Source organism: Daktulosphaira vitifoliae, unplaced genomic scaffold, assembly GCF_025091365.1.
Source record: "Daktulosphaira vitifoliae isolate Bord-2020 unplaced genomic scaffold, ASM2509136v1 Scaffold_1, whole genome shotgun sequence".
Lineage (NCBI taxonomy): Eukaryota > Metazoa > Arthropoda > Insecta > Hemiptera > Phylloxeridae > Daktulosphaira > Daktulosphaira vitifoliae.
The window spans coordinates 10,270,022-10,414,200 of NW_026099572.1; the positions used below are offsets into that span (position 1 = coordinate 10,270,022).

Here is a 144,179-nt window from a genome sequence, read left to right on the forward strand (position 1 = left end):
CTTCTCAACGATACGTCAAAATATCACAAATCGTATCTAGTTCAAGACATTGCTCTTGAAAATTACAAAATTTTCCCTTGTTCCCTGTAAATGGTGGAAATACATTTTTTTTTCTTAAAACTGCTATAATTTTATGAAAAATGAAAAATAAACATAACTTTTTTTTATATTGAAATCCTTAGTAATTCCCTTTAATTTGATATAATAGTTTTGAAAATTTGACATTTACCTGCTCACAAGATGGAATTCAAACTAGCAACTTTTTAACAAAACTCAACAAATTTAACTTAACTTTTGAAAATGTTCCGTAAATACTGCGTTCTTTAAACATTTGTCAAATTAAAGCTTATGTTACGTACTATAAATTAAAAACAAAAATTTGTCCCACGACTTATCTTCTACTTGCAAATGACTGCCGTAGTTAAAAACATGCAATTTTTGTGTTCAAATTTTCGATTTTATATTTTCAACTTTAAATTGCTATAACTTTTTGAAAAATGTATAGATCAATACAAATTTTTGTTTCTTAATACATTATATATATATCCTTTTCATCCGACATACTTTTTTTAAGTGGGACAATTTCCTCTTATACGGGGGGTGTTCAAATTTTGAAACATACGTATAAAAAGTAGAATTTTTTCAACTTAACTTGGAAAATGTCCCGGAAATACTGCGTTCTTTAAACATATGTTAAATTAAAGATTACATTATGTAATATAAGATAAAAAAAACTTGTCCCCACGTCCTATCTTCTATGTGCAAATGACTGTTAAAGTTGGAGAAAAAATGTAATTTTCGTGTAAAAAATCAATGTTATTTTGGTTCTTAAAACGAATCAAATTATTATTTTTTATATAAACACCTTACGTATTTCTTTTTTATTTGATATAAATTTTATGATAATCTGACCTGTCCATAGAGGCTGATTCAAAATAGCAACTTTTTTACAAAATTCAATTTTTTCAAATTATCTTTTGAAGTTAATTACTTCAAGTCTAGAAGTTGAGAAGTCGAAGTAAAACCAAAAATATGAGTTAAATTTGCTTTTGGAATAATACACCAATTTCTTAAAATTAAACTCTATCTGTCTATACTGTACCAAAACTCCACTGTGCTACCGTTTTTTTATTATTATACAAATTTACTTTAATACATATTAGTCTATTTTTAAAGCAGAGTATTTAAAAAATGCACTTTCTTCCCTAGATCCGACCCTATTCAATTTTGTGATTTATACGATAATATTAATTATCATTATTAATGATAGCTACTCATTTTTTAATTCTTTAAATAATAATCATGTTAGTAAAATAATTTTTGGTATTTTTTTGGTTTATATACATTTGATTTATCAGTTAATTAATTTTTTGATTCATTCCTTATACTTAAATTTATTTTTTTTAACGAATATATACATATTTAACTAATTTATTAAATAAAAAAATGATCTGATTAAGAAATTGACTGGTTGATATACTTATATTTTTGGAAGTTATAAATGTTTTAAAATATTGACTGGGCGTATGTTACAGGTATAACAATATTTATCAATAGAAATTCTTGGCCGCGTTTTTCTCCTCGTTAAGGTATAAATATGTTAATAACTTCCAAAATGATAGATCGAAAGTTGTTATTGATCAATTATTTTCTTAATTAGATCTTAAGAGAGATCGAGTAGCTAGGCTTAAAAGAATTATTTTTTATAAAAGATATATATATATATAAATTATATTAAGTTATATGCAAAGATAATTGATATAATAACTATAGTTGTAAGGTCTATTATCCTCATTTATGTTCCTAAATAATTATTAAAGTTTTTAAAATTTCTTTTAGCTTACTGACGCATAATTATTCTATTATTTATAGAATAATTATGATAATAATTATCATTATATTATACTGAATTGGTTATAAAATTAATATCCTGAGTTATTTTTGTACATTGTTGAGTATTCAACGTTTTGTTAGATGAACAATATTTAACGGGCTGGGGTGTCAGAAGTAAAAAAAATTGCTAATTTAGATTTTTTGAAATATTCATACAAAATTTTTATATTAAAAGATTTTTTTTTAAATTTCTCAAAATGTTTATTTTAATAAAGCAGATTTTTTCTAAAAATGGTTGAAATTTGTAATCGAGTTAATCATAACAATATAAACTTTATAAACTATAGTTGATAAAAGTCATTTCTTAATTTTTTTAATTAATTACTTTAGTTTTTAGGTTTGAAAGTAAACCAATTAATTTTTTTTATTAACAAAATGTGTTGTTAATTATAACTAGGGATAAGAAATATGCATTTCTTATAATTTAATTTCAATGAGTATTTGAATTAATTAATAACACACCATCACTCAATAATTTTTTTTATTAATTGACTTGTTGAAAATTTCTATTTCCTTCTATAAAGAAAAATTTTTGTATGCTATTATAGTCTTATGACAAAACTGCACAAACTTAGGAACTCTCAAAGGGGCTTAAATAATATTTATTAATCCATATAACTTCTAAACTTACTCATTACTTTTATTACTATAGAAATATTTTTCTTCTGTTTTAACCAAACATATATGTGTTCAGTTCAAACTGATATTATCAAAATATTATGTTATTATATAATATATAACTTTTACAGGATTTATTCTTTTTTTTGCTGTTAAAATTTCACTATTAGTACTAAAAGCAACTTATTAGTTTCATCATATACTTAATAGATATTGTATCTGGTCGTGAAAGTGCATTTTTTTGTCACTGGATGTCTCAATTTTTATTTTATTTATGAATAGTTAGTCTTATGGGTTAACCACCCTTTCGGACCTAACAATATTGTGTTGTTAGCAACGATCGACGACTGGGGTCATCGCCGTTATGTCTTGCTATTGTAGTCAAGATTTGATATTATTATACGTCAATAATGTCATAACTGTCACACCTATCTATCTCGCATAGTAAATTGTATTTATAAAAACAAAGACAATTATATTGTGTCATTTTTATAATCAACTAATTCACATACACTTGCCATGAGGTATAAATGCAACGTGCTCACATTCAGGATAGTAAAAATGTGCCGAAAGGCAATAAATTTGGCTTTGGGCCTAATATGTGTTACGTTAATTGTAACTTACCTAGAGGTAGTATAAACAAATATGTAACATTGTACGGTTGAAAAGTAATTCAAACAAGTAAAAATTTATTTTCAGCATTACCAATGAACCACCAAGAAATAAAAAAATTAATCAAAGATGGCAATATTGAGAAGCTAGAAGAAAAACTACTGAATGGAGAAGGATATAAACTCATCGGGCTCTATTCAACAAACCCAAAAGTTAAAATATTTCTACAGTCTGTCCCAATATACATGGTATTATAAAAATATTATATTTATCTAATTATTGAATATGTAATCTGGGTATATACCCAGACAGGGGTTGGCCTGGTCTAGTTGGTAGAATAGTATGTTTCGGTACAAGAGGTCCAGGTTTGATCCTCAGAGTGTCAACAAGATTTTTCTTGTGATTTTACCACAATACCCGTCCCGTTCATCAATGGTTTAGCTAAGAACCATTTTTGACTCCTTGTCACGTGAAAGAGGGGGCCACCACTCTCTGTAGCATGTTAAAAATAAAAGAATGAAAAACTGATCATTTTAGCTTCGATGCGAAGCTGACAAGGTATTGGTTTTACTATGATGTATTTTTTTTTTTGTGTCTGTTACCACTTTTTCTCAGTTCTCACCGAACAGATTTCTTTCAACGATACGTCAAAAGATCACAAATCGTATCTAGTCGAAGACATTACCCTTCAAAATTGAAAAAATTTCCCTCGTTCCCCGTAAATGGGGGAAACCTCCAAAAAAATTACAAATTTAAAAATCGCTAATTTTCGAAATTTTTTCAATTTTTTTTACTAAAAACTGCCGTAACTTTTTCAAAAATGAACATATCAATATAATTTTTTTTTATATAGATGCTTGATGTCTTTACCTATCATTTGATATATTTTTTTTGTAAATTTGACCCTTTATCTGCCCACAGGGGGGGATTTAAAATGACAACTTTTTCACAAAAAATTAACTTTTTCAACTTAACTTTTGAAAATGTTCCGGAAGGTCTGACACTTTTATATATATCTTAAATTAAAGCTAATGTAATATACTTTAATTTGAAAAAAAAAAATTTGACCTCTGGACTTGTCTTCGTGGTGAAAGTTGACATCAAAGTTAATAAAAAATTACGATTTTTGTAAAATAATTTTTTTTTATATTTTTAACTTAATAATGCTCTAACTTTTTCAAAAATGAACATATCAATATAATTTTTTTTTATATAGATGCTTGATGTCTTTACTTATCATTTGGTATATTTTTTTTGTAAATCTGACACTTAACCTGCCCACAGGGGGGGATTTAAAATGACAACTTTTTCACAAAAAATTTACTTTTTCAACATAACTTTTGAAAATGTTCCGGAAGGTCTGACACTTTTATATATATCTTAAATTAAAGCTAATGTAATATACTTTAATTTGAAAAAAAAAAATTTGACCTCTGGACTTGTCTTCACGGCGAAAATGGCTACCGAATGCTATTTTCGTGTGAAAATTCTCGATTTTATTATTTATATTATATTTAACTTTATAATGCTATAACTTATTGAAAAGTTTATGGATCCACACAATTTTTTTATGAGAAATAATATTTTTTAATAAACTATTTTTCATTCGACATACTTTATCTTAATCGAGATATTAATAAGGAACCAGCAGATCAAGTAGCGTTTGGAATAAAACACCAATTTTTTTAAAATTAAACACTATCTAAAGATTTGCATCGAAGCGTTTATTTTTGATAGTGATTTTAATCACTGTCAGATATCATTATACTTGATCCAACTATATCACGTCACAACTGTGCCGCGACCCCCCTGTGCTGAGTTTTTAAAAAAAATATATATTAATGATGTAACACTAATTTTCTTGAAATACATTAAAATTTTTTAATTTTTGGAAAAAAAAAGTTGTTTGATTTAAAAAACTACAATAATATGAAGATAAATAATTTATTTTCATTCCTTAAAGGATGAAAACCTAAATTTTAATTTTTTTAAAAGGGAACATCTATGTTTAATTATAGTATAATGTTTTATACTATAATTTTTTTTCGAAAACCCACCACCAGCATCCACTAAGTCGCCACTATTCTATAACATTCCAAATTTTTATAAATATTATAAAATATTTAACCGTATTTATAGAGAATCTCAGCCGTACGTACCGCAATATATCATATTAGAAAGATATATTTTCCAAAAATTATCCCGCATTTTACCCCTTTGAAAATTGCAAGACTTAGTACTACTTTTTTGTACGTTTCTTATAACTTTTTGTTATAAGAGAACCCTTTTTTTTAATATCAATTTGTTGAGTGGACATATCTTTCTCATTTGACGCGCATATAATTAGTTTTATTGTTATGTACTTATATTTATTCCCAGTGAAATACGGAGAATTGAACTCCAATGAAAAAGAATTGTATAAAAAAGACATATTTTGGAAAGGGTAGTAAAAAACGACTCAAGTTTAACCCCTTATGTGTAATAATACCCTTAAAATAATAAAATAATAGCTGTATAAAAAAATAATTTAATCTAGTATGTTTATTTAATACGTAACAATTACAAATATTAGCAGTGTGTTATTTTTACACCTTCTATACTTTGTTTTATAAGTAATTTTATGAACCATCCATCCCGGAGTATGTAACATTAAAATCCTCCTTTTTTGAGTAGGTTGCAATTACTCTTCAAATACTGTAAAGACGTAAAAAAAATATTAATTGAATTCTTTTTTTATAATTTGTGTTATTTATATTCGACAAATTAAATAGTTTAAAAAAAATTAATTAAATTAAATTAAAAATAAAATTGTATAAATGAATTATCTCCCTCTCTCCGGTGACGGACTAACCACCTGTCCCGGAGTGTAAATGGTTAAGAAAACCTCCTCCTTTGGGAGAGGCCGCTATGGCCCTTAAATGAGCCGATAAAAGCACTAAAAAAAAAATAAATAAATAAATGATGCAAAATACTTATAATATCAAATTTTATTTATTATTTTAGATTAATTTAAAAATGTGTGCTATTATCCTATTGGACTAGGGGTTTAAAATCATCCACACAAAAATAATAACATTATAATGCGTTCTATGTATTAACAAAAAGTAATTTTTATTTTAAATTATGATATTCTAGGCACGTATTGATATGTTACAAGAAAGTGGTTGTAAAGGAAATCTAAGAGATATGCAAGTATTGTTAAATAATGAAAACTCGTTCAAGAATTCTTATAAAATATCTTCTACGAAATTAGCATGTAGCAAAGATTTAAATGGAGTTAGTGTATTACATAAAGCCGTTTATTATGATTTTCCTGACATTGTCGAATGGCTTGTGAAAGATTATCCACAAACTGTTCACGTGAAAGATAAAGTACTATTTACCATTTTAACTTAAAATTTAGTAGATATAATAGAACAGTTAATTATTAATATCATCAGCGGTGACAGAGAAGAAAGCGATATTATATTATGATACTGGGATGATAAAATTCTATTTAACCCCATTTGATAACAAGTGATTAAAACAATGTGGCTTAAAAATTGTATACTTTCAAATTATTAAAATTTAAACCTCATTAATTTTTTTGTAAAATTAAAAAAAAAATATTTTGAATTGTGAATTTCATAAAAAAAACTTTGGGTTGCGTTGTTTCATAGAAATGAAACTAAAGAGTTAGAATAATAATTATTAAAAAAACAGGATTAATTATTAATTTTTTTAATTTTAATTTCAATAGTTTATGTTTGTTTATGTTTATATTACAGAATAAGTTGCAAAAATTTTATAATTTCTTTTTTTATATCTTAATTTTTGTAAATATAATTTTATCTTCAATACAAAACTGAGAAGGTATTGTTTTCACCACATGTGATTTTTATATCTATAAAAATTCTGAGCTCTCACAAAACCGATTTTACTGATTTATATAACAATGGAACTCTAGTTCTATCTAGTCAGACATATAAAATGGCAAATTCAGAATATTTTCTGTTTTTTTAAATTGCTATCGTATTTTTTAACATACGAATCTATATCACATTTTCATTGATAATTTTGATGACAAAATCTTTTTTTACGTTTTTATTTTGAAAATCTAATTAAAAACTTTAGTACACAAAGTGTTTAAACGGACTATCTTTGTATACTATTTTTTTTTTCATTTCAAAATTTAAAAATATTCTGGAATGTTTGCATTCTTTTAATCTATATTAAATTGGAGATTATTTATTTAAAGTATGTGTGAAAAAAGCATTCCAAAATTTGTAAGAATTATGAACATTTTTTTAAATATTTTCAATTTTTTTCGTAAAAATAATTGTATTGATACGTTTTATGAATGTGGTGTTAACCAAAAGCAAATTTTAATCTATACTAAAGAGAATTATACTAGATACTCCACTATATTGTATCCCAATGACATTGGATTATCCTGTTATCGTAAACTATATTAATAAAAATGAAGTTTAGAATTTTTTTTTTATTTCTTTTATTTATACATTTTTGCTAATTTATTAATTGTGATGTATATTTTATGTTCATTCCTAATGTCTTACAAGTGTAGTAATTGTATATTATTAAATGAGAAAATGCATAGATTATGATCTTACAAAGAATATGACAGATTGATAACAACTTTTGAACTTTTATTTCGGAAAATCAACAATTTGAATTAATAATTAGAGGTATTCTTTATTAATAACTAGATATTACTCCTCTCACCAATGTATATAAATGTTAATAACTTTTGAAATATTGGTTCAAAAGTTGTTACTAACCAGTCATTATCTTAATTATATCATTATGTAATCAAGAAGTTAATTATTTATGTATGTTCCAATTTACAAAAACACAGTTAATATCATTATAAGACATCAGAAATGATCATGAAAAATACTTTATGACTGATAAAACGAAATACATGTACAATTCACAATTTTTCTTTTTTGGTTTTTTTTATTAAATAAAAAACAACTCAAAAAATTCTTAATTTTACTTTTATTTTTGACTAATTATGTGATTCTCAATAATATAATAATGGTGTACTTTTTATTTTTCAATTCAACAAAGTTGTAATATTAAAATAAATCGATTTTCTTTGTATTTTATGTTACATTAGAAGATAACGTTAATATTAATTTATTATTAAATGTGTAAAATAAACAGATAAGAGTAAGGATTACATTTTTATTTTTGGTAAATACAATAAATAATTTAATGTTATGGTATCGCTATAAAAGAAACTTTGGGTACTCCCATCCTTAATTTTACTTTTATCTATGCTATTATTCAGTAGAACATTTTTTTGAATCGTTATATTTTTATACACCCTGTGAATAATGTTCTAATGCGCCTTAATGTTATTATTTAAATAACTAAGTAAAAAAAATTGTACTTTTTGTAGACTAATAGAATTCCTTTGCATTACATATGCTCATGTTCTGAAGTACATCGCATCTGGGATTTAATGTTAGAAGCAGGCGCAGATCCTAATTCTTTGGATATAAATAATAAAACTCCTCTTTACTATTTAGAATGTAAAGAAAGCATCAATTGGTCTAACACTTCGAAAACCGGATGTTCAGATAATGGTAAAGACAATTATTAATAAATAATGATTTTTTAAAAATAATATTGTGTATAATTTTAACATTTGTTGTTTTACAATCTACTTATGAATCAAAAATGTTCTATTGTTATGCAATCTTGTTTTAAAAATGTTTATCATTAAAATAAATTCATATTTATTACATAAAACGTAATAAAGGCTTTGCGAGTTTTTGGCTATCCGTGCCCAAGTCAAAATTGAGTTAAGTTGGGTTATATCAACATTTTTCTATTAGGTTGATTAATGAATAATAATAAAAAAAAACGAAATCGAGTAAAATCAATTTTGGATTACTTTAAATTTTTTTCTGGATTGTCATAGGTTAAAGTTTTGATTTGGGCATTTTCAAGCATAAAATTTATACAAAAAAAAAAAAAAAAATTACAACATTTAAACATTTAAACATTTTATATTAATGCGAAGTGTTGTATCAATGTTAATTGAAGATGCAATTTTATTGTATCCGTAACAATAAACAAAACTTTTGAATCCTAACTGATTCAAGAAAGCCCTTTTACTCCTTTAAAACTACCAAGGGGTATGTTCACAACTGTCGTCCGTAACCCAAAAGAGTAATAAGACTAAGGGTACTCAACTATTTCCAGCACAAGTTACTCGTCAAGTTTAATTTATAAATAAGTAAATATAAAAGTAAAATCTAAACAAATGAAACACTTATTAAAATAAGGGCCCAATTTTGCTTTTTTTTTTTTTAATGCGATCGTTATAATTTAAGCTTCGATACGAAGTTGAGAAGATATTAATTTTACATGATTTGTTTATTAATTTTTTTTTTTTTGTGTCTGTGACTACTTTTTCTTAGCTTTCACTGAACTGATTTTTCTCAACGATATGTCAAAAGATCACAAATCGTATCTAGTTGAAGACATTGACATAAAAATTAAAAAGATTTCCATTGTTCCCCGTAAATGGAGGAAATCTCCAAATGAATAAATTTTAACATTTTTTTTTTCTTAAAACTGCCATATATATTTCAAAAATGAACAAATCAAAATAATTTTTTGTAAATATAAACCTTAGGAATTTCTTAGATATAATTTTAATTATTTCATGGAATATTTTCCCAAAATAAATAAAAATGTCATTTTAGCTTCGATGCGAAGCTGAGAAGGTATTGGTCTTTTAAATTTATGATAGAAAGAGAAAAAATAACTCATGTTTGAAATAAAATATTTTTAACTGAGTTGATTCAGTTGATTTATTGGTAGTAGATAAAAAATAATGATTAAAATATAGAAAAATCCCAATTAGAGATTTTAGTTTATTTTATACTTGCATCGATCTTTTTTAGTAGACATGATTAGTAATTTTACTAAATGTATTTTTTTTTTAAATTATTATATTTGTGTTTTACAGAAACTCCTATAAAACCGTCAAACATTAGAATTTGGATTCATGAACGTAACATACAACAACTTTCAAGAGTAATATGGAGTGGTTTCGGTGATAAATTATTAACAGAAACAAGCCAACAATCTGCGGTTAATAAATTCTTAAAAGCTGTTCCTTATATTTTGGTATAAATATCAGTATATATGTGTTATTTATTGTTTTTTAATTCAAATTATCCTTAATTGTTTTTTATAGGGCATCATCAAAGAAACTCATAAGGCTGTGATCGACAATGATATAGTTTTATTGAAAAAATTGAGCCGTGATCCGGTTCCAAAAGAATTATTAGCAAGTAAAGATAAAAATGGTTTAACACCATTACATAAGGTTGAAAAATTCCATATATTTTCTTTTTAAGATTATAATAACTTCAAAATATTTTGCAGGCTATTGCATTGGGTCGAATTGACATAGTTGAATATATTTTATACAAACACTCAAAAGCTGTTAATATAAAAGATAATGAAGGTCGTACTCCCTTACATTATGTCTACTGTGCTCCACCTAAAGACTTTATAGTGTTATACAATAGACTTTTAAAGGCAGGAGCTAATGAAAATTTAATTGATAAGGTTTGTATTTTATAGTTTTTGATAACCAGAGGAATAAAAACTTAAAGTAAACTGCTATAATCTATGTATTTTATATTCCATTATTAAAAATGCATCTTATAAATGCCATAAATTCTAAATTATTTACGTTTTAATTGTCATTAGTTTTAACAGTTCGCAGTTTAAGCTTCCAGAGGGGAGAGTGTAACATAGGGGCAATTGCTTTCTTGATTTTTTGCATGGTAAATTTTTATAAACGTATCATAAAATTTTACAAAATCAACTATTTTTAAATTAAAAAATAAAAAAGATTATTTTTATTTAATTGTATTATGAATGATGAAATTTTTTTAATACAAACAAAAAATACATAAAAATCAGTAAAAAAATTATTGATTTGTTTAAAATGAAAATAACGGTTATTTTCTGAACTCTAGTTTAAAACATTTATACCCATATACTTGAGTATGGATGGATGCAAGTATCGATTACTTTTTGTCATTTAAAAAGTATAAATTCAACAGGTGTGTTAATTGTTTGTTGATGGTACATTTAAGGTCGTAGCTTAAACAACTTATTTATTCTAAACAAAATAATAAACTAATAAATTTGAAACACATAATGTGTGTTATATAATTAAGAATGATAATTTTTTTAAAGATTACATGATAATTGAAGCAAATTTTTTATAACTCGTTAATTCATAACTAATTAAACGACCATGAAATAGAGTTCAAAAAATTTATGAAAATATATTTATTACTTATTATTAGAACTTTATAGAAAATTTAGTTTTTTTTCAAAATTATCAAATTAGTTTCCTAAGCAATTTTTTTTGTTAGTCATTTTGAGGGTTTTTAAGTTTTACACAAAAACTTTTTTTCATTAAAAATGGTTTGTTGAAGATAATTTAATACATAATTTATGTAAGAAATTATTTGCAAAGACAGTAACTGATTATAGTATTTGCGGTCCATTTATGTTTTTTATTATATAACTTGTATAAGTTTTCTTTTTGTTCGTGTTATAATAAATTAATTTTAAATTTCAGGTAAAAGTTTTATATTTTATATTGTATAAAAACTTTGTAATGTTTTTAATATTTGCAAATAACGTAAAATTTAATTTATTGATATCAACATTCTAGCAAGGAAACATTCCAAAGAATTACAGTTCAAAGACAAACCATATTCCAGACAATATATTTTCTATACTACCTAAAGCTCCTAGAATATCTTCTGAATTTCCGGCATCTTGGGACTGGAGTGTTTTATACAATATTAATCAAAGAGAAAAACGAAAAGTATTTATTTAAATATTGATTAAAATGTCATTTAATCGCATTAGAAGTTATGAAGTTGATTTTAAAACTTTTTTTAGCAGACGAAATTTGAAATTCGATCTACTAGCGATATAAGCAAATCAAATTTAAATGAATTTAGCAATTTCAAAAGCAGAAAAACTAACATTTTAGATATTCACGATGATAGTAATAACATTTTATCAACGCTAATACAAATGAAGTCGGAAATTAATAACGAAGTTAACGATTCAGTTGTAAAGCCAAAAAATTTTAAATTAAAAGCTTCTGAACAGTATGAAATTTGTAGTTCATTGGACGATAATTTGTCAAATGATGGTCTAATTAATAAATCTGATGATCAGAAAGACACAAACAATAATGTTAATGCTAATGCTAATGTAGTTCACAATGATATGTTTGACGCTTCTGAAAATAAAATTTCGGTCAGAAAAGTTATATTTAGTTTGTTTTTAAAAAAATAAAACTGTTTGTTTTTAAGTTGTTATAAGCACTATTTTTGGAGTAGTCAGAATTTATATTTTATTTATGGTGTAAGTATTGAAAATCGCGAGGTTAAGTGTAAATATTTTTATAAGGCCTGGAGTAATTTTTTAAATTAAAAATGAAAATCTTTTTAATTTCTCTCGTCAATCCAGTTTGAATTTTTACAGAAAATAATGTTAAAAATAAGTAGATACTTATGATTTTTTAGAAATTCTTAAAAAAAAATTATCATAGTTATAATCAATTGCGCAATCAATAAGAAGTCGGTCAAGTGATTCTAGGCGACGTCTGAAGGTATCCCTGGGCTTAATGCATATATGTTATGCTTTTTTAAATACTGATTCTCCACTTATAGTTAATAAAAATGATTTGATAATTTATTAAATAATATTCAGATATTAGCGTAAAACTGATATTGAATAAAAGAAAGGCTTTTTAATTAATAATTAATGTAACAAATTTGGAAAAGCAATTTTAAGATTTTTCAAATTAAAATTTCATTGTTAAATCAGGAAAGGAACTCTTCAGCTAAGGTTTTAGTAAAAAATGGTAGTTTAAACAAAATTGCAGACTACATACTTGATGGAAAATATGTAAAGTTATTGGGCATACAATCAGATGATTCAACGATTCAAGAATTTTTAAATAAAGTACCATTTTATGCTGTAAGTAAATTTTAATATTTATAGGAGCGTAATAATGGGGATCAAAAGGAAAATTTCATTGAAATTTTTTTTGGAAGTGATAGTGTTACGCATTATGTAGGTTTGATTTTTGTTGCATTTTCAATTTTTTTTGCTTTCAACTTTTATTGCTGAGTAAACTTTAAATCCTATGAATATTTAATAATATTCTCCACAATTATTTCAAAAAAATTCTATGTTTATTTTCAATTAAATTTATAATTTTTAATTATAAATTTATAATTTATAATAATTCAATATAATTTATATGTATGAATTATTTTGGAGTAATTAAATATAAAATATATAGACATTTTTACATGGAATAATTGTTGTTTAACTTAATTATTTTATTAGAGAGGACTGTAGACCTTTCCAGATTAGTGGTATGGCATACAACCTTTATGCTCATGTAACGAAGCACAGCGCGTTCCCAACCAATCTATATGAACTATACTTTTTTTAAATATTTTTATTTTTAATAAAAATTCTTGCAACTTTATTACATAAAAATTATTTTTAAGGTAATTTTTGCATCGATATGAAGCCAAGAACATATTTGTTTTACAGTGTTGCATTTTTTTAAAATTATCTTTAAAAAAATTATTTTTTATTCAATTTTTGAGTTATTTGCATCTTAAATATTTAGATATTATATTTGTCTATTTCAAAAGATATTTAACATATTCATACGAAAGAGTTTTTTTATGGTAGTGCTGTTAATCATCCTAAGATATCTATAATTGTCCCAACTTCACCGTAAACCTCTATGATTGGTTTTATTTTTTTTTTTTAATTAAATACTTAAATACTTTTTTTTTAACTCACCTAAAGTACATACTCAACCAATTAAAAAAAATTATTTTCATCATCAAATAGATTTGAAGTTTTAAAAATAACTGATGGTCATGACGATACTCAAAACACTAACACATTCTCAAACAACATGAAAAAAAAAACAACACAGAATCTACTACCAAACCTCCTCCTCCAATTTTTATAAAAGGTGTGCAAGACTTTCCTGCACTATGCACAAATCTAATTGAGTTACTTGGTGTTGAAAACTTTATTTGTAAGTCATCCAAGGATCGATTAAAAATCAAAACTAGCACTCCTGATACATATAGGACATTAATTCACTACCTTAAGGAGCAAAAAGCTGAATATCATACGTATCAACTGCAACAAGATAAACCTACTCGTGTAGTAATTCGCAATTTACACCCAATAACTCAAATCAGCTTAATTAAATCAGAACTGGAACTCCATGAATTTGAAGTACGTAATGTTACTATTGTTGTTCATAAAGTTCATAAACATCCATTACCACTATTTTTGTCGATCTGGAACCTATCCCTCAATCAAATAATATATATAAATTAACCTCTATGGTCCATACTAAAATAAAAGTCGAAGAACCGTACTAACCTAAGATAATAAGTCAATGTCTAAACTGCCAGGAATATGACCATACTAAATCTTATTGTAACTACCCATCACGCTGTGTTCGTTGTGGTGATTTCTACCAATCATCCGACTGTTCAAACTCTCGTGATGCTCCACCCAAATGTGCACTTTGTTAAGGAAACCACCCAACTAACTACAAAGGCTGTTTAGTCTACAAAGAACTTCAACGTCGTAAGAAACCTTCTTTTCTGTATTTCTGTCAGATAACTCTAGACTTAAGTCAAACGTTGTACAAACTAGCCACCCAGAAAATGACGCTTCCCTAAATACTTCTCGTTCAGACGCTCAGGCTACCTCTGGCTAACGCTCAATTTATCTTTTTCCCACCTCACCTGACATTAATGAAGTAATGACTAATTTTCTTGAGGATTTTAAATCTCTTATAAATCCTCTAATATCTCTCCTTACTAAAGTAATATCCTCTCTAAAGTTAGATAAAAGAAATGACTAATCTCTCTACAAACAAATTCCTTCGTATCCTACTATTTAATGCAAATAAAAAATCATACTAATGAACTCCAAACTCAATATTCACACATACACATTCCTGGTTAAAACTACATAAAGTTAACTATCCAGACAACACAGCTCATGGAGGTGTGGCCATCTTAATAAAATCCACAATAATATATCAAACTCTTCCAAATTTCTGTCAAGACTTTATTCAATATTGTGCTATATAAATCAGTTTAAATAATATTCCAATTACTGTAGCAGTAATTTACTCACCTCCTAAGCAGAATGTATCATATGCAAACTATTTAAATTATTTCAATACAATTAACAATAACTTTATAATTGACGGAGATTATAACGCAAAGTACCAAAGTTGGGAGTGTCGAGTAAACAACCCACGTGGAAACGTTCTCTACAATTTTATAAATTCTAAAAATTTCAAAGTACTTGCTCCTCCAGGACCTACCTATTAGTCATCATCTCCCCATAAAAATCCAGATATACTAGATGTATTTGTAACCAAAATCCCTTCAAATTTGTACTATTCTGTTGACAATATTCTGGATTTAAATTCCGATCATTCATCGGTTATTCTCACAATTAAGGACTATCTGCAAATTATCATTGAACCACTAAGACTTTTTCACGAATCAACTGATCGTTTCCAATTTCATGACCTTGTAGATCAGAACCTCCAAATAAATATTAAATTAAAAACCAATGATGACATAGACACTGCTGTAAATAGCCTAACTAATGTTATTCAAACAGCATATTGGGCTGCTAACAAAGCTAAAAATGTACGTACGACTAATACCGATTCACTACCGACAAATATTCGTATTCTCATAGCAGAAAAAAGAAGAGCTAAAGCTCTCTACCAACGTACTCGCTTACCCTCACACAAAAAAATATGTAACAAGTTAGCCAACTCTCTTAAAAAAATGTTATATAATTACAAAAATCTCTCTTTTGAAAAATACCTGACTAACTTATCATCAAAAAATGGTAGCCTTTGGAAAGCGACAAAACAAGCATTACAATATAAAGTAACTACCCCACATATCAAAAAGACGGATGGAAGTCTAGCCTCGCCTTGAGAAAGCTGAAATATTTAATAATCACTTCTTTAACGTTTTCCAACCCCACCAAGATATTTCACCTGACAACATACATACGGTTCTTAGGTATCTTGACGTACCATTACCACTTACTCTACCAGTCAAGCATTTTATGCCAAATGATATTAAATTTACCATACAAAAATTCTCTCTAAAGAAGTCTCCAGGTTTTGATCTAATTACTGCTGATGTAGCTAGATGTCTACCTAAACGAGCATTTATTCTACTTACCCATATGTTTAATGTCATACTGAGGCTTTTCCACTTCTCTGGAAGTTCTCTAAAATCATCCTATTCCCAAAACCAAATAAGTCCCTTGACTCGTCAACTTTTTATAGACCAATTAGTCTATTACCATTTTTTGCGAAAGTTTTTGAAACTCATACTTGACTCATACTCAAGCGCATACTTCCCTTTATAAATGAAAATAAAATTCTATCAGACTACCAATTTGTTTTTCGTGCAAAGCATTCAACTATCCACCAAGTACATAGACTAGTTGACTCAGTTTCTTATGCACTTGAAAAAAAATTATATTGTACCTGCGCTTTTCATGATATTTCACAGGCTTTTGACCGAGTATGGCATAAAAGACTCTTATACAAATTAAAGAAATTTTTAAAAATTCAAAAAAGCTTTTCTTAACTTTGAAGAGATAAAAAAATCAAAATAAGTATAAATATATGTTTAATGTAAGTTAAATTCATGTAAATTTTATATTTATCGGTGGACTCATTACTATTGAAAACTCTTATAAGTTATTTTAAAATAAACAAACAAAAATAAAATTTAAAAACTAAAGTAGCATGTTTTTAACTACTGCAGCCGTTTGCATGAAGAAGATAAGGCGTGGAGACAAATTTCTTTTTTTATTTATAGTACGTAACGTAAGCTTTAAGGGTCAGATTTATATCAAATGAAAAAGAAATACATACATTTTGTTTATATAAAACAAATTATTTTGGTTCATTCATTTTTCAAAAAGTTATGGTAGTTTTACGAAAATAGTGAAAAAAATGTCAAAATTTACCGATTTTATAAATCATAATTTTTTGGGGGATTTCCAACATTTATGGAGAATATTTTTCAATTTATGTGGGTAATGTCTTCAACTAGATATGATTTGTAACCTTTTGACGTATGGTTGAGAATAATCGGTTCAGTGAGAGCTGAGAAAAAGTAGTGACAGACACAAAAAAATAAAAAAATTAACACATCATGGTAGAATTAAAACCTTATAAGCTTCGTTTAGAAGCTAAAAATTGCATTTGTAAGCATTTAAACATGTAAAATTTGAATATGACAAATCATTCATTATAATGGTGTCTTTAGTCCCATTATACAATTAATTGCTTCCATCCCAGCTTCGTGTAGCTTCCCCACTCTGCTTTCGAATTTTATGTTTGCACACTGCTCAACGATATGTTGGAGCGTTTGATCAGTTCTGTATGTGCAAAAAAGAAATTATTGAATGCGCCATTTGTATAATAGACTTTTGCATCTGCCTTGTTCAGTTCTTATCTGATTTAGATTTATCTACAGTAGCCGAAGAAGGCCCATAAAATTTAAGTATAAATTTAATGAGTTAAAATATAAAAGATAATTTGGAAAATAAAATATATTTTAAATATAATAATATGAAATACAAATTATACCTAACAATTTTTAATAATAAACTTTAATGATCAACTTGTGGTTATTATTGTTTAAAAAATGTATAATATATATAAATAAATATGTTATTTAAAATAATTGTTAATATTTAACTAACAATTTAGCTTCGATGCGAAGCTGAGAAGGTATTAATTTTACTATAATGTGTTTTTTTTTTTTTTTATGTCTGTTGCCACTCAGCTCTCACAGGACCGATTTCTTTCAAAAATATGTCAAAAGATCACAAATCGTATCTAGTTGAAGACATTACCCTTAAAAATTGAAAAATTTTCCCTCGTTTCCCGCAAATGGGAGAAATATCCAAAAAAAATTACAAATTTAAAAATCGGTAAATTTTGTCATTTTTTTCACTTTTTTTTCTTAAAACTTCCATAACTTTTTCAAAAATAAACAAATGAACATAATTTTTTTTTATACTAAAATCCTTTCAATTTCCCTTTCATTTGATATCATTTTTTTGAAAACCTAACACTTAACCTGCTCATTGGGAGGGATTTAAAATAGCAACTTTTTTACAAAAGCTAACTTTTTCAACTTAATTTTTGAAAATGTTCCGGAAATACTGCGTCCTTTAAACACATATCAAATTAAAGCTTATTTTATGTACTACAAAATGAAAAAAAAAAATTTGTCCCGACACTTTATCTTCTGCATGTAAACGGCTGCCGTAGTTAAAAAAACGCTATTTTTGTGTTAAAATTTTCGATTTTAAATTTTTAACTTAAAAATGCTATAACTTTTCGAAAAATGTAATTATCAGCACAAATTTTTTTTTCTAAATACATTATAAGTACATCTTTCTTTTGACATACTTTTTATTAAAATTAGACAATTTCCCCATATATAGGGAGCGTTCAAAACTTGAAACATTGTATAAAAAGTAGAACTTTTTCAACTTAACTTTTGAAAGTGTTCCGGAAATACTGCGTCCTTTAAACATATATAAAATTAAAGCTTATTTTATGTACTATAAAATAAAATAAAAAAAATTTGTCCTGACCACCTATCTTCTATGCGCAAATGGCTACCGTATTCAAAAATATGCTATTTTTCTATTGAAATTCTAGGATTTGTATTTTATTTTAAAATATCTTATTAGGAGAATACATGGTGAAAATAGCTACCGTATTTAAAAATATGCTATTATTGTGTTAAAATTCTTGGTTTTGTATTTTATTTTATTATAAGGGGATTACACTGATTTTCATAAATATTATATCAATCTAATTGACATAGTATAAAAAATCAAACATATATAATTATTTTGTTTCTTTCGGGAAAAATAACTTTAAAACTTGAACTAGCTAAATTTCCATTTTTATTAAGTGACGAATGAGACGTGCGGTTTTTGAGAAGGTAACACTTGGGTCTTTCAAGACTGTGGCACTGAATTTTTTTAAAATTATTTTTGAGTTAAAAAAAAATGTTTAACTCATTTGATTTTTATCTCATTTAGATTCAATAACTTCAATAAATATCAAGGATTCCATTACTGTAGTCTCCTCTCGTGAGAAGAAATTCATATTAATATTATTTTACTATGTGGTTTTTTTTTTTTGTAGCTATAATTTATTTTTTCAGCTCTCATTTGACCTACTTTTTTGACAATTTTTTTTTTTTAAATTAAACACTATCTACAGATTTGCATCGAAGTGTTTTTTATGATAGTGATTTTAATCACTGTGAGATATCATCTATACTGGACCCAACTATGCCACGACCCCACTGTGCCGCCACCCCACTATGCTGGGTTTTTTAATTTGTATTTTTTGTAGTATAGAGTTCTCTGAGCAGCTAAGTTTTCTTAATTCACGTATCTAATAATAATCATTTTTTACTTTTCTAATAGTATAATATATAACATATATAATATATGTTATATAGAGATACATAAAATTATTTAATTCTTATTAATTTCTCAAATAATTATTATATTAATTATATTATAATTAATTATACTTATTATAATTTTACTGCTGTTTTATTTAACAAGAAATGTAATTTTTTTCAGAACAAAATAGAACAAATTCATCGATGTTGTGCTATTGGTGATATGAAAACGTTGTCAGAAATATTAGATAGGAGAAAGTTTTGTTTGGCACGGGAATCGAAAACTGGATTAGGTCTAACGCCTCTACATGTTGCGGCTATTTATGAACAATTGAATATATTTGGTTATCTAGCAGCTAGATTTCCTGAAACTTTGAAGTCGACTGATTTCAAAGGACGTACACCAATGGACTATATAAATTTATTGCCAGATAAAACACTATTTAATGCTCTTATACATTCTGATAATAATTTAAAGGTATGTACCTATGATTTATACTAGGTTACTGAAATTGTAACAGTTTGAATTTCACTAAATATACAATTTTTAATATATTTTCCTAATTAATTTATTGAAGTAAAAATTATCAATAATTGTTTAGTACATGCAAATACTTGGAATTTGCCGAAATTCATTGAGAGTATTGTAATATTCTTAGACATCCTACAATACTATAAAATAAATATAATTTTCACAGTAAACCATTATTTACTATTATTATATCAAATACTATAAAATGCCGACAGAAATTTTCTAGAATGGTAAATACCTACATTTGATCAAGAAATTGACAACATTCAGTCAAAATACCTAATAAATACTAACACATTTTTATGCTTGTCAGTGTTTATATCTCTGAATAAACATTTTGACAATAGTCACTAAAATATTACTGAAGTATTCACCAATAATATGTAATATTCATCTCAATAAATATCTGCTACATATTCAAATATGATTTATTACTAAAACAATGGTTACAAAGGTTACAAAATAACGCCTGTCAAATACTTTGTAATATACTTTGTACGCCAAACGTCAGGTTGAGTGATGTTGAAAATATGAACTTCTTTTTTTTATTAGAAAATATACAATCTGTACATTACATTCGTACAATTAGCATATGGTACGACTTAAAAATTAATTTACAATTCACAGTTAAACGTGAACTTCTAATCACATTTTCTATGGGATATCAAATAGTTATTAATTTGATATTAATTTGAAACATAGTGTTTTCTAGTAAGATTCATTTCATTGTTTAAAAAAAAATATTTAATACTTAATTTGAGAATTAACTTGAACAATAGTAATGGAAGATTTGTTTTCAATTGAATGCTTCAACTGCTTGACAATGTATATCATTTATTCGTTTATTTTATGTCCCCCAAAAACAATGGCGTATTTACAAAAGGATCTATTCGGTTCGGATCCACATGGATATAAAATTAAAGTATTAGGGGTAATGGATGAGTGAATTTCCCACTACTCTTCGTTCTAAAAGCTATTTGGACCTTCATACAACATTTCTAAATATGTTAATTATGAGATAATTTAGTTATCTCGTTATTATTACTCCAGGAGCAATCATATAAATTTTATGATCTTATAAAGATGACCCAGAGAAGTTTGTCAGCCAATATCTATAATTGATAATATTGATAGAAGTTTTTACATATATGTTCATACAAATTTTCATTATAAAATTTTAAATTAACTCCTTTTCAATAACAATTATTTAGTTTAAATTAGATTTTATATTTGTGTGCTTAAATAGACATATATTATATTTATGAAAATGAAACGTCTACAAAAAGTGGAACGTATATCTACGTAACGATTTTTAAAATATGACATTGCATAATAGTAAAAAGTTTAAATTTAAATAATGAAAAGTGTTTACAATTCACATCGAATTTTAAGAGTATCTTTACAAATTTATTTTAAAATCGCAGAAAAGTAATGTTAATCAATATGGACATATTTTATAAATTTACATTGTGTTATTGCAAAAAAAATTTTTATATTTTAATGCACATTTAAAATATATTTAGTTTATTTTATTGGTATTATTTTACTGTGCGTGCCAGAAATTTACAAGAAACATGCTAAATTATTTTAATGGTTTAGACTGTCTGTACTGATTAACCCTTATATTTAATTCGATTGTTTTCCATTATTCATTATTATGAATTCTGACGTAATCTTTTATTTAATCAATTTACAAAATTCATTAATACTTACTTCAAAATTGAAGTAAAAAAACTTAAAATATATATGGCTAACGATATAAAAACGTTAACCTCATGTTGTTATAATGTATCCATAGCAATCATAATCAAATATTTACAGTCCTATCTAACTGGACATCATGCATTACAAAGTCTTGGAGACGGCGTCGATGTATTTGAACCAGAGAAAATTCGTAAGGATTTGGGATTTGTTGCTGTTAATATCAAAGACGATAATTGTAATTTTGATATGGATAGTTAGTAGTTATAATAGAGTATAAGTTCATTGTTCTCAGACATTAATTTTTATAATAAAATATATTTTATAGGATTGCCAAATAATTCAGGTAAAATACTCTCGTCAGTTATGAGTGCCAATCGGTATTCAAATGAAGACAGAAAGTATTTAACAAATGGTGAGAGAAATACAACATTATAGTTATTTTTTGAATGTGTGTATTGTGTCGTTACATTTTATATTAACTAAAAAACTAAGAACTAAGAATGTTATTGCTAAATATTTAGCTATCGGTAAACCACTGTCTTCTGGTTTAAAGGAACTGGTTAAACGTCGGCCGTCTAACCCAACTCTTCATTTAGCGGATTATTTGTCAAATTATTCTGATGATCAACAGTTAGACAAAGATAGTGGAGTAAGTGTGACTCAAGTTAAACACAATTACAAAGCAGACACTGAATGAAGTAGAGTGATTAAAATAAAAATAAGTTATCTATTGTAAATATTATCATAGTTGCTGCGTTGTATTGATAAAATAATCGTCGATGTATGTATTTTTTTCTTAGGTATTAGTATTCCAACTTATATAAAATATTTAAAAGTGTTTGCATATAGTTTTTAATAAATTGAAGTAATAGCGAATTCATAGATGAATTAGTTTTAATAATTATTATTAGAATGTAATTATCCAATGTACCAATTATTTCCTTTTTCTTTAATACTTCCTATTTTAGATAAAGTATATATATATGATTATAATCGAACAGTGGCGCCACTAAAGGGTTGTACTCCTTTTCTCCCAAAATGATATGTAATCTTTGAACTTTTAACCAAATAATCCTTTTTTTTGTTCATTTTATTTTTTTTAAATAGCAATTCAGAGTAAAAAATGTTTGGTGAGCAAAATATAATAAGGTAATAAGACTTTTCTCACAATTATTTTCCTTTCGCGCCACTGCAAACGGATAATATTCATAAATAAATTATTTATTTAAAACAGTTATTCAATTTTTACTAAGAAAATTGTTTTGCAACTTAAAATTTAATTATATTTTATTACAATAAATAGTAATAAAGTATTATAAGAAGGTTGGTATAATATTGAAATAATGGAAGAAATACAGAAAAGTCTGATGTTGTTTTCGATAGTGAAAAAAGGTTTTCGCAACTATTTGTGCATTATAATATCAATCATAACTACCACATTTTATGTAGGTTGTTAGAAAAGAAACACAACTATTATCAAAAAATCTTGTGGATAGTAAAAACGAAAGTAAACAAGACACCAAGCCATGGGAGTATTTCAACAAATATTACATTTCATTCAAATCTATTAGTCGAGTAAGTTGTATTAAAATTGATTATTGGACTAAAAATTTAGCTTCTAAAATAAATACGTTTATACTGTATTTTGATTAGGATGAATTTGGGATGAACATGTTACATTATGCAGCTTCAAGAGTACATAATCGAAATGCATTTTTTCAGTTGTTGCAGGATCTTGATACAAATATTGGCGTACGAGATGAGTTATATAGGACTCCTAGGGATATTGCAATCAACTCCAATCTCAGAGAAAACGTTCAAATAATTGATAAATACGTGGTTCATATAATAGCAAGAGGTGAACATTAAGTAATTTAGCTCATTATTGTTGACTTTAATATTATGGAAATTTCTAAAATAAAATTTTCTTCTAATTCAATTCGATACACCCAGATAAATACTAATAACACTGCTTTGTATGAAAAAAGCATTGACCCATTTTTAAATGATTGTTATGAAAAATGACCACTTAAATCTGACTATTACTTTCATTTCACCCAATTACCAATATTTTTTGAAGACAACTTCCTTTTCACCTAGTGATTTAAAATCGGATTTACAAAAGATTCAGGAGGCCTGTACTCTGCCTAAAAACATTTATGTATCATATAAATGGTTGTTAAGAATTTGCTAAACATTAATTATGATTAATTATAGATTACAAACAAAAAAAAATTTTATGACTTATAACAAATGATTTTTTTATGTAAATTCTTCCATCAACTCGTATTTTAATTTTCGTATTGAAAGAATATTTATTACTATGTTCTCACCATTTATATTTATATACGTTGTATTTTCATATATAAAATCCGTAATACATTTTAATTAGCATAAAAGAAGATGCTAATGTGACAATTTATTTGATTTTTATTTTTTTCATATAAAATTAAACAAAATTAAATTACCTATAATTTTTGTTATGAATTTTCTCATTTGTTGTCTTCGAATTTACCAATGAAATTTATTACTTTTTATCATTTTATTTTCAAAATATTAGAAAAATTCAGAAACTTACGTATAATACACTACTAATAAAAAATAAATTGATCAATAATATATTCAATAGATGTATATTATATATTATATATTCAATATTCTAATGCATAATAAAAAAAACTATAAAATATTTTGTAATAATTATTGATAAAAAACTAAAAAATTGATGTCCTGTTTAAAAAATAAAATGATTTATAATCCCAATATCGAAGTTTTTGTAATTTGGCGCTTTAATTTTGCAAAATATAGAAAAAATTATTGCAAAATAACTCAATATTACTTTTTGAACAAAAGTTTGCATTAGAAAATATGACTTTTGACCTTGGCTTCATTGCTCATTATTAATTGGTAGTACTGAAACTTTTGTTGTTTAAAATATAATAGATAAATTTATTATGGTTATAGTAGTGTTCTATATTGAATTAACATATGGATTTTTGTATGGTATTCAAAAAATCTATATAAAATGTGTCGAATTAACGTCAATATAAGCACAGATAACATAAAACTTTTTGTTGCATTTTTTTATTTATTGACCTATCTTTTATCTACCTACATTAGTCTTTTTAACTCTATTGCAGATTAAATAATTTAATTTTATATAATCTGATACCGAATGCTTAATATGTTTATAATAATTACACTTCAATATAAAGTATTATTATCTCCACGACAAATTTTTAAAAATATTTTCCAGTGATTTTTCAAATTTGTAATTATTAATTTTTTTTAGTTAAAAAAAAAAAGATATATTTGAGTAAACATCATTAATACTTGATGGTTAATCGTTCAAGTATAATTTCCTTGCTATATCTATAACCCCCATCTTTTATTTTCTTTTGCATTAAATTTGATTCAATAATTAAAATAAAGTTTGGAGATAAACATTTTAAATTGTTCATAATTTAAAAACAAACCACACAAAAATTAACAGTCTTCATCTTCTTCGCCTTAATCACAACTACTTGGGGTCGGCCAGCCTTATCCTAAACTACCACTTGACACGATCTCCCACATCCTCTTTTATGCGTATTTTAAAGACCCCTATCAGATAAATGTTGTAATCCTCCAAATAGAAATATTATTTTTTTTATATATCCCTTTCAATTTTAATGAGAGTAAAAAACTAGAAATCAGTTATCACTCATAATTCGTTGTGTATTTTTTCTTCTCTAATAATATTTTAGTAAATTTATAAAATATCAAGTTCAAGAATTTGGAATAATGTTTATTTATTGATCAATGAATGTAGTTAGATTACTGGTAGTAAATTGCTATCTATTAATCAGGATTTGTTAGTTTTTTACAATTTATGTGTAGTCAAATATAACATTCGTGAAATTGCTCGTCTTCCAGAGCGAGAAATTATAATATTTTAAAATAAAGCAATTTTGTATTTAATAACTAAAAATAATAATAATAATAGATATGATTACAAAAAATTTTTGAGTTGACATTAATATTTTTTGAAGGATGTTCATTTGGTAAAATCCCTATTAAAACTCCAAGTGCAATCTATCACGCTACGTGAATAGCTAAAGCGTTTTATTCATTAATGTATTTATTTCGTAATCATTTTCATTTAAAATAAAAATGAGAAAAAAATTGAGGAATATATGTAGCTTCGATGCGAAGCTAAGAAGGTATTAATTTTACTATGATGTGTTTTTTTTTCGTGTCTGTTGCCACTTTTTCTCAGCTCTCACCGAACCGATTTCTTTCAACGATACATCGTATCTAGTCGAAGACATTACCCTCAAAAATTGAAAAATTTAGTATATTATTTTTATAAATTTAATCCTTTACCAGCCCACAGGGGGGATTCAAAATGACAACTTTTTCAACTTAAATTTTGAAAGTGTTTTGGAAATACTGACACTTTTATATATATCTTAAATTAAAGCTAATGTAATATACTTTATTATGGAAAAAAAAATTTCGGACTTTATTTTGTCTTCATGGTGAAAATAGCTACCGTATTTAAAAATATGCTATTATTGTGTTAAAATTCTTGGTTTTGTATTTTATTTTATTATAAGGGGATTACACTGATTTTCATAAATATTATATCAATCTAATTGACATAGTATAAAAAGTTAAACATATATAATTATTTTGTTTCTTTCGGGAAAAATAACTTTAAAACTTGAACTAGCTAAATTTCCATTTTTATTAAGTGACGAATGAGACGTGCGGTTTTTGAGAAGGTAACACTTGGGTCTTTCAAGACTGTGGCACTGAATTTTTTTAAAATTATTTTTGAGTTAAAAAAAAATGTTTAACTCATTTGATTTTTATCTCATTTAGATTCAATAACTTCAATAAATATCAAGGATTCCATTACTGTAGTCTCCTCTCGTGAGAAGAAATTCATATTAATATTATTTTACTATGTGGTTTTTTTTTTGTAGCTATAATTTATTTTTTCAGCTCTTATTTGACCTACTTTTTTGACAATTTTTTTTTTTTAATTAAACACTATCTACAGATTTGCATCGAAGTGTTTTTTATGATAGTGATTTTAATCATTGTGAGATATCATCTATACTGGACCCAACTATGCCACGACCCCACTGTGCTGGGTTTTTTAAAATTATTTTTACGTAAAATATGTTTCGAAACTCATGTTGCTTTTTTAGTACCACACCTAGTTTTCAATTTTATTAAAGATGTGTATTTTTATGGTTATGATGACGTTTCAAAAGTAGTTTAAAAAAATTTTTGCAACCACATATGGTATTTATTTGAAAAAGCAATAGATTTTGCATTTTTTTAAGATAATGTGACACTTTAAGTAAAAAAGATCATGGTTAATGCTTTAGTTTCAAAAGATAGTTCAGAAGTATCTAAATTATAGATAATTTTAAGACTAAAAAAAAAAATTCATTATAAATATTATTTAGTTTTTATATGCCAGTAAAATTTTTATTCAGCTGTGTATTTTTGTTTATTTATAATGGAGAAGGGTTACTAAGTTCCTCACAATATCTTCTGTGTTTATTGTTTTTTCAAATTTAATAATTAACGATTTTTGTATGATTGATATATTCATATTTATAAGCACTCGTTGGATATAATGTAATATCCATAAATATGTCAATTTTGTCATTTCGATAAAAACAGTGTATTTTGGAGTTTTGCTAGAAAAATAATAGATTTAAACAAAATTTGTAAATTAAAAATTTTTTGTAAAAATCATGGTCAATAACTTATGTTTTATGATTTTTTTTTATGATAGTTCATTAATGAGTTAAATGCAAAAAAACTACCCTTATTGCCCAATTTTTAACCCAATTAAGCATTGGTTAAACTTGTCTGATTGACGTAAAATTTTTTTGGTTTCTTTTTACAACTACTTATACAAATTTGGGAGTTGGGACCGAGGAATTTCAAAAATCGAAAAATAATAACCACCCTGATATATGTTTTCTTTTCAAATTCAAAATATATTTTTACTTTAAACCCAATTATCTGTTCAAAATTTGCGACTGTTTGGTCACTGCTATGGACGTTTAAAGTTGAATTTTAGTCTTTTTCAAAAAAGTAAAATTTAACTTATTGCTATATTTTTTGTCCAATTTAAGTTTGAGTAATATTTGTTATTTTTGTATAAAGAAATTGCTATGGAGATTTCAAAAATACTTATATATAGTTCGCTAAATCATTTGTAGTAAATGTAATTGGCATTAAAAGGAAAAATATATGAATCTTGGAAAAATCCTAATATTGCTTTATTTTTTTTTATTATAATTTATATAATATTATATTAAATAATACAATGTATTCAATAATATATTAAAACTGTTATAATTTATTAAAAAAAGATAAATAAAAAATTCTAATATTTCTACGTCAAATACGAAATAATAAAAAGTAACCTAAAGAAAATATAATGAAAATTTATAAATATTGAATATTTATTTTTAAAAATGAATGATTAAACTTCTTCTCTTGTGAATATAGTTAACAAAATTACTGCAAATATTATACAAACAATGATATTATTAAATTTTATATTTAGATAAACCAGTTTAGCAGTAAAATGTCAGTAATATTATACACCGAATGAAACAAAAAAAATTCATTTCCATAAGAGAAGAAATCTAAATTGGTAGTTTTGTTGTAGATGAAATGTTATCAATTTTACTGTAGTAAAAACAAATAAAGTTATTTTATTTTATAAAAACGTTAATCTATTCCAAATATTATTTCCATTTATTGTATAATATGCTTAGTACTTCAATATACCTATTACATATTAAATAAGTTTTAAAATTGTGAAAAAAGTATTTTATAATGACTATTTAATTTGGGAAAAGGTTAACACAGTTTAAATTTAGCGATTTGGATAGATTTACCTAGATAAAAACAGCTGAAAGATTTAATCATCTCCCTATTATTGGCTATCTAAATTTTCATCAGTGTCCATTCTGTATATTCTGTGGTGATATATTATTTACTGATTATGTTTATTAATAATTAAAATTCCAAAATATTCGTAGGGGAACATAATAAAATTATTGGCTTATTACTTGAAGGTTACGGCCACATATTAGATTTAGAAACTGATAAGGATATTATGTCTCTTGCGACAGATCGAGGACACTCAAGTATGCTAATTATTCTACAGTACATACCAACATTTGAAGTAAAAAAAAATGTCTTAAGTACTTCTTTTTTTATATTTATTAATACTTAAAATATTTGTCGGTTAGGATCGAAGGGAAAGACTCCATAGAGCAATTCGTTTAGGATCTCAAAGTCAAGTAGATGAAATGTTAAAAACTCAGGATGAACAATGTGTCATGTTGTCAGTTGCGAAAAATCAATATGGACGTTGTAGTATGCATTTAGCAGTTCTAAGTCAGAATGAAGAAATTGTAAGACTATTAGGAGAAAATTTTCCAACTGTATTAAATGTTCCTGATAATGTGAGTGATTATTTAAAATTATATAGGTGTTCAGTATGTAAGAAAACGGGTTTCTACTGTTTTCATTATTTGCAACAAATGACCTGTTTCCTTACCTACTGAACAATTTATATAACTTCGATTTCTCTATGTTCAAGATAATAATTAATCATGGTTATTAGAAACCTAGTTTTTTTAAGTTAGTAAGTGGTGGGCGATAAGGTTTTTTTTCAAAAAAACTAGTTTTACTTAAGTAAAAATATTTCTTTTTTTTCGAAAAATCTATAAAATAATTTTACAAGATTTTAAGAAATTTTATGAAACTCAAAAATATTTTTATTTTGATGAAGTTTTCAGGATAAGTGTTATAGATGTACAATGTAATTGATTTATTATGTCTCACTCAATATTATTAAAACTATGAAATAAATTATAATTTCTTCTTTTCTGAAATTAATAATTATACAATTATTACGATCGTATTTTCTTTTGTTTTTAAATAAAAAAAAAATTGGTCCTTTCATTTTTCTCTTCCCATTAATATAGTATTAATTTTTTTTTTTAATAGAAACATATATATTTAACTAGCTTAAAAAGAAATTTATCTAACTATGAAAGTGACAATTTTTGAAAATAATCTTTAATAACTTTGATCAGAAATTTCTTAGTTAAATGCGTTTCCATTAAAAAAAAAATCAAGTTTATACTATTTTAAAGGTGAGATATAGAGCATAAGACCATAATTATTTGAAAATTATAGAAGATAGGATATTATTAATTGCAAAAAATTTTTTTTTTATATCTTATACTTTTTTTTAAAGATATTGCGTGAGGAATCAGTTATCTTGTAATTCCAAAATGTTAACATCTACTAATTTGTTCAATATTTGGACCAATAAGTAGAAAAAAATGGAGAAGATGAAAGGTTAACTAAATATTTTCCCTTTAAATATAATGGATTAATAATGCCAGACACAAGGCCGTACTAAATCTAAAATATAGTGAAGAGTTAACAATTTATCTTTACCGATTAAAATGTTTGTTTTAATTGTAAAAAAAGATTGAAAAGATTAAATTTTGTGATGTAGGGAGGGTGATTTCACCACGCAAAAGTTAAATACTAAGTCATTTTTAAAATAAAAATCTTTCGATAATTGTAATTAATTTAAATTGTTTGTATTTTACTTTATTATATTTTAAAAGTAGCAATAATTTTCTCGAGGAATAGTTATATAGTCCGTCTTTTTAAAACGTAATTAAATACGATGACAGATAGATTAAACTTTTTTTCAAAAAAAGAATTAGTATTTATTCGAGTAACACGCTTAACTTATTGTTTTTTTAGATGGAGCGTACAGCTCTTCACTACGCTATGGCTATTGATAAAGTGGAAACGATGAGTAATATTTTAATAAGGTTTGGAGCTAATAGAACAGCTAAAGACTTGGTAATAATATTAATAATTTTTATTTTGTAAATTAATTAATTTACTGTACTAAAAAAAAAAAATTAAATATAGTGTCTATCTTAAATACTTCGACCAGTATTTCGAAAGTTTATAACATTTTATAGTGATGGTGAAAGGTAACACGAGAGTGTTGCTATTATTATCACTACTTATTACCCGTCTTAGACTTTCCTCCCGCCTAGGTATAACCTTATTATATAATAGAACAATGAAAAAAAAACTTTCAGTGAAAACTACTAAGGGTCCTCCGATTTTTATTTTTTTTTTCAATGAAAATGTTAGGTTGTAAGACTAATGAGAATTTGAGAACTAATGAGAAATAAGAATTTTTCTTATCAAAATTGATTTTATTATATGGTCCTTAGAATAAAAACCTGAATTTTTCTATAATATTAACATACGATTATAACTAGAATATTATTAGCTATTGCGTATTCCAGAGATGTATTTAAGGAGAGAAGCGATTGTCCCCTTGGACTTACGCTATCAATATTTCATAGAGCTGATATCTAAGAAATATGACTCTGTAATATAATCTATAATATTTAAAGCTGGAAGTTAAATATTTTAATATTTGGTTTAATTGTAATTTCCTGTTTTACTATAATTAGACCAGGAGTAAATATTTATAAACATTTTTGTATTATTAACATTGGTGTTAGATTAAAAAGAAAAAAGAAAATGTTTTAGGATATTAGACGGAATGGATTGAATTGTCGGGGAGAGTACCTCTGGATCACCGCGGGTAATTTCCTTTTTGAGCTATACATTTTTGACAATAAGTATTTACTATAGTAAATATTGTTTTTCATGATTCACCTTGTTTTAATTACTACGTTTGCATCATTATTGAACTATTTCCTCTCTCTGTTATTATATGTTAAGGTATATGAAGTTTATCTTTTAAACACGGTTAGGTCTCTATACGACTCTATACGATTGGTAATATCGTAACGAGTAATTTTTGTTGGTAATAGTTGAATACCCTTAATCTTATTACATATCCCCTTGGGATCAATCCATGCCATATCATCCAGAAGTGGTTGCACGACCACCTCATTTTTTCTTAAATATACTCAAACGCCAATTTTCACATAAAAAGCGCCATTCTTAAAAAGTCATGAACACTTAGAATTTCGCGTAATTTTTTTTTTATGTAAACTTTATTAAGTTATAATAAGGTTAAGTCTAAAATTTTAATGTTCTTGCTTTTTTAACATATTTTACATTGAAATAGGCATAAAAGTGGGAAGGTCATAAAAAAAATTGTTTTAAACTAACTATAGGATAAAGAATAAACCCTGAAAGTTTAATAAAAAAATGAGGTGGTCGTGCAACCACTTCTGGTTGATTTGGCATGAATTGGTAATGTTAAGGGAGAAAAAGATTTTCTTTGAGTCGGTTTAGACACGGTAGTTTTATTTTAATAAAATTATTAACGATGCAACAGAGTTATAAATTAAATCGACTAAGATATAAAAAAGTAATTAAAGTAGAAATATTTACTTCCTGGTTGAATAACAGTAGATTAGGAAATTACAAATATTACAATATTAAATAAAATGTTTTACTTCCAGCTTTTAAGATAAAAGACTATACAGTTCTAAACCTTTTTCTTTTATTATCACTATGATTTTTTGCAAAAAAATTTTCTATAGCATGTTTGCCAAAGTAAAAAAAATGAAATATCCTTCTATAATGATATAAACCGATCTTTTTATAAACAAATGATAAGAAAAAATTCATTTATATATTGATATACTAATATATTAAGACACTCATAGTGATTATAAACAATAAATTCTATTATTAGAATATATATTATTTTTAAAGTTTTTCCTTATTATATATATATATATTTCTTAGCATTACTTTAAGATATTAAGATTATAGGCTGTGTAACATTGTAAGTAATATTTCATTCAATTTTTAGAAAGGCAGACAACCCAGTTATTATTTTATAAACAAATTTGAAATCAAGATATTACAGAAGGAAGAAGATGAACTACGTGTATGAACATTTACAAAACATCGTTGATTGTTGAACCACGTTTTAAGCATTTCATATTTTAAATCTAGACTTTTTTTATTAAAATGAAACTAATCATAATAATGTATAAATTATTTTATTTATTTTTGAAATATTATACTTTGTGTGTTGAAGATATGAAATACAAAGTGGAAAAGATCTAACTGACAACTCGTCTAACTTATGATCTACATAATATTTTATACCTTTTTTTAAAATAAATTTTTACATTATAGGACTATATTTAAAATATGTTTTGTGTTATTTTTCACAATAACAAAAAATAATTTTTTTGATGTAATTTTTTTCAAGATTTGAAGATATCCATTTTATAGATAAGTTTTAAAGAAAAATGTTGATACCAAAAACTATTATTTTAATTTAGTTGTTACGTTTCTACAGTATTTTGAAGTTTGTTGAATTTTGAATTTTTTTACTATTTTTCTAAGGTATCAAATTTTAGGTAATATTCTGTTGTGTAATGCGACTACTAGTCGACCACTCTTTAACATTCCGAGTTAAATCGTCTTTGCTGGTTCCTTTATGTAAAATAAGTAAAGTTAATAAGTTAAATTTTAAAACTAATAACGAAAATTCAAATATAATTTTATGGACTGTATGACTATTTTGGGTCATATTTATATTTTTCTAATATAAATAACACATAATCTACTTATAAATAATGTTAGTATGTTTTAACTGTATCGTAAGAATCGATTAATGATCATAATCCTAATGAATACAATATTTACAATTATAATATCACGGTGGTTCTATGGACATTGTACTAATGGCAGGTTGCAACCCGTCAAACATCAACTTGACCAAATATTAAAGACACTTTCTGTACAATTACACAGAATGAATTACACACTTCAGCCAAATCAACTGTGTTCCGATATCATTTTAAATAATAAGGACAAAGACTTTTTAGACAAATATAAGTTGCACAAAATAACGTTTTAAGATACACTATATAAACAAATGCTAAGCATGTAAGTAAAACTAACAGAGACATCTTTATCAACTGTGACACGCTTGGCAAGACGCCACATAACACAGAAACAGTGTCCGTAATTTGACTGCAGTTACGCACATCTGGAGCATAACTTATGCTCCATAACTTTTATAGAGTTATCTTAACTCAAATAGGAGACCACACACACACACACTACCCCAACAGTAAAACCGGTTAGGGCAGGTAGCGCTCATGACGTGGTAAACTATCCGACTCCCGTCGCACCAACCTGCTTAGATCACAACCGCAAACATCTGTAGAGAAGAAGAAAAATTGTATCAAACATATTTAATTATACATATCATGTTTTAGATAACGTTTTTACATTTTTTTTTTTAATAAACTTAATTTCAGTACTACATGCTTTTCATGTCAATTACAGGTGCTTATTCAAGTGTTGATATTTTCATGGAAAAAAATTCGCGTAATGTCGCCAGTATATTACGTAATAATATAGTGTTTTCTTCTGTCCTCTACAAAATATGACCTAACATTTGGTACTGTAAAAAAATCGTAAAAAAAAAATCAAAATTTAACGAAATTCAAAATGCTATCGAAACGTAACGACTGAGTTAAAATAAGAATTTTCAACATTTTTCTTTAAAAATTATTAAAATGTTAATAAAAAAATTTTTCTTGTATTTGTGAAGAATAACAAAAAACATATTTAAAATATATATATATATATATAATGAAAAAGTTGTTTAAAAAAAAAGTGTAAAATGGTATGCAAATCATAAGTTATTTGAGTTATCAGTTAGATCTGTTCCACTCTGTATACTCTATGAAAATGAAAACTGCTAGAAAGATTGATAGTTGAATAATTGTAAACATATAGGTGGTATGTTAAAAATAAAAACATTTACATGAATTTAATAAATGAATGAGTGATTTTAAAACTAAATCTTAAAAAATGATGATGTAATGGTTTAATTAAAGAAAATAATGGACATTTATTGAAAAGAAACTATTTAAACTTTTAAGTATTAATTGTTATTTGTTTAATTAAAATAATTTCAGTTATTTTTAAATGTAGAATTTAAAATTACATATTTCTTAATATGAATCTAACAATAATATTCTGTTTTTAATTACTTATTTATAATAATTGCTATAACCTCTTGGTTGATTCCGTAGTGGTATGACTTCTTGGGTAGTCTTACCTGTGGTTGAGATAGTCGAGGAAGTGGAAATAGAGATAATAAATGGTTATTTTTGGTCAATATAATTTGACATTCATGTATAAACTTAATTAGTTGTTTTTTTATTGATTTACATTCATTTATAAGTTCAAAATGTTCGTTAATAATTATAATTTAGTTTTAACATAAAATCAGTAGTCTAGGTATTTAAGTTTATAATGTCAAAAAACAACTGTTCTAAATTTGTATATACAGAGTGTTCAGTAAGTCAGGAAACGGGTTTCTATTGTTCTCATTGTTTGTAACAATGAGAACAATAGATACCCGTTTCCTGACTTACTGAACACCCTGTATAAGTCGTGCTGGCCTGCAATGTACGCTGACATTGGCCCAACCCAACCAGTACGACTGTTATGGTTAATACATAACAAAAATAAACTATTCATCTTTTCATGGTTTGTAGATTTTTATTAGTGAATCAGATTATACGGTAATCCTCACAAANGTCGTGCTGGCCTGCAATGTACGCTGACATTGGCCCAACCCAACCAGTACGACTGTTATGGTTATTACATAACAAAAATAAACTATTCATCTTTTCATGGTTTGTAGATTTTTATTAGTGAATCAGATTATACGGTAATCCTCACAAATTCAATCAGGAAAATCAATCGTTTAATGTACTAATAAGTGATTTTATATGACATACTAAATCACTTTTTAACGATTCTAACAAATTTTAGGCATTGTCTAACATTTGTTTTTAATCCCTCGTCTTACTTAGTTCCAGAGTTATGTAAATTTTAAAAACTTTTATACATAATACAAGCGGCAATTTTAATAGACTAGTAAGTTTATTTATATTTCTGTTTGAAATAATTATAATTTATGTTTAAAAATAAACAATATAACAAGAAGAAATAAGTCAAATTTGTTACAAAATATTCTACAATAAAGGCCAAACAAATAATTAGTGACAACATTGCCGTCTTGGCTGTCAAAAAATATATCTTTTATAATCATGATTCATTACAATACTATTTTTTTATTATCAAACTCTTTAATAATAACATTTGAAAATCGTTAAATATGTTATATTGTATTCTTAATCAAAAAGTAAAACTTTAAAAGTGTTTTTTATCCTATTCTTTTTTGTACGTTAATTTTATTTTTCTGGAAGTGTTTATGGGGTTAAAGAGTGAAAAGTAAACCTAATTTTGTTTTCTTTATCATTTTTATAATATTACAAAAAAAATATCAATTTTAAAATTTCCTTTGAAAATCGTTAACTGACATTTAAATTAAGTAGGTGAGCTAACTTGACGTGTGTACAATTGATTTTGATATTACATTTTTTAAAATGATATTTATAAATATAATAATAAGCAGAAAAATGTAATTGAATAAAGTTTGTTAAGAAAATAGTTTTATTTTAATTTTAAAATGAAAAAACTTGATGTGCGTATTGTTTTTTTTTTATTAATGATTTTATGTTTTAATTAGACAGTAAGCACAACATATAAATTTGTTGACTTTGTATTTATTTAGATTACTGACAGTTGTCAGAGAAACAGCCATTATTAGGTTTTCAATCATATTTCTTAAGTACAAAGGTATCGTATTTATGCTTTGAAATGACTTATCGGTCGGACTATACATGGCCTTTATTTGCAGAAAGACAGCAGATATTCAATTGGGATAAATATGAATACAAAAGTCAACGGAATAGTTTAAATATTGCACGAAAAAGACAAGATGTTTTCCGTAATATTGCGACTTTAAAAATAATTCCGAACTCAGAAAAATTGTATTTTAATTATAATGCTCGACCAAAACCAATAATTGGTTCCCAGCAGCCAATCGGACATTATCCTACACAGGTTAGTACAATTTGAATACATAAAAAATGTAACAAATAACTACACGTATGGAGTTAAATATCGCCATAAAAAATGTTTAATTATTTAATAAACTTGTACATTTCACTAGTGGTTATTAAAAAATAACGTTCTATGAATATTATCTTCAATAAAAATTTCATGGCTCCATGGTATTCAGAAGAGAAACAACACATTATGTAGAANTTATAATATAATTACCAATTTCAACAGCTATAGGTTAACCCAATAAATTTCAGTTTCAACTTAGTATGTGCTATATCGTTAATTTCTGATCGATGTTTTAAATTTTATCAATAAAATTGTCGTGAAATGATAAACATTATCCTATTTATTTATTTTTGTTTTACATTTATATTCTATTTTTAAAATGATAATAGTCTCGAGCCATATTTGTATGTTTATAACTTCAGGTATATGTTTATATGTGGTATGACTGTAGAGATTAAACAAACTGATAATAGTTATTCAAAATTTGTGTTTTATGACAAACGTACCTATATTCGATACCCACGTATTACTTTTTATTTTATTCTTTAGTCTATACTCTTTAACTATTTTATAAATACGTATATGCACTAATAAAAAAACTAATAGTGGATATACGCCGTATACCCGCGTATCACTCATGATTTTATAAGTATACGCAATAACAGAAAAACAAAGAAGTGGGTATACGCCGTATACCCGCGTATACGCTCCACAACACCTCTGGACTAGTAGCAAATAAGATGAGCTTGAATTGTGATTTTTTAGACATATTTTTTCTCATTTAAAAGCAATTGAATTGATTAACAACAACAATGGATTAATCTCTATTATTGTTAATTTGTATTTAAACTTAAAAAAATTCAATCTAAATTATTTTATTTTTTAGAATGGTATACTTTTTATAAAAATGAAAATTCTTTTGACATACTTTTATTGTGCGAGCTCTGATAAAAATTTACGTCAAAAAAGATTTCATTAGATTAATATGAATTTGATAGTATTTGATCAGTATTGTTTACTTAAATAAATTTTTACTAGATAGTTTTTTTATTCTGTGGTTGATATTAACTATGAAATTATTTATTTTTATATAAAAATTCAATATCGTATCCAGACAATAATAAATTTGACAGAAATTTCATTAATATAGTTATACGCCATAATATAAATCAAATTTTACCATTTTACTAATTTATAGTTACTTAAACTCCCTTCCGTAATTCAATAATTACTTTAACTTTCAATGATCGCAATTTAATTTAATAATGTTATTTTAATTTTAAAGATGAAGACGATTCTATTATTCATTAGTTAATTTTTTTTTAATTAATTAAGAGAAAAATGTTAAACAAAATGTATTTTCGACCTAAGTAGGAAGAACCGAAGTTTATAATGAATTTTAATTTTTTGACTTATGGATTTAATAAAAATATTTACTACACATAAACTAAATTAACTTCACTTTTATTTCTAGAAAAGTTTTGTCTAGTTGTTGAAGTTGAACCTTTTTAATACCTTTTTAAAATAGAAAATCAAAAAATATTCTAAAACATTAATGATGATGAAATTTTCATAATTTTTCAATTTGTTATTGTCTAATTTCAATATTACTCAAAGTGCATAAAAACGTTCAAGGCTTAAAAAAAAAGGAAAATGCTAAATTATTCGAAGTTTTTTTAATGTTGCAGAATGAGACAATATTATACAGTAAATCTTTAAAGTACCAGCTGTTCACAGCTTTTATAAAAAATTTATGTAATATGAAAGAATTGAATCTGTATAAGAATGTTTTAATATTAACGATTTACTAAAAAATCAATGTAGTAAAATAACGTTTTTTAGTTTCATATTAAAGCTCTTAAAGTTATTTTAATATTCCTAATCAGTAGTTTAATTTTAAAAATGTGTAATGTAATATACTCATCATTATCATAATGTGGCATAACAGTAGCCTACTTTGTTTATATTCACAATAATGGTCGTTCATTTAATCTTTTTATTTAGGATAATTAACACTTCTATTTAAAAATTATATTCATATGCTTAGAATAACATGATTGTTTTTAAATAAATAATTTAGAGAAATATTATTATAATATAATATTACAAACGATTCAGTCATAAGTTAATTATTAGTCATCTTTAAAAATTACTCTTTTCCTAAAAGAAATTTATAAATTATACTTGTCAGCTCTTTTTACTCTTATCTTAAAAACAAAACACGATGCGTCAACCCTAATTTTAAATGTAAAAACGAAATATATTAACGTTATTTATATTTTTTTTAATCGCTTTATTAGCTCATTAAAGGCCTTAGCGGCTTTCCCCAAAGGAGGAGTTAGTCCATCGCTGAAGAGAGAGAAGGCGACTCAATAATAACGTTATATAACATCAAAATGATTTGTATATTATTCACGTGTATAAATTTTTATATTTTTTATATTTTATGCTTACTTATCAATAAATAATAACATTACAAGAATAGGACAATCATGATTGTACGGGAATACAAAAAACTGTGTTATTTTGTTATTAACAATAATTATTATAAGGCATTTAAAAGTTATCTGGTAAGATTTAAGATCAATAAGTCAATACATCTATTATTTTATGACCCAATTATTTATAATTAATAATCTGAGTAAAGAACGATAAAGCAATGGATCAAATATTTATATTAATCTTTAAACTTCAAATAATTATTACTGACTAGTTCGTACCTTATACATGGCATTCATAAGATGTTCACCACCTCTTCGTTGCCTAAGAGTTTAAAAACCTAATGTGATTTTTATTGTATATATATATATATATATATATATTACTTCAATTGGGTATTCGTGAGATGGCCACCACCTCTTCGTTTCCTCATTATATTACTACAGGTACTCACCAGTTGGGTCATTTATAATAATTCTATAAGAGGAACTTTAATTATTTATTTTTATGTCTATTTATCTTTAAACCTTCGAACTCTACATCCTCGACATAACTCCTTGATCACCAATTGACCAAATCCCCAAACGATCATACCTGGTCAATACACACACTTACACAGCCCATATACCTACTCATTGTTTTTATTACTACAGAAAAAATACTTTATCTTCATATGAGTTTCAGAACAAATATTTCTAAATAAAAATAATACATATATTATGTTTAGTCGACATAGGTAGCCGAATGAAAAACATATTAGTGTAATTAAAGTTTGTCAGTGTAAATAATGATTTACACTTTTTGAATCATTCTTTTTCGATTCAATGTAATATACTTTGAATAAAAAAATATTTCATTGTCAATATCATTTACATTTAAACCTATTTTGATGTTATCATATTCTAAACATTATCTTTGCTTTTAAATAAAAATATTACATTGCTCTTAATTTTTAATTAAAGAACTCTAGCCAGAATTATTATTTAATTTACATATATTTTTAGGCAGTTCTGAAGTATGAAAAGGAAAAAGCAAGTATGAAAAATGTAGTTCAAAAGTCAAGACCTAAGGTTTTTAGATGTCCTCAAATTAGCCTAGATGATGTTCCAGAAGACCGAAGGGAAATTGTTTGTAAATTTATGTACAGTACAACAAAAACAATGAATGAACTTACTTCGGGAGTACCCGAATGTCGAAACCCGGAAGTGGATATCCCTTTGAGTCCATACGGAGACCCGGTATATTAAGTTTTAATTGGCAACTGAAGTTAAAAAGAAAGAAAATATACTAATATAACTGGGATTGCAAAATGAATAGCCGAATAATGGTTTTTGACTCTATATCTTTTGAGTTTTTATTTTTTATAGAATGTAGCTTAACTATAAATGTAAATTTATAGGAAGAATAGAAAAATACCGAAAAACTTTAAATTAAAAATAGAGCGTAAGTTATACCACTTCTAGTCGAATAATATGTAAAATATCCGATTTTGATTTCTGTATCACTTAGTCCGAAATAATTTAGTTCACACGGTGTGCAGTTAAACTAACACTATTTGTTTTAATACAAGATTTGTTGGATTTCTTTTCTCAAGTTTTTTTTTTATTTTTTCAAAAATATATTTTACGAATAACTCCTTTTATGTTATTTTTAAGTAATAATTGAACGTGTCTTGAATTTTCCATTGATTAAAAATAAACAAGTGTTTACCATATTTGGCATACTAATATAAATATTATTATGATGATGTTATTATTATATTATTATTGCCTAAGAATAACATAAAACTGTTATGCATAAAATATATTCTGAACAAAATAAAAAAGTCACATGTATAGAAATCCAACATTTTTTGTATTAAAACAAATAGTGTTAATTTAACAGTATAGTATGAGGATCAAATTTGAATATTTTAGTCTTGGTGAAACAACAAATATTAAAATCGGATATTTTACATTTTATTAAACTAGTGGTGATATCTCTTGCGTTTTATAATTACATCATAAATAATATTTATATCAACATGTAAATATTAGTAAACATTATTAAGACTTGTTTATTTTTATCAAGGGAAAATTAAAGGCACGACCAGTACATGAACCTATGTTGCCTTTGAAGAATTATCGACGTGTCAGTTTTGAATGGGACGCACAGCAAAGTCGTATTTTCGGTGGTTGGAATATCAAATAATCAATTTTAAGCAATAAGTTATAATTTTACTATAAATTAACTAATTTAAACTTAAGTGTTAATTTTTAAAAATTAAAACAAATTATATAAATTAATTTATGGTTATAAATTCCACAGTCCACTAGTTGATTATCATCGAGAAATCACACTTTTAATAAAAGAGGTAAAATAAATAATTTTCTTGTAGAGGTCATATATTTGCTGTGAAAGTTTTAAAATTTCTGCAATCACATAATGCATTCTTGTAGATCTATATAATTATAATTAATTTCAGAATTTTTAAAATGATTTTTATATTTTCTGGTTATTTGATTATTATTGGCTATCATCAAATTAATTATCCAAGTAAAATTAATCGGGGTTAATTACTTGAGAGTTTAAAAAAAACCTTTATTTAAAAAGTGTTAAGTTAATAATAATCAGTTTATATATTTATTGTGACACTAATTGTTTTTCACTTGCTGTAATTAAGAAAAAAAAACATTATTATTTGACCTTATTGCAGTTTTTTTTTTTTTAATTTAAATTTATCAAAAGTGTAATATTCTCTATTAAAATTAGAGCTTCTTAAAAAAATATAGATACATTTCCGTATAAATTGTTTTTTTTATTACAGTGAAAAAACAGTATCATCTGAAACTATAACAAAGTATATCAATTTTAAGAAATGTAATTTTATAAATAAAAGGGTTCTATGTAAAAAATTGCAATGTAAAATGATTACAAAAGAATTCTTTAAGTTTTATAAGATTTTTAAATAAATTTCATACCAACATTTTTTTTGATATTATGTGAGTATTTTTGATTGAACTTTATAAGATATTATTTTGACATTTATTAGATATTAATGTTTTGTGGTATAAAAAATGATTGATGGGTTCATCATCGAGAATGATGTAGTTTAAAGAGGTTTTTCTTAATTCATTTGATTTTATCAAAAAATAGTTATTATGATTTATGTTAAATTATAAAAATTATATTTATGTCTATTAAGTAAAAACATTTACTGACATGTATGTATGTATGGAAGATTGATGTAAAAGTTTCTTCGAAAAATATGGAACACATGACATTTTGTTTTTTATTTGAAGTATTAAGTGAACTAATAGATTTATTCACTTAAGTATTTAAATATGGTTGTACATCTAAATGTATTTATAAACTGGATTTTAAGTAATAGATGTTAAAAATTTTGTTCAGGTGTATTTTTAGTTTATACTTTTGTAATTATTTAATGATAACTGAATTTATATTATTGTTAGTAATCAAAGTATTTCATTATGTAACTATAAAAAAAAATTATTTTAATAGTTATTTTGATCACGTTGTATAATTATTATATTTATTATTATTACGTATATTAATGAAACTTGTTGCGTAAATAATCGAAAAAATACTTTCTCTTTTTTAAATGTTTTTGTTCACATTTTAACAAAATATTCGATATAAAAAAATTATGGCTTAAATTGTTATTCTTAACACTTTCTTTTTAGTTATTTTTACTGATTTTATTTAAAAAAGAAAAAATTGATCAAAATAACCCGAATCTGCAATCTCTCTCTACAACAGATGGCTCATTATGGAGGATAACGAAATCTCTTTTAAGACACAAATTTCTGTACCTTCCCTTAAACTTCCGAATAATACCTATGCCACCATAAACCAGAAAAAAGCCGACCAACTAGCCTTATATCTGTCCAGCGTTTTTAAACCTCATGAAAGTGCACCAGAACTTAACCACATAGTAAACTTAGCACAATTTATCCAAACTCCACTTTCAATGGACCTCCCAGCCAAACATACCTCACTTAAATAAACTCTCAGTATAATAAATTCTCTTAAAAATAATAAGTTCTCGGGTCATGACAAAATAAACAGCAAACTTCTAAAAAACTTCCCTTTAAAAACAATAATTTTACTTTCTTATATCTACAATTCTGCTGTCCGCCTCTCTTATTTTCCCATAACACGAAAATCTGCAGTTATAGTTACTATTCTAAAGCTAGGTAAATCTCCTGATAACGTTGCTTCATACAGACTTATAAGCTTGCTACCAGCTCTCGGAAAAATCCTTGAAAAACTAATCCTCAAAAGAATATTGTCACTAATCAATGAATTCAACCCATTGCCCAAATTTCAGTTTGGTTTTCGGCCAAGACACTGCACTTCCTATCAACTTCATAGTTTTGTTAATTATATCACTGAGTCACTCGAAAAAAAAATACTGTTCAGGAATATTCTTAGATGTAGAACTGGAAAGCAAATATACACAATGCCAATTAGATACTCTTTCAAAATGGTTTAAAAACTGGGAGATTAAAGTTAACGAGACTAAATCTAATCATATAACCTTCTCCTTACGACCTCTAAACTGTTCTGAAATCACATATAATGGCATAGTAATTCCTCATCAAAAAAAAGAAAATACCTTCGATTAATTGTCGACCGCAGACAGACGTGAAGCCTCGCTCCTAAACGGAAAAAGTTGAATAATCGGCTGGACATATTAAGACCCTTACTTTTCTCTAATCTTCACATATCAAACCAGTTCATATTATATAAGTTTTCTACAACCAATATGGTCTTACGGTATTCTATTTTGAGGATCGGCAAAACCATCAAGTACAAAAATCATACAAGTTTCAATCAATATATCTTCGCATTATTACTAGGGCTCCTTGGTTCGTAACTAATAATCAACTTCACAGTGAACTAAATATTAAAACTGTAAGTGAATCGGCAACGCTGTTCTTATTCAGGTACCATTGTAAAATATTAAATCATCCTAATAATTTAATAGCCCAATTCAGCACCAAAACACTTTCGAACAATCCAACGCACCTGTTGTAGAAACCTATTACCAAACAACTAAAGGAAAAAATAAAAAAAAATTACTTTAAATTTATATAATTTTAACTAACGATGTATTTACATCTTTAATTTTATTGTGAGATGGTTCTAATGTGGGCTACCCATTCACTCTATTTGTTCAATCAATTACCTTAACAAATTTACTAATTGTACATACGCATTGCATAGATTGTAAATATACAAATAAAGAGAATATTAAAAAAAAATGTCTTAAATTTAAAAAAATTAAATATTTAATTGAATTTGAATCAAATTTTTGTACAAAAGTGAGTATTAAAAAAAATAAAAAAAACCAATTTTGAATTAAAAAAAAAATGAGCCAATTTTTACTTTTCCTTAAACTTATTTATTGTACACTCCGAAAAAAATCATGTAGTATCATTTAAAGATTTTCACTATATTACACACAAAGGTCCATTGAAATAGGCGTGTCTTCTAAAAGTGCCTATTTTAAGTTCTCTACTAGATGTAATTTATTATTTTAAAAATGACTGCAATCGACCCACTGGGAATAAAAATGTCATAAAATAAAAATAAATATAACAATACATCTTGTTAAAACCAATAAATTCGCCAACTCGTCTTAAAAATAAAAAAAAGTCCTGAGATGATTGTAAAAAATAAACAACAAAAATCATCGATAACATCTAGCCAATAATTGTCTAAATTAAGTTTACATTTAATGCGTTAAAATTGCGTAAAAATGTAAAATTTGCTTTTAACTCGTTTACTCTTACAAAGCAGTAATGACATAAAACTGGTTCAATATGCTGTAAGTTTTAAACTTAATTAAAAGAAGTAAAAAATAATTTAATTATTGCAATGTAATAAATTTAACTGATTTTTGTGATTATCATTGAATAATCAAAATATTTTAAAATATTTTAGATATTTATTTACCCAGAAAACATGTGTTTTCTTATATCTGCTTTAGTGTTTGTAAAAAAATATTATTTAAGTCGAATTACCTAACTACTACTCAAATCTCACGGGATATTAAGTTAGATTTATTTTTCTTGGGCTTTGTGGATTGTATTGAAAATCCAATTTTTGATTGGTTCGTCTTTTATGTTTATTTCTATGTGATGATAAGTTAAAATAATAATGGATATTTTTGTTTGTCTACTTAAAATTCCACATATTATAATACATTGTAATACACACTAATTTAGTATTTTATTTGTTCTGTAATTCATGTAAAATTTTCTAAATCACTCTAACAAAACATTCTAATTTTTAAAATTAATAAGGAATTATTATAACTAAAACAAGGACTTTTTATACATCATGCATATTGTTTTAAAGTAAATCAAATTTTTATAGGATTTATTTCTAATAAATAGTTAGCTGTATCAAATTTAGTGATCGCAGTATTAAACGGTCAAGAAGTAAAAAGTATAATATTTGAACATTAAAAACTGTAATTGGCATATTTATCTATTTATACGGAAAGAAATTTAAATGTTTTGAAGTAATGATTAAAAATATAAAAGATATGAAAAAGGAAATTACACTTATTGTGTAATTTTTAAAAAGGGTTTATAAACTTCAATAAAAAAATTCTCAAAGTTATTTTTTTTTTCCATTTTGTTTTATTTTCCATCAATAATATAAGAATTACATATGTCATGTAAAATTTATATCCGTTCAAAGAAATGCACAGTAACAACTACCATAATACATAAGTATATATCATTTTATAATGTATGTGATTTTATATTATACAAAAAAGCCTCATTCTATAATTGAAAATGCGACCATGGAATTAACTTATTTAACAAATTTTAAAATAACATTGTTGTTATGTACCTTCCTGTTTATTTTCATATGTGTTTACCTGTATATTTTTCCAAAATAACGGTTTTTATACATATATTTAATTATTTGTTTTAATTACATAAAGTTCATGATACATTTTAACAAGTTTAATAATAATTCTTATACTGTAATGTACACAATATTTTTTGCGTTTATCATATTTATTCTCTTAAAATTCAAAACTCATATTTTAAAGAGAATTCACATTATCTACATCAAATGCAAACACTTCTATGTAAGTCGTAACTTATTATGATTAAGCTGTCAACTAACATTTTGCAAAATAATAAAGATCGCTTAGACTAAGTAATGTATTTCTAACAAAATGAGTTCCTATAATTTAATATTAAAATAACTTAAACGTCGGATATTATAATAATATTCTAAGATTATCAACAATATTACGTTTTCTACAATATTTTCGGTATAAAAAAACAAATTTATTAAACACAACAAAAACAGTCAATATATATACTTTAGGATACTGTGTAATAAAGCACATCACATGGTTTCTAACCTATAGGTTTTTTTATCTTGAACCTTTCTTCAGCGGCCATTGAACCTTTCATGATGTATGCCATGTTAAGAAACAGGGAAGTCCATGCCGATTGAGTTTCTTCAGTCCACCTGTCTGTCAGTGACGGTTGAATTGCTATTATAAATTGTGGCCCAACTAACTAAAAAAGAATATCATAGCATTACCTAACAATTTTCAGTTATTTCTAGTACACTATAGTTGATTAATTATAAAACAGGTTAATTATATTAGTTTTAATTTTATAACTATAATTTAATTATTCCAGAGGAGAATTTTCACTGCGTTTTAAATGGTCACAATCCGTTTACGGTAAACCAAGGATAGCTAAAGTCATGATAAAAATGATATCATAAAATTGTCTCATTTTATTATCAAATTGCTGCCATCATGATGCTCTTTCATTAAAAAAAGTAATATACACATTTGTTTATCAAATTATATTTTATAATATTATACTCTGAAATTTAATAAAGTATATTGGTTTCAATAATCTACAAAAACGTGTTTCACATGTTTGAAGTATGAAATAGAAGGAAATAATTATTAAACAACATTTAGGAAGAGTAAATTATTTGTAATTTTACGCTAAGTCGAATCTATTGTGTGTAAAATGTGCAGACCCTGTAGTATAATAGAATATAATAAACACAGTATGTAAAGTATAGTAGTACAATAGTAAAATTCCTTGTAAATATCTTAAAAGGAAGCAATACTGTGTCATTTAACTCTAAAGTGTTAAAAAGGTTCAAGTTTTCCGGAAGTTTAAGAACCTCAGCAATGAATGTGTTGTTGGTCTTTTGTTATGTATTCAGTAAGCAAAACAAGTGAACGCTCTTCATCGAAAGTTTAAACATATTTATGCTTTCGAAAATTAAAAAAATCATGATAAAAACGTACGTTTTTGTCTGTATGGTGGAAAATAAAAGATAATTTTTTAATTTAATTTAAAGTACACGTGTCAATATAAACTTAAAAAAAATGAATTTGGGACTTTGAATTCAATCATAGTATTTAACGTTTTATATGTTTCATTCATATAAAATCTTTGATCATATAGACAAATTTATTGAGTCTAATATACACAAACTATATGTTCAGTTGGTAAAAGAAACAATGTAATCTGATTGCCCGCATGGCATATTATAATTGGTATTTTTATTGGGTCGTGTAAATAAAAAAAAAAATAGTTTTTTAGTTGTTTAGTTAAATGTTTCAATAGTTGTAATAAAAAATAATCCATACTTTACATTTTTTTAATTTTATTATAAAACAAAGTCATTTAGTTTATTAGTAAAGACTATTAGTCTTTACTAATCATTTTAAAGAAAAGTATAATTAGCTGAAAATAACAAATTTAGTTTAATATAAAATTAAATTGTTTATAATTAATGAAATTCAATTAAAACGTTTAATTGTATTAAATTATTTAATGCTTACATTTTTAAACATGATTAAGAAATCGGTATCTAAATTCTAGAGAGATATTATATCAAAGAGTAAAAAATAAATAAAGCAACTAATTCACATACATTTTTATAAATAGTGTAACTATGTATAAGTAGTCAAAACAACGGAAGACATTAAAATATATAATATATGCCTCATATAAAAAGTTAAATGATACGAAATGTTGTCAGACATTGAGTATTGAAGTTAAGTCCCAAGGATTTGAACAAAATGCGAGACCATTATGTATACCATTCATTTATCATCGTGTTTTCAGATTCTTTAGATAAAAGTTTTTATTCGAACTACAAGTAGCGTTTTAAAACAATTATTTAAGATATATTCCAACAAAAATTGTATCAGAACACTAAGAAGACTTTTAGGACAATATTTGAAATTTATCAAATGCAAAAATTAAGTATTCAGTAAGCATTAATATAGCTTGATATTCGTAGAGAGAGGATGTTTAAAATCTAGTAGGGTTATTAATCTTACTAGATTTCATGTAATTTATTAAACTACATGAATTTTTATATTACCAAACTATGGTTAAGAAAGGGTGGGAGGTCGAACCATTAAACCTTCCATGACTAAGCCTCTGTCAGAGAGGTTATTATTTCTTAATAATGATTAATTACTTAGTAATATTATCTTCAAACTAGTAAATAATATTTATATCCAAATAAATATCCATATTATATTATAATATGGATATTTTTAAATAATACTGTAGGGTTGAATACTCAAGTTCGGATTATCAACACACACGTACTGATATTGCATAATCAGAATGCCGTATTATATTAGACCAGAACGAAATTCATTTTTGTACAATATCTGATAAAGGAAACACTTTGTGTTCACAGTTTGGTGTAACAATGGATTAATACTTCCTTTAGATGGACTAATACCATACAAAAGAAAATATATGGTTTTTTGATTTCGGTGCAATAACCAAGTATTTTCAGTTTTTTCTTTGTTTTTGTTAAAAAATGTACATATATAAAAAAGTAAATCTGTATATTTATATAGCTTATCGTATGGAAAATTTAAATCTAATTTTACAATATTTTCATACCATTAGAAATGTAATTATTTATTTTATTAAACAATTTTGAAAAACGGAGATACCTGGTTCTTGCTTTGAACCTTTCAATATTACATACAAAAAGTATTAATAAGTATTTTTCCAATAATTTTACTTCTCAATAGATTTTAGAAATAGAATTAATTTAAGGTTTTTTTGATATTTAAGAATTTCTATAAATTTCAATAATGTTGTATTTTTAGATATTTCTTAGGTTTCTTGTTTTTAATTTCAATTTGTTGGAAAAATTATTAAGTATATTTTTTTAAATGAAATAACCATTTCGCAAACTTTGACATGAGATGATAAGATTGTTTAAATATATGACAAAAAACAATGTTTTATTTTTTGAACATTTAGAAAGGTGTACTTACGTCAACGTATTTTTGTTTTGCTCCATAATGATAATGTTTTTTACCCAAATCTCTTAAAAGAGTTTCCAATTTATCAGGTTCGTAAAGCCTTGCTACTGCCTTTTGAACAAATGCCATTACCCTGCAAAAATATTTTATACTATTACATTTAATTCAGATTTGAAAATTTATTGTTTTTAATGAATTCACATTTAAATGTCGTCTATTCTAATATTCTGTTATAAAAAAAAGTAATTAAGATAATATTTTTTGCAGTTGCAGCACTATGTTAGTGCTTCTACATAAAGTTCTATTGGCCACATGTCAGTAAACAAAAAATAAGGATATTATACAATAATTGATAAGAAATACAAGAAGAGTTGCCGTGGAGCATGTTGTTTGCTAACGGTATAGTGTTAATAGGAGAAAATTAATCAAAGGCTAGAAGTGTGGAAATCAGCTCTTAAATAAAAGGGTTTAAGGATAAGTAGGAGTATGACATAGTAAATAGAGTGCGAATTTGACAAAGAAAGGCCGTGATAGGAGAGGTGGAAAGGTTTAAGTACTTAGAATCAGTTATGCAAAAGAACGGTGTTAATGACAAGAATGTAAGACACAAGATTAAGTGCGGGTCGTTGAAGTGCAGAGCAGCGTCTGGTGATTAAAGAATTCCAATGAGCCTGAAAGGTAATTTCTATAAGACTGTAGTGAGACCAGTTATGAAGTATGGTTCAGAGTGTTGGGTGGTTGAAAAGAAAGTAGAACAGAGAATGAGAATGCTTAGATGATGAGTGTAGTGACCAGAGAAGATAGGATAAGGAATTAACATATAAAAGGGAGTATAGGTGTCAATCATAGATAAAATGAGAGAAAATAGACTTTGATGGTTTGGTCATGTTATGAGGAGAGAGGAATCGGAAGCTGTAAGAACAGTTATAGAAATAAATGTTGAAGGAAGAATAGGCAGAGTAAGACTAAAAATGAGATGGAGGGATGTTATTGAATGCGATATGAGGACGGCTGATGTGGATGTAGATGATGTGGGAGATCGTGTCAAGTGGAAATTTATGGTAAGGGTGGCCAACTCAAAGTAGTTAGGATTAACGCGAGGAAAAAGGATATTAATTATTGATACAAAAACAAATTTTTGCAAATTATCGGTCGATAACAATTGAATGTTATAAAAAATTATCATATTTAATTTTGTTCATAATATAATTTCATAAAAAACATATTCACATATTTAGATTTTTTTTCTATGTTTCCATCGACCAGCACCAAAGACGGATTAAAAGTAAATTAAATAAAAAATTTGGATTTTGTAGGTTTCCGGAAAACAGACATAAAAAAAGTAATTTTGTATCCAAAATACTCAAAAAGAAAAAAGTGGTATTGTATATTTATTTAATAATTAGTAAAAAACAACTTATTTCACCCATGATAATTAATTAATAATTTTTTTTTTTAATTATTAATGATAATTAATACGTTAATAATAATTTGTGTGAATTTCGTTCCAAATATAACGTTTAACCTATTTGTTTGGTTTTTAAAGTTGATTTTTACAAAAGTTTATAATAATAATCGACATAATTGGATAATAAATTTTATGAGAATTTAAAAAAAGGTATTTTTATATTAATATGGTACCAGGAACTTATATAGAGAATATTCAGTAAGTAAGACAATGGGTTTCAAATGTTCTCATTGGTTGTAATAATTGACCTGTTTCCTTACTTACTGAACACGCTGTATAATTATATTAGCAGTATATTTATGAGGATTTGTATTAATATCCTAATAAATAATTTAAATAGACATCATAGTAGTCTATTCTATATAACTCTTGATGTTTAAAAAGATGCTGCAGTTTAGATCTTAACTTTTTAATTATTCAAAAACTTAAATTATTATTGGAATTATTTTCATTATAATACATTCTGCTTGTTATGTTATGTTAGAATTATTATTGAGCATTATTGTTATAACTAAAATATATTTATTAATTATTCCTATATAACTTAATAACAATGGCATAGCCTTTGAAGAAAATCGTGATTTTGCAAATACTAACAGTCGTACATAAATATGATTAAATTTAAATTAATATAATAATTTTCCAATTGACCTAGTAAAGTTTTATTAATATAGAAGGATTTTTGTTAGTATTTCGTCGTCTGATGTGTTGTTAGGTTTGTATTTTTGTATATATATATATATATATATATATATTTATGTATTTTTGGTAATTTTGAATATTAAAAAAATAATTAAGATTTGAATATTTCAATTGCGGCATCCTTTCAAACATTAAGAATTACATGGTAGTGGTTACTATGGTTTTTTTTTTAATAATTTATTTCGATTTAAATGCAAAAAAAAAAATTAAAGAAGTCTAATTTCTGATTTGAAACAAGCGCGAATAATTGTTTTAGAATATTATATTTTTGTCTCTGATAAAAATTTTCTGAAGAACAGTGTTATTTATTCATTTAACACCACGTCAAGAAAATACTTTCAACGGCTATTAAAATTATAAAAAGAAATATGGAGATGTTCGCCAAGTGTCAGGAAAATAAATAAGAGGAACATTGTACATGGGAATAGTTGACCGAAAATTAATGGTAACAAAAATGTATTTTAATTGCTTTTAGATTAATGTCCATGAATGACTACGAAATAATTTGATTTTAGTGTAACTGAAAAAAAATCTACTTTATGTTTCATCCTCGTTTGATATATTGAACATCAAAAGTTTATTTGAACTCTTTTTTTTTTTTTTTCATGTATATGGTCACGCTAGTCTTTCATATTTTATTCATTTTTCCGGTCAGCGTAATGACGTGGCACAATGCATATTAAATTACTTTGTATTATGGTCTTTTAACAAATGATACATATTGAAAATATTTAACGAACAAATATCTATTTACAGATGAATATAATGTTAAATATTTTAATGAATTGAAAAGGAAATTGGCATATATGAAAAATAACGCATAACTAATGTGTACATAATATGTATACAAATTTATAAATACAGGTGTACGTGTATAGTGCAGAGAGAATCAATCATAAAACATAAATATGTTTACATAATAATATAGGCGAAACATTATTTAAAATATTATTAATCAACAAATGTTGACATTTAATGTTAAAATTACACAAATATTATAGTTTTTGAGCAATGTAAAATAATTATTGATGTAAATTATTTGCATGTATTAGTTTTATACAAATAGTATTTAATATTGTTTTTTTATAATAGAAATTGTAATGAAAAAGTGCAAACAACAACTGCAACTATAATAGCAAAGTGTTGCGCTGGTACAGTTGTAACTCGTTGTGCTTTCATTTTAAGAAAATACAAAGACAATAGAAACAACAAGAACATATTTTACATTTACTGGTAAGCTTGAAGATTTCAAAAGATGTAAAACATTGTATTCCAATACTGAAAAAGTTAAAAATAAAATATTCTTGAAAGTTATACAAGTGCGTAGAGATTTTGGAAAGAAACATAATAGTTTTTTGTTGTAACTAAAATGTTTAAACCCAGCTTGTATGACTGACTTATATTATGTCATTTTTAGTTAAATAATTAAAAAATAGATTTATTGCAGTAAAAAATATCAATTATTCTTATACAAAGAAAAACGTAAAAGTTGTACAATAAGAAAACTTTTTTTACTATCATTTTCAGATTAATTGTACAAGTACTCATACAATAAAATGACACATTCAAAATGACTTTGATACGAATGACTGTTGTCATCTTTATTTAAAAATAATAGCTTGGCAACGATAAAACGGTTGTTTAAATGATGCTTAAAATTTAGTATATATTTAATTTAATATTTAGTGCTTTCGCAAAAGAGGATAATTTGTGAAAAACTAACTTTATGATGTCACGACGAATTAAAAGTGTATATACGATAAAATTAATTGTCACTTAGTAAGTCTTAAAAGGTAATCGAGTTTAAAAAGGATTATGTTTTTTTACCTCGTATTAACATTTAGCATAGTGAAAAGACTAACATTTTTGAATTAGGTGCTTTTTAATCGAAATGCATCCTATTTTCATTACATTTTTAATTAAAATATTTTAATTGGATCTCCCATACTATTTGCAATCAGTTACTTATAACGAATACCATTTTGCATTGTGTAATTTATTGATTTTTAAGTATACATTTTTACGTTGGTCGGATAGATCGAGTTAAATTGATAATATGTAATCCGAATACTATCTTTTGTATTGCTTATCTATTGTTCTGTAGGTATTAATGAATGACATATTCATAAAAATTATTCCACTTATAAATCGCCTCAAAAAACACCAAGTATACTGTCTAACTTATTCCATTAAGTTGCTGAATACTAAATTTTTTCTGATTTCATTTTATTTTGAAATTCATTTTATATTATTCAAATACTTTGTGAACTTCTTCAAGATTGTAAGTGAAAACTTATAAATTAATGGAAAAATATAAATAACTTTTGTGTATTTGCATCGTAAATATTAATAATTATAAAACTGTTAATGAATATTAGAGGAAATTGTCTTGAAGATATTTTTTGGTGTTAAAGAAATAGTTTTAAGTAAGTTATTTTGCGATAACAATAATTATTTCATTAAAAAGAAAACTTAACAGATTTCACGTCATAAGTAAAACAGTGACAAGATTTAAATCTGTATTTACTAGCTCAAAAAACTTTCTGACAACAAATTCAAAATACATTGTCAATGATGGAAATATATTAAACGTACAAATTATTTTTGTTTTAAACTCATTACTTCTATTACGCTCATTAATTTAGTCATTAGAATAATATTTAAGGCTCTACATTTTTTTATTTATGAAATGTTGCGTTGTTACTATACAAAACATTCTTATTTTATTAAAATAAAGTAATGTTTTTCCTCAATAGAAAAACATTTCAGAGTTTACTGGTTTATAAATATAAAAATCCAAAGCACTGCCTGGAAAATGTTCAGAAAAAATAACTATAGATTTAAAATTAAAGTTATTTTTTAATAATTGGTTTTACTTAATTTATTTATTACACAAAAATTAGTTAAAAATATGGACTCGAGTTTACTCTAACCATTTTTTAAGTGTTCTAATAACTTTTAAATTGAAGTGACGATGAGTATAGGATCTTTCCGAAGATTAAAACTGTAAATGGAGTTTATTTGTAATATCAAATAATGAAAAAAATCATTATGTGAATTGGGCCGATTTCGAGAAAAAAAAACATGGTACTACAAAAGGCGTATTGGAGTACAATATCGGTTGAATATATTTATTTAATAAATATGGATATATAAACTATTGAAATAGCCTATTTCATAAAGATGGTGGCTCGTATTATGATATCCATAGATAAGACTTATTCTTCAATAAAGTGAGTACAGTATTTTGATAAAACGAATAATTTTTTTTCTTAATTCTTCGCAACCTTTCAAACGTTCACTAAACGGTGTCCTTTTTTTATGTATTTATTTTATCCTAACATAATGTTTTATAAGGGTTATATGTAAAGTATAACAATTAATGCTATTTTATTCTATGATAATTCTTACATACATGTAATTTTGGGAATATAACACTTTCAATTGATTTTATTAAAATTGGTTGTTATTTTTTATTTTTAACAGTTATGTAAAGCATTGAGTGTTTTTTTTGGTATAAAGATTATATTTCGAAATTATTTTTAAAATTATAATCATACAACTTATTAATTCATAAAAATTGACAGTGAAATGATTCTCTTGAAATAAGTCAGTTATACATGTAATTAATATAATTTTTTAAATAAATTTAATTGTAATATTTACTGTTATTTGCTCTTATTACAGCATAAGTGAACAATAAGTTGAATTGTTTCCTAAAATGAATCACTTTTGCCAGAAATGTTTGATGATTGGTCGTCAGTTTCGTTGCTTTTGTCCAGTAGACAGAAAGGTAATTGGGTAATATACATGCATAATTGGCAAAATATCTTTGAATTAATTTTAATGGTTCTTTAGACCAATATAATTATTGATCGAGGGTTCGAAAAATAGAAAAAACAAGTCAATTGCTACGAACAATGTAAACAATAGAAACCTTTTTCCTTACTTACTAAACATCTTTGTAATGAGTCACTTACTCTATTATTTGTAAATAATAAACAAGTCAATAAGACGTATTACTGGTTTTTACTTCGCGTTATAAAAAAACAAGCCTTTTGAACTCAATTTTCTCTAAATTAAGAAAATGTTATTTAATACTAAGTGCCTTAGTTTCATTTTTAAAAGATATCATAATACAATATAAGTTAACTATTACGAATAAAAAACTGATTTGTAAAATGTGTATGTATGTGTAGACCTGTATGTATAAATATATTTTGTTGATGTGGAGTATTATGTTATGAACTATTAACACCAATAATATCAAAATTGTTGGCTGATGTAATTTTAAATTATAAATAATTAGAGTATTGTAAATGGTTGATTGCCATCTTAATATTGTTTCTAGGTAACACCATTATTGTGCAAAACAGAATTGCTTATATATTCATTTTATTGAGTTTTTAACATCTGAAAATCTTAGTTAATAAAAATGGCGATTGGCATTTTGAATAATCACTGAAGGTTATTTAAGTAAGCACTAAAAACTATATTATTTAAATATATTAAAGGTAAAATTAATTAAAAAATCATACTTTTATTTAATAGTTTATAAATTATTATCGCACTTTAGTTAAAATTAAAAAGATATTTAAAATATAATCTCAGATATTACTAAAGTAATACCGAAATTTATAAAAATTCTAATTAGTAAATGTTATTTTAGAAATATCTAAGAGTAATAGTTTAAAAGATTTTTTAGGTAACCCTAAAGAAAAGTAGGAGAAGTGGGAAAATCGGGTATTTATAAAATACAATGTAAAAGGTGTGATAAATGTTACGTAGGACAAACAAAAAGAATCATAAGGATCAGGTTTAAAGAACATTAAAAATCAACAAGTTGATAAATATCCCATGTTTAAACATTTATTGACACATTTATTAAAACTATAAAACTAATTGAAATAAGACATTTTTAAAATGTTTTAAAATAAGAGTTATTTAATTAATTGAGATCAAGGTATACTTCAAAATTTATTATTAAACTTGTGTTAACTGAACAAATTTGTAAATCAACTAGGTAATAACATTATCAGGTGATAAAATTCATAAGTGATAACGTCATTAGGGGTATATAATAGAGAATTTTTTCGGGTGGGGTGACAGTATGTATTAAGTTGTTATGATGGTCAAATTGTTCCTGAAATACATATACTCAATAATTTAATATATTTGTGATTATTTGAGTTAAATATTTTTAATATATTTTAGTTTTAAACTAATATTTAAAATATATTTTTAATTCTATATAATATTAGCCAGAAATTATTAATTCTTATTATATATTACATTTTTGTTTTTCATTCAAGATTAATATTACAAATACCTCATTATTAAATTAATTAAAAGAATTTAATCGTCAAATTTACTTTTTTAATTTAACAAATAATATTTGTATTTATTATAGCTGTGAAATAATTAAAGTATACATATCGTGACTTAAAATAGAACGATTAAAAAACCGTTTTTATTTAATGCTGCTGAATTTCGATCAACGATTTTCATGATGTTCGTGACTCTAAGTTTTGATTCCTTCTTCATGGACTTGAGTTATTTGTAAATAGCTTTTATTAAGGAAGTAGGTATTTTAAAGTAGAGTGTAATTTGTTATACTATCAAAACATTCAACATTAACTTCCTTTATATAATCAATACTAATAAATAGTAATTAATTAATTTTGTATTTCGGTATAATCAATTTAGCATACTAGTGCAAGAGCCAATTACTGATTACTGCATTATTTCAGGGATACTATTGAGGTATTCGCTTTTAGTAATGAGCCAAAGATAGGACGGGATAATTTGTTATTTGTAACGTTACAAAATTGAAACTAAATAATATGCAATTAAGAAAATTAGCAAGAAGGGTTTATACCTATGGAAAATCTCCTGAGACCGACTAAACAATGAAGTACTAGAAATGTTCTACATAGTTTCACACGTTTCAAATTTGATCAATTCTAAATAGTTGTAACAAGTAGTAGCAAAGCAATAAAAAATGTGTGATATGAGAGATAAAAACATTTTATAAGTTTTTAAATTTGTAATTAACATCATTAAATGGGAAATATTATGAGAATTAAAAAAATAGTAGTGTTTAGATTGATAATGGAGTCGAAAGATAATATAATCACTATTCACAATTACACTATGAGAAATGCTTAGAATTTCGTTAAATATTTGCTTGCATTTTTATTATAATAAATAAATTTAATAGAAATCTTAGTAATTTATTATATGTAACTCTTGGAGTTTAATAAAATGGTGGTGCGATTTAGAAATAAAATTTCAGAAGACTAAATAAAAACAAAATCCTTTATTTTATACTATTTTTTTTTAATAATAAAAAAATTATTATTTAGTTTTGAATATTTCAATTATACTTATATTAAATGTTACAAATAATTTATCAATAAGGCTAACAATCCTATTAAAATAATTTATTACGACAAAAATGCTATGAAATATTGATTTTACAAAATTTTGAGCTTTTCTCATAAAATAGTAATTCTAAAGATTTTTACTCTCATGGACTCAATTAGAGGAGCTGTTACATCACATTCAGTTCACTAAAATTATTTTTAGAACATAGTATAATTTCAGCACTAGTATTTTTGCTTTAGTTGTCTCCATGCTAAAAAATTACAATCTTTTTAAACTCTCGTATAAGTTGAGCCAAATTAAAATTATTGTTAAAAATTTATATTTTTTTTTGTACATTTCTGTAAAAATCAATTTTATAGGAATTAATAATAAGTTAAACCGGATAATTTGAATGGAAAATTCGCATAGATTGTTATTAACATTAAAAATCAAAATTAATTTGTTAAAAATGGTCATCTTTAATTATTATTTTTATTATGTGCAATTATTCGTTGTATACTTATTAATAATTATATCTAAAACTAGATAAATTGAAATCAATACAACATTTTATTTAAAAGTGTATTTTCATCTTTGATGATTGAAAAAGTATCATTTTTTAATTAGTGTTATTTGTACAGAACATCTAATGAATAGTAGCACGAGTCTAGACTTAAAAATAAACTAAATAGAGCTAAATTATATATATATAGATAGATAGAATAGATAGAAGTATTGGTTGTTATGTTTAAAGGTCCATAATAAATACGGAACTAAAAATTTTAATGTTCTAAAAAAAAATGGGTAAAGTATTTTTCGTATTTGCCAAATATATACATGTATATACAGGGTGGCCCACCACTCACTGACAACTTAAATAACTTTTGATCCAGTTAATATTTTTAGTTGATTTTTTTTTTAAATAATATTTATACGTTAGGTCTATAGCTATATCTCAATAATTATTTTTTTTACATTTTATTAAAAATATTAATTATTTTAAAATTTTAAATAAAATGTAAAAAAAAAATCTAAGATAGCTATTTTGTAGAGTAGAATTTAAGAAAAATTTTAGTAAAAAAATATCTTATTAATATTCAGTAGTAAATATTCTGTAGCGTTTTGAAGTTTGTGAAAATTTGAATTTTCATGTACTATTTTACGGTATTAAACATTGAAATACGTATTGAGAAAAGGACAGAAGAAAACGATATCTTTTCAATATACTTTTGAATGAGAGTGATAAGTAATAATTGCCTTATCTAATTTCTTATCATGGTATTTATGCCAAGTTTGTAATGTATACACACTATCATCATATGTATACACAGTAATCATGAAAAGATAGCGTTTTCTTCTGTCCTTTTCTCAATACGTATTTCAATGTTTATAACCGTAAAATAGTACATGAAAATTCAAATTTTTACAAACTTCAAAACGCTACAGAATATTTACTACTGAATATTAATAAGATATTTTTTTACTAAAATTTTTCTTAAATTCTACTCTACAAAATAGCTATCTTAGATTTTTTTTTTACATTTTATTTAAAATTTTAAAATAATTAATATTTTTAATAAAATGTAAAAAAATTAATTATTGAGATATAGCTATAGACCTAACGTATAAATATTATTTAAAAAAAAAATCAACTAAAAATATTAACTGGATCAAAAGTTATTTAAGTTGTCAGTGAGTGGTGGGCCACCCTGTATATTTTAATGATTTTCCCGTATTTTTAACAAGTTTAAAAAGCTTTGTTATGTTTTTATATTTATTTTCTGTTTTAATGAACACAAAAGAAACATTGACCAATGATAAACACTTACCTCAAAGCATGATCTCTGAGTTGTCGGCTATGTTTTAAATCCTCAATTTCAACTCCTTTGAATGGCATAAATGATTGTTGAACATCTGGGTGGGTTTCAAATAAACTGTAAATAATTAAATTTGGAATTTTATTAGGCGTCAATGCAAATAATATATACATATATACTTTACTAGTTTATCAAATAGAAAATGATATAATTAAGAAAACGACTGGTCGATAATAACTTTTGGAATAGTATTTCAGTAGTAATTAATATTTTTATATCTAGATGGGAGGAGGATTTTTAGTGATAAAAATAGCAGCATCCACTCCTCGCCACCAAGCATTACTTTCTTCTTCTTTTTCTTCTTCCTCGCGTTAATCACAACTACTTGGGGTCGACCTTCAATCATTACTTTAAATTGTTAATATCTTTTCAAATACTGGTCCATAAGTTGTTATGGACTAGTCATTTTCCTAATTAGATTATTTTCTATTTTATAAACTAGTTACACCCCTATAAGTGATAAACATAAAAAATATTTTATAACAGATAAATGGAGATACATATGTGACTAAAAAAAGCAAAAAAAAAGAAATTTGCATAAAAGTGTAATTAAGTGGTTAGTGTTAAAAGTAACACCTTGTATTATACTTATAGATCAAAGAACTACTAATGAAGATATAATCAAAGAAATAGGAGTTGATTTTGCTTATGGTATAATTCAATAATTTCTTCTGAAGATTAAACACTATCTACAGATTTATATCAAAACGTTTCTTATGATAGTGATTGTAATCACTGTCAGATAACTTCTATACTTGTCTCAACTATGCCACGTCCCAATTGTACCCCGACCCCACTGTGCTACTGTTAAAGTTTATATTAAATTTCCTTACTAATTTCAGGTAGCACGAAAATTATTTTTATATTCATTTATTTTCAATAGCAGTTATTAACTTGTTGAAATAACATTTCTAATGATAAAAATAGTACTCATAAATTTGATTTCTTTTGAAATTTAAAATTTATTCGTTATTCAATTAACTTCAATAATGTTTAAAATCTCATCCTCAATGTTAAATTGTTAAAATTGTTATCTATATGAATAATTTAAAATTTAATCCTTTTTTATTGTATTAAGTAAGTTATATTACACACGATAATATTATGGTAATAAATATTTTTTGTAAGACTTGTTCAGACTCGTAATGTGATTATGTCTAAATTGTAAATAGACAACGTTTAACAAAAATCTAAAAAAAAGTTTATATAATAAAAAAATAAAAATGGGGTTTCCTCGGTATTTTTTAACTAACGTTAACATTAAAGGTTGAGTCATAATAGAATGATCAATTATCTGTATCTGATGGGTTTTCACGCGCAAACAAGGAAGTACTAACGATGCTTTGATTAAAAAACAACTTACACATCGCCGAAAATTAATCATAACACCTACATTTTACAACTAAACACAATAAAGCTATATATAATAAAATACATTTTTGTGTAGCTAATCTTTCATAGATTTATTAATTGAAGAGAACAGATACTTTTTCATACAAAAGCTTTATCTTTTATATTTATTAATTCTACTTAAATATAGTTAAATTTTAACCAAAATTAACCAATTCCATAAATTGAGCCAAAAAATATTAATATTTTTTTAATATCTATTTTTGATTTTCTGAAATATTGTACGAAAGGTAAGAATACTCAATGAAAAAACGATTTCCAAGTAAAATCAGCTTGTAGACTTTCATAATTTTAACAGGGTTAACAAATTATACACCTGCCGTGATATTATTTGTTAAACGATTAAGAAAATAGATTAAAAATAAAATTCTTCTAGAATATGAGACTAGTTTTAATTGTAGTTATTTCCTATAGGTAGAGAGGTTACAACCAACTTTGAAGTATTTCTAACATAGTTATATAACACTCAGGGCTGTTGAATTATTCTTTACATAGGTGGCAATAAACTAAAAATAGGTCCACTTTATTGTTAAAAAGCCATAAAAGCGGTTAAAACTTTTTTTATTTTTGGTCTTTTTAGTGACAAAAATTTGGTAGTTTAAACACTTTACCCTTGATAATACATATTATTATTTTTATATAGTTAATCATTATTGATAATATTAATATATTTCAATTGTCAATTGAATTAATTATATAGTGTGTTTTATATTTATTACGACTAATAAAAAAATTACCAACTCATTAACTTTAAAAACTATCTAGTTAAATTTATGGGACATTCAAAATCAAACTTTTTTAAACAAAATAACTTTTACTATGTTAATTTAGAAATATATAAATGAAGTACGAAAAATATAAAACAAATTTAATTTTTGGAAAAAAACTTTATAGCAATTTTACTTCAATAAAATTTTCTAAGTCACAATTGGTAATAGAGTAGCAATAAACAAAATACTATCCGATAATCACAAAATCTAAAATCAATAATAAGTAGTTTTATTGAAATCTAAATATTGAAAAAATTGTATAACATATCTTAGATTTTTTAAAACAATAATTTTTTTTAAAGCAAAACTTCTTTACAGGAGGTCCGAAAAAAATTTTTTGAGTGTCACGGTCGGCCGTCACATTCGACCGTGACGTTTGGCTGTAACGTTTGGCTAACACAGACGGATTCCATTGTTTTATTAGGTATACGGTCAAAATTGTATTGTTCGATGAACGTGAAAGTTCAATAAACGTGTACATTTGATAAACATGAGTGGTGTTCAATAAACGTTTACATTTGAAATTTATAATAATATATACAAATACTTTGTATTTTAAATTCAAACTTATATTTCAAAATGGTTCTTGGCTAGGCCCAATGATGGACGGTACGGATATTATGACCGGCTTGCACCAGAGACAAGATACCAATGAGACGATCACAAGAAAATTCGCAATGGCAAACTGCGGATCGAATTCGGTACCTTGTGCGCTGAAACGTACGTTCCTATCCACCAGGCCAGGCCGATCCCTTTCATTTATTTTTACAAATAAATAACTAAATATATATATAATATAAATAAATTTAATAGCTATAAATTTAATTAATTATGTATATTAATGTAAATAAAAATAAATAGTAACTATACAGAATGATCGGTTTATCATAAACCACTCGATTACTCGCAAAATAAATACAATATTGGAAAAATGAAAATTGATTTCTTTTACATATAATTCTTGATTTATTAGCTAAAATTACTTTTTACTATTATTCCTTATAGTTGCTAGGGATATCAACATTATTTTTTTGAATAGTAACTTGTATAAATCAAATAAAATATTATCTAATTAAGAAAATAACGACATTTTTGGACCATTGCATTGGGTATTATTCTCATTTCTATACTTAGGAGAGACGAAGAGTGTGTTGGGAAAAGTACTAGTGATAAAAATAGCAGCACCTACTCCTCGTTTCCAGTCATTTCTTTAAATTTTTAATTATTTCTGTAATAATTTTCTTAATTAGGTTATTTTCTGTTTTATAAGCTAGTTAAATATGTATGTTACATTAAAAAAAAAGTAATGAAAGACACAAAAAAAAAAAATAATAAAAAACGATAGCACAGTGGTGTCCGTGGCACAGTGTGAGGTGTGGCATAGTTGGAACTAGTATAGATGATATCTGACAGTGATTAAAATCACTATTATAAAAAACGCTTCAATGCAAATCTGTAGATAGCGTTTAATTTTAAGAAATTTGTGGAATTTCAAAAGCAAAATTTAACTCAAAAAAAAATAATTAAGGAAAAATTGCAAAAAAATCATTGCCTATGGGAATGATTTTTACTGAATCGAAAAACGTTCGTCGCACTCATTTTTTAATAAAATTGGCAATTTATGCCGATTCAAATATAAAAATTAATTTTTTCGGCTTAAAAGAAAAAAAAATTGAAATAAGTTTAACTTCATGTTCTATGTCAATTAGTATTATATAATATTCATGAAAATCAATGTAAACCATTACATTAAAATAAATTAAAATACAAAACCCAAAAGTTTAACACAAAAATAGCATTTTTGGAATATGATAACCATGTTCACTATATCTCGAAATTTTGTTCATAGTTTAATATATTACATAAGCTTTAATTTAAGATTAAATAATAATAAAGTGTCAATATTACCGGAAAATTGTCAAAAATTGAGTTGAAAAATTTTAACTAATCAAATCTGAGATCGTAAGTTTTACACATAAGATAAGTCGTCGGGACAAACATTTTTTTTTTTTTTTAATTATCTTTATTCTAATATATGTTTGAAGCTCGTAGTATTCCCGGAACATTTTTAAAACTTTAGTTGAAAAAGTTTAATTTTTGTGTAGAAGTTGCGATTTAAACTCACCCTGTGGACAGGTAAAGGGTCAGATTTTCAAAAAATTTATATCAAATGAAAGGCAAATATCTAAGGTTTTAATTTAAAAAAGAATTATTTTGATTTGTTCATTTTTTAAAAAGTTATGGCAATTTTTAGAAAAAAAAAAAATGAAAAAATGATGAAATTTACCGATTTAAAAAATTGTAATTTTTTGGGGGATTTTCACTATTTACCGGGAATGAAGGAAAAATTTTCTATTTTTGATGGTAATGTCTTCAACTAGATACGATTTGTGATCTTTTGACGTATCGTTGAGAAAAATCGGTCCAGTGAGAGCTGAGAAAAAGTAGTGACAGACACACACACAAAAAAAATAATAATAAATAAACACATCATGGTAAAATTAATACCTTCTCAGCTTCGCATCGAAGTTAAAATTTAGTTGACACTCCTTTAAATTATAAGGGATGGATCTAAAAAGTAATTGTTAGCTGAAAAATCAAGAATTATATGTAATTAAAAAAAATCAAATTTCATTTTTCCAATATTGTATTTATTTAATCAAGTGGTTTATGATTAACCTATCACTTTGTATATACTTTTATTAATAAATAATAATAGTTAATAAAGTAATAAATGTATATTATGTAATAAATTAGCACTGTATTTTCGAGAATTAAAGTAATTTTATTTAAAATATGTTAAATAATTTAATTTCAAATAATTTTGATTGTGCATAAAACATTTTTTAAGAACTACAATAGATGCAATTTTTACCCGATACCCTTATAACGTCCAATCAAAAACTTACATAAGTTATAACAGTTATGATAAGCCCATTATATCTTTCGTGGCAATATAATAAGAAAATTAATAATAATAATAATAAATAAAATTAATTTCAATTGAAAATAAAAAGTTTTAAGTGTATTACTTTATTTTATTCCAATATAAACCTAATATTCTATTAGTATTCTGAAAGAATTTTCACTTCATCCTCGCGTACTCGTAACACGCACTGTGTTTTTTTATCTTATATTTTTGTTTCAATATATTGTATTAATTATTTATTTTAAACACAATAAATTTAAATAAAAAAGCCTTATATAAAAAGATTAGTTCTATAGTGTTGCCTGTAAAAGCGAGTTAAGTATTTGTAGAGAACACATATTTATGTTGTTTAACTTTAATTCACTGTTGTCTTTGAATTATTGCAAATAAATGTTTGAAACTCTTAACATTCTTCAAAAAGTCATAGTACCTAAAAACTCAACGTAATGTATTTTCTTATTACAGAAATATTAAGAAAATGAGTTTTTTGAAATTTAACTTAAAATACTGTAGCGAATGAACAATATATGACTTTATTATAAATAAAGTTTTGAAAACCTTCAGTGAACTTTTAATATTCAATATGCTTCAAAAAAAGCCATTAACAATAAAATAAAATAAAAAATAATTTTTATAACAGAGCATATCGACATTTTTTTACTTTGAAATCATTTTAGTACCTGGACCTGACTATGTATTTATTTGATTAATATTTTAAATTAAAAATAATCCATCTACTTATAATCAAGGACATTTTTATTTATCTAAATCCAGCTCGAGGGTAGTCATATTAATTTAAAAAATTGATATTTTTTTTTAAGCCAAACACCATTTTTTCATTATTTTTTAATGTTAAGAAAGTAAAATACTATTGAAGTAGGCATCTATTTATTTTAAACTTGAGAATATAACATATGCAAAATAACTCTTATCTAACTTATTATATGTTAGTCAATTTTAAAACGTATTTGATGATCAATAAACATAAAAGTATATAAATCATCGGGTAGAGCTCATGATTAACAGTGTTTTTATATATAAGTATATATATATATGTGTATGTATATTCATTAAACGTATACTAATTGAGAAATTTATTTAAAAAAAAAATAGGCGTGGTAAAAACTATGATTATGGTTGTATACAACCAACATAACCATCACCTTTTGAAAGTGACGTTTAAAATACATTATACTGAAACCGAGTTGTGCAATAATGGAAGTTTTGTGGAGTAAAGTATCTAAGAGTAGCGGTTTTGACTAGTATGGCAACAATTGTAATTAAACAGTCGTTTTAGTTTATAGCAATAGCTAAATGAGGTGGTTAGACATCTATGTTAGAAGCTAAAAATGAAGAGGTGAAACACCTGTTATTAATTATTTAGTAGATTGCGTGTTAAAGCATATAAAATCCAACAAAGACCTACTCTGTTCTTAAAAACCACCCTAATGAGTTACTTTTTTACGTGGGTTACTCACGAGTTGACAGCTTGAACCAGGTCGTTGTAACTTAACAGACACTCCACAGCGAAAAAAGTGTTTGTCTCATCTATATTCATCGAAAAAAAAAAATGCGACATTATAGTGTTTTTGTATCGTACCTACAGAAACTTGAGTTTCTTTTTACACACCCTACAATTCATTTTAAGTAAACTTGTTTATTTTTAATAAAGTTTCTCACTGAATTTCAAAAACAATTCTGTTAAGTAACATTAAACAATGTCTCACATTCAATTTGGTTATTTTATCATCTAATGGGAAGTACTTTTAAATAAATTCAGAAGTCTTAATTCATTTTATGAATATTTTTATTTGCATGGGATAAAGTTTGACTATCATTATTTTGCTTATTATAAAATCAATCACAAGAATATATATTGAGTCAGTTTTGTAGAGTCGATTTTAAGTTGAAATTCTATCCAGTAAAATAAGAATGAAATTAATGTTTTGATAAAAATGTATACGTTGTATTTTTTAATGCAATTTTTAAAATATCTGCTAAATTTGGAAAGTTTTACGGTTTGATTTTTAAAGTTTTATTTTTGATCATCAATGTTTTGGAGTGTTATGTCTATGTATTATACGATAGTTACAAACATAATTATCGTATAAATAACAACTTAGTATCTTTGAATTCGGTTCAAACGACTAACAATAATTTAATATATAAAATAATTAGTACCTTATTAATTTTATTCACTCAAATATGAATTTGTAGAGTGTGATCAATTAAGGATAAGACACATATTTTCATGGAAACTATTGAACATTTTAAATTTTCGTAAAGAAAGTTTGATTCAAAAAACTACAATAATGTGTAGTTAAATCATTTTTTTTTTTTCATTCTTTCAGGGTTAAAAATACTAAACTTAAGTTTTTTTTTTAATTAGAATCTCTTTTTTAGTTTAAATCCAAATATTTAAATAATTTTAAAAATACAACGGTTGATTGGGTAAAAAAAATGATAAGAACAAAATAGTTTTAACATTTTTTCAGATAGACTATCAATATTTGTGGTCAAATTTTTGGTATTGAATAATTTTTTGAGAAAACTTAAAATATATACTCTCACTTTATAAAATGTATTTGAGTAAAAAAAAACTTTAGAGAGAAAAAGTTTAGTGAAAAAAAAGTGCACAGCTGTAACTTATACAAAACATTTTTCGTATTCGTGCTGGCAAACCATAACTTTATGAGTATTGAAAAGTAAAAAAAGGTTTTATTTATAATAAGTCCGTACGTTAGATTTTGATTAAAATGTAATTGCATCTTTTAATTTCACATATCGGGCCAGCATTTTTTTTTTTTTTTAGAGAGAAAGCTAATAAATTATGTTTTATGTCACGGGGTATTGGGTGTTAATAAAAATAAAGTGTTGTATAACATCTTAAAATGTAACTATAAGTTAACATATTATTATTCGAAAGTATTTATTGAGAGAATATTTACAATAATCTTTTAGGCATTCTGATAAAAAGATGATCTAATTAAAAAATTACTGATCGATTACAATTTTTGTATTAGTACTACAGAAGTTATTATTATTTTTTAATATTGACTGGAGGTTGAGTGTGATTATGACTATCATGTCATTAGATATTTCTTGGCCAGTTATTATTTTCCTGCTCATCTTTAAAAATGTTAATAATCCACTAGTTATATTTTTAATTAGATTATTTTCTATTAAATAAACTAGTTAAATATATGTGTTGGCATTTAAACAAATAAAGCTGGTGTACCATTTAAGGTGTAAATGATAAAATTGAAAAATATTTGTAACTAAAGAAAGCCAAAAATAATAAAATTATTTTTATTTTATAAGTAACTGAGGTGGTTATGATAAACGGATCACCATATTATGTATTTTGCTAGAATGTATAACTAAAAGATAATTTATTTATTTATAAAAATGAATATTTCATTTTTGTATATTTAAATGTCAAAAATAAAGATTTACAAAGCCAAAAATAGATTACTTACTTCAACTTGCTACAATATTTACAATACTTTTGACTTGGTAAATCTTTATCTTTTGCAATTAGATATATATTATGAATAAGATTTACATTCTATTGATACATTTAATTTTAGTATTTTCTTTTACCATTAACGTGAAATCTATGAAATTTTGGTGTGTGGTTGCGCTTACGGTCGCAAAGGTTTCTAAATTGAAAATTTACCCCTTCTATTCAAGAAGGTAGATAGGGGCGTTATGTTATATACAGAGTGTTCAGTAAGTAAGAAAACGGGTTTTTATTGTTCTCATTGTTTGTAACAATTGATCTGTTTCCTTACTTACTGAACACTCTGTATATGGACATTAAACAAAACAATGTAAAATTAATTTATGATCTTGTTACAAATAATTTTGTAATTAAATAGAAATAAATAAAAATAGAAATTTTGTGAAATACGTTCATGACCGAAATCAAGTATAAACGCTATACATGAATCAATTTTAAATTGCATATAATTGTTTTCATGTAAAAAAATATATGTATATATTTATATTAGATATATATATATATTTATGTATACTATTTATTTAAGAATAACTATTTTCTATGAAAATTTTTAAATATCTCGGCTTGATTACATAAATAAAATAAACCTTTAGTTTTTACTGTATACTCTTATATAAGTCTTATTGAAAATAATATTCAGAAAAACCTTAAAAATGTTAACAAATTAAAATGGCTAATTATTTGTCCACCTGCGCCTTTTCCCATTAAATTTCTGGTTATTTTTCATCATTTACTTTAATTAAATTTATTCCCAAAATTTAATCTTTTTACGTAGGCTTTAAAAAAAAAAAACTTTCTTGGTTTGCATCGAAGTTAAAAAAAAGGCATGTTTCAACTGTATTTTATGAAAAAAATTGGTTTACTTATAAATGAGAATAAGTGGATTGTAAATATTCTGATGGGCTGGTATTTTTTTTTTCATTATGTAAGATTTTATGTAACTCTAAGTCACGTTTATAAAAATACTTTGTATTCTTTGGGTTAAATTTGCATACTAAACATTTTTGAAGTATATTGTGCAATCGATATGTTTAATTAATATTTGTTAAACTTACCTCAGCGAATATAAATACGTTTCAATGAGCAATTAAACAGAAGCTTGTTATATAAATGTATTATTTCATAGATGTATTAACTATTGTTAATTATAATAAATTAAAATGGTGAAACATAAACGTTTTTTTTTTTTATAAATTATCTAAACGATTCGTAATTGTATAAGTCGACTTAGAGTTGGTGCGATAAAATAAATATAGACTTTAAAATCTCAGTTTTAGCACGTGCCAGTGAAGTTACAAGTTTGAACTTGTTTAACTAAACTTGCCCACATTTAATTATAACCACAACGACATTTCCATGCAGGTATATTATTTAGTTATGAATTATAGTTTATACATAATCACAATCGAAAACAGTTATTTTGTAAGACCTTCATGTATGAATAGTTAACAATTTATGCTTGTTCTATAATAACCGCTAGAAAGATTAAATACAGAATCTTGAATGTAATATATCAATCACTCTTTTCGTGCTCTTGACGTCAACAATGAGATTTTTACATTTCCAATTCCATTAGGCATTATGCACGCGACATTTCGTTCCGTACTGGTGATCCAAGTCTCTCGCAGTTTTATTTATTTTTTTGTAATTACATTATTTTCATACAAAAGTCATACACCGCACAATAAAATAAAATATACATGTTGACTTCAGAAAAAAAAAAAAGGTAAAAAAATAATTTGAAATACGAAAAAGTGGTTTGTTTTGAATATTCATACACAACGCACTCGCACTTCATAAATCAAACATTCACGGAATATTCATATATATATATATATATATATATATATATATTATGAACTTAGTTAAACATTTTCATTTAAAAGAAACCTTTTTTTCAAAATAAAATAACACTTTTCGAAAAGTAAAAATAATAATAATAATAATAACCTGATTAAAAAAGCGGTCGAAAACATTTAGCCCAGCGAAGGATTATTTTTATTGCTCTACTAAATCAAATTAATACTAGTCCGATTATTTCCTGAATTTAACGTGTGCGGACACTTAAATTGAACGTCGAGGATTTACCTGTTAATTGCCAATGCAACTCGTTCGGAAATCTTTGCTAAATATTTTTTTGTGTGCGCGTACGTGTTTTTATATATCTTATGGAAAGCTCCTCAGAACGTGATCAGCGGTCCTGTTGAAAACACGATTCAAATACTCAGATATATGTGTTTAATATATCTATTTCAAGGCTTTTCATTTATAAAAAAATATTTTCAGGCGGTCAAAGAGGCCAGCAATAAAGATCATTGCAAAAACAACATCGAGTTGTGATCAGATTTCCGCCAACTCGGTAGTAATCGAACGTTGGGACGCGTTTCAATTGAATAGGTTAGACATTGGAAATCTATACTGATTTTTCATATTTTTAAATTTTTCGCAAAAAAATTACTATCTTTATTGTAAACAACTACTAAAAAATCATCCGCTAAATATTAACAACAAAATGGATCAACGTGTGCAAATAATGTTCTATACGGTTGACTCTAAACACGATGTTTTCCCAAGTAACGATGAGCTCCACACAATAAATGCTTCAAACGTGTACTTCTGTTTTATTACAATAACGGAAAAACACAATACTTACAAGTAATGTAAGACTATAAAAACCCGACGCCGCGTGTTTAAAATATAAACGAAAATGGTTAATATCCAAAAATAGGACATACCTACTCGATTATGTATAAGTAATAACTTTAATATTCAACAATTTAGAGTGGGTCGTTCGAAGGAAGACAGTGGCAGGCAATGACCCTCCGCGATGTGTGAATTTTCTTAATATATCATATTTTGTAATATAGAATTGGAAGTACTACGATTACAATTGTTGTGTTAAGTCACTAAAACATTCATCAATATATTTTCAAGGTTTTGGTTGTATAAGAATTTACCGAGTTATTCAACGATGGATTAATGTATTTGTGAATATATTTGCATTAAAAATAAATGTGAAAATGAAAAGACTATCTATTTTAAATATTAATATTGCAAGATTTTATTTTGACAATTCGTAAGGTTTTAGCAATTAAAAGTTTAAATAAAATTCCATTATAATTAAATTTTTGAATTAATGAGCTTACGTTTTCAATATTAATAACGTCCATAATAATTTAACGACAAGTGATTTTTTAGAATATTCTTAGATTTTAATGTCAGTCGAAATGTGTTGATGACTTTATTTTTAATTTAATCATGTAAACTGATATGATAATTTTAATGAATCTTTTTTTTTTAATGACGAGTAAATGAGCTAAAAATCGTGTAATTTTTAAGAAACAAAGTTCACCTTGTAAGTTGTGTGGATTCGGTCCTAACAGTAAACTACAACGAAAAAACTACATGAATATAAATGTGCTGGGATAATATTATAGCTGCCCGTATAAAACTTTATAAGTACATTATTCGTCATTACTTCAGAGATATAAAGCAATGTAAACGACATGAATGTTATGTATGCAAGTAAGACATAACTGCCTGTTAGATTGCTGTGTATACCTCGGCTTTCCAACTGTAGCTATGATTTTATCGAGTTGCATTAAAAGTTAAATTAAATGAAAATTTATGTACTGTAAGGAACCCAGTATTTATTTTTACAAATATGTTGTATGAAGAAAGTATAATTGTATTTTTAAAAATAGATTATAGTCATCATTAAAAATGAATGTGTTATCGTTGATAATACATTAAACAAAGAATATTTTAGTTTAAAACATACCGCAGTGACGGTATTAACTTAGAATATTATTTTAAACAATAAGTTACATTGGAAAAAGTTTTAGTTGGGAAACGTATCTCTACATGATGCATCATTGTATGCACGTTGTACAATACATATTCAATAATGATGCGTATTGAATTTTCAAAAGTTTGATAAAATATTACTATTTATTGAACAAAATTTCATTCCGTTTTACTAGATTTTTATTCCAAACTTGAAAAAAACACTCGACTTTTATAAAGAGGTTTCACGTGATGAGTATCCGCTTTCACGGCACTCTCTAAACTCTCATTCAAGTGATGCCAACTTGACTCACTTTTCTATTGAAAAGAATACTGATTGAAAAATATTTCCAAAGTTTATTAGAAATGTCTTTTCATTTTGGGTATATTTTCTGGTTGGGTATATTTAAAATGTATTTAAGTTATTATTGAGAACTATTATGTTTTTTTCAGCAATAGTAGAAATATCTAGATTTTACGTCAATTTTTTAGAACGTAACCTCCATTTGAGTAAAATGGTACAACATAGTATGTTATTTTAACAAACTGTTTCATTTTGTTTTATACAAATTATACTGTTGATAATTCGGAATGGGAAATGTTCTTACAATAATTAGAATTACAGTGTACAAAGGTTTTTTGTTATTTATTATTGTATAATGACAAAGTAGGCAAATTAAAACTAATCTAATAATATTAACTTGTAAAAATTTAATTAAAAATTTTTAATTTAACTGTTTTTTTTTTTGAAAATTGCTTATTACTGCCATAAATTATTTTAAGAAAAATAAAAATAATAAAGAGCAAACAAAGAAAGATGTTTTGATTCAATATTGAAAAATTAAAACATGAAGCTATATAAATGCGTAAATATTTAGAAGCCACAGAAATGCAAAAATAAAAATATGAAACCATATAAATGCGTAAATATTCGGAAGCCATAGAAATGCAAAAATAAAAATATGAAGCCATACAAATGAGTAAATATTCAGAAGCCATAGAAATGCAAAAATAAAAAATTAAAAAGGTATATAAATAAAATATTAACTTTTAAAGTCTTAAAAAATTACTACTTGACATTTAAAGCTTCAATATCATAGATGTACGTATATTCATGTATTATACCATGTTTGATGTTTTATTTATTACATTCAACGCATGATCATATATTCTTATAGAGGTTACACTTAGATCTAAAGTCATGCAAATATTATCACATTTAGTATTATTTTAAAAAAAAAAAGAGCCGGACTTTGGAACAATTCGACAATGTGAAAAATAGTTTGTATTTTAATGTACTCTTTGATGATAAATACATTCTGCATAGTATATTTATTTTATATTGAGGTTCGTTATCGTGGAATAGGTAGACATGTTTTTACATTACACTGAGGAGTAACGTAGACAATAATAACTATCAATAAAGAAGACAGTTACCCATAAAAAAACCAAGAGAAACTAAAAAAAGTAAAGAATAAAAGACCTAAAAAATCAATCTAAAAGTCTATGAAGTAAAAAAACACACGTTCTTCTAACGCGAACGAACACTGTTCCGGCTCATTATTCGTATCCTATAAATCTATTATCTATAAGCCCTATTCTATGTATTCAGCACAATAATGGGTTTTTTCATTTTACGGTTCTCAGGCTGGCAACCCAACACACTCATTGCGTTTACAGATAACGGGCTAACTGAACTTAATAAATTTAAGACAACGGTTACTCTTTAGTCGCTATAAATCTAAAGCTCTATATCATTTTGGTAGAGAGCTGCTGTTTGATGAGACAATGATATCTTAATGAATTGCATTATTGATTTTTAAGTTAAAAAGAGCAGTTCTGCGAGATATTTGCGGCTTAATATCCGACATTGTTATTAACTAAGTATTTTACGAGCTAGTTTAATAGTCGTTAAATAATTTATGAGAATCCTGTTTTTATTTAAACAACTGATATGGATTAAAGTAATACATTTTAGATGGATTGTTAAATTGTTGAATATTATTTTAGTCATTATAAATTCAGAATAAGAAAAGAAAAGCAGTAATAGAATTTTTCTTTTGTTTTATGGATAAAATGTGCTTATTAAATAAAAATGTTTTAAATTAAAAAAATTACTTAATCAAAATAATTTTAAGGAGAAATTTCCTTTGAAAAAACTTAATATTATGAGAATGACTTGTTCTTCCATTTAATCTAAACATTTTAATGATATAAAATATGTTAGTGTTAATAAAAAAAAAATGTATTTTATGAATAAAAAGTATGTATTTATTATCAACTCTATATAAATTATTTAGAATTGTTTATTTATATTATTGTTTAACAAGTAAAAACGTCCCATCAAATAAAATAGTACCTTAACAATAAAGGTTCTTTAATTTTTCGTTTTTGAGTAAGGACTTCAATAGCTCTAAATTCATATTTAGTGACAGTATTTTTTATCTTTGCCGATTCATCATGTAGAGGGTGATTAATTAAGGATAAGATACATATTTACTCAGTTACTGTTGAATATTTTCAATTTTTGTAAAGAAAAATATTGTTTGAATCAAAAAAATCATTAATTTGTTTTCATAATATCAGAGGCAACAATAATCTGTTTCGATGGGCCAAAAATTATCAACGGTATTTATTTTTATCATTGTATTCGATGTAAGAGGGGCGGTGTAACCTAATCGGTAATGCGCCAATACTTGACGCGCACTGCTTCGGGTTCGAAACTCGGTCACAGGCGGCTTCATTTGGCGAGCAAGTCATCAGTTCAGTAATTGGAGTCGCCATCCCTCTCACCGGCGACGGACTAACACCCGTCTCGGAGTACAATGGTTAAGAAACCTCTTCTTTTGGGCAAGACCGCTACAGCTTTTAATGGGATTATAAACCGTTAAAATTTTTTTTTCAAATTATCGATGTGACAACAAAACTTGTAAACAAATTAGTTCATGTGATAGCATGAAGAAATGACGACTACTGTTTGCAAAATAGCAAATTATCAATAGAAAATTGGCCATAATCGTTAAATATTAATAATTAATAACAGAAGAATGATTCATTTTGTTAAGAAAAATTTGTTTATATGAAATTTATTTTTCATTATATCATAGAACTAATAATAGGGGTTCTTAATAAGGAAAATTAGATTTTAGATTTTTTGACCTTAAAGGAATGAAAAAAAGTTTATTTAACTACTGATTAGTGTAGAGTTTTTTTAATCAAACGATTTTTTTCTTTGCAAAAATTTAATAGTTTCCAAAAAAATCAGTGTTATTCTTAATCGTTCACTCTATATAGTGTTTGTAGTATTGAAATTTTGTATTTTTAATTATTATTATCGATACTGTTTACGTCTACTTTTTTATAAGAAATATTAAATTTTTAATGAAATTATTTATAACTTTGCATATATGACATCTGTACTTATAAAACATAGTCTATTTTCGTTTTTTTGGTAATTATATTAAAAACATTTATATAATTTTTTAAAAATTCAAATAAAGATATAATTTTCTCTTGTACATACATTTTTTTAGATTCGATGCGAAGCTCAGAAGGTATTAATTTTACTATGATGTGTTCATTTTATATTTTGTTTTTGTGTGTCTGTTACTACTTTTTCTCAGGTCTCACTGGACCGATTTTTCTCAACGATACGTTAAAAGATCATAAATTGTATCTAATCGAAGACATTACCCTCAAAAATTGAAAAAATTTCCCTAGTTCCCCGTAAATAGTGGAAACCTCCAAAAAAATTACAAATTTAAAAATCGCTAATTTTTTCAATTTTTTCAATTTTTTTTTACTTAAAACTGCCATAACTTTTTCAAAAATGAACAAATCAATATAATTTTTTTTTGTTGAGGCATAATGTCTTTAACTATTATTTGATATATATATTTTTTATAAATTTGACCCTTTACCTGCCCACAGGGGTGATTAAAAATGACAACTTTTTCACAACAAATTAACATTTTTAACTTAACTTTATAAAGTGTTCCGGAAATACTGACACTTTTATGTATACCATAAATTAAAGCTAATGTAACATACATTATTATGAAAAAAAAAAATTTCGGACTTTATTTTATCTTCATGGCTACCGTATGCTACTTTTGTGTTAAAATTCTCGATTTTATAATTTACATTTTTAACTTTAAAATGCTATATCATTTTGAAAAATATATCGATCAATACAATTTTTGTATGAGAAATAATATTTATATACCTATTTCATTCGACATACTTTCTATTAAATAACACCATATTCCTTTATATATTTATTTATATATTAAACTTATAAATAATAAAACTTGTAATCAGGATAAAAATAAGGAAATAGGAGATCATGTAGCTTTTGGAATAATCCATTAATTTTTTTTAAATTAAACACTAACTACAGATTTGTATCGAAGCGTTTTTTATGATAGTAATTTTAATCACTGTCAGATATCATTATACTTGACACAATTATGCCACGTCCCCACTGTGGCGTGACCTCACTGTGCTGGCCTTTTGTTGAATTTGCTTAATTCATTATGATTTACTAATGGACACGCAATGATAGTTGTATAAATTTCCTTTTGTTAGGACTTTTTTCAAACGCTTTTAAATCTTAAAATAAAATAAAGTATAGTATTTTTAAATATATAATACCAATATTTTGAAATTATATACTTTCATTTTTAGGGGTTGTTCTGGCATAGTGGAANAAATTTGCTTAATTCATTATGATTTACTAATGGACACGCAATGATAGTTGTATAAATTTCCTTTTGTTAGGACTTCTTTCAAACGCTTTTAAATCTTAAAATAAAATAAAATTAAGTATAGTATTTTTAAATATATAATACCAATATTTTGAAATTATATACTTTCATTTTTAGGGGTTGTTCTGGCATAGTGGAAAGAACGTATGATTTGGCGTAAAGGGTTCTAGGTTCGATCCCTGGGGTGCCAATAAGATTTTTTTTGTGATTTTCTTATTAGCAGTGTCTAGTATTTGGTGCAAGCCGGCTATAATATCCGTTAATCTCTGTAGCATGTTAAGTTCGGGAAATAAAATAACGTAAAACTGATCATTATTATATATTCCTATTATTCAAACATTTAAATACGTTTAACTTAATAGAAATGTACAGACTTAAAATTTAAACAAATTATTAAATCATAGTTATATCATAAAATATTTGATTGTAGAAACATTTAAGGTGTCGAATATTCTTTTTTCGTTATTTGATTTCACTGTTTAATTAATTTCGGCTATCGTTGGGGAAAGAAGATGACAGGATCTCTTTCTTTAGGTATCACACTTTTTCAGAGACCACGTGTAAAAAAAATGTATATAAGAACAATGATTTAGTTTATGAATTAAGTGAATCTTGAAGTGATAATTAGCCATGCGCTTTGCAATTGTCATCCTTGTGACTAATGATCAAGTAGTTTTGTGAAATGTGTAAATTATTAGTAAAAAGTTAATTCTTGGTAACATTAATTTTTAATTATATGGGCCAGGATAAGAGAAACGCTGTTTTTTTGTCTCACAAAATTCTATTTTGTGTAATTTTATAATATAAATTGACTATGAATATTAATCAGACAAAATGTCGAGAGAGAGGTAATTTGCTATATAATTCCATTAGGATAATGTCACAGAAATATGGCAGGCGTGCAGTCAATGTACCAACTGGCTCGCGTAAGAGTCGTGCGTTGAAATCTGTAACAGACATTTATGTTGCAGTTATTAAAATTTCTATGAATGTGACGTTGAAACTGATAGTCTGTATAAGTAACATGGTATCGATTCGCTCATTATTGATAAAAAGAAAAAGATAGTTAGCATTCGTGCAATTGCAGAGCGATAACTAACCGCTCTGAAATTAAAATATGCTAATCGAGATGCCATCTATTTACTTGCCACCTACCAATCTATCCGATTTAAAATGACAACACCTCCTTAACGCGAGTTCACATAAATGTTTGTATTTGAAGCGACAATAAACAGTTTCACCATTAAACGTCATGTTTATCGTGTTCAACATTAGCTATCATGTTAACCGAGTTGGTTAAAAAATCATAGACTCTTAGCCACAGATTCTTTTAATAAAAATTGTTTGTTTAAGCCAATCTTTCAAAAATCTTTGCCAATTAACTGCATTTTGAAGTTTTGCTTAAAGAAAATGTAGTGGCTCTAAAAGAACTCAGCATTACCAATTTCGTGGATTTTATTTTAGTTTATATGAACAAAATCGACTATATGCCAGCTTTTTGAGTGTAGTGTGTGACACACTACACTGACCGTGACGGTCATCATACCGACGTTTAATGAATTATGAAAATTCTTTAATCAGCACTATGAATTGCTAGAAAACATGGAAGGGTGTTTATTTTGATTAGACGGTAACTCCAAATAAACTTTAACAACAAGCAATTTAAAATCTTTCTTTTATATCATTACGTCGTCTTCTAGAGTACCCAATAGTTCACTAATTAAAACGATTTGAATTATGACATTTATCATTTCTCTAAATTTGAAAAGTCAACCGTACAAAGTCCCCGAAACTTCGTCACAGAAAAAATTGTGTTTTTCTTGTCTTGGGTAGTTTTGTATGCGTATCAGTTTAAATCCTCTTGTCATACCCGCGGAAAACGTCACCACATTGTTTTATATTTAAAGCAACTCGGTAATGATTTGGCAGTGTTTGTTGAAAAGGTGATATCGTTTCGTATCCAAGTTCATACCTCGGCAAAGCCAACATTTCAGAAACTATTGATTTGTCTATCATACATGAACTCTGTAATTTGCGTTCAATAGCGCACTTTAATGATTGTAAAATGTAGAACGTGTCGTCCTCATTAAGTACTTTAAACTTACCGTTCTTCATTCATGAATCAATATCATTCAGATACATAAGGCACTTCGCTTAATCGGTTTGATATTTTATTCTACATCATGCGATGTCTTAACAGACTACACGGTAAAGTGTTCAAGTTACGAATTGTTTTTGATGTATCGTGTCTTTATTATTGCTGAATGATATCTATTCAAAATTACAAAAATAAGTCATTTGTTTTCTACGTAAATACCTTTTAAAAACCAGGTGATTGTTTTAACTACTGTCATTGATGTAACGTCAAATTTTGGTGCTTCCTGTTTATAATGCTTATCAGCAATTGCTAGGGCGAGAATATCATTCTGACGGACCTCTGAAATGTGATTTACTGATCATACATATAGAGTAAGTTCAGCACCATTTTTATTGATTTGCTAGCTTCATAAATTCGATCTACTAGAAGAGCTACATTTTTCAATAGTAGTTGGTTTTTTTGCATATGTCGATGATATCATCTGTCGTACGTCGGTAATACCACGACGTAGACACAAAAATATATATACAAATTAAATTAACACTTTAAACGTCAAGCTCGTCGTTTTGACTCTTCCCTTTGGATACTCTGGTCAGCCCTAATCCCTTCACTTGGTGAACCACTAAAGGGGTAGTTTTTAGATCCGACAGCACGGATTAGTCTAAAAAGAGCAGACTAAAGGATGACTCCTCGTCAGTCACTAGCACAACTCTCTTTTTACTATAACCACTAAAGGACGGTTAAGCTAAAAAACTAGCCAGCACGCACACTAATTGTTAAGACGGACTAAAGGAGTAGCAGTCTAACCTTGACCCTAACTGCCCACACGCAAAATTTTAACAACACAGTGGGTATGAAGTATTAATACCAAGTGCAGGTTTCGAACAGTTATCATTTATTTATGCAATGTAAGAAACACAAAATCAAATATAAAACAAAAATGTAACATAATATAAAATTAATCCCGTTCGTAGTACAAAGTTTCAAGCGCTAAAACGTTCTAACTGCAAACAAAACGTTCCTTGTTAAAAACGTCAATCCCCATTACATTTCTTGTTTCTCTTTATATATTATTGTTTCCATCATTGTTAACTTGCTTACCCTGTATTTTTCCTTTTATATGAAATTATTATTTTACTTAAGAATTTAAAATTGCTTACTACAGTTTTAGAAACCTTATAATATATTAATATGGAAGTTATTTAATACATTTTCAGCTATTTACTACAAATCGCTGCAGTCGACAATTGATGTCTAATTGATTTGTAAAAGTTGAATTTATAAATAGCCCATATTTAAACTTATCAAATTACGTGTTGGTGAATAATCCTATTTATTAAGGTGTTCCTAATTCTTCATCCTTATTTTTTTTAGGGTACACGATAAAAGATTGTTATTTTTTATTTTAGCTTCGATGCGAAGCTGAGAAGATATTAATTTTACTATGATGTTTTTTTTTATGTCTATCGCCACTTTTGCTCAGCTCTCACTAGACCGATTTTGATGAGCAATATGTTAAAAAATCACATATCTATTCGAAGATATTACCCTCAAAAATTGAAAAAATTTTCCTTGTTCCATGTAAATGAAGGGATCCCACCAAAAATTACAATTTTAAAAATCAGTAATTTTCGACTTTTTTTTCAAGTTTTTTTACTTAAAACTGCCATAACTTTTTCAAAAATGTATGGTTCAATACAATTTTTTTTTAATAAATAAATTAGGTATTTACATATTATTTGGTATATATATATTTTAAATCTGACTATTTGCCTGCACAGAGTAAGGGGTTTCAAAATGGCAACTTTTCCACAAAAAATTTACTATTTCAACTTTTTAAAAATGTCCCGGAAATACTTACATTTTTATATATTTTAAAATAAAGCTTATTTAATATACTTGAATATTTCAACTTCTAAGTTAAAAGATACGACTTTGAATTTTCGAGTTAGCTTAAATTATCCTTTTTATCTTTAACACAAAAATGATATACGGTTTTTGAGTCGGTCACACTTTAGTGTTTTATGCGTCGGGTTATGATGTAAAAATTCGCCGTCCGTTGAATTGTTTTTTTTCNCATGGTAAAAATGGCTACCGTATTCAAAAATATGCTACTTTTGTGTTAAAATTCTCGATTTCATATTTTTGATTTTATATTTGTATAACATTTTTATATTAAAATACCTTACAAGGGTTTATCATAGTAATGAGTCCACCAATTTTTGTAAAAGTTACATCAATCTAACTTAAATTGAGTATAAATTTTAACTTATTTTGAATATTTCAACTTCTAAGTTAAAAGATACGACTTTGAATTTTCGAGTTAGCTTAAATTATCCTTTTTATCTTTAACACAAAAATGATATACGGTTTTTGAGTCGGTCACACTTTAGTGTTTTATGCGTCGGGTTATGATGTAAAAATTCGCCGTCCGTTGAATTGTTTTTTTGCATTTTTTTTCTTAATTCTTCTTAAGACGGAAAAAAATTAAAAATTAGTTTAATTTTTATCTCATTTAGATTGAATAACTGCAATTAGATTTATTCTATCACCTCTTTTTTTGACATAATTACTAATTTATAAAAACAAGTATTTACATTTAAAAATAGATTTTTATTTTTAACATGTTATAGTATTACACATATTTTTTAAATTATCAGCAATTAATTACTTTTTAGAATCATCCCTTATAATTTATAGGAGTCTGCTATTTTTATCATATTTAGATATTTTTGTCCACATTTCTTCTCCCCTATATATAAAATTTAAAATAACTTCCAAAATATTAGCCCAAAAGTTGTAATCGTACGGAAAATTTTTTTAATTAGGTTATTTTCTCTATTTTATAAACTATATTTGTATTACATTTTATATTATATATTTGGACGTTGCCATTTAAAAAAATTAAGTTATCACCTCTATAACTTCTAAGAAATGATTATAAAAGGTAATAATTAGCCGACGAATCAAAACATATATGTCACTAAAAAAACAGAGTTTTTTTTTTAGTATTGTATTTATTTTGAATAATATTTATAAAAACCGGCCATTCTGTAGTGTATATATTTTTTATATTTCATACATATATTATTTTGCAAAACTTCCATGTCAAGGCAATATCGATCTTGAATATTTTAATTCCTAATTAATTCTACTGCTCTAAGTGCTCTACATTTCGACTAAAGACTAACACATAGCACATTAAAAAAAAAATTAAGTTGATTTTTAAAAATCAACTTTAACATAAAACGTATAGATCTGAGTAACATTAGTATTCAATCTATATAAAATATACATTGCCAACCATCTTCCTAATAACACAGCCCTTGAATGTTGTGTATTTACACGGTTTAATTTAATAAAGTAAATATGGCTTTATAAACGATTGTGTATTAGGTAAATTAATAAACTACAATTTATAGACAAATGAAAAGACGGTTAAACTTGTGAAACTAGTATTAACGGTACATCGCTCATACAAATAATAAACATAGGTATACATAAACGATTTGCTGACACAAAATGTGTTCTAAAAGTTTTAATGGTATCAGATAATTATAATTTAATAGTAAGCCTATATAAACATAGATCTACCTTTGCGCGCTATGATGTTAAAACTATTGTTGTGTGTGTAAGCCAAGATTTCGAACACGAATAAGATAATCTTCAATGAGGGTCGTACAAATAATGATATTATGGTACTGCTGTATGCTGATAATGCTACTTGTTTGCCAGAACACGACTTATAAAGATTTGAGCACATGAAACTAATTATTGAATATAAAGAGTAATTAAAAAAAATTCTTAAGCTTTTAACATTTCTTTTGAAAATAAGTTTTTTAACTTTTGTGGTTAGTATTCAAAACAGTGACTAATTTAATAATTTCATTTCTATTGTTCCTCAACAATTTTTTTTCTCAATAAAATTAAAATATATATATATATAATGACTCCTTTTCGTTTTACCTTACAGTTGCACAGGAAATATTTATCAAATTTAACTATTAGGACAGCTGCGAAATTTTAATAAAATAAATGCACACGTATCTACGCACACTAAATGTGTCATCACATTAAGAGATTTGTTCGGAAAGAGTGTACGACGGCTAATGGTATCGGATTATCGTTAAGCGTTAATCGTACAATCCTTCTAAGATTGATTAATACATATCTAATTAGGAAAGTGACACTTTGGATTTCAGTCAAGTGTTGTTTCTTCAGTAAACTATGTAGACATCCCGAAAGACAAAAACCACAACCATACTAATTCATTCTTTGGTATTATCAAAGTTTCTTGGAAAACTTTACCTTTTCCTTTTAATGAAATAACATTTGTTCAGCACCAGTGCGTGATCTGTAGATGTCAGTACACTTTAATACTTTAACGTTCAATACAAAACATATTGAACAATATTTGACCTGTACGTTTTTGTTTTGTTTGTCCACAACACATATCTAACATAACGACTTAAATAATATTATTATTCCTAGTCACAAAAAAGCTCAACCACATGTCACAAATACTAGCTCACCTATTTATAAAAAAAATTATTTCAAATTGCCCAAAATATAAAGGCTAGACGTCTCAAAATTACCAAAAGTTATATTAAATCCAGAAAATACAAACCAAATATTTAGATTTCTCCGCATAATTAATTTTAAGAAATATCACTGTAAATATACCTATATATATATAATATTGTGAACATTTTCATAAAATATTTGGCTAAGAATTGATGATCTAATAATTAACACAGTAGGGTCGCGGCACAATATGGACTTATATGAATGACTGTTTTTTATGATAGTCATTTGCTTCGAATGCAAAATCTGTAAATAGTGTTAAATTTTAAAAAATTGGTGCATAAATCCAAATGCATCATCAACTTCAATTTCCTTAATTATATCCTGATAAGTAGTTTTTAGATTTAAAAGTATAATTTATTAATAACATTTTTTATAGCAATAAAATGTTGTATGAAATTAATATTTAATATGGTAATTTTTACAAAGTAATATTAGAGTAGTATATTTTGTTACTTCTATGACAAACATGTATAAAACATGTTTGTCATAAAAATTTGAAGGGCTTGATTCAATACTTTATAAGAAATATTTTACTTATGAATAAATACATTAGTTTACAAGGAACTTTTATCGGAATCAAAAATATACTTTTCTAAATCAACTTTTCGCACTGATTTTATAACTAAAATTTTTTAATTTAAAAAAATTTTACGCTTTTAGACTACGGTAAAAATGTAAATTATAATATTTTAAAATATTTTCTTAAAAAAATTCAAATTTTAGAAATTTAATAAGTCACCTGTTACATGGTCAGTATACTTGATTTATTAAATTTCGTATTTATTAGCCATACCCACACCTTTTTCCCAGCTAAATTTTAAATCGTTATAGACACCGAAGTGGTTCAAATAAATGAAACACTCTGTATTGATTTATTTAAGAATTTTTCAATATCTACTATTTGTTATAACTTGGTATAAAGTAATAATAAAGACAACTTATTACTGGATAATAATAATAATAATAATATTACTATACTGTATGCGTTTTTCATTTCAATAGGTACTCGTTCAAGCGATGATAATGTCATGGAAAAAGTGGTTGCCCTAACCAATATTTAGAGGGAACAGATTGCTATTTTTTCTTAATATTAAATATAATCAAATGTTTGATATCGTGAAATAAACATGTAAAATCAACTTAAAGCTTCAAATTTTTATAAACTTTAAAGTGCTCTAGAAATTTAACTACAAAGCATTAATAAGAAATTTTGATAATTTGATTTTCAACTGACTCTAGAAGCTCTCAAATGAGTTTTTAAAATACAACAATAAAACAGATATTACAAAAAGTATTCGAGAAAAATTTTAACTACATATTTTATGCAAAATTTTTGTCATGGTTCACACACAAATGATGTGTTTTTAAGTAATTTAAGTGAGTAACTTTTTTTACGTCGACAATAACACGTTAGCTATAGTTGATATTCAACTTGGGACTATATTTGAACGAATTTTTCTCATAGGTCTAACTTGTGCTTTTTTTATTGTGATAGCTCAATACAACAGATTTGATTAGAATATCAAATTTTTGAATTTACAAAATCGATTTAGTTTTTCTAGAATCACCGAGTACAACGTTGAAACATTAAACTAGTCTAGTTCGAGTAAGAATTTCTGTTTGCTCTATGTATTTAAGTATAAAGTACAGAAAATGTTTACCATTTATACATATAAGACTTAAGCGAAGTTATTTCAAATGAAATTTGATCCAGAAACAACTAGTGTAAATAAAAAATATCTAAAAGCTTTTTTTCTTGTCTTTTGTCGATTATTATGGTTAACACAATACATTAAATATTTACTTAATTTTTGTACAATGCAAATAACTACTAGAAGAACTATTCTTTTTTTTTGCAATATACTATTACATTAAAAGGTCGTGACTTATTGACAATATTGCGTATTAGTTAAAACTACTTTGATTAATTTTGACTTTTAACTCTTCATCACTATTTTGACAACTTCTCAAACTTCATTTATTTAATTGAAAACTTTTACAGATAAATTCCAAACGAATAATAACCTATTCAAAACGTCTATAATCATCATGAATGCTTTAGGTAGTTTTTGGTGTATAAACAATCTATAGTGATAGATCTGATTAATTCTGTTTACGATTAAAAATGTTACGATGATTAGAGAATTTAAAAAGAATGTTTATAAATATTTGAAAAATGGACAGCAATACAGAATGTTTACGTCAAAATGACCCTCTAAAACCTTTGGTTTTATTTATTACATTAGTGGTGTTTATAATTTTCATTCGAATAAATTATTTTAACATTAAAATTTCATCTCCACTATTTATAGACGACTCCCACCCGTTATTTCGTTGCGTCAATCTTTCATGATTATTAAATATTGTTCAATTGAGTATTTGCATGGAGAATTAAATATTCCCACTGATATCATTAATCAGCGCATAGTGTTCGTTATTAAAAATAGTTGTTACATTGCTAACTTTGATACATTTTTGTGATTTAAATTACAAGAAATGTCATTGGAATTATTTAATTTGTTCCATGACATGATATTTGATATTCTTTATTCTTAATAATTCGTCGGTAAATGTGTACGCAATGTGAAAACTATTGATATTATAAACAACCGTATAAGTACATTATTTTGAGTGTACGTTTTCAAAATAACACTTTAGGCAAAGACTAGTAAGAGGTACAGAGTCCAAAAAATCAATTTTTTGTTTTACGTTGAAAACTTAGTAAATATATATACCTGAATAATCCGGTAGAAAAACTAAATTATATTTCTGTATCAGATAAAAAATTATGTTATAAACGAAAAGACCCTCGTCAAAAGTATACGCGGTTTAGTTTTTGTAACAATGTCTTTGCTTTTCCCATATCATCACCTCAATTATAGTTTTTTATCGTATTATTATTTTCATTTCGTTACACTATTTCTTGATCCTGTATTATATTTCTCTGAGGGTTCGCCTTATAGTTAAGCAGGTTTCCTCTATTTATGTTTTTATCTGGTTGCGTATTGTGTAATGGTCTCTTGTGTTGTCCTGTATTATTCCACATACTTGTCTGATAAAATGTTATTATATTGAAAAAATCTTATGCATAAGTTCTAAATTTAATATTATACAATAAAAAGTATGTATGAATGGAATAAGTAGAATATCAATCTGTAGTTCTAGTACATCAAAAGATATTGTAATTTTAATTATTATAGTATAATTGCTTATATCGTATAATTTGTTAAATTGTATACAAAGGAAAATAAACATCTTGTGACTCCACTAAGTAACTCAATACTGTCATAAGATTTTTTTATTATAGTATTGTTTTGTTTATAATTTTGATTAATTTTTTTCTGAAATAATATAAATTTGTGTACTACTGAATTAACAGTTTATAAGAAAATTTCAAACCATCGTTGAAGTTAATAATTGTTCGATGCTTAATGAATAGACATGTTATCATTTAAAATTTTATAACAAAAAAATCAGAGAACCTGTTTAATAAATCCTAGAACGAATATGCTGACTAGAATAATGACCCAGTGAAGACATTCGTTTTCATAATTAATCATTATTCGCATGAACACGACTATATTTATATGTGATACAAAATTGTATTGTTTCCTTAATTAAAAATTACTTATTATTGATGTATAAATTTTTGGTTGACAATTTTACCAATATTAGAGCTAGTGACACAGTTAATTAAAAAAATCACGTTTTAAACCCCAAATTAGTATATTTATTGTTAATCAAAAAAGCAAATTATTCATTTCATTTTATTAAGAGGTATGCATTTTTTTTTAAATACAAAATAGAGGTTGCATTTTAAAATGTTCTATACAACTTTAGTGTTTGGATGTATTTGTAAACAAATAATCCATTGATGGATACATCAGTAATTTTATTTTTAGTCATTTTCTTTTTGATAAATTATAATTAAAATACATTTATTACCATAATACTATCTTAATTTAAATGAAGTAAAATATTTTATTGTTAATTGTGTTAGATGAATAATGAAAAAGATTATCCGTGATTAAATTAATTCCTTGTAAGTCTTCGTTAATCATCTTTTTGTATATTTTATGTCTGAGATAAAATATATTTAGCGATTTACATAATACAAATGAATAAAATATTATTATTATTGCTGACATGTATATGAAGTTTTGATAAAATGTAATTTTTCCATCATTGTGAGTTTTGTTATAATCAAATTCACAACTTTAAGCTATAGGAAAATTTGTTTGTTATTATATTTGTAACCAGATAGATTTTCCTTGGCAAAAAAGTCAAATCAAATAACTTTGTGTAAACTTTGTACGTCTTACATGAGATTACAGTCTATGACAAACATTCTCTGCAACACTTTACCTATAGCCTCTTAAGCAGAACACAATAACATTCTTATTTACAGAAACTTTGAAGACAATATAAACCAACATATTTTATGCATATTAATAAAACTGATGAATTTTTCAACATATAAAAAGAAAAAAGTACAAAACTAGTTTGTGAAACATATATATATATATATATAAAAGAATTCTCATAACATTTTTAAATATTAAAATAAACGATATACTTTTTAAAATACACAAGACGAAATACTTTACTGATTTAATATTTTATCGTAATATTATCATAAGAAGTGGTATTTGCTATCGACATTAGAAAGCTCATGAATATACGCTAAACAAATTATTTCATTTCTACCTACACAACCGAGTATTTGAATAGGCATGAATATTTTTATGGAATTGAAGATGTGCTCCATAACTATTATAAATATATCAAATTTTATATTGTATCTAAAAAGTAATGATTTTGAATTGTGCATTAAGTGGTTTGATAATAAACATTTATACAATTATTTTATCTGTAAAATGACATTTATTTAAGCATTATACCTATTGATAATAAGAGTATTCCCAAAATTAATTAAATGCATTAATTTTAACGTCTCACCAACTAACTATTGAATAAAGGTTATTGATTTTATAAAGTTATGTTTGTTTTCAAAACTCTAAACGAAAAGAATGAATTCTGCTTTTCTATAATCATTTGACGTATAGATAAACGCTAGTCTAAGATATGAAATTGTAAAATACTTCACATTGATATTCTTCTAAGAACTTAATAAAGTTTTGCAATAATTTTATGTTTGGCCATATTTTTATGAGAATACATTTTCTTCATTGCGATCAATTATAAAGATAACTAAAAGTTCACGGTTTTTCTGAAGGATTCCATTTATTCAACAATAGGTGTTAAGTATCAAATCTCGACGTGGAAAATCGGAGACGTAATGGAACCAATTAATTGTATTTGTTTATTCGAGCATAATTAAATTAAAATAAAACTGCAAAGACATGCATACTGTGGATGCAAAAAGCTCTATAGCTGTCCATAGTAGTAGTTTCAAGTTAAATAAAAACCCAAATTTATGCTTCAAAGGAGATTCTTTGAGTAAAGTACTTTGTATTCTTATAAATCTCTCAATTGCTTTTCACTTACAGATATGAATATTATCCAATTATCTTATTTGAAGAAATTTGAGATGTTTCCTATTGGTTATGAGCCACATACAAATTTTCGCTCCTCCAACATTTGAATAGTTTATTAATAATAATTATCGGCATAATATAGAAGTTTATATCTTGATAAACTTTTTGATCACATTCAATAGTGTATTGAATATGTTAAATAATTTGTATTAATTTGAAAATCTAAAGTCTGATTTTATCTTAAGCGGTGTATAATTTTGCAATACATACAATTTGTGCAATAAAATATTTATCTTGTTACCTAAACATAACTTGGAATGAGAATATTATTGTATAATAACGAATATTATCATATTAAAGCAATTTATTAGGTGATATTAACATTGATGACATGTATTTATTTTATCGATACCTATTATATTGCACAAGTGTGTTTTTATTGCTCGACAATTGTAAACGTAAAAGTTTTGCTGATATAAAAGTTTCCAGTGCTATGAAAATTTTCTAACGACATTGTTTACATAAAAATACTCATGCAATGTATAAAAAAGTATATATGTTTATCATCAAGATGGTTCACCTTCTTTTTATGCTATCAAGTGTAGTTTAATGATCTCATGTTTTATGTACCAGCTAATGCATTGTAATAATACACTGCATTTTATTTTGTAGAAGTACGAATAGTTAAAACTTTACTAGTATTATATTTGGAAGTATAGAGAACTCTTAAGTATACCAAAATTTCAAACACAAAAAAGATTTTGTTCTTTCTCGGTTATGAATGAAAAATTTATTGTTTTATGTAGTTGGAATATCGCCATCATCTTATGAGCTTGTCATAATATCAATACAAAGAAGTACATAACAGATTTAGTAAGTGCTCTTGTCATTTTTTGTTAACTCATATCGATTGTCTGTCCGTTTCTTGTTACAAATAAAAATATACAAATAAACAGACATTCCTGTTTTTTGCACATTAGACATATTTTCGTATAAAAAATGTTTTATTGCTCAATAACAGAAGAACAATGAACCCTGGTTTTTTGTTTTTTTTTTTCGCTTTTAGGTATTTTAAAAAAGTTATTATAGCTATGCATCTCCGATTTTTAATTTTGTCAATTTTTGTTAGATTAATATCAATGTAAGTTCATGATTTATCTAATCAACAAGTTGTAATAATTCTCCGAAATAAATATTTTTTTTGTTGGAAGTATTCTATTGTATTTAACATTTTTAAACTACAGAAAAAATTAATCGTATATTTTAAAAATTTATAAAAGTAAATGACCTATAAATACTTAAAAAATCGTGCAAATTTTATTATATCAATAGTTTTTTTGTCGACATTTCTCTTATCCGTTTACACTATAAGGAAACACGTTAAAGCATATTGACAGAGTATGAACTCTTAGGTTCTTCATTTATATTTATAATGATACTGAGAAATGGTTAGTAGACTGATACAACTAATACATATAAAATTTAATGATTATGGTAGGAGAGTGTAGTGAGTTATCTAGATTGACCCTCAACTAAGACATAATTTTCAAATTATTCGGTAACGCGGAAACTTACAAATAAAATTTAATGGTCATAATAGAATCTTACGAAATTTTCGAACTGCACCCAGTCAAGGCATAAATTTCAAAATAAGTTTAGTGTTAATCAATACAATGAGATTGTATAATAATTATCTAATTTAACATAAAAACGATTTTCTTTATTGAGTTCTATGGTTATTTCCCAGAAGCCAAAACTTCACTTTTAGCATTTTTTTAGGAGAGAATAAACAAATTAAACAATTTTGTGGCGTCTTATAGAAATTGATATTTTTTTAAAATAAAAAATCTTCTCGATAACATTATCTCAAATTTACATATTATAAATGCTATTAAATATGAGTCATAGATTTAAGTATAAAAAAATAAAATCAAAAATACTTTTAGATGAAGCTTCAGATAATTTAACCATATGCATTAGAATGGTAGCTACTTAATAAATATTTTAATTTTATCGATTTCTGACATTTTTTTTATTTCAACTAGTTTAAAAATAATCTCTGCAAAAATAAAGATTATTTCGACAGTTCTAACAGATTACTTAGATTACTTATGCAAAAAAATGTAGAAAATTATATTTTATATAATGACTTCTCATAAATTATACTTAATTTACTAATGTGAAACAAATAATTATAAAATATTAAAATTAGACTTAGACTAATCAATAATTTTTTACGTAACTCATTGCTACTCGAGTAACTGAGTAGTTAATGATAGTTGAATTACTCTGTATAAAAACTCTATTATTGTACACTCATTAAACCTTTTTTTTGTGACTAATTACTGCATATACAATAGTGGTCAAAATTATAAGACATTCCCAAATTTAATACTTCACGCGTTTAGATTTTGGGCATGTACGTAATTGTAAACGTTTAAATTGTCAAGTAAATGCAAGTAAATTTTTTCTTCATATAATGTGTTCATAAACTTAAAAGAAAACTGCTTATTTTGCATTGGATCCATTTGGAACTTAATTTTTACTTACATTTTTGTTAAAAATTTTATTATTGCAAGTACAAAAATTTAAAGCCAATAATTTACTTTAAAGGCTTTCTAAAAATGTTTTACTAACATCCAACTGTGTAATTTTTTTTTATTTGTATTTGGATAATTAAATTTGATGAAAATAATTTTTAAAGTCATCCAGTTCAAAAATATTCAAACTACAAGCAAATAATGAGAATTATTAAGCAACGTAAAATTAGCTATTTTTCTTTTTTTGGAAATTTACTGTCTAAAAAGTTCATATTTTTATGTTATTTCAACTAATTTATTTCGAAACGTAATATAGATATTTAGAAACTTATAAAATAAAATAAAGCATTATATTTTTTACAAATTTACAACGTTGATAATATTCGGAAACAAAACGTCTTTAAATTAATTTAATAAAATAAAACGACAACATTTTTTTTATAATTAACACGAAATAATTATAGGAATTCATTTAACAGTTTAACTAATGATTTTCAAAAAAAAAATCATTTCAAACTTTAAATTTAAAACACCATGTCATATTGTCATAATTTGTTTCCGAAGCTTATTGAGATTGTTTTTATGCAATTAGGAATAAAATAAATAAATGGTCGAATCTCCGAAGAATTTGAAAATTTATGAAATGGCTAGTAACCATTTCTTAATCTGAAGATGAAAATCGAAAACTAAGTGTAAATAAATGATATTTACTTAGTAGATAACAACTGTAAGTACTTTCTATCATGGTCGTTGGTTTCTACTAGAACGTCTAAATACATTTGCGGAAATACAAACTACTTTTATCCATTACATAAACTTCCTTTTTTTTAATCTTCATTACATTCGCCACATGCTTCTTGGTTGCGTTCATCGAGATATCGTTCACATTTGGTCACACGAAGCGAAATAAATGAATGCCTGTTGCTGACAGCCTTAAAAACCCTTTCAACCATACACAGTGAACACGCAAACTTTTCAAGTTACTCTACTCCAATTTATTCCTATTGTAGTAGGAGTAGCATAACATTTTTCTTTAACGTTTAAATATAATGAATTATTTTAATAAGAAAACTATCCAGAAATACATTGCCTAGTTAGATGATGTAAGATTATTGGATGGATATTTTAGGAATGCCATGAATTTGAAACTTTTGAAACGCATAAAAGTTTAATTTAATACGTGTGAAGTCTCGGATAAAAGTTGTTAATGAATTTACTAGAAATGAATGTTTTATGTAATTTTTTGTATAAAATATGGTAATGAAATATTATTTGATTTTAAAATTATCCATATATTTTAATTGCGAGTAGAAGAATATTTATCAATGTTTCGCTTAGGATATGAACCGACGACATTTCCCTAATAATATCTAGAATTTTCATTAAATCATAAATATTTCAAGGTTTCAACAATGAGGTTTAATAAAATAATTGTACATTTTTATTTGACAATTTTTTCATTACATATCAAAATTAAAAAGGCTTTATTAAATAAATGATCCTCTTTTTTCTATTTAAGAGTTTTTTTTGTTAATATTATAAAAATTAAGTCCAAATAAAATGATGTTAAAAATCAGTAAGACGAAAGTGAAAAAACTTAATTTCAATTTTACTTTCATACTTCAATTTTCTTATTTCATTATAGTGTGATATAATTTGATGAAACGCAAAATGTGCTGTAATTTAGAACACAATGCCAAAATGGGTTCAATATAAAGTGAATGGTCCCTTGTGTACTCTTTTAAAAGTTCATTGCTCACTTGGTGGTTCTCTCGAGATAAAGGTTTCCGTAATATTATTATTGAATTGAAAGTTTTATCATGAACCAGTAATTTAGCATTAAGTTATTATTATCTGATATTAATAATGACAATTATTCAAAACAATACGAAAAAAAAATACCTTGTTCATACAACGGCGTAGTTAGAAATGTGGTATGGGAGGGATTTCAGATAGTTTTTAGACCGTAGAGTAGTGGGGAAATTCACCCTTTCACTACCCCTCCATCACTATTATATGTCTCCATAGGGGGGTCCGAACTCCTTTGATCCCTTACCCGTAAATACGTGTATTATATTGTGTTTATATTAGTTATTAAATTTATCATATTTGATGGAAGTGGAAAATAATATCACATTTTTGACGTTTAATAAATTCCAATGTTAGTGTTACTATAACGAAAGTGATTTTTACGAATATTATTAAATAATAATTTAATTTTGAGAGACACTTTTAAAAATTATAATAAAAAATAAAATTACATCAAAGGTAATAGAAAACTCATTTTTAAAATTATTACATTTTTTCTCTGTCCATTTTAACAACAAAATATTATCACACATTTATCAGGTAGAAACAATATTTAAATTAATTTCATAACATTTAAAAGTAACCCATTTTAGTGTATCATTATTTATTCAAATGTTAAAATATTTAACATTTTAAAATCATTTATTTAATGATATCTATCTAAGCATATTATGTATTCAATGATTTATGTTGAAATTATTTAAAATAAGCCCAGAATTTAACTTTAAATTTTAAATATAGTTAATGTATAAGTCATAATATTTTTTTCTAAAAACAATATTATTATAACACATATATAACATAAGATTTTTAAAATATTAAAAAAATGTGTTGTAAAAGACTTGTATCAAATCAAATGCTTACAAAAATGTCAGTTCATTTATTATGTTCATTTATTAAACAATTAACCGAGATTAAACACAATAAAAACAAAGTTCATCTAGTATAACGGTTATAATTAAATAGAGATATTTAATAAAGCTAGAAACTTTGCTTTGAATTGCTCACTACTAAAAAAAATGACTCCAAGTTTAACGTTGAATTTATGCATTAACTGCTAAAATTATTGCAGTTATTGTTTCGTAAAGTTTCATACATTAAAAGTCAAGGAATGTTAAATTTGGTGGTAATAACTGTAAGACAATTTTACGCAATTGGAAATATTCGTAACGTATTTATTAAGGAAGCAATCTGAAAGAAACAAAGTTGACAGTTTTTTCTGATTTCGATAGGCAATAAAGTTAATCTTCTTTGGGTACTCCCGTGAGAATTTTGTTGGATAATTTGATGCCCGTACTGCCTACGAGATACTGTTTACCGATTACTGTTAATACTAGTTAATTCGATATTTTTCTTTTTCGGCTCCGACAAGTAACCAGTAGGATAAATATGAAATCTATTTACGTACTCTGTATATTCGGTAGGACATGTGCATTTTGGATAGTGTCCCGCAGTGCATGGAACGCCATAAATTGAGATTAACGGACTTGAAGCGAATTTCATGATTAAGTTCCAACTACTGACACCTTTGAATCCGTCAAACGACAGAAAAGTCACCAGCTTGGTATAATCTACAGGGTATTTTCAATGTATCAGATATTAAAAACTTTGGATATCTGGAAATAATTTTGAGTTTGAATGTAAGCGGAAAAGTCTTAAAAAAAATATTCATATTTAATTACACATATATTTTTAAAAATGACAGTGATATTATACGTGGGATTATTTTTCTAGTATAAATTGTAAATGTTCTAAAAAAATGTTGTAATAAACTTTAAGATTTGTTATAAAAATTATTTAAATATAATTTCGATTTTGGTGTATTGAAGTTTATTGATTCTTAGTTCATTAGAATTTAGAACACGATTATGTCAAGTGATAAAAAATTAATGATAAAATGTTGTAAATGCTCTCTTATTCATTCATTTAAATAAACAATACCTTGTAAAAATGTTCGCGTTGTCATATTATAATATGCCTTTTGATACGAGTTGAATATTACAAATGAGATTTTTCGTAAAGATAACAATGTACGAGTACGTGTATTTTTTAAGAGAAATTTTAAGTTTTACGCAACCTTTACTTTTTGTGTTGAAAAATTTAATAACAGTTTAGTAAATACATATTGTCGCATATACTGCAACAGTGAATTGATAAAATGAGATATTTATCAATAATGATAGAAGAAGTTTTTCTGAACATTATTTTTCTACATATTTTGAGACTCGTAGCTCTACTAGTATTTATAAAAATAAAATCAGCTCTTATATTAAAACGTGTATAATTTTAATTTGTTTTTTCAAAACCTACAAACACCGAGATACGCACTGTTGTAGCAAAAATGACTATATCATCTCAGCGAAAAATGTTTCTGAAATATTTAAATTTTTACATTTCAATGATTAATGCGAAAAAGTCTTTACCAGGCGAATTTTCGTAGTCTTTTGAAGCGTAACAAGCTCGACGTTTTTCTTAAACGCATTAATTTTTATTATTAACGAATAGTAGGTAAGATTTTTAAGTGGTTTAATCGAATTTATAGTAATTACAAAATTTAATACTTAACAAAATCATGTATGATTTATTTATTCAAATAAAAACCGTTCGTTCATTAAAAATTCCATCATTAATTAAAATAGTTTCATTATTAATTTGTTATCAGCTTACTTCGATTCATTAAGTTTAAACTACCTAGTTCGTAATTCATTATTTGTTATGTTAAGTTTGCACAACATTAAATAACGTTTTTGCTAAAGACATATTAGGGTTTCAAAGTTTACTTTGATGTCATTTGAACTTTTTTATAAATAATTAAAAAATTGTGCTTTAATTTTTGCGTAGTATAAAATAAAAACCTTTTTTTTTAAGACTATATACCAATATATAATGTGAAAATTAAAAGTTGCCTTTTTTATAAAAAGTCTTCGTGCTTAGTTTTTTTGTATTGTATTCACCTTTTATGTTTGAGTATTTTGAATTCAGCCTGGTGGTTTTAAATGAGAGACGTTAAAATGCATACAATACGTATACGTTGTACTAAAAAACAATTCATAAATTATAAATGGAAAAATACTTTATGAACTAATGCATGACAAAAACAAAGCGTGATACTTTTTAAAAAACAAATGAAAAATAAAAGTACTCTTAAGACCTATTATAGTGGAAATAATCGAAATTTTACTACTAATATTATTGAAATTGAACGATTTCTACTTTTAGATGTTCTACTCAATGAATAATTTATGAACATTACACATCAATGCTCTGACTGAGCGTGTAACTGTACTGTGTCCCATGAGGATTTATTCACCGAAATATACTTTTGAGAAATCATTATTTTTCGAATCACGTTTGTTTTCAATAATTGGTTCAATACATATTGAATATTTATCGGTGTAACAGCTATTTGGACCTACTTCGAATTTCGTGTTGATAGAATAATAACAATTTGGCCAAGTGGTTGAAATATATAGTCACTGTATGATTAGTACACTTAAACGACTGTTGAATACTAGACGGTAACAGCAAACGCATTGAAAAATACATAAAAATCTAGTTCAAAAGTACGACAAACAAACAGCCACTTTAACCCTTTTAAACTACTCTTAAAATTTTTTTTACAAAAACTTCCCACAATTATATTTTTGTCTATTTCCAAGTATTCTTCTTTTAAACTATTAAAAAATTGTAAGCTAAAAATATCAAGTGAGACGCCAACATTTTAGTCTAAATTATTATCTTGCATTGCATTTACCATAATACTGTTGGTGAACTTTTCCTTAAAACTAGAAATAAATGAGCATATGTTTTTAGATTTTCGACTACAAAATAAATAAATTATTTACTGACCAATCGAAAAAAAAAATGTACACCAAATTCATTAAGATTTCAGTAAAAACTAAAGCGCTGTTTGATAAATACATTACTAAAATAATTAATGTAGAAACGAATGTACTATAACATTTTAATATAAAACATTTGCAATGTAAATGAAATTATTACTGTTATAAAGTTGCGCATGAAGTCAATTGGAAAATTTTAAAAGAATTATACATATGAATTGACCTGGAAATCAAATAAAATTATAAAATCGTTAGTTGAATCTTGCATGTCGCAATTTTAAAAAGAAAAAATGATTTCCCCAATGGATATACTTTGTATTTTTTTAGACGCTTAAATAGCATAAAAATTGAACAATTTTATATTTTAAAATGTCATTATTCTTTATTTTACAAAACCTTAATAAAATTATATTTCCTGTTGAAAAATTTGTAAAAAGAAAATTAATTCGATTACATCTTTATTGGTAAATGTAATATTTATAAAATATGCAAAGGAAACGGACTACGATGTATAATTTTTCTTTAATCTATTGGTAATAGGATTTGCTTAACTATACTTTATGCATTGATATAACGAGAAGTTTCATAAGTAAAAAAATATTTTCTCTCTATTGATTAAATAAGAAAACTCTTATAATTTGATTAGAATACGCTGTTAAAATGTCAATGTACCACGTAACTAGTATCAATAAAAGTTTTCTTTACATTATTTATTTTTATTTATTTATAAACTGTTCAGATGCAGTACCTAAGAACAGAAAATGGAAAACTAGCCCCGAAATTAATTTTATGATTTAATAGTGCAAATTAAATCCTGTTACTTAAAAGTACCATTTTAGTAAACAAAGGTATTATTTAGTCATTTAGTAGTAAAATTATGATGTATACATATAATCTTAATTCTATATTGTTTTATCTATTTATTAGCAAAAATTTATTATTAGACAATTATAAAAGGTGTATTTATAATGAAATATAAATAAAAGTCTTAAACATCACTGTTTTCCCTATTTCGAAAAAAAAGCGTTATGTTATTAGTTATTTTTTATTCAGAATTTTATAACTGTCTCTTTACAACATGTGTTTTTGGCATAAAAGATTTGCATATAATAGATTACATCAGAAACTTGATATTAGAAGTCTAACTTTCATATTATAATGTCAGAATTTTCGTTTTCTGTATACAAAAATAAAAAACAAATTGAATTTGCAAAAATCGTATAATCTACTAATGGCACTATGTTTAGTAATTAAAACTAATCCTAATCCGATTATAACATTTTAAATATAAAAAAAAATTATAATATAAGTAAGTCATGATATTTTGTTAACATAAACAATAAAGTAAAATACATTTGAAATGTATTATTTACTATAAAATAATAAATTTCTAAATTTATACAATAACATTAGAGATTATCTTGTTTCAACTAAATCTAGATCATTAAGCGAAATTAAATTGTTTAATTAAATGTGAAATGAACGTACTACTGCGGCATCATTAAACATCACCTATAAATTCAATGTATAAAGCTTTAATAACAAATAAGATTTAGGTGTTCTTAACGGAGCTCCCAAATATAATCTAAATTCTTAGTAGTTTCATTGTTCCCTATGTTAATAAATGCCTCAATACTATAATTTTCGATTGTGCAAGTTAACAGCGCGAATCGGCCATTATTACTGCTTTTAGAAGCCTTGTGTCGATGCAAATACCGCTCTCATTTATATTCAGCACCAAATTATAAATTTAGTTTTCGCACAGTCATCGAAAGCTATTGTTGAAATTGTATTCCATTGGTTATGTTGTTTAAAACCGATAAAATAAAATGTGCGTTGCCCTTCAAAAAAAAAAAAACCAAAATGGAGACTTTGAAATTTTGATTTTTTGATATCGAACATGACAATTAACTGATAGTAGTTACTTTCTGAATACTTTGTTTTCATAGTCTACTTTACTCGCGTGAATAAAGATGACATATATATATATATATATATACCAGGTGCATCCTCTTTTAGAGTTGCTACTCTGAAAGATAAATTGCCAGTGGAATACATCTGTTTTTTCTATATGATGGTACGCAGTCGTGGTGAATTTATCATAACATCTCTACCGTATCATTCTATTTTTATATAAAAAGTTTTTTATTTTTACTATGGAAATGTTTATACTTCTCTTTATAATAGGGAAAAATGTTTATAAAATATATATAATTTATTTACTGAATAGTAACGTTGTAATTATTTGCTCGAAATGTTTTAAAAAAAAAAAGTATCAAAAACCATATTTAATATCTATTCAAGTAAAAATTAACTTGCTAAGTATTATACTATTAAGTATTTTTTAAAGCGTATTAATTTAGTACAAGGAAAAAAATACATTCAAAATGGTCATCACAAAAATTGTTAAGAAATTATTTAATAACTCACAGAAATAAAATAAACCGATTTGCTAATGCAAAAATAGATAGCAATTACTTTAAGATAATAAATAACTTTTTCAATATGCAAAAAAAGAAAACAAATATTTTTTCGGCGAACATTTTAAAATAACATAAATATTCAATTTATGTAAAAACATATATCCACTGCCAAAAACGTATAGATATTTTTTTTTGTTTATTTTATGGTATTTTCAATATTATATTGTTTGTTGTAAAAACTATACGGAATTTTATCAAATTTGTACTGAATATGTTTTTTATTAATTTTTGTTTTGCAGATAGCATCTACATGATACTATCTACAAAATGCTTAGGTTGGGATATACTTTTATCCAATTGATCAACAACATATTTTTCACTTCGATGTATGTTAATAAACTGATGATTCTTTTTCGCATTTTGAAAACAACGTATTCAATAAAATATAATAACAATATTATCGTACATAAAACAAAAAATATTTAAAGTCTGACTACAACTATTATTAATATTTTTTTAATCGTATTATATTTCCTCATGAGCTTGTTTACTGATTTACATTTTATAAGCATTTATGAGTATAGTCCATTGGTATGTATTATGTCAATTCTTTAAACATCTATATAGTGACTAAGGAAACGCATTTCTTTTGTTCTCATTATTTGTAATAGTATTTGATTTCATACTTTTTGAACACTCTGTACTAAACTTTTGTAGTTACGATTAATTTTTTTTAGAAAATATTCCTAATTGTTAGTATTCAGTTTAAGGACAATCTATTTAATAAATTGTGTACATTGTTTATGTAACATCTCAAGTACTTTACGTAACCTACTCATACATATTTTTTCTAATTTCTTACAACATACTATTGACCACTTTAGGAGAGAGACCTCATTTTATTTGTTTTAAATAAAAATGTTCCATGGAAATTGGCGTAATATGAAATTTTGTTCAAATTTATACCAATGTGAAGATCAAATGCAAAAATTTGTTATTTCTTAAACATGGCAACAGAAACAGCCTGGTCGGATAGTCTGCTTAAAAAGACCACAAACTTTTGAACGCGCTTAATTACATTTATCTCTGAAACTTTGCCCTCGCGCTATTCATCCTCGTAATATAGAAGTGCTATCATTAATCGTTAAATGATTTTGGTGACAGTCGAGAGCGGGACAAAAGGGCCTCAGGAGCAGCTTACTAGAAGCGCGTCGGTGTTGTTGATATCAAATTCTGCGAATCAAATAATTGTAAAGCTTCATAGTTAACAAGCCGATAACGAAAAACGTGTTAATAGAGAAAGTATTGAAATCTTCATAGACCTGAGGATCTTCAACGTTGATGATTAATCACAAAAATGGTAAATTTTTCACAGAAAATAATCATATAACACTCGTGTAAATACGAAATTTTTTTTAAAAGCTGTGTGCAGTTTACTGTGTTTGTTTATTGTTTGTTAGAATATGCAAGTGGTATCTTAGAGACAGTCGACGCAATAAAGCCAAGGAACAAAAGAATATTTATTTATTAGTATTTAATTTTTTATAATCGATTCTGAATTCATGAATTATGTATTTTTCGGGTATATCACATGTGCATTATAGGGGTAAAACTTTATATTCTTTCGATGACAACATAAATATTTGATATATTTACATGTTAAAAAATGATTTAATTAAAAAAATGATGAATCGATAATCAGCTTTTGAATTTTTTTCGTTGAGGAAATCGTGGCGGAAAGAAGAGCGCAGCTATAAATTGCCCGTTGAAAATGATAATAACCTACAATTCATTCTCAGATTAAATAAAAATGTAAATTATATTAACTTCCAAAATACTGGTTCAAGAGTTTTTATCCGACGGTCATTCTCTCAATAAGATACTTTATTAAAATACATTGCCTCTAATGAAGATATTCTAATTAAATGAAAATACACTTTCTACATAATTACATTATAAAAAAGCAACCCAAGCAAAAATTGTCGTTAAGTTCCGTTATTGACAGCGAGCGACGTATTGCATCAGTACTGGCAACTTGACACGGTACCGTACGTTTTGCGATTCGTTTAATGCACGGTCACCTCGTCTCATTCATCGGCCGCCATTTTACACCAGCCTGATCAGAGTACCCCCGTCACATAGCTAGTGTGCAAAGTCTATCTACTGGAGCGCGGTCGACCACCCAGCGCTGGCGGTGAACGCTCTATCCGGTTTCTGTGGTCTTAAGTGCCATTTATGCGTTCCGATACGCCGCCGTTGGCCAAACTTCCTCTCGAGTGTTTTCGAATCAACTTTGTTTCTTTTCATTTTATACACTCGTTAATGAGACTTTGAACTAACAATATATTCACAGCGTTACTGTAATGTCGTTTAAGTGATATTTAAATATAACCGTCGGACCAGATAGTTCAATAAAAGTGCCGTTCTGTTTGAGTAATCCTTTGAGTAAAACCGATTCATAGGATTTATCCGTGCCAGACTAACTAGTGGCTAGTCCGTACTTGGCGTCGTGTCTAAGCACTGCTCCAATATTGGCGGTCATACTATGCCTAAATTAATCGAATACTGGTAGTCGGTATTGTGCCAGGACTGTCTGCACTGGCGCGGTGTACTGTTGTTAATCTCTGATCGGCGGGAACCATAAAAGTTATACATTAGCACATATCAGTTTATGGCTCTAAAGTACAGAATGACTCGTATCGCACCGTACAAAATGAACATTTCACTTGTTCTTGAACACATCGGAACGACCGAAAATAGCAATCAGTCTGCGTATCAATTGACTGGCATCAAACACTACAAAATGTTAAGTTACACAAAAAGAGAAAATATCTTTTCATCGAAACCTACTGAAATGACAAATAATATACATTTATGTACACTTACAGGTATCATCAGCATATTGAATTGGTACACAAAATCAAAAAAATTCGATGTGAGAACAAACATCACGTCCATGTTCATTGTATTGTAAACAACGTGCGAACAAACTTTATGCTAAATATAAACGTACCGGTGAATTTTTATGTCAAGTTACAAGTTTACGAGAATAGACAAAGTTACCAAAGTTTTATTCTGATTTCTGCCGTCTTCTCTTTTGCACAATATTAAATGATTTAGAGTGAATAAAATGTATATATCATTACTGAGACAATAATCAAATTGAGTAATTATTTTTCTGGAAAAATCGTTTAAACAAATGTTTGATTCAGGGAAACGTTATTTTATTTAAAAATTGTCATTTAGTGAAAAATTAATAAATTTTGTAAATTAATTATTTATCATAAAATTATTTGTGAACCATCCCCTGTCCTATACGTTTAAACTAAAACGGATTTATTCGAGTTTCTATACAGTTCCATTATTATAATGCCACATTGTTTATTTTATGTTTAATATATATATCAAACAAACATAATGGAAATGATAATAAAAAATAAACACCAAAGGGAAATTATTACGTTTATATAAATGTTACTACAAACTAATGTTAACTACTGTTAAATGTAATTGGCAAGATGGCTATAGACATTTTGATATAAATTCTCAAAATAATAACAAAATCCAATTAATAATTATTTAAAATCATTTATCGGCAGTTAATTTTTTGTTCACTAATTTATAATATACAGTAATTGTAGAAAAAAAAAATACAAAACAATGATGATTATACATATTGGATTTACTGAGACGGTTTAAAATCGTCTTAGACCATTCGCCCGAGATATATTAGCTAAAGCTACAAAAATTATCTATAAATTATACTGTTTGTTAGCTTTAAAGTTATCTTACGCAGTAATTACACTTGCACAACTTGTTTAATTGCGTTCATACAGTTTCTTGTTAACATAAACTCTATGGATGTTAAAATGTTTATACTGCTTTAAAAGTAAAACAACGTTTAAGCATATTATAATGTTTAAATAAATGTAGCCTAATTAATAAATGACAATTTCTAAGAAACTCAAAAGACTTATGTTTTATTCGCATACAACTTTGTAATGAATTTAAATAGTAAGTATGTTTAATTTAAACAATTAATTTTATCTCACATTATTGTTTAATTGGCTATTCAGATATATGGCTTTAATATTTAATAATTAAATATGATTGTGTAACTATTATACAATATTTTATGCAAAGGCTGACTATGACTCTTAAAACACACCAAAAAGGGATGAGCAACATCAAGTTTAAGTATTACATATAAATTACGACGTTAGAGTAACGTGTCTGAAAGTTATAAACATAAAAATGACTAATTGAATTATTAAAACTGAAACTATATTTTTCATTAAATAATAGACATTAACTACAAGAAAATTCCGATCTAAGTAGCTAAACACTTTCAAGTTTCATTATTCTCCCTGTAATATTTTTAATAACGCTTAGTTTGTTTATAGAACTTAAAAGCAAAAAATTCTCCAAAATGTTCACAATATCAGTGGTCGAGCTAAAACGCAATTATTCGTAAATGTTGGGAAATAATTGTGACTACTAAAAACTAACTTTATACCCACTTATTTGTTAATGTAACGATCGTGTTTTTGTTAGGATGAGATTAATGTCGTCATCAAAGGTCTTATTACAATTATAATGGCGATTTTACCAAATAATTAGTTGGATTCTGATTTGAATGGTGATTGACGACTAACAATTAACTAAAATTTATGTACAAGTGATATAAGCTTCACAAATTCAAGATTTACATATTTCACTAACTATACTTTTATTTATTAGAACATTTTTTTTTAATACAGAAGACTAATAAAAAAAGACTCCTAACAATTTCCAATTAAAAAAAACAAAACTTTAAGTTTAAAACAATATAACTTGAACGATTACGATATAAAATTTATCGCCATTTGTATTTTTCATACAATTATTTTTGAAATGCTAAAAATGTATGCAAAACAATTGGTAAATAACTCTAGAACGCGCTAAAATCTTATCAGCCGAATAGAAATTGAAATCATTTGATATTAATTTGGAATCGGGTAAAATAAATTGTTGACACTAGTAAAATGATAACGCTGTTCGACAACACCTTTTGTATATTCTGCGTTAATATTTATTTGTACAATTAATCCCTCAACTAACAATCACACGATGCTAAAACAACAGGGTATCAATAACAGAAGCTCTGAGCTTAAGCAATAACAAATACGGTTTCTAACTGGAAAAGCAAAGTACTCGAGTATGACAAAATGTTAAATGTTTCGTATATAATCCAAAGTTACGTTCACTGAGCCGTATTTTAAATAATAATCCAATTTCCTATAGCAAGTAACACGAATTATCCTAATGCGTTTTGGAATTATGCTATTTTAATTATTAACATTAGCTTGTTCATACAAATGTATTCATAAGTAAATATAAAATTAAGTAAACAAAATACTTGGATTGAAAAATTTCGCATCATAATTTAAAATATACAACTTTAAACAAAATGTTTACCATCGGTAGTCTTACGAGGACCAATTAAGTGACTCGTGCGATAAATGTGCGCAACTTACCTTACGAATGTAATAACACCGACTTTAGCAATATCTTCTTCTAGAAGCTTCCATGTCTCCGTCAGTAGCTCTTTTTGGCGTTCGGTCAACGGTTCCGGCGGTGGTAACGCTGGGGGCTCTGGAAGGAACTCTTCTTCTTCGATTAAAGTGTTCTGTCGACTGGACAAACGTTTACTTAACCTGTTAGACCCTTCTTCGCTGGTCGAATCTTGTTTTGAGAAAATTGATCCTCTTCGAGTAGCGTTTGCGTTCCCCATTAGGTACTGAGTTTGTTCACAGTGATCAGTGTCAGCTTTTCACTTTACTAAAACAACTCTTTGCAATAACTTCTGAAATTAAATTTAAATAACAATTTTTAGACAAATTGAATATAATTACAATAGTATGAAAAATATATAGCTAATAATACAATGTCAAGATATACATTAGTTTAGTTTTAGCTGTGGTGGACAAAGGCTGCCAATGCGCTGTAAATCCATTGTGGACAACTCGTATATTGTATACATCGGTTATCAATATTTGTTTTCTAACTATATGATTAACAGGTAGTACCAATTTTAATAATTATATTGTACACAATTTTAATTATGTATAATATGTTTTAAAGTTTAACTTATAGTGATTTTAATTATCTTGAGTATTATTTCTAATATTTTAATTGTATTATTGTAATTTTTATCAATAAGTAGGAAAATTGTATAGTAAATTGAAATTACTGTGTAAAAAATTACGGCAACACTGTCAATCATCAAAAAAAGGATGAAATCCTAATGACAAACGCGGAGACCTAATCTTTTTAATTTTGTTTAGATGATGCGGTGCAACTAGTATGCAAATCAACGAAATAAGTAAATGATATTTTAAATATTTATAAAATACTCATGTAGAATATATAAAAAACTGTCTTTAATATTAAATTTCCTTAAGATTCATTGTTCTAAGTTTTAAGAATAAAAATTATTCAATAACATTAAAAGTAGCAAGAAAAATATAGTAAGAATTGCCAAATTTTAGTTTTGTTTGACTTTCAAAATTAGTTATCTTATAAAAATTGATGTTTATTATCTATTAACCATTTTTTATTGATTTATCTTAAAAAAAGTCATACATTATTGCATATTTACTATCTATTAGTTTGGCGGTCACGTGAAAAACAATTCGAATATTTACTCACATTTCATCAATGTTACAAGCATAAGAAATTATTTTCTAGAACACATTGTTCATTAAACGTCAATGAGTCTTAAAAAAAACTAAATAGAACTCTTTACTGCTCATTGAATTCACTCAAATCAAATATAGTTCATCGCCATGGTTACAAAATTTGACACTTGATATCTAACCAGTTATTATAATACTTAAAATTAATTTATATTAGCTAAAACAAAATAAATCTTATAATACATTGGTTCTTTTAAAGATTTAGTAGCATTCGACTACTTTTTTACAAAAACTTTAAACTTTCAATAGAGAACTATTGTTCAATTGACCATAAAACTTGATGATCTTGAATTTGCGTATAACAACTTATATCGGCAGAAAAAATAGAAAACTTGCATAAACAAACTATAAATAAGTTTTTATTTACAAACTTCTATAGTGTGTATTATCAACAAACTACTAATTTGATAAAATATCGTTTATTTTGAAATATACTTGTTTTTTTTAATTTTTAAAAAAATATATGTATTCTACCTAAATATAAATTTTATTTAAGATAGTAAAAAAAATTATATTATGCTAATTTAAAAAAAAAATCATGAAAATGTAATGTAGTGGTTATTATGGCATTACATTGTACCCGTCTACACTGAAAAGAGTAATAAAACTGAAATATTATTAAATATTGATAGACAAAAAAAAAAGTTAAAATTTTATAGCAGTGTTCACCTAATTGCATATTAGTATTATGAAGTGTTATATCTAAACTATAAGTAAGTAGAAACTGTAAGTAAGACTAAGCTTAAAAAAATATATTGCCAAAATTATAGCAGTCGTGAATAAATGATACCTTTAGTTTTTATAACTCGCCAATTCAAAAACTTTAGACAAAACACTTATGATGGACATTTTTTTTAGCTAACACAACTATGACAATAAATTTTGAACAAGAACTCAAACATAAAAAATTCATACAATTTTCATGAAATTTTAATCACTTCGATAAAGTACATAGTAATTTTTCATCTGAAAAAGTGTCAACATTATTAATAGAAATTATTTTAAGTGAACATGAACTGTAGTTGGTTTAAATTACACTATTATACTTTGCTTGTAGTGCTAGTGCAGATTGACCTAAATAAACCACAACTGATATATATATATAATATGTTACTTGTTGACTCAGTATGAAGAATATTATTTAGAGTAGAGAAAAGGCATCTAGGTATATAAGTACAAAAGTCAGTTTAATAAAATACGGTCGTCAAGCGATACGAAAAAAGGATAAATTGTTGTAGAACATAAAAAACCCAATACGAAAAAAATATTTAAAAGCCAATCCCTATAAAAACCAAAAAATATTGTGAAGAATTTATGATATTTTAGCTTCGATGCAAAGCTGACGAAAGTGACCCCTGAACTTTTCTTTGCGGTGAAAACGAATATTAAAGTTAGAGAAAATCGTATGATTTTGGTGAAAAATTTCTCGATTTTATATTTCATATTTTTTAATTTATATTACTATAGTTAATTAATTTAAAAAAATATTAATTTCAAAAAAAATTAATTGTTTAAATTTTAATAAATTGTTATACAAAAACATGTTTGAAATTTTATAAGAAATTAGTGTAAACTGCATTAACGCATTAAAAAGGGGTAAAAAGGGTACCAATTTCATTTGCATTTTTGATATGTAATAGGTTTTAACTACAAAGTTAAATAATTGAAATTTTTTATTATTTTTATTTTTTAACACTATTTGTGTGTACTTCTATAAATCTAGAATATTCAAAACTCTTTGTAATATGTTACTGTAATATTTATAAAAAAAAAATGATTTCTGGTTTCACCTAAATTTAGTAATGTATTTTTACAACTATAATCAATTTTTATAATACCATCATTTAAGTTGATTTTATTTAAATCTTTTTGATTGGTTTTTTTTGTTAAAGTAAATCATTATTCGTCAATTAAGGTCTGAATGTTTCAAATATAAATATTTTTAAACACCAAAAGTTTTATAAAATAGATTAGTATGATTTCTATTAAAATTATTTATTACGATAAAAATGAAAAAAAAATAGTGATTTTAATGAAATATTGAATATTTCTCATAGATTTACTGTAAATAGTAATTAGAAAATTTCCTGACTGGATATTAATCATAGTGATACCAATTTTTTTCATAAAATTTTCTAATTAATGTCAATTCTAAACTTGCAAGTTGAGCTAAAAAAGTTCCAACTTTTTTTATTATAATTTTTCATAAAATGTCAATTTTAAAAGACCAAAAAATTGGTTGAAAATTACGTATTGGGTGGATTATTTTTAACATAATAAAAATCAAAATAATAATAATAATTTGAAAACAATTTTTTTTTACTTGTAAATACTCATTTTTTACTTATTAGTAATAATATCAAAAATTAGATGTGATAGCAAAAATCTAATTGCAGATTGTAAATCGGCCCAAAAATGGGTTTAGTAAAGTTTATTCTCTGATGAAAATTCCTCGTAGGTTATTGTATTTATTCATAATTAACAAAAATTTATTTACTGAAAATGTTTGCATTAAGTCCTTTAATTTTTAAACACGCCAAAAAATTACGAAATATACAATTACTTTATAATTTTTTATAATATGTCCGATAAATTACAATATTAATTATTAAATATCATTTTACTACTATAAGTAGTATTTATTTATATATTATACTTATAAATCAAGGACTACTAATTATAATATAATTAAGAAAATAGGAGTTGATTTTTGAAGAATTCAACAATTCCTCTTAAAAATTAAACACTATGCAAATCTAATGGATTTTTATCGAAGCGTTTCTTATGATAAGATTTTTATCACTGTCAGATATCTTCTTTAATTGTCCCAACTATGCCCCGTCGATACTATGCTGTAACCCCACTATGCTACAGCAATAAAAATCAATGTGTTATTTTTAAAAAATATTTCTATTAAAAACTAATTAATTTTTTTTTTTAGAATATTTAATATTTTATTGTAAAATTGTTCGATAAAGCTTATAATTAGAACTTTGACACGCAATAATATACCTAATATTTTATTAAATACATTATGTGATATGTAAAGTGAAGTTAAGACTGATAATTTTACTAAATTCAAATTAATAATCAATTCATAATGTAGTTTAAAAATGATTCTTTCATTTCACGTTTAAAGCATAAGAAAAATGAAAGTTCAAGACGTGGTATTGATTTAAAAAAAAAGTTTATCTGATTAATATTTTAATACAAATGCAAAAATTATTTTCAGAAATGATTAATATTTTATTTAAAAGCTAAGTTGATTAATGACTAAGAAATATATAATATGAAAAATATCCTTTAACATTTATTTTATGATAAATAAGATAATTGTGATAATATCATATATTTTAACCAATCTAATGCAGGTAACGTGTATTCTTCAGTCGATTTATGTATGACGATATCCTTTAGACCCTTTGTGAATAAATAGTGTAGTTTCCTTACAAATCACATAAAAGCTTTTGTCGTGGCGTCATGCTGTCCGAATATTTTTTCGATGTGCGGAATTGTTTTCTTTTACTAACATAACAATTTTGTTTTTTTTATACAAATATTATTCACTTATAATAATTATTGAACTTATAACAATTTGATCAATTGAGTGTAATTTTGTATCTATACGAGTAACTAAATAGCTAATACACTATAATTATTCAATTTTTAAATTGACCAAAAAAAAATGTTAAATAAATTAGCAAAAAAAAAATTCATAAAATATTAAAAAATCAGGTTCTGAAAGTAATTCATGAGTTACTAATTTCTGCATTATATTTATTCTAGTACTCTGAGTCTCCTAAATCCCTACATCCCCTAATTCAGCAATTAGTAACGATAATAAGTTGAATACAGTGTATATATACCGCTTTTGAGGATTGAAAATACCTAACAATATTTAGGATACATGTGTAACAGTTTTCATTTAAAATCCTACTCAATTTTACATGCATATTTTATGTGTCAGACTGAAAACCTTTTCAAATCATTAAGTTTAATTTGATACCAAACCAACAAAGTGGATTGATACAACAGACGACACTACATTATAAATTGTTCAAATAATTACATCTCAATAGAAGTTCATAAACTCTAGAGGTAACGTTTTAAATATATTTGTGTGTACACACTGAAGTTTAATTATTGCGAACTAGTCTAAAATATAAAACAGGTCTTTATTTCACTATGTAAATAGTGTAGTCCCTTCGACTCCTCTTTATCTACCAATAAAGGATCAAAGTTAGTAATTTACTATCGAACAGAATAAAAAAAAAACATTTATCTAAAATGTTCCATGTAATTTTAGTGAGTTAATAAGTAGTGTAAAATTTATTACCCTTTTTTTTTTAAATATCGCACTGTTTAAAAAAAATAATATTAAATAATTAAATTAGTATTTTACCTAAATTTTCATTGTAAATATATTATGTTATATAATATACTCAAACCGTGTTAGATGCATATTGAAATTTTAGATAAAACATAAAATTAATAATATTAGAGAAACGGCGGTTCTTAAATTTCAAACTCATTTTTTTAAGGAAAATACCCTCTAAATTTATTAAGTCATTTTAGAAAGTAATGTAGACAAAATTTGGAAAGTATTTCACTACTTCTACTCGTGCCGTCGTTAGGATCAAAATTTGACGTTTAAGGGTAATTTTTTCTTTTTTTGGGTGTAACTCGAAAAATATTACATTTAGCGTTCAAATATATGAATTTTTAATACGCTTTTATTAGTTTCACATGTATGTTGTATGTTGTATGTTGTTTGTATGTAACTTTCCAAACGCCACGCGTTNATATATCAATATTTACTACAAAATAGAATTATATAACATTTTTCTGAAATCTATTTATGTTGACAACATATAATATATTTCCAAAATTCAACACAAAGTTTTTTTTACAGTTATCTTAGTATGTTTAAGATGGTTGAAGTTTCATTAAATTTCTATATAAAAATAGTTAAAAAAATATTTCTTAAAATAACACTAAATATAATTTTACGTTGAATTAATTATTAATAGATTTAGTAGAAATTGTAGATATATAAGATATAAAATAAAGAAACTATCAGTGTACATGTTTTCTATATATATATATACTATATTTATAATTTTAAATTTAAATTATACGGAAATTATTATGATATTTCATTGAAGATAAGAATGAGCAACATTGTTGTTTATTTTTGTAGTAATAGGTAACAATAAAATATACTATTCAAACATTTATCATTGTTAAATGTTTAATATTTTCATTTTGTGGACTGAAGTTAGATATTGCTTTGCCATAATATTTTATGTTTATTATTGTATTAAGTTTTTAGATTTGTTTAAATAATGGTGTAGTATTAAAATGAGTTTTTTAAAATTTAATTTGATTTAAATTTTCCACGAAACCAAGTTTATCTAGTTAAATCAATAAATTACCATGTTACTGAAAATTGATTGCCTTCTATAAAAAAAATCGTTTAATCGTGTTACATCATAACTGAAGAATTTTACATTGAATTTGCATGAAAATATTACACTTGTTGTTGATGAATAATTAATATACTATAAAAAGTTTTAATAACGCAAAATCTAGTTAATAATATTAGACGATGAAATAATTATACAACGAAATAAGAAATTCAGAATAAAAAAACTATTATTATACTTAACTCGGGAAGAAAAAAAATTTTGCAGATCAAATAGAATATTTTTTTAATATTCATAATTATAATACAATTGATTTAATAAAGATTCAGGATATTGATTTTTTGTGGCCTCAACGAATGTCGTGTCAGATGTATAATAGGAGTAAATATAATTTTAGTATAAGCTGAAAAAATAAAACAAATATAAACGAGAAAAAAATACCTATATCTCACTCAGAAACTGTATTAGTAGGTTTTGTCATATAATTCACACTCATTTAATTTAATTTAAAAAATATTCAAGTTTTTTATCTGATTCATCTTTTAAATTTACAAGGAAGATGTGGAATAATTGATAAAAAAAATTTTTCCACGTCAAATTCTGATACATATGTTCATAATATTATCTAAGATGAATCAGACAAAATTATATTATATTTAAAAAAAAAATTTACAGTAAATTTTCCTCGAGATGATTATCAAGAGTTTTTTGAGTTAAACGCAAAAATATAAAAAAGTACCCTTAAATATCATATTTAGATCCTACGGCAAGGTGTACAATAAAGCCTTCCTAATTACAATTACATTACTTTCTTATATGACTGAACAAATTTAGAAGGTATTGTGTAAAGAATAATTTAAAAAAAATCTACTTATTCAATGTGATCGGGTAATTATGTCTTGTGCAATATTTTCAAAAATATAATTTTTTCTTTTCAGAAATCATGTGTATCTTTCATAATTAAATTAACAGAAAAAAATACAGATCTCTCCTCTTTTTTCCTCTTAAATTGTAAAGTTTTTAATTTTTTTAATTAATGCTTGCATGTTTACATATAAGAAAATAATCTTACTAAAAAAAATGACTGACATATAACGACTTATGAGCTATTATTTGGAAGTTATTAGCATTTATATTCCAGGGTGGAAAAGTGTGGTTCATGAATTCTTAGAGATAAAAATATAGACTCTGGCTGCACCTCTAGTATTTTATTTTAATTATTTTATTAGGTACTCAGTAAGTAAGGAAACGAGTTAGTTCTATTGTTTTCATAGTTTATAAGAACTTACCTGTTTCCTAACTTATTGAAAACTCTGTATATATGTACATAGATTTAATACATTCTCTTAGAATATTCGAAAAACTATTAAAATATAAAATAGACATAAAATATCTTTCTTATTTTACTTTTTATGCATAAAGGAATTATTAGTTTAACTTAATACATAGCTTCATTTCTCCATTTATTTTCTGTATTTACTTTATTAAAATTTTACAAAGAGACCAAATTATATGTTTATTATCTCTAATATAAAGTAATTTTAGTAATCATTAACTCTGCAGATTTTTACGACAACGTAAATAGTTAAATATATGTCAATAATGCTAAACATTATTGAGAATATTGATTGTACCCTTGAGTTATATTCATTATACAATATTTCAAAGACAGAAGACAATTTTATTTTATTAGGGTTCAATATAATTTCCATTCTATATCCGAAATACGACATCATTCTAAATAAAACAATGGTAAGGAATCAATAACACGATAAAAGCATTCTTAATTTTTTACTTCTTTAGTCTTTTTTAAAACAACCTTGTTTAAAAATTCAAATTATAGTTATAAATAGTAATATAAATATAATTATTAGTTATACAAACATTCCATTAAGTTTATAATTATTGAGTAAATTTAATAATAATAGTTGATTGATGTAAAAATAAAATCAAAAACCTTTTTTAGTTTCTAAATAGACATATTTAACTAAAGACATTGAATATCTACTTTATTACTTATAATACTCAGTATTTGATTACAAAAAAATGTTGAATTATTTCTTTTGGAATATGATAGTGACATATCATTTTTTATAGTATTTTTCTAGCTATTTTTTTAGAGCAGGATGTGATAATCCCGAAACTGACCCTCTTAAGTGCCAGCAAAATACAATTTATGGTTCATAGAGTTACATTATTAATAAATCTAGTCGTAAAATTGAATTGATTTCTAAATAAAATAAAGAACACCATTAATTCAATACTTTTGAAATATTTTTGACTATATCAATTCTTTGAAGAAATTAATTTATGTATAATAACAACAAGCCAAAAGTGTTTTTATATACACGAATAAAAATATTTAAGAAAAAAATAAAATAAAAAATATTTTATGGTTCGTATTTGAAGTTGCTTTTGACGAAAAATAATTACATAGGCTATTTTTAAGCATGTTATTTAGATAGCATAAGTATTATTTTTAGGAATTAACTATAAATATAGTATTAAGTATTCATAAGATTATAAATTTGTTTCGAAAAAAAAAAATTACCATATTACAGAATATTTTGAACTGCTTTTAGAATACTTCATTATTGTTAATGGTAGTTCCATAATTTTAACATTTTAGTAAAATAATAATCCATTGAGTAATAACATTTCTTCTAGTTTTACCCCTTCTATTGAAATAAAACAGTAATTTTTAAACATTTTAAAAGTAAATAAGAAACCCAACCCATATAATATATACTTACTTAAAAATTTAATTAAGCTATTCTTGAAAACCGAGTTATAAGATATATACAAAAAATTTTACAACTTTTTGAAAGGATATACTCTTTTAATAATCTTTTAGTGTTCATAAAAACATATATAAGTTATAAAAAGTGACATACTTATGCGATATCGTTATATCTTTTTTTTAATGTACCAGCAGATCATATTTAAACTGAATTATATTCATTTATATAGTTTTCACTCAATAAAACTGTTGACATAATATATTATTCACTAAAAAAATACTTGAATTGTAAACGCTACATATAATAAGTTAAACATATCACTACTATTAGGTCTAAAAGGAACTAATTAATATTCACTTTTTTACGTCCCCTAAATAATATTTAATTAACTTAATAACATTATACATAGAACGTTTTTTATTTTAGGTATTTATGATTATTATTTGTTGCAGTTTTCATATAATTTAAGTTTTAATATATTGAAATGTTAATTATTATTTTTATATAAAAATAAATTAAGGAAAGGACTATTAAATGGCGCTATACAGAGTGGAACAGATCTAACTGACAACTCATATAACTTATGATATACTAACTTTTTATAACATATGAACACTAGAAGATTATTAAAAGAGTATACTATTTCAAAAAGTTGTAAAATTTATTGTATATATCTTATAACTCGGTTTTCAAGAATAGGTTAATTAAATTTTCAAGTGAGTTTTCCCCGAAGTTTATTAAATTTTGCATTCAAATTTTTCCCCAAATATTAATTTTAGTCAAATTTTTAAATAGATTTGTATTAGATACAAAACACGTTTTATTAAATAATAGTTTTATATATTATTACAGAATACGAGATCATTCATAATTATTGTTATTTGATACTGTTTTGTACGAGGCAGCAAGACCGTAGGACGCCTGTTTTGCATTGCTCTTACCGTCTTGATTAAAAGCCTGCTTATGACCACCAGAGGTAAGGGTGAGAAGGGTCACTTGGGCGGATGTTAGCTAAATGCACATCCAATAAATGACGTAGAGACAATAATTATATAATAATAATAAAATAAATGTATTAAAAGTTCTGCAACATTTAACTTAAGAATAAAGGATGTGTCCTTATTACTGAAATGGCCAGCAAAGCGGCTACGAACAAAATAGAAAATAAGACAAATTAAGTAAAACAAACAATTAATGATTTAATCATATACGTAGAATATATAAATGGTGAATAACGACAGAGAGAAGTGGACTGTGTATATGCTTTGCGTCGGAGATATAAACGGATTGATGACTACAAGGGTAGTCGCTTAAAAAGTAAATACTTCAGCGTCGGACTGAACACTAAAGGAGTGCACAGCTACGAAAGTTCGAGGGAGCCAAATGTATATGCAAAAACAATAAAAATATGGTACACTATGGCCAAACAATAGCACACACAAGCGGAGGCACATTCTGTGTGAAAAAAACGTACAATATTATCCGTTGAGGAACGACAATGACTGACCACAGATGGCAGTTGACGGGTAGATAGTCGATTTGCCTTGCTGGGTGGGTGAGGCGGTAGGTAAGCAATGACGTTAGAGATCAGCTGTCACGAGGTATGATGTGCTTGACGGTGTTCGTGACAACTGGTCCATTGGGTCTTTGTTAAAGGCGCTCTCTGTTATGAAATTTTTATAAGTGATTTCAATTGGTTTTTTATGTTGAAATAACTTAAAATACTACTGTTTTAAAGCTTTTCAGAAGTACATCCGAAAGGCAGTATGGTCGATTCATAATATTTTTATTCTCAGGTTTTTTTTTTATCTTTATTAGCACAGTTTAGTGGTGTAATTAAAATCTTGTTATTTTTCATTACCCCTTAAAAAAAATTTTGTAAATTTTTTTCTAAAGGGTTTTTATCGCTTGTATTATTAGTTTATATATATATATATAAATATATATATATATATATATAACCTTTATAAAGTACAATTATATCAATTTGCTCCAATGGGATTGTTTCCTTCTACATCAGACACAGAATAACAAATTGAACTAATTGATTATTAAAGTAATTAATTTATATCAATTATATTTCGTGTTTCGAAAACAATATTACTTGATGGTTACATAAAGGAGCTCTATAAAAATGTAAGGTGTAATGATGACAATGTTAAAGAATAATTAAACCTCAAGGTAGCCAATTTAATATGCTTTCTTCTAGTAATATTTTTGGTAACCTTATTTATTGACAATCTTTAAATCTTAAGTTAATAATAAAAACGGTTATATTAAACATTATCTATAAATATAAATGGTTATAGCTAAATAAACATTTGTACGAAAATGGATGTAAGGCCTGTGGTAAAATGATTAATTCGCAAGGAGATACTGTTACTAGGTATTGAGATTACTTTGTATTTATAACCGCATTTAGAGTTCTCAAAGCATTTGTATAAAATTTAATGGAAAATTGAGTGAAAACATATAACAGCCAAAGGATAAAAATTGGTTGAAATAAACCAACACTATTATTCGCTGTTTTTAACTTAAAAAATGAATTATTGATTTGAAACATGTTATTTTCGTTAATAAGACCAAACCTAATTTCAATTAGTTTTGAAGTTCTAATACCACAGTAATAAATTTAAATCGTTTGATATTTAAGTGCTTCGGAAAGGCCTCGATATTGAATTTGTTGGACTCTTAAGCTTCCAAAATGCCAAAGAAATCATCATTAAATCATTTTCTGGAGTGATTAATGAAGGTATTATAGGATTTATTTTGCCTTTAAGAATAACTATCTCATTTCATTTCGTTTATTTCTGTAAGGATACGATTAGTCACCCAGTTATAATTAATAATATTTGGGTACAATGGCATTATGTAAGATGGCATAGATAGGTAAGTTATTTAACATACATTATATGTATTTAACAGTATTATCAATTAAATGTATTGTAAACATATAATTGAAAGATTTTTCGAATAATTCGCAAAAAATTAATAGTAATTGATCATTTTTTAACGATTATTAATAACTAGGCTCCGCTTAGCTGGGACTCGTACCCTACAGGCCTCAAGCGTCGTGGGCCACTCTTGCGGAAAAGCCAATGATTCCTATAGTACTACACAATTACGCTGGACACAATAAGTGTTAAGTAGAAAAAATATTACTTTAGAACCAGTATATAAAAATATAGTAAAAAAAATTAAAAATGAAGGCACGTGAAGCCCGGGGGGTTCGAGACTTCACCCCATCTAATCAAAGCCTAGTATTAAATAATAGATAGTACAATAACACTCTGAGTTCATATATTTTTTTTTAGATATCCTTTAATTTTCACCTATTTATGTAAAAAGCTATTTTTATATTCATAATTAATTTATTGTTTACATATTGTGAAATACTTCATTTTTATTTATTACTCTCATTAATTTTAATTATATTTCTACTGATGAAATATTCATAATAATAATATTGGTACAAAAATATAAGTGTATGCACAATTATACTAAATAATAGCCAGCTACTAATTTTTTAGCACTACAGATATGCAAAAGATAATTTTATAATCATTAAAATACAATTTGTAAATACTGCGTCTTTCATTTTTTTGTCGAAGTATCAAAAAATATAATCAATGTATTGCTATGTGCAGACATAAAAATGTATCCTTATAAAAGCTATGCGCGTGAAAAAAAAAATGAACTCTTAACTCGGTCAACAATCAACAATATTTTCAGGATTACTTATGGAACGTTTATAGGAAAGTCTGGTAAAAAGTTCAGATCTTCAATTGACAAACAATGTTTAGAAAAAAATTGAAAATCTGAGATCGTTATGTAATTTTTCCAGCAGTGGAAAATTTGTCAATGCTTTATTGTATAATATGATAATCAGCATCATTATTATTATTAACAAACGCTAAATAGTTTGATTGCATTTTATGTCTGTATTTTTAAATAATAATTACACAGTGATATAAAAACTCGTAACACACCGATAAATATAAAATTAACATAACAAGTCTGATCAATTATAATGGATTATGTCCTACAGGATATAATATTACCACACAACTCAATAAAATAAGTCATTTATTCAGTGTTGAATGTGTTAAATGTAATAGAATTTACCTGACCCCAGTAAACAAACAATGTAATATAAGATCACTTTGCACAGACGTACTTAAAGTACATACGGAAAAAAAACGACCGAAAACGAACAAACAAAATTTAAGAACAACGTCGGCGAGCGCACTAATAGTCGAAATCCACGTGAGTGTGGAGTTGCCATTCAGATGGTTGACGAAACGCATGCGTTCGGTGTGCTTACCTTAAGAATGATGTAGCGCTCACTGATATTGTAAATATAGATAATACTCAAATCAAATTAGTTTATTACAGTTTCTATATTTTAAATCTGTATATTGTTCATAAGCAATACAGAACAAAAAGTTCAAAATGCCAACAACTGCGAAAAATACACACATTAATTTCGATATAAAGCTGAGATTGCTTAGAATTATTTATTTTTCTTATATCATATCATAGCAATAAATACCACTGTTATCGAACAGTGTCAATTACGTTGCAAAGCATTGCACTTTAACAGAATTGTTGGCCATTAATAATTTGAAGGGTTGAATGTTGAAAATTTAGCTCATCTCCAACATCGAAAAAGACCGAAATAAACGTTAATTTTTTTCTTTGAGTTGGGATTTAACATTTCTATACTACGAAAATAAGGTCAGAATAGGGTTAGTTATTTTTATTACACACACGTGTGAGATGGCTCCTATAAGGATAACACCTTAGTAGCTATAAATGCAATTTACGTTTTCTATGAAATTACCAAGGTAGCTAAATTCAAAGACTTTATACTATATAGCCCATTGACTGAATAATAGCAATCATAAGTTTAGCTATAATTTTTATAAAAAAGAGTAATCTTTCAATTTTAAATTGGAGTTGTAAAAAACACGTTCAAAACACAAGTTAACATTTTAAAACGTTTAGAATGTCACATAAGACCAATATAAATGATAAAAATGTTGGTGTTTTAAACACTGTGTGTCTAAAACATAACAACCTTGGTTTAGATTGCTAATATTATTATATTAGCATAAAAATTAATATTGCAATTAATTCATGATAATAAAAATCAATTTATAATAATAATAATGTGTTGTATAAATATTTTTTTCAATACATAATAATTATATATATATATATATTATTGTAGAAACTGAAACGGTTTTATTTGTTACTTGTAACGTTTTTGTACCTAAATTAATATTTTTATTTTATTGTTATTTTAACTTTACTACTATTGTAATACACTAAAAAAAAAACTGTTTCTTTTGTTAAAAACCGATAGTTTTTGATAACATTTTTGTGGTAATGGGAAGACGGTCTAAACATAAATTACAGATAATTTATGTGTCTTCGTATGAACCAAACATAAACCCGTTTATGATTTTTTTAGTAATTATTATGTGTTAAAGATACACTGTCAAAGTATACATTGGATCCAGATTGTCGGAAACATGACATAAATTGGTGACACTTTTCCATTGACCAACAGTAATCAGGAAAGTCAATTTCAAATCAATAACGTTATATTTTAGCCTATATAATTATTAATTAATTGACTAAAAAGCTAATAGATAAATTTACTTTTTATATTATGCAATAAATGTGGTAAAATCGATGAAAAAGAGTAGATAAATCGTCTTAAAAATCCACATTATTAACTAAATTGAAATTTTTATTTACTTCTTGATAATATTACTTCAAAGGATAATTTTAAACAGCAATTCATTTTAGATCAATGAAAGGTCAAAAAAAAGTGGAAGAACCACTAGGAGGCTTATGTCATCTTAAAATTGATTCATCTCAATAAAAAACTACAATATCACTTGTTCACTTCCCAACCTCTTGAACACTTGATCCATATTTTCTTTCTATACAATCATAATTTCAAAAATCGTATTTATATAAAGAATTCACAAGTCGGTTAAATAAACAGATATATATATTAGGGTGGTCCTTAATTTTCATTTTTTTAAATTTGAACAGGCTAACCCCGGAATTTGTTCAAAAACTATAAAAAAATAATTTGTGTCAAATTACATTCATTTTGGTCATCCCTAAGCCGTGCCTCAAGAGGGTTGAAAATTTAATCATGAGGGTAGTTTTTCAATATAGGGTAGTTTATCTCAAAATTTATGATTTTTACATAAAAGTTTATAAGAAAAAAATTGTAGATTTGAATATTTTACATAAAAAAGTCATAAGTCAAATATTTACCTCGCAAAAGTTAAAAGTTCAAGAAAATTGAATTCCTGGTACTATTTATTCAACTTTTTTTTTTTTTGTAAATTACCGAGTCTCGGAAATCAAATTGCCCACCGTCATTGCTTTCTACCTGAGTCCCTAGTACCGTTTCACAATATTTCTCGATTGGTTAATACAGTGCGTCACTTGCCGAGGACCTGAAAGTTAGCTTGCCTATACGAAACGCCTGAACTGATAAGTCATCGAAACATTCGTTCAAACTTAATCATCAGTGAGCGTATCATAATGTTTACACTATTAAAAGTGTTGCAATTGAAATCAATTTTACTAATTTGTATAAATGTAAATTAAATTTATAAAATAATTTCTTTATGTAACTCAGACAAATTGTATTATTCCTTGAATAACACATATTGTTATATAAAAAAAACGTTATTTCGGATTATTTTAGTGATAAAAATAAAGTTATCAAATTACCATTTAGAGTTAAGAAAAGTTAAATTGCCATAATTAAAATCTTTTTACTCGAATTATAGAAAATACATTTTTTTTATTATAAAATACTAACGGTCCATACCAACATAAAAAATACTCCATGACTGATAAATTGCATATTACATCTTAAAAAAAAATTTTTAATTCTACTATAATTTTTATTTTACAAGAAATTAAATGGTTTAGAACAATAATCAATATCTGATCAAATTAGAATGACTGATAAGACTGATAATTAATCATTATTTATAAGAAAAATATTCATATAATAAATATGTCATCCCTTTATATTTTGTTAATTTCACGTGAGTTTATAACTAATTTGTCTACCTTAAAATTTTTGAAACTTATTTATGTCGATTTACACATTTTTGTATTTCAATATCTCAAATACAATTATATAAATATAATATGCAACAATAAAAAAAAATTTATATGAAGGAAATGGAAATTTTACAAACTTTTGCAACAATAAATATAATTTTAATTTTAATTTTTCTGGCTAAAAGTTTTAATGGCAAATGTATTTTTCGTTTTACATAATGCAAAAGCGATTGTCTATTCCAATTTATTTGTTTTTATATAAATTTTTTTTCTTGTTTCCATGACTACAAATTTATATTGTTTAAGTTAATATTTTTTAACAGTCACGGGCGATTTAGGTGTGACACGGAAATTTTCTTAAGCCCGAAAACCCCACAAAAGTTGCCCAAAACCTCTTTAATATTTGATTTTTTGTAGTCAGATATTTAATTTATATCTCTGCACGAAAAGTTAAACATGAAAAACAAAACCAAAAAGACTATAAGCCATCTAAAAACTGGACATAGAAAATCAAATTCCATTCTCGTCAACATACGTTCAAATCCTCATTATATTGGCAAACGTCCAAGTAAACGTAAAATTATAAAATTTTATAAAGATCTTTTAACATTTTATGAAGACGAAGATACAACGATTCAAAAGCCTAAAACTTCCAAGACGTTTCAATCAAAAAAGACACTTAATGTTGGCCATGTTAAGAAAATTACTAAAAAACAAACAACTATCAATAAAAGACAAGTAAAAAATTCTGATGCGTTAATTTTGAAACGTAAAAATCAAACTCGCAATAAGTCAAACGCTAAGATATCTACTAAAAACAAATCAAATTCAATTAATGTGGAAATACCATCCGAAGCTGTCAAACATATGAGTAAGATTAATTTATTTTATATTAATATACTTTAATATACAATTTATATATTTTACATAAAATATTTATAATTTTTGAATCAATAGATCCGATTGTATTGATCGAAAGAATTCCACAAGACATTATAGACTATTATATGTCTAGTAAAAAAACTCATGCAGACGAAATAGTAAATAATTCTGGTGAACAAGAAAATGTAAGAATTAACAATTCTGAAACCCACAAGACGTATCGAAAAAAGAATAGAACTCCTGTCATCAACATCAACATACGTACAAATCCTCATTATGTTGGCAAACGTCCAAATAAACGTAAAATTATAAAATTTTATAAAGATCTTTTAACATTTGATGAAGACGAGGATTCGAGGATTCAAAAGCCTGAAACTTTTAAGACTTATCAATCAAAGAAGAGAACTCATCTCGACGACGTTAACGATTCACGTAAAAAACTTAGACTAACAAATAAATATGAAGACAAAGTAAATAATTCTTATACTCTTAATTCAAATCGTAAGAATAAAACTCCTGACGTGTCAAACGTCGAGATATCTACTGAAAACAAATCAAATCCAATTAATGTGGAAATACCATCCGATAAAGTCAATCATATGAGTAAGTGTCATTTTTTTTATAATAATATACACATGTGCATAGGATGAGTGGGTAAAGTGACATACTTTACCCACTGACATAGCTGCCATAGCTGACATAGCTGCCCCCCACTCTTGATATTTTGTGTCTTGCTAATATTGCGATTTAAAACACTATACGGCCCCAATATGTATTGAAAATTTAGACTGGGTAAAAAGCCTAGTTGTCTCCACCCAAATAACGCCTTTGTTTTTCTTATAAAAAAAAAATCAAATTTCACTGTTAGAATATATATAATAGTTTGATAGTAACAGCTAATCAATCATTCATTTTATACTATTATTAAAAATATATAAATAATATATTTTTAAATTTTGTATTAGTGTATTTTAGAGTTATATTTTGTTTTAATGTTTCAAGTAATAAATTAATGAAGTATATTTCATAGAGCTTTAGTTTTTAATAATTAAATTTAGTCCAATTAAGTCACTTAATTATACATATAACACTTAAACCATAAAATAATATAACATTTAACTAACATTTTGGAGGGTGCTAATTGGATTTTCTTCTTACCCCAAACAATTATACAGAATGTCCAACTAGGGTAGACATATTTTATTATTTTTGATCAAATAATAATTTCGTTGAAATAATAACTTAATATGTACTTGTCCTAAAATTATCATCGACCCACAAAATTTGTTTGTTGGACAAGGCTGAATAATGGCTATTTTACAATTTTGAAGAAAATAAAATTTCAACAAATTATTGTTGTATTATAAGTTATAAGTCATACGTAAATTAAAATAATGTTGGGGGTAATTTTGTCAATTGAGGGGCTTAGCACCTTCTTGTTTCCTAGTTGCGTTTATGACAAGAAACCTTAAAAGAGTTCCTCGGAAACCCTTTTACACTAAGTCTATTAAGCGAATAGCAAAACCACGTTACTTTAAACATATTTTTCATTTTTGTTTTGAAAATAACATACGAATTCTTATGAAATTATCATAGTAATATTTATTTTTATATATTCTTTTTTAAAGTTCCAATGGTGTTTATAAAAAAGATTTCGTCATTTTATAATAATATAATTACTTTTTAATATAAAAATGATTTATTTTGTATAAAATTGTTATCAAAAAATTAATTTATAATTTTGGTATTTATAGATCCTTTTGTGTTGCTCAAAAGAATTCCGCAAGAAATTATAGACTCCTATGTGTTTAATAAAACAATTAATACAATCGAACTAGAAAAATTAGTAAATAACATAGAACTATCTAACAATGTTGATGGCATAAATAATTTTGATACACCAACTGATAATCCTACAAAAAATAAAAAGTTATCTACGAATAGCTCTACAAAGAAAGTTTCTAAGAAAAAACGATCAAAAAGATCTAGATTCAATTGATGAACTCGTCTAAACATTTAATTTTGATAAATCATGACAAAGCAATTTACCTTATAACTCTTACATTTTTTGCCGTAGAGACTATAGATTTAATTTAAACAAATTTTTATTGAACTATACTCTGCGGATGACTTATAATTGTTGAAAAATCAACAGTGTTGTATTATAAACAACTTTCAAGTTGGTAATAATTTTTGTGAACTTTCGTTCAAGAATTTCAATTTAATGAATAGTTTCGTTTCTATCATTCATTTTGTACATTATATTTTTTATGTTGTTCTAATGATTTATACATCATTATATTCATTAATTTATATTGTTTTATATTTGTAAACAATGATGACTTCAGTAATTTGTTTGATGGCAATGTTAAAAAAACTAAAGATCAAATATTAAATTTAGAAGATATTAATTTTTCACCGGGTCCGTCTAATAAAACTAATGTTTTGCCAATATCAAGCTCCATAAAACAAAGAGGCACAATAGACATAATGACTGTAAAGTTATCTTCAGCATTAGATAGGTGCAAAACAAGCGACCGAGATGCAGTGGCTGAATCATTAGGGCATGATGTCAATGATATCATAGTTATCAATTAAACGACATCGTGAAAAAATACGTTGGAATATAGGTACAGAAATTCGCGACAAATTTTCTGTGACTAATCTCAATGCCTTAGTTTTACATTGGGACGGCAAATTATTACCTAATTTATGTAGTAAACAAATAGTTGATTGACTACCTATAATTATTTCAAATAATGGAAATGACCAACTATTAGCAGTACCAAAGATGTTAAACGGAACTTCTAAATCACAGACTGAGGCTATATATCAAACGTTGGTCGATTGGGGTTTAACAAACCACGTAAAAGCTATGTGTTTTAATACTACAGCCACAGGTAAATAAAACAATTGTTTATTATTATCTATTTTATTCAGTCGAAGTTAAAAGAAAATTATTATTTTTGTATAAAAAATCACCGTTTTTCGTGTTGTTACTTTTACATAAAACTATATTAACTGTTATTTATAATTTTGTATCCTTCAAAATTTAATTGAAAATATAAATAGTAAAATTAATTATCGTTAATTTATAATTATTTAAAAGATTAAAAAGATTCGTTGTCTTTTTACAATTATTTTAGAACGAAACTTATTATTTAAGTTTAAGTTTAACTTATACTTATAAATTAAAAAATTCATAACTGTTTTNAAAGATTCGTTGTCTTTTTACAATTATTTTAGAACGAAACTTATTATTTAAGTGTAAGTTTAACTTATACTTATAAATTAAAAAATTCATAACTGTTTTTTTTTTACAAAAAATATGAAATATTTAATTTAAAACAACTTTTACTCAAGCATTTTTTTATAACGCAAACGCTTCATCGTATATATTAAAATTGTGAAAACTTCAAAATTTTACTCTTAAACATATAATTGGTTTGAACTTTTAACTTTTGCGAGGTAAATATTTGACTTATGACTTTTTTAGTAATAACTTTTTTATGTAAAATATTCAAATCTACAATTTCTTTCTTATAAACTTTTATGTAAAAATCATAAATTTTGAGATAAACTACCCTATATTGAAAAACTACCCTCATGATTAAATTTTCAACCCTCTTGAGGCACGGCTTAGGGATGACCAAAATGAATGTAATTTGACACAAATTATTTTTTTATAATTTTTGAACAAATTCCGGGGGTAGCCCGATCAAATTTTGAAAAAAAAAAATTCCGCATCTATACATTAAGGACCACCCTAATATATATATATATATTTTAATCCTAATAGCATAAAAAATAATAATATGGTCACGAGTTTAATTATATCAGTGTCTAGATAACATTGAATACTAGTTCATTAGCATCGTCCCTTTTGGGTGTACTTATATTATGTAGATATTTAGTATAATTCTGTACTAATATTAATTCATTGTGAAACACACAATCAAATACACTTTAATAATCAAAGTTTATATATTCAGAAATACTCTTCTGCAACAAAGAAGTTTCTATGTTTGTTATTAAAGTTTAATCGAAATTCAAATATTAATTGTGGTATTTATTCTGATGTAATTATTACGATCATTAAAATTTATTTGTTTCTATATTCTTTAAGTGTTATAAAACTTTATTTTAGTTGTTTTTACGTATTTCTTCGACATGTTCTACGTCACTTCATTAGCTGGTTTGCATGACAGTTTATTACACTAAAACATTAATTCTAAATGTAACTAATTTAGATCTTAGAATTTCTCTATTTACTAGTTTTGAGTGAATATGTAATTGCTACTTGTAAACTTTGAAATGTCTGATATTTGACAAGGTAAACTACAACGGAATTGATATTTTTCATTTTTTTTCACCCATCATTCAAATTCTATATTGTATTCTGCTTCAAATTACCTTTACTGGGTCATCAGATCAGCATTTTTCATTAAAATATGTAAATTTTATAGTAGAATTGTATTTTCAAGGGTGAATTCATGACAATATATTCAATAAGTACACATGAAAGAGGATTTTACCTTTTTTTGGTTGTTGTCTAATAAATTTTTAAACCTTACAGGTCTATTGTTTTATAATAGGTACTTTAATATATCCCAAATAACCAAATATCCAAATGTTCATCAGTTTTTAATGCATCGAAAGAGGTTTTATGTTCCATAAAATTGAATAACTTAATAAAAATAATATTTTATAATAGCCTCATTAATAATTATTAATAAGTTTATAAACTATATTACTAATTAAAATTAGTAATATTTTAATATTGTTATAAGAACTAACATTATAATAACAGTTCTTAATACAGTAATTATAGTCATTGTAAAAAATACAAATAACAGTAAGTGAAAGACATTTTATTGCACTTTGTTAAAAACTATGTTTTAAGACAAAAGTAGCTTTTGAATATTCTAAAAAAGATCTATATATTTTAAAATACTTTTTATAATACATTTTACTGAAATAAAATAATTTGTCACTGGTAAATATAATTTAGGGTCTCCTTAAATATAAAAATTAGGCATTGTTAACAAGGACAACAACGCATTTATGAGAGTACTGGGTGCAAATTTCACGAGCGATATGTTTTTATTAGGTCAATGAATTGATTCCTATACTTAAGCAGTCCATATTTTTATTTATAAAATTCGCTCCTAAGATTTGATAATTATATTGACTCCCACTAGATTTATTTAAAAAATATACCAAATAATTGGCTCCCAAAAATTGTGTAAATATTTTAATGTATATTTTTTCTTAATATTGTATCACAAACAGCAAATACGCGTATTACGTACAATTTTTAAAGTTCTCAGTATATCAAAATAATTATTTTAATTTTTAGTTTTATACTCAAACGAACTTATAAATACTTTTTTATATAATTTAAGTCAGTTAATTAATATTTACGTGTTGAATATTTATGTATTTTTAGGGCAGCACTAAAATACGAAGCAATTTAAATTATAAAGTCGAAGACCTTTTTTTTTTCGTCATTGAAATAAAAAAAAAAATAGGTAAAGGTCATTGGGGCTGAGTTCCTAAATGTAGTCAGAATAATTAAACAAAGTTTCCATTTTTTCAACTAAATTATGGCATTATAATAAATTAAATAATCTCATCACGATCAATATTATGATGGTAACGGATTATGCCAACTGTGATGTTTGCACAAATTTAAACAATAACAATTAATTTTGGTTAAATTAAAATATTTCAAAAATGTATAGTATTTTGATTACATAAGTAGTGCATTTGTTTTTTAAGTGGTATTTTGAAATAAATTATATATTATATTATAATATGTATATTATTTATATTATATGTATAACTCAATACTAATAAATTTATTATAGCTTTTTAAATTAGAAAACAAAAATAATTATGTTAATTAAGCACAGTTATTGTTTTTCGTTCATATTAAATCATTAAATAGTAAACTACTTTGATGTTGTCAATATAAATTTACAATATGTAGACATACATTTTTATACATAGGCGGGAGGAAAAGTGCAGTCTAAAAATAACTAGTGAAAAAAATTACAACAATTGCATCTAACTCCATTCCATCACAACGACATTTTACTAACTTTCATAATACGGATGCAAAAGTTGTTATCGGCCATTAATTTTCTAAATTCGATTATTATTTAATAAATACATTTAATATTATAAAGGGTTATTGAGAGATTAATATAAAAAGTACTTTATGATTAAAAAAGTGACCTAAAAGAAAATATTTCAATTTGATTTTTCGATTAATTAAGTGGTTCATGAATAAATGAATCATCCTGCATGATTTATAATTTATAAATTATTATGAAAGATAATTTATTTTTTATTTTATGAATCATAATTCATTTTATTTTTACTTTTTATGTTTATTATACGTATGAATATTACGCATACAAATATTTTATAATATAATCACGAAACCCATCAGATTTAGAAATACACATTTTTACGTGTGAAAAGTAAATGTAAATAACAAAACAAAATGGAACAATCTGCACATTTTAGTGGTATTGTACTTTGTAAAAACACATTTACTAGTGTGGATGTAACTAAAATTTATTAGACATTTTATTTGAATAGGATACGCCAGGTTCTAGTGTACTTTTCAACATTTATTTATTATGTTAGTTATGGTAATTTTATGCATAAAACTAAGTTGCATGACTCATATGTATTAGTTTTATAGAACTCATTCACACACAAAGACACTTGACTAGTAATTCTATCAACATTTAAGGCGACAAATATACGTTCTGAAAAAAAAACATAAAAAAATAAATACAAAAAAATGTATTTTATAAGTTCAAAATATACATGGAAATAAATATAATAATAAGATTATTAGATAATTGATTAGTTGATTATATGTAATAACCACTAAACATTTATACCGGTGTTTTCAGTTTTCAGTAAAGAGTTCAGGATCAAAGCTCTGTTATACTCATATTGGGCAGTACGTAGTATAGTTTAATATTTTGAAAGTTAAATTGTGAGCAGAATGGAAATTTTTGAAGGACTTAACCTTCGGGTTTTAAATAAGCTTCTCAAAAATGCAGAAATGTTAAATGTATTATTATAAAAAAATTGTTTAGATAGGGAAAAATTATATTTAGTTACATGAAAAAATTGACCATCTTACGCATATGAAAGTTAATCCAATAAAACATAATTAAATACGCAAAAATCTATAAAGTTAACGATACTAATCATAATTAATTAATATAAAACATAACAACGATTGGCAATGGTAATAAAAAGTTATGACTACTAATTGTATATCAAAAAAATAAAGTATAATGGGGTCGCGCATAGTATAGATGACGATAATTTGACAGTGATTAACATTATTGCTATAAAAACGTATTGATATGATTTTATTTATTTTTTGTTTGCGAATGACGAAATTGTCATCTGAAAGATAAAAAATACGTATCTTGTATATTATTTCTTTGACGGCCGATTCATCGTAATACACATTTTGCGGGCACTTTTTTTTTATATTATTGTTCACTTTATAGGCTTTAATTTGGTACAGATCTAGACAATGCAAACATTTAAAAAAATTATAATGAAAAAAAAAGTGAAAAATGCGTGTGGTCTCGTTTAAAACCTTATTGTACTTATTTTTTTTAAATTAAACACTATCTACACATTTGCATTGAAGCGTTTTTTATGATAGTGATTTTAATCACTGTCAGATATCATCTATACTGGACCCAACTATGTCACGTCCACACTGTATTGGTTTTTTTTTTAAAGTATTTTTCGTGGCATATCATTAAGTTTTTTAATTATTAACATTATAATTTTCAGTTTTAAACGTGTTTGTTTAGTTTAGCATTAGTTACAATTTTAGTAAATATAATTTTTCACGCTATAATCATATTTTTTTTATTCATATCCTTAGCCTCTGTCCCAACTATTTGGTCTCCACCTTAAATAAGATTTTATTGGACTTTTACACCGACTATAGTTCTGAAACAACCTCATTATAACTAAGAAAGTCAGTAAGGGAGCAAGGTGTGTGTAATTTCTAAAGTTCACGTATGGTCCTCCTTCTAGGGGGGAATCAACAGTAATTAGCATAGCTGAATGTCAGCACTAAGGTGACTTCTTATGATCCACTTTTTTAGATCACATCCCGAATAAAACATTAAGTCCAGAAAATTGAGACAATTTAACATTTTTAACTTTTGCACTAAATTTTATGCTAAGAACGTTTGATTTTTTTTTTTTAATGGAATTATATAAATATATACCAAAAGACAAATCATAATATTATCTCTAACATTGTCAATTAAATTTTCATTAAATTTATAATTTCTGTTAAAATGTACTTGCGATTATAAAGTGTAAAAAAAATATTTTAATTTTACCTTAGCATTTAAAATTTATTTTCGAGTTATTATTCTAAATTTTTCTTTTAAGCGTATTGATAAGCAAAATTAGCCCCGTAAGAACAGAAAATTGTTAAGGATACACACAAAAAAATCACATCATGGTACAATAACTTCCCAGCTTTATATCAAAGCTAAATAAGTTATTTTAGTTTATTTATTTTTAGCTTCGATGTGAAACTGAGAAAGTGTTATTTTACTATATTTTTTGTATATCCATATACTCAGCTTAATAAGTATTAAGCTTTCACTGGGTAGATTTTTTATGATCTATACGTCTCAAGAATCCGAATTTAGCTTCGATGCGAAGCTGAGAAGGTATTGGTTTTACTAAGATGTGTTTTTTTTTTTTTGTGTCTGTTACCACTTTTTCTCAGCTCTCACCGAACCGATTTCTTTCAATGATACGTCAAAAGATCACAAATCGTATCTAGTCGAAGACATTACCCTCAAAAATTAAAAAAAAATCCCTCGTTCCCCGTAAATGGGGGAAACTTCCAAAAAAATTACAAATTTAAAAATTGCTAATTTTCAAAATGTTTTCAATTTTTTTTACTAAAAACTGCCATAACTTTTTTAAAAATGAACATATTAATATAATTTTTTTTATATAGATGCATGATATCATTACCTTTCATTTGGTATATTTTTTTGTCATATCTGATCCTTTAACTGTCCACAGGGGGGGATTTAAAATGACAACTTTTTTACAAAAAATTAACTTTTTCAACTTAACTTTTAAAAGTGTTCCGGAAAGTCTGACACTTTTATATATATCATAAATTAAAGCTAATGTAATGCACTTTATTATGGAAAAAAAAATTTCGTATTTTATTTTGTCTTCAGAGTGAAATTGGCTACCGAATGCTATTTTTGTGTGAAAATTCTCGATTTTCTTTTTTTCTTTTTAACTTTATAATGCTATAACTTATTGAAAAGTGTATGGATCAACATAATTTTTTTATGAGAAATAATAATTTTTAATAATCCCTTTTTCATTCGATATACTTTATCTGAATCAGGATATTAATAACGAACTAGCAGATCATGTTGCTTTTGGAATAATCCACCTATTTTTTAAAATTAAACACTATCTAAAGATTTGCATCGAAGCGTTTTTTTTTGATAGTGATTTTAATCANAATTAAACACTATCTAAAGATTTGCATTGAAGCGTTTTTTATGATAGTGATTTTAATCACTGTCAGATATCATTATACTTGATCCAAATATGTCACGTCACCACTGTGCCGCGACCCCCCTGTGCTGGGTTTTTAATATAATTGAACCTATCAGTGCCAAAATTTAAAAAATAATATTAAATTTTAGGAATTTAAAAAATATTTTATTATTATAATATCATAAAAATGGCATTTTCAAAAAAATGTTACGTATTAAAAACTGTTATAATTTTTTATTTTAATATTTATCTTAATGTTATTTTTTCTATGAAATATGAGACTTTAAAGTCAAACATCGTAAAAATATTGTAAACAATTTGTCACTTATTAATATTAATATAACTCATTTAAAAACTGTTCATAGCGACATTATAATACAATATAAAAGAGACAATAAGTTTTCTTTCTATATACTTCTTAGAAAAATAAAAAAAAATAGTTTATTTTTGATTGAGCAAATAATTAAACAGGCATTTAATATTTGAGTGAAATTTAACAGGTTCGCGTTTATTATGTTAGTGATGGTAATCACTGTCGGATATTATCTATACTTTTTCCAATTATGCCGCAAGACTACTATGGTGGGTTTTTCTGATATTCAAAGAGAGAAAAAGTTTAAAACTATTTGGGTTTTGAGATGAGCTCCAACTCAAGATAAATCGTTTCTATGAAAATGTGATGAGCAAAAATAGTCATTTTTGTATAAAAAATAAATCATGGTAGGCTATTAATATTTAAAATCGGCTTCTTAAGCCTAAGGTCTCGGAATACTTGCACCTTAAACCCTCCTTAATCCGGCTCTGTTATCAAAAATAAGATAACATGAATATATGTAAAGGTCGTGTAAATCTTTTTGTAAAGATTTATTGAAATCTATTGTACAATGTTTTGCGAATTAGACGTATACCCAATAAATGACAATTGTAGGAAGTCATCTTCAGAATATAATATACTAAAAGTCCGTTTATTACAACCCACTCCATTACTCGTTAAATAATAATGTCTTTTATTTAAATATAATTTTTTATTTATTAGTTAATTGATAAAAGGTAATAAAAACACTAAAAATATATTACCTTAAGCTAATGATAGTAAAGTATAAAAAGCAAAATGTCGTATAAAATATAAATGATAACCTAAATATAGTAACATCAAAAAATCCTACAGTATTTAAAGTATAACCGAAATTTTTGAGAAACATTCAAAGCATAAATTATAAAAACATCTGATTGTAACAGTTTTACTACAATTTAAAGCGCAAAATATCTTTAATGATTAATAACCATCCCCTGCAACGTAGTCTCATCACACTTACTATGATAAACAATAGGTTTTTATTAATTTCTTGATTTAAAAATGATTTTTTACAAAAAATAATAATAAAAAAAATACTTATCAGGATATTTTTTAAGTCAGTTAATTAAGGAACAAAAATACCATACAGTGAAACGTTTGACGCCTTAGTTAATAGCATTTTTATCTTTTCCTTTCAATTAAGCATAATACATTTATCAAGAAATACTAAAAATGGCTATTTACATTGAACAAACATTATTGTCGTTCAGTGAGGATTTGTTAATAAATTAAACTGATAATTATTATGCTAATATTACTAATTTCAAATTACTAATTACTTTTAATAAAAATTAATTATTTTTTTATTAAAATGATTATCTTCTGTTTCAAAGAGACTATTGTAAACATTAAATATATCATTATTTCTATGAATAAGTATTATGCATGAAATTCAAATTAAATACATTCAATTTAAAACCTAACATTTATGTTAAAAATGGATATTTACATTATCTCACAAACGAAATTCGAGGATTCGTAGATCCCCAATTCAAATTTTCGTTTTATTGAATATAAGATCTTTTTAGTCAACAAACTGATAATTAGTTAATCTTATAAATTTTTTTAGCAAACGTCTGCTCTATTTATTATCTTAAGTTACTGTAGTAAAATACAAGTTGAAATAATTTAAAATATTTTATTTTAGTTGTGCTTCTGAATCCTAAAATAACAAATCAAGATGAAACTCGGTTATTGTGATTTTTATATCAGTTTTTCTACTATTAATATAAGAAAAATTTTTTTTTTTTAAATCACATTAATTGAATAAATTTGTTTTTTATAAAACACAGTAAGTTTTAATGGGAATATCAAACATAACTACAGAAATTGTATTGCTTGTAAAAATAGAAATAGTGAATAAGAGGTAATAATTTAAAGGTATTTGAAATAAAGTATATACAAAATATACAGTTTAGAGTAATATTCATAATAAAAATAATTAAATTCAATTATTGTAGCTATAGTAATAACTCAAATTATTAAAGGTGTTTTTACTTCAAAAAACAAAAAAAATGCAAACCAGAATATTAAATATCATGTCATTTTAGTCATAGTTCACAAACAGGATAAATATTAGGATTGCATAGAAATAAAAAAATTCTAATTATTTTAAATTAAGTAATTAATCATGAAAAATATGTTCATATACATAAGCTAGTAGAAATTAATACTCTAAATCTACAATAGAGATGGCTTGAATAAGCTTAATATTATCTATATCAATAATTTATCATTAATTAAATGATAAATTATTCACACACATAATGTCACTTTATCATAAAAACGACAAATACAAGACTTAAATCTATAGATATCAACACAATAATATATAAATATATATAGTAGACACAATTGAATATACTAAATTTAATGTTAACTTACAAAAAGTTCTTATAGATAAATATACACTTAATTCTTGATAATGTATATATAAAAATATGAACGAAATAAAATTTTGAAGTCAAATAAAATAAATAAAGAGAACAATCTAATAAGCTAACATTTACAATAATTTTTTTTTATACACCGACAAATAGGTTTGAGCTAAAATAACAACACTAAATTCCGTTAATCAATAAAAAAATTTTCCAACAAAATTTGATAGTAGCTTACATATAGTTGAATATAAATTATGTTTTTAATTATTATGGTAAAATTATTTTATAAAAGTGTGAAACAGTATTAAAACATAATATATATAAAAAATTATCAGCTTAATTTGGAGCAATAAAATCTTGTACATATAATATATAAATTTTTATTTTAATATAAAAAAAGTAATTTAAGTCTAATTAGGTTTTTAAAAATTTGCTTTGAATATCTATATTACCTAAAAGATAATAATTTGAAGTAACTATACATGTAGTAATAGTAATATTAATAATATAATATACAGTAAAAACGCCTAGGGAAGGTTTTAATGTATGATGTAAAGTATCACTTTGTGTCCAAAATTCCTTATACACTATAGGCGCTTGGACATTATACCAAAGATATTACAACTAAAATTCACAACATTTTTATTAAATAATTCTAATTTTTTACTTTTGGGTCAGATATAAAAATGATAACAAAAGTTTATGTTTTTAACATTTCATAAATATTTTTAAATTAAAATAAATACAAATATATGCTAAAATGTATATTAAATAATGTAGAAAATTTGATCATGCTTACATGTTCTGTATATATTTTTAAGAAAATAAATTAATGTTTCTGTATTAAAAATATTATAATTGGTCCAGAATGTAGTATAAAATAATAAAAATTGAGCGTTTTACATTTTCTTATCAAAAGAAGTAAAATTTTTATTTTTACCTTAAATTGTTTTTAAGCACAACAACTAAATAGTAATTGTTTTTCTATACATATATTTTTTTGTTGCGTAATTTTTAAATTTATAAAATCTAAGACAGTAATAATAAATAATAATAATAATAATAATAATAATTAAAAAAAAATATATTCATATTTAAAAACAGCCTATTTAAATAATTTTACAAAATGCAAGTTTTGTAACAGAAAAATTGTTTGCTTGTTAAGGTTTATAAAATTAGGTATAAAAATATTCTTCAGGACAAATTAATTTACAATATATCAACTGGGAATGTGTTTTTATACGTTGATAGATTATAAAAATAATTAGCAAAATTAAAAAATAAAATTTTTCTTTTTTATGTAAAGTAGTAGGTAATAACATTAAGTAATTTATGAAAACTGATGTCAACATTAAGTTCAATGGTTAGAGAAATATTATTATGAGACCAGCCTTAGTCATCTGTACCGTTGCAATTAGCATCAGAACAAGTGACTTCATTTGAATTTGAGACTGCTACTGCATCATTTATTCCATTAACTTCCTAGATAAAATAATGACATTTTAATAATATTATTTGCTAAAATTATCAAAATTAGTTTATAAGTTACCATATTAATAGTAATTTATTTGTAATTGTTAATTTCAGGTTTGGTGGAAATTATGTGATATTAGGTAAAACTTTTTCAGATTTTGTTTTTTTTTTTTGTGAATTAGCACACTATGCATCAATCTAATTTTATTTGTATAATAATTTTGATTAAGTTGAAAGAATGTGCTGCTATGTATTGTTCAAATAATATTTAAAAGAAATTACAATAACAATTTTGTTTTTATCTTATTTAATAATAAATTTTACGAATTCCTACATAGCACGTTTTTTCCACCAATTACCCACTAATTATATCGATAAATGGTAGTGCAAATGAACAAATATTAATATTATATAATATTAGGTAATAATTATTATTTAATATTTATAAATATAATGACCTATTTTGTATTTTGTGTCAACACAAGTGTAACATTTTTTTTTAGTTAATAAAATAAAGTTTAAAAATGCAATAAAACAAATTATATACTAACATGTGAAATTTCATGATGTACATCATTAGATTCAATTGCATTGCTAATTTTGATAGCTTCAATTTTTTCTGTAACAGATTCAACCTAAAAAAAAAAGTAAAAACATTATTTACAACTAAGTTAATAATAAAAAAAAAATTATTGAACTATTACATTAGGAGAGGAAGGCAATGATTCTTCATGTTCTACGTGATTTCCATTAACCAAAGGTACTTCAGCTACTTCTTTTTCAATATCAGAAGTATTTAATCCTTCAGGAGGTTCAGCCAATCCTTCACCACCACCAACAGTATCATCCTAAAGTAATTATAATTTATAATTGGTGAATATTTTTTCTGTTTATATACACATAGAAAAATAAATAAATTTGATTAATTACTTCAGATTGTTCAGGTTGTAAAATATCAGGTTTTTCTTCAGGTTTTGGTGGACTTGGAGTTTCAACAGGGGCAACTGTTTCAACAGGTGCTGAAGTTTGTTCAATAATAGGTGCCTCTACTGGGGGAGGGCTACTTGGCAAAGGAGGTGGAACTTCAGTAGTCTGAGTGCTCTAAAAATAAAAATATTATAATATAAATACATTTATCAGTTATTAAAAGAGCAAACAGTATATAAGTAGTGTAGTGTTAATGGCGGCACTCAAGAAAAGTACATAGGTTTTAATCAATATATTTATTTAGTTAAATAAGTTGAATTTTTGTAATTGATTTTATAGGTCAAACATTTTAATAGAATTCAAATAATGTCTCTAGAATTTGTGCAAGTTCTACATTTCTTTTTAAAATAATAGATTTTTTTTTTAAATTATCAAAAAATACAGTTATAGGGACTATTTAATGGCACCATTTTTAAATTGAAATTGAAATACTCACAATGCAGTAAAAATTACAATTTTGGCAAAAACATAAAGCAAATATTCTGTTTAATTATAAAAAAAAAAAAAAATTAGTTAATTTCAAAAACCAATAGATTATCTTTGAATTGATGAAATAGTTTAAAATGAGCTAATAACTGAACATTTATTTTGTTATGTTTCAAAATACTGTAATTGAAACTTATTGATAATAGTCTCAATAATTTATTACACTATACATGCTTGATTGATCAATTATAAATGTATACATTAGAATATTATCTGTTAATGTAACATTAGTTATATTAATGACTGTTACAGTAGTATACTAAAGCATGTATATTGAAACAAAAAATTGAATGAATTTATCACAGCAATGAAAAATTGTAATACTTACATTAACTTCGGGTTCTTCTTTAGCTTTTTCTTCAACTTTTGGGGCTTCAACAGCTGCTGATGTTTCGGTTTCTTCTTCTTTCGCTACTTCATCTTCAGCCACCTAAAAATTAAAGTTTATGTTAATACATTATTCCTGTGACGTTTTCTTAAAATGTGGGCAAGGTTAGGAAGAGTGGTTAACGATCTTTATGGTGAGACTCTTGAGAGGCGATTATGATTTATAAATGCATACAATGATTGAATTATGTTCAATTAACTGACACACAATATGACGGGATAGTCATTGAAGAGGTCAGAATATTCTTTTACATTAATCAACTAGCCCCTACGGGAACCAACCAATAACGCACTCGTCGTGTGATAACAATAGTAATACAATCTTTAGATTTTTATCCAACCAATTCTGTACTCGTTAAGGGCTGTTTAAATTCCATTTAACCTATTCTATAGTTAGTTAAGTAAGTATACATCCAGACAACGCACAACAAAAGAAATGCGATTGGTCATAATTAACAAATTCAAATGTCAAATATAAAAATAATATAAACAAAACATCAATTATTTATTAAATTTATAACGTCATTTAAAAACAAATTAAGTTTTATAATTTGAATCATAATAAATTCAAGCACAAAAATTTAAGGTAATGCAACTATTAAAGAAACATCGTTTACTATAACACTACAATTAGTAAAAAAAACAGCTATATCAAAGAGTCCGGCAGAGTATAACATAGAAATAAATAACTTTTTCAAAATAATGAGAAAATATATTTTAAACCTATACATATTTCTTGCAAACATATTTCAACAACTAGTTAATTAAAAGTGGATATTTTTGTAAATTGAAATATTAAAATAATGATAAAGCATAAAGATTTCTTAGCGAAAAGTTAAAAAAAAGCAACGGTATATTTTATTACACATAAACATTCTTTTCTTTGTTCATACCTTAGAAATAAACGTCCTCGAATCCTGCGAAATCATAGTGATTACAGCAAGTCGTAAATTATACTTATATACTTTGAACGAGGGAAAGCTAAACAAGCTTGGTGTATTGATGTTGGACGGGAGCGAAAACACTGTTGCAGTGACATTATGGACCAATTTATTTATAGGTTTACCGAGGAGGACAAACACGACGCGATAAAACGTATTGTTTACAATTTCTTGGATTTTTTTTCGATATCAATCTCATTGCTTTTATTGACAGTTAAATTTCAAACTAGGCTGCCACGACTACACGGATATATTTACATGTATGTGATAATGTGATCTGCGTAATAAACTAATATACGTTACACGGATCATACGCGAGGACATGAAAAAAAAGATGATCCTATAAAATCCTTGAACGAACCTTATCCACTCATGTCAAATGTAACGTCACACAGTTACATGCGTAAAATATGTACACCATAAGAGAACCGTGGAGTTAAGTCAACGTAAAAAACGTATCAATTATGAGTTTATAGGTGTGATTTTGAATAGTACATACCATTTGATGCTATTAGTATTGTTGGATTTAATGCGCTTTAAAATAATAAAATTATAATGCAACGTGATGTTTACGAGTTTTGTGAGTATTACGACGCTGTTAGCTGATGGGCAAATGTCCGCATTAACAGATGCAAAAATACTTGGAAAAGTTTTTAATGCGATTCGAAAAAACCAAATTGTAAAACATTGATAAATGCAAACGAGCATGTCATGTGATTTTGTTAAACGTCGTAGACTCTCCAATATAGTAATATTACCAGTTAACGATAAAATTCAAAGAGAAGAGGTTTTGGTTTGGAAACAAAGCGTACGACAATTCGAAGAGAATTATTTTCAAGCCAATATTTATGGTGCAATGAGTATTACTCGTTTTCATACAATTTAATCTTGAATCAAACTCAAACGCTAGTCGAATGACTGGCAAATTCTTTTTATAAAACCATATATTTACAAAAACATAAAGAATCGTTTAGACCATTTATCATAAACAGATATAGACAAAAAACCTATCGATAGTATTTGGTGGTAGGTGTCACATTAAAACTCGTTTTCACCAGTCGAGTTTAACGACTGCAGAAATTTTGCTGATTTTTTACGAGTTTTAACGGGCACACGATATAACCAAGAGTTTCAAACGATTACCAAAACAACTGGATTTGCCGCAGACAACGAACACACACCCATGCGGCTTTATCTTTTCTCTAGCACAAAACAAGATATTACTAACAACACACTAGCAGGCTATAAAATATTATAATAAGTTGTGCACAAAGAGCACACTTAAAATTTTTTAACTGAATAAGCTCGTGAATAGTTTTGAAATTAAAATAACCAAAACAGTACACATCAATAATACTATAAAATTAAAGTAGCTGACTTGCATAAATACAATTCATGTTGGAATTATGAGCTTATCGAATATCAGGCGACTTGATGTCTCGCATTGAAATACGCAGCTCGAATTGAGTGCAACTTCTACTAAATATCTCTATACAACTAAAACATGACAAACCGACCGGAGAAATTTCCATTTCCATTGACTTTAAAATAACCTACTACACAGTAAAAGCAAAGGCGATTTTCTTGATTTCCCTTCGTAATTGTAATCGTGTCCGATAATAATATGGAAAAAATATGACATCGACTAGATTAGAATGATATAATGAAGTAATCGAGTGAGAAGATAAATGTGAAATTTCACACAGAAATATTATTTACAACACCCAGTGTGAATATCAGCGAGCCAAAAGTACAGTCAATTTCTCAATTGGTTTAATGGATTTTGCGTGTTTCGAAACACTATGGCGTGTAGTATTCACAATCGACATTTCGAATAAATCACAATTGAGGTAAATAAACATTTGTTAGTGTAAAATTATCTACCGAAAAATATTTCCGAGAGGGAAAGAAAATGTGCGAATTAATTAAATGACTCAACGCGCAATACTCGAGTGCACAATTACTTAAGTACTGTAACAATTGAAGGTAAACGTGAAAAATCAAAGGCACAGCTAAGAATCAAGACGTATTAATTTTTCAATCATTTATCATCCAAACTGAGCTGGTTATAAATGGGTGTCAGATGGTTTTCTTTTTTGTTCTACTTTTATTTATCCAAACGTCATGGTAAATGATTTTACATTTGTCACGCTCTTTTTAGAACACTCTAAAATAATCTATCCAGCATCGAAGTTATCTGTGTATCAGTTCGACGTCATAACAATGACACACTGTCGCTTCCAAGACAGCAAATAATAAAATAACAATCGTAAAAATGACAACCCCACTGAGAAATGTCGAGTCCACAACTCGGGAGAAATACATTATAAGTTCATTCTGTTTCATTCACCACAGATAACACGGACTGTACTAGTTTATTTACACAGTGGTCGAAAGGTTTGACAACACGGTATTGCGGATTATAAATTATTATGCACAAGTATAAATGATACTGTAGGGGATGAAACTATTTGAGAGAGATGTATGTATTATTCAAATGTTGGCAGAACGTTCAATAGTACAACCAAAACAATAAAACTAAAGCTTAAGCCAACAAAATGTCGATCTTGGGATAAATATAACGACGGTTGAAATAAATGTGCAAAACAAGAGGGGTGACAAACTAGAAGCTTAGGAAGTCATATTTTCCAATGCTGACTGAAAATACATTTTTCTTTACTCCCCAACACCATCAGTACACAGAAATGTAAAAATCGTTAACGGTACATTAACAGTGGTTTTTCTGACGGGTCTTAAAAAAATCCATTTTAATCGCTGGATAGATTTTTTGATTGATGGGCGCCGATATGATTTGTTAATTCTATAGATATAATATCTGACACCAATTTAGTAGGATTATATAATCTATAGTAGCACAGATGAAAAGAACGATTAAAATTAGTCAGGGTACGCAGCTATTACCACTTATATCATCACACTGTTTAACTTCGGCAGAGGGGTCTGCATTTGATATATAGGATAACGTTCGAATCGGGAAATAGCGGAAAAGGCTCATCACTCAAGACAAAATCGGTGAATTTGATGAATAGGTCGCATGATAGTATGCACACAACGTATCAGACACTATAAGAGGAAAATATCTTAGGGCACCGTAACGATTTATCAACGGCACGTTGTTTATCCTCTTCTTTACAGTCATGTTTTATTAACCACATTTGTTAAACTAACAGAAAAAAAATCTTTGAAACATCAGAATACAAATTCTTCTCATGACTTTTAGTGACAACAACAGTTTCCCTTACATGTGACGCGACTTCCTATTGTTTTTATTTTTGTGCGACTTCCAATTTAGTTTTAATTATGTACTCCAAAATACTAAGTAAGAAAAAACACAACGACAGTTTGTCTCACGTGAAAAGAAGAGTGATTTCAAGTAAGTTTTGGTTGTAATTATTTTGTTCTACAGGCACTCCAGTTGTAAGATTTCATTCTATTACTATGTAAAAAAAAAAAAAAAAAGAAAGAAAGAACTGACGGTGGAGAAGATTCAAGACTACGTGTGCGGGGAGGGAGGGCTGTAGCGTAGAGGCATCCGTTCCGCGGTTACGCGCCATTTGAACCTCAACTGGAGGCAACAAAACAAGACAACATACACCTCCTACTACTCGGTTAAGAACTCTTTATGTATATAGTACTTGAACAGATATACATAAAATATATACAGATAGATAGTGTAAGGCTGACGCACGTTAGCAACAGTTCGGGCTGTATGCGGTCTTTGTCGAAAAAAAAAAAATCAACATAGTTCAATGCACCGGTACGACAGCAGCAGTTACAACAGCACACAAACCGGTTGAACGCCACCGAAGCTATTATAATACCATACAATTCTGGTGAATTCTAGTCTATTGATTAAGGGGAAGTTATACTAAAGCACAATATTAATATTGTACAGAATGTAAAGGAATCTTCCGCTTTTTCTCTTTTCGTTGAACATTTTGAAGGACGTTACTCGTAGGCAATCCAAGGGTTTTATTGTTATTGTTATTATATTTTATATTGTCTGTGCGCGGGACACGTCTTCTTGCTTACCCTAGAGGTTCGCCTCAAAATATATTACACACCGTAACCGTCATCATTTTTTATTATACATACCGGCTCATATCAGAAAATTGCTTTTAAGAATGCATAACGGTTTGTTTACAATCGACTTGCAATAATAAGTGTTGTATACAGACCAACAGAAAACTCGCTCTTTTGTTTTTGCTGTCTACGACCTAGTATATCAGTCGATGGATGGATGACTTACAGACACAATCAGTCAGATAACGGATAAAGGTAAAAATATAGCCCATGATATACTTGGTCGTTTTTTAACGTATTACACAATTTTTCATAATAACCGCAGAATTTATTACCGTATTGAACGACAACAATTTTCACAAGATTAAACTCGTAATGAAAATAGAGTCAACTTGGACGTAGTTCGTTAGAAATTCGTCTTTCATTATTCTGTGAACAGCCTTTGTAATTATTCAGAATGTCAGAAGGTATACACCAAGGTAAATAAAATCGATTAG

The 144,179-nt window shown here is 25.6% G+C and overlaps 5 protein-coding genes across 9 annotated transcripts in view; 3 read left to right on the plus strand and 2 right to left on the minus strand.

Moving 5' to 3' along the window:
* Window positions 1–2,736: 2,736 nt before the first annotated feature.
* LOC126896914 (uncharacterized) lies at window positions 2,737–34,594 on the plus strand. Of its 2 annotated transcripts, none has more exons than XM_050670094.1 (20): window positions 2,737–3,141; window positions 3,211–3,371; window positions 6,259–6,495; window positions 8,528–8,714; window positions 10,109–10,269; window positions 10,340–10,471; window positions 10,531–10,716; window positions 11,843–11,998; window positions 12,076–12,441; window positions 13,015–13,167; window positions 19,915–20,211; window positions 22,087–22,222; window positions 22,295–22,381; window positions 22,491–22,618; window positions 23,419–23,544; window positions 23,623–23,827; window positions 29,031–29,176; window positions 29,244–29,459; window positions 30,784–30,885; window positions 32,840–34,594. In XM_050670094.1, exons 1-20 carry the CDS (start codon window positions 3,042–3,044, stop codon window positions 32,921–32,923), a joined length of 3,366 nt encoding a protein of 1,121 aa, XP_050526051.1. In that variant the 5' UTR covers window positions 2,737–3,041; the 3' UTR covers window positions 32,924–34,594. The 2 variants fall into 2 exon arrangements, with proteins under 2 accessions (XP_050526051.1, XP_050526053.1); XM_050670096.1 differs by having other exon boundaries at window positions 12,079–12,441.
* Window positions 34,595–35,094: 500 nt separating this feature from the next.
* On the plus strand, window positions 35,095–41,968 carry LOC126896575 (uncharacterized). The gene is made up of 5 exons (XM_050669488.1): window positions 35,095–35,161; window positions 36,607–36,708; window positions 36,770–36,975; window positions 40,428–40,661; window positions 41,494–41,968. Exons 1-5 carry the CDS (start codon window positions 35,095–35,097, stop codon window positions 41,611–41,613), a joined length of 729 nt encoding a protein of 242 aa, XP_050525445.1. The 3' UTR covers window positions 41,614–41,968.
* Window positions 41,969–46,339: 4,371 nt separating this feature from the next.
* Window positions 46,340–119,277, minus strand: LOC126896946 (neuroglobin-1-like). Of its 3 annotated transcripts, none has more exons than XM_050670191.1 (5): window positions 119,164–119,277; window positions 105,646–105,974; window positions 60,101–60,205; window positions 49,748–49,868; window positions 46,340–46,979 (listed from the first exon to the last, which is right to left on the minus strand). In XM_050670191.1, the coding sequence occupies exons 2-5, from the start codon at window positions 105,900–105,902 to the stop codon at window positions 46,815–46,817; spliced, it is 648 nt and encodes a 215-aa protein (XP_050526148.1). In that variant the 5' UTR covers window positions 105,903–105,974; window positions 119,164–119,277; the 3' UTR covers window positions 46,340–46,814. The 3 variants fall into 3 exon arrangements, with proteins under 3 accessions (XP_050526148.1, XP_050526146.1, XP_050526147.1); XM_050670189.1 differs by having other exon boundaries at window positions 119,159–119,277; XM_050670190.1 differs by lacking the exon at window positions 119,164–119,277 and adding an exon at window positions 106,070–106,169.
* Window positions 119,278–122,461: 3,184 nt separating this feature from the next.
* Window positions 122,462–125,058, plus strand: LOC126896576 (uncharacterized). Its single transcript, XM_050669489.1, has 3 exons — window positions 122,462–123,011; window positions 123,098–123,625; window positions 124,777–125,058. The coding sequence occupies exons 1-3, from the start codon at window positions 122,597–122,599 to the stop codon at window positions 125,019–125,021; spliced, it is 1,188 nt and encodes a 395-aa protein (XP_050525446.1). The 5' UTR covers window positions 122,462–122,596; the 3' UTR covers window positions 125,022–125,058.
* Window positions 125,059–135,013: 9,955 nt separating this feature from the next.
* Window positions 135,014–144,179, minus strand: part of LOC126896935 (A-kinase anchor protein 200-like) — a 33,914-nt gene continuing 24,748 nt past the window's right edge. Inside the window, exons 4-8 of one of the 2 annotated variants that reach the window (XM_050670132.1) lie at window positions 138,639–138,740; window positions 137,768–137,938; window positions 137,542–137,685; window positions 137,389–137,472; window positions 135,014–136,846 (exon numbers count right to left, since the gene is read on the minus strand). In XM_050670132.1, the coding sequence (XP_050526089.1) occupies window positions 136,757–136,846; window positions 137,389–137,472; window positions 137,542–137,685; window positions 137,768–137,938; window positions 138,639–138,740 (591 nt within the window). In that variant the 3' untranslated portion in view covers window positions 135,014–136,756. Of the gene's footprint in view, window positions 136,847–137,388; window positions 137,473–137,539; window positions 137,686–137,767; window positions 137,939–138,638; window positions 138,741–144,179 lie in introns of both variants that reach the window. The other variant, XM_050670133.1, reaches the window with a different exon arrangement.

What these genes read in the sequence shown, in the direction of transcription:
- LOC126896946 (XM_050670191.1), bottom strand. Translation starts at nt 105,902, where the DNA reads ATGGGGAACGCAAACGCTACTCGAAGAGGATCAATTTTCTCAAAACAA. An exon ending in GGTGTTATTACATTCGTAAG is followed by an intron (nt 60,206 to 105,645) that starts GTAAGTTGCGCA and finishes AATTATTTACAG; the next exon opens with TTTATTTGAAACCCACCCAG. An exon ending in CTCAGAGATCATGCTTTGAG is followed by an intron (nt 49,869 to 60,100) that starts GTAAGTGTTTAT and finishes ATATTTTTGCAG; the next exon opens with GGTAATGGCATTTGTTCAAA.
- LOC126896576 (XM_050669489.1), top strand. Translation starts at nt 122,597, where the DNA reads ATGAAAAACAAAACCAAAAAGACTATAAGCCATCTAAAAACTGGACAT. An exon ending in CGAAGCTGTCAAACATATGA is followed by an intron (nt 123,012 to 123,097) that starts GTAAGATTAATT and finishes TTGAATCAATAG; the next exon opens with ATCCGATTGTATTGATCGAA. An exon ending in CGATAAAGTCAATCATATGA is followed by an intron (nt 123,626 to 124,776) that starts GTAAGTGTCATT and finishes TGGTATTTATAG; the next exon opens with ATCCTTTTGTGTTGCTCAAA.
- LOC126896575 (XM_050669488.1), top strand. Translation starts at nt 35,095, where the DNA reads ATGACTTCTTGGGTAGTCTTACCTGTGGTTGAGATAGTCGAGGAAGTG. An exon ending in GGAAATAGAGATAATAAATG is followed by an intron (nt 35,162 to 36,606) that starts GTTATTTTTGGT and finishes TTAGACAGTAAG; the next exon opens with CACAACATATAAATTTGTTG. An exon ending in TCGGACATTATCCTACACAG is followed by an intron (nt 36,976 to 40,427) that starts GTTAGTACAATT and finishes ATATATTTTTAG; the next exon opens with GCAGTTCTGAAGTATGAAAA.
- LOC126896914 (XM_050670094.1), top strand. Translation starts at nt 3,042, where the DNA reads ATGCAACGTGCTCACATTCAGGATAGTAAAAATGTGCCGAAAGGCAAT. An exon ending in AGTCTGTCCCAATATACATG is followed by an intron (nt 3,372 to 6,258) that starts GTATTATAAAAA and finishes ATGATATTCTAG; the next exon opens with GCACGTATTGATATGTTACA. An exon ending in GGTTCATATAATAGCAAGAG is followed by an intron (nt 23,828 to 29,030) that starts GTGAACATTAAG and finishes AAATATTCGTAG; the next exon opens with GGGAACATAATAAAATTATT.